The 130,662-nt window shown below is 43.5% G+C and overlaps 1 protein-coding gene across 6 annotated transcripts; it reads left to right on the top strand.

The window, feature by feature from the left end:
- Nucleotides 1-42,777: 42,777 nt before the first annotated feature.
- LOC121279693 (coiled-coil domain-containing protein 68-like) lies at nucleotides 42,778-105,805 on the top strand. 6 transcript variants are annotated; one of them, XM_041190959.1, is made up of 11 exons: nucleotides 42,778-43,009; nucleotides 49,394-49,532; nucleotides 50,863-50,949; nucleotides 58,729-58,875; nucleotides 75,469-75,594; nucleotides 76,094-76,222; nucleotides 83,414-83,508; nucleotides 96,297-96,402; nucleotides 99,609-99,692; nucleotides 103,428-103,504; nucleotides 104,051-105,805. In XM_041190959.1, the coding sequence occupies exons 2-11, from the start codon at nucleotides 49,416-49,418 to the stop codon at nucleotides 104,112-104,114; spliced, it is 1,032 nt and encodes a 343-aa protein (XP_041046893.1). In that variant the 5' UTR covers nucleotides 42,778-43,009; nucleotides 49,394-49,415; the 3' UTR covers nucleotides 104,115-105,805. The 6 variants fall into 6 exon arrangements, with proteins under 6 accessions (XP_041046893.1, XP_041046979.1, XP_041047063.1 ...); XM_041191045.1 differs by having other exon boundaries at nucleotides 42,778-42,889; XM_041191129.1 differs by lacking the exon at nucleotides 49,394-49,532.
- Nucleotides 105,806-130,662: the final 24,857 nt, after the last annotated feature.

The raw sequence follows: 130,662 nt of genomic DNA on the forward strand, positions 1-130,662 counted from the left end.
GCTGGAGAGGCGAGGCTTCCTGCAGCCATCCCTGGGATAGGGCACATGCCTTTGTGCCTGCAACCCTCTGATCAAGGCCTGGAGGATCTGGTGTGTGAAGTGGGTGCTGCCTTGTTCTTCAGGTTCTCAGCCTTCCTCTTCTGGTTGCCAGACATCTCTGGTAAGCGGAGAGAGTGAGATTATTTGCTAGACTGGCGTTTAAATATGGCGTCCAGCTGACTGCAGCCGGATGAATCAGCTCCCAACCCGCCAGGTGATTCAGACCAATGCATACCTTTGCATAATAAATAACACACCAAGCACAGAATCTGGCGTGAATTCCTGCCATTCCACAAAGCAGGTTGGGCACAGCCGAAACCACCCACCACCACACTTAATCTTATTTATGGAAAATTCCGCTCCATGTCTCCAATGGTCTTCGATATACCAGGCCACCAGATGGAGTTATGGGCTCGTGCCCGGCAGTTGGTAGTACTAAGGTGTCCCCGGTGTAAGCATTGGGAAATGTCCAGCCTGAGGACCCTTGAAATAATAACGCAGTCCTTATTGACTAGCAGGTCATCCAGAAGGTTAAGATGATGACCTTGTTTAAAGTATTGCTTTAAAATGCAGTTAGTAGGAAGGTATGCAGGCTAGCCAGTAACACAATACTTCTAAATTTGTGCGCATTCAGTGTCAGCTTTCTGAGCTGTACAAATTTCTTCCAATTTTTGAGTGGTTGCTAGGAGAAACTTGGTTGACAAAGAGGCATAAGACTCTACAAAGGAGACATCATTCCATGCAGGTTTCCCCGCAGGTTTGCAGGATAAAGCATTAGCTGAGGTCTGGTGTTAGCCCTGAATATATCCTGTAGTAGTGTCAAAGCGCATAAGGTGTAATTGCAACCTCTAGATTCAGGGTGGCATGTCTGCCAACTCCTTGGCATTGAGCAGGGTTACTAACGGCTTATGTCTACATGTTGAATTTGAGTCCAAAAACACAGTCAGAGAGCTTCTTACAGGCCCATGTGACTGCCAGGATCTCTTTCCCGATGACAGCATACCACTGTCCGGTATCCATTAGCGCCAGGGGGTATAGTAAACAGGTCATTGGGAGCCATCTTGCTGGGCTTGAAAATAAAACTGCTCCTAAGTCAATGGAGTAGGTGTCGGCTGCAACAACAGTGGGGGCTCTGGGTCGTAGTGAGTCAGGGCTTGGCTGGACATGATCATGTGCTTGTTTGTATCAAAGGCTCATTGTTAGTGTGTGTCCCAGTATCAAGCCTGGTGCTGTTTTAAAAGCTGTTTCAGGGGTTGGCCAGTTTGGGCAGAAACTTGGCCAACTGGTTAACCAAAAGCGTTGGAGTTCGATCACTTTGAGGGGTGGCAGAAAATTCTTGGTGGCTGCTGTCTTTTGGGGATCTGCCTTTACCCCTGGGGTATTGACAATGTGGCCCAGGAAGTTGATCATGGGTTTGGAAAACTCACACTCATGGTTTAGTGTGAGACCCACAGCCTGTAGGTGTGGCAATACTGCAAGTACTCTGTCTCTTCATTTAAGTTATTAATATGGGTTATAAATAGCTGAGGCTCCAGCACTGATCCTGACAACACTCCACTACCCACTGCCTGCCAATTTGAGAATGCGACACTTATGCTCACTCTCTGCTTTCTATCCATTAACCAATCCTCTATCTGTGCTAAAATATTACCCCTAACTCCATAAGCCTTTATCTTGCTGAATAACCTTTTGAGTGGCACCTTAATGAATGCCTATTGGAAATCCAAGTATACTACACCTACTGATTCCCATTTTATCTACCCTACTAATTACATCCTCAAAAACACAATTAAATTTGTAAAACAGGATTTCCCTTTAGTAAAACCATGTTGGCTTGTTCTACTCATACTATACTTTTCTAAATGCATTGCTAAGACTTCCTTAATAATAGGTTCCAGCATATTCCCAACAATTGCTGATAGACTAACTGGCCTGTAGTTCATTTTTTCTTTTTCCCTCCTTTCTTAAAAGTGGTGTAACAATTGCTAACTACCAATCTAATGAGACAATTCCCGAATCTAAAAAAACTTGGAAAATCATAGCCAGCACATCTAATATCTCTACAGCTATCTCTTTTGGAATCCTAGAGTGTAGGCCATCAGGTCCCAAGGATCTGTTGGATTATAGTCCCTTAAATTTCTCAAATACTTTTTCTCCATTCATTTACTCATGTCTTTTAGCCTCTAGGTTACTGTCTATTCTGATATGAAACTTGTGTCTTCTACAGTGAAGACAGACACAAAATATTTGTTCAATGCCTCTGGCACTTCCATCCCCATGATAATTTCTACTGCCCTGCTTCCAAGGGACCAATCTCAAAGTGGAGAAGTCATTATAGACAGAATATTGCGCTTATCAGGCAGATGCGTGCCCGACCTGAACGAGCGTAAAATGACACACGATGATGTCCTGATGTCATCGCGCACTCACGTGATAGTTTGGTCTGAGGGCAGGTGTGCGCGGGAGTTCACAGCGCACCCACCGACAATTAAGCGGCCTTTAAAGGCCCTTAAGGAACTAATTGACTTGAATTTTTCGCCGCCTGTGCAAGCATTCGGTTGTCAACCAGGCGTAAAGACCAAGCGGCCTTTGCATTTTTGGTGAGGCCTCATCCACAGGTGGGATGAGGTTTCGTCCCGTGATTATAAAAAAATATTTTTGCACTCATATTTTACATGTCCCTGCTCATGTGACAAGACTGAATCCTTGGCTCGACGAGTGGGGATGGGGTCCGCTCGCCAAGGCGTAAAATGATGCGGGGTGACGTCGGGCGTGTGTCCCGATGCTGCTGCGCGTCATTTAGATTTTCAGTTCGGTGGGCGCATAGCCAACTCGGCTGCGCACCTGCCAAACGATCAAAGGCCTGTTAAAGCCAGTAATGAACTATTGAGAAAGCTGCCCATCTAACCTTAATGTTGACGGGCAGGCGAAGAGCCCAGGCGGCCTTCACATTTTTCAAGAAACCTCCTCCATGGGCGGGATGAGGTTTCATGAATGATTTAAAAATTTACAGAAAATTTTTATTAAAATTAATGCACATGTCCCAGTTCATGTGACAGTTTCACATGAGGGGACATGTCAAAAATCTTTACAACACTTTATTGAACTGTTAAAAACTTAAAACTAATCTCCCTGAGGCACCTCCTGATTCAAGGAACCATCCCCCCCACCCCACCCGCACAGGGAGTACACAGCACCTCTGGGTGCTCATAATGCTGAGTGGGCCTTAATTGGCCCGCCCACCTAAAATGGTGGCGCGTGCCCGATTGGGGGCACCGATCAGGTCCACACCCCCCCCCCCCCCACCCCCCTCACCCCCCCCACCCCGATGGGGGGAAAATTCTACCCACAGAGTCTCATGAGGGGACATGTTTTCATTATTTTAAAATTCTTTATTTATATTGATAAAGCCTCAGGGGCTTTTACTACACGCACCCACAAGCAGGCAAAAAAATCAGCGCTCGTACTCCTGCTGCCGCCACTCCGGCAGCGCTGAGCACTGCCAGCGCACATTTCACGCTAGCCGGCCGTTAATTGGCCATCCAGCATGAAATCCATGTCGGGGCCCAATCGTGGGCGGTGGTCAGCTTCGTTTCTGCTCCCGGGCTCTCCTGCCGTGCCAGCCCCACAGGGGCAAAATCCTGCCCAATATAACCGAGGCTCTTGAACAAAGAGCAGATAACAGTGCAATGATGAAAGGATGAACCGATGAAAGGTTATCGACCTGAAATATTCCCTCGTTTCTCTCTCCACAGGCACTGGCTGACCTGCTGAGCATGGATTAAATGTTAGTTGATGGACAAGAAACGAAGTTAAGTATTAATGAATCTTGTGCAGTTGCAAATGATGTACCCAGGGCTGGTCCACTTTCCTTCCGAGTATCAGTGAATAATTTAGATTGGCAGATGGACAGAACGGTATCAAAATTTGCTGACAACACAAAAGGTGGGAGTTTGATGATAGTGAGGGGGTGGGGGGTGCTGGGAAAACTCCAGAAAGGTTAGTGGAATGGGCACATGTGGAATAGATAAAATTTCTCTTGGATAAGTTTAAGGGAATGGGAGAGGAGGCAAGGCGATGGGAGGATATGTTAAATGGAAAGCTACAAGAGAGTGAGGAGGCATGGATAGACCTAGGAATGCAAATGAAAGATTTTTTGAAAGTGTCAGTATGGGTGGATAAAACCATAAAGTAACCTGTTGACATTTTGGGTTATGTAAGACCAAAGCTTGACTGACAATTTTTCATAAGCCACAGATCCTTTATAGAAAGGACACCAAAGTTATAGGAAGTGCCCAGCATTATTTTGTCACAATGATACCAGGGATGAAAAACTATACCTACAAGGAGAAGCTTGAGAAAGTGGGGTTATTTCGAACAGAGAAGGGTAAGGAATTTAATAGTCTGTAATATTATGAAGAATTTTGATGGAGCAAATAGGGAAAGCTAATGGGTGGAATTTTCCGTGCCCATTGGCATCTGCCGTCTGGTGTCATGGTGAGCGTGAGCGGCCAGAATGGCAGGAAGGCCAAAAATCAGTTTCACAACGTCATGAAACCCGTTTGTAATGGTGGAGGAAGGAATAAGGAGGGGAGAAGGAGTGAGGGTAGAGTGAGGAGAAAGGAGAGGGGAAAGAGTCTGGGAGGAGGAAGGAGTCCGGGGCGGGGGACAGAGTCCGGTGGTAGGAAGGAGTAAGAGGGTGGGATGTCCAGGTGAAAGAGCAAGGGAGGAGTCGATGACTGCCTCCTAGGTAGCAAAATGGATGTGGGCATGTTAGGAGGGAATGGTGAGAGTGTGAGAGGGCAGAGTGAGATGGTAGGATGGGAGGTAAGGGTGCGATGGTATTGGTAGTAGGACGGCGAGGGTGGTTGCTCGGGACTCGGAGGCAGACATGTTCCTGGGGGTAGAAAGGAAGAGGATGGGAGGTCATTGTGGATGGGGGTGGGATTTTTGGGAAGGTAGGGAATGTGCACTTTCACCTGGACATCCCCGAAAGAAAAGGGTTCTGGCTGGTAGGTGACGGTGGGAAGATGGAAGGTGAAGCCAGGGGCCTTACCAGTGATGGGAGAAAGGACATGGGTGACTGGGGAAGGGGAAAGGAGGGGGGAGCCGAAGACAAAAGCCATATGCTTCTAAAATTGAAGTGAAAGGAGACTTGTGTTGGGCGGGAACAGATGCTGAGATCAGTGGGTGGGCGGAGATGCAGGTCTGCTCAGATGGGCAACTGAAAGAGAACCCCAGCAGGTAGCATTGGAAATGCTCAGGACAATGAGATTAGTGTGATGGAGGAAGGATCCGCATGAGTGGGAGAGTGCTTGCCTAAGTCTCCGAAAGGCCCTGCCACTCACACACTTCTCCCTCCAGAATCACTCGTGGGTCAACTGCGTGCAGCTGAACTGCTAATGGGGGTGGATGGAGGTGGAGGGCTTGCGAAGCCTGTAAATGAAGCTGGAATACATTACACATTATTCAGTGAAAGTAAATATATTTGCAGATTATAAAGTGACAAAATGTGTTCAGCCATGCAACCACTTGTGATGAGAATTTCTTAACTTTTCTAAGCCTAACACTTCTAGGTGCTGCCCTGACATCTGCAGCAAGGGTGGAGACAGACTGTGCAATGGTTGGTCCTGTTGCCTCTGATGTCTTTGAAGCGCATCCTCTGGAGAGCCAAGGCTTTGAGGGCCCCGGCTTGCTTTGGCTGTTTTCCTGCAGGCCAGCTGCACCCTCTGTGGTGACAGAGGGCAAGGTTGAGGGAAACACAGGCAAAGGTGACTCCAAAGGAGAGGACAGCCTCTGAGATTCCTGAGTGGATGACCCAGCGGTGTCCAGCTGCTGCTCCTCCTCCCTTCGGGTGCCCAAGGGCCCCGCCTGACTCCTTGAGGGGAAGGAGCACCTGGAGGGACATTGAGGTGCCCCATTTCCCTCTCATGTTGTCACTGCAGGAAGTCACCCATGGCTACTGCGATGGACTGCACATTCTGCTGGATCAGCATCTCCATGGCGCCCACCATCCTTCCCATGGAGATCTCCATGCACACACATGTGGGCACCACATCATCCGAGAGCAGGCAGATGCACTCCTCCGACTCGAGTGCCACCCTGTTGAGGGCTTCCAACAGTCTGTGTGATGTTTCCCCTCCTTCTGTTGATTCTCCACGATGAGTTGGAAGGCTGAATCCAGAGGGCCGTCATCTGACTCGGACCTCACAGATGCCTCTTCCCCAGCAGCCAAGTGCCAGGGAGTTCAGCTGAACATGCCTGCTCCTGCTGTGGATGCATGTCCATGTGGTGACCACCAGATTGTGAACCCAAGCCTGCTCTAGATCTAAGTCCCACTGAGATGCATGTCTCTGCGCTGGTGGAGGGTATGGGTAAGCGTCTGTGATGGGTCTTCCAGACTGCTTATTTCCAGCTCTTCAATGGAGGAGGTGTCCTCTTGGCTGGAGGTGAGGATGTGGATGGAGCTGAGGGACTGGCTGGCTGAGGGTGTCGGTCATTTGGCAGAGCTCCCTGTGAACTAAAGTAGAGATGATGAGTGCGTGGCACCAGTGTCAAATACAGGAGAGAGAGCACTCACATTTGCGTTGAGAGGGGGATGATTTGGTGCAGGATCCTCATGTTAGTGTTTGCTGCCAACCTCATCGTCAGCACAGGTCCACATCCTCACCAGTCAGTACGATATACTCCTCAACGTGAGTGAGGGACCTAAAGTGAGCCACTCCACCCCTGGTCTGGGAACATCCCCGCTTTTGTCAGCCAGCTTCTCCTGTATGAAAACAGATGGAGAGAGTGTGAGCAGGACACATGGCACTACATGGAATGTTTGTGTAGTGAGCGGAGACATGGACAGGATGAGGACACAAGCTCAAGAGGATATGAGCCTGATGGAGATGTGAGGGTATGTGTGAGAGTTAGTGGTGTTGTGCCTTGAGGTGTGAGATCCCTGTGGATGTGTGATGAGTTTGAGAGTGTGTGAGTTGAGAGTGATGAGAATGGCAGAATGAATGAGACCATTTACCCTCTTTTGGCACTGGGCGGCTGTCCTCTCCTGCAGGGTGTTAGTGCTGATCACTGCTGACCATCATGTCTGCACTGAGTCTCCAAATGAGCATTATCTGCTTTATCTTCCTATTTTTATATTCGCTTGCATGTGATACTGGGAGCAATCTGAAGGTTACTACTTTTGAGGTCCTGCTTGCAAATTTTTTACCTAGCTCCCTAAATTCTGACTGCAAGACCACATCCCTCTCTCTGCCTATGTTGTTCATGCCAATGACTGCTACCTGTTCTCCCTCCCCCCCTCAGGGTGCTCTACAGCCACTCAGTGACATTCTTGACCCTAGCATCATGGAGGGAACAGACAATCCTGGGTTCACATCTGGGGTCACAGAAATGCCTGGCTATTCTCCAAACTATTGAATCACTTATTGCTCTTCCAGTCTTTCTTCTACCTCCCCCTGCCCCCCTGACTTCCATCTCCCCCCCACCCCGCCCCCCACCAACCCCAGCCCCATACAGCTGAGTCATTTGTAGTGCCCATGGACTTGCATTCCGCAGATGAACCATCGCTCTCATCAGTATTCAGGAATGAATACTGGTTAGGGAGTGGGATGCATACAGGGGACTCCTGCACTATCTGCCTGCTTCTCTTGACTGTTTTGTGTTCCCCCATTCCCTTTGTCCCTGTGTACTATTAAGCTGTGAGATGATCACATCTACAAACCTGCAATCTCAACGACATTTATAGCACAGGAGGAGGCCATTCAGCCCATCATGTCCATGCTGGTCATCAAAGATCTGACTACACTAATCCCATTTTCCAGCGCTTGGCCCATAGCCCTGGAGGCTATGGCAACACAAATGAATAGCTAAATACTTCTTAAATGAGAGTTTCTGACTCAACCACCCTTTCAGGCAATGAGTTCCAAACTCCCATCAACGTCTGGGTGAAAAAAATTCTCCTCAACTCCCCTTTTAACCTTCTACCCCTTACCTTAAATCTTTGCCCCCTGGTTATTGACCCTTCTGCTAATGGAATACTTGCCTTCCTATCCACCCTATCTAAGTCCCTCATAATCTTATACACCTCTGTCAGGCCCCCTCTCAACCTTCACTGCTCCAAGGAAAACAACCCCAGCTTATCCAATCTTTCCTCATAGCTCAGATCCTCCAGACCAGATAGCATCCTGGTAAATCCCTCTGCGTCCTCACCAGTGTGCAATAACATCATTTCTATAATGTGGTGACTAGAACTGCACGCAGTACTCCAGTTGTGGCCTAAGAACAAAGCTCTCAACCTCATGGGTGTACCACAATCACACCAGCTGATGCTCAAGTTCTGAAACCTGAAGCTCAAGCTGCTGCAGCTGACAACACTTTCTGCACAAATGGTTATCCAGGATAAAGGGAGCATCCTGGAGTTCCCACATAGCACAGGATGTGCACTTTTGAGCTTGGAGAAGCCCCGGCATTTCTTTATTTATTAGCTATCCTTACTACTGCCAATAAATCTTACCAATGCTAATAAATTTTACCAATACTAATAAACATTGCTGCTAATAATAGCCTTTGCTAATACTGATAAATCCTATTCATTATTAAGACAACTTACTAGTAGTGACTAGGGGGAAGAAAGTAGGACTGCATTATTTAATGAATGAATTACTTAAAATAGAATCAACAGGCAGACCAGCGCATACCAGTGTATCAACAATTAAACAGTTAAACCAGGTGAACCTTATACACTCTTGAACTTTGTACACCCTCAGAGTTTGCAATCACCAGCAAGGTCCTGGGAGTCTTGGAGACTTGGGTTGAAAAACAATTAAGATTAAGTGTGCCCTTCAACAGATAGGGGAAGGACAGATGGTCCCAGCTTAGATAGGAGGGAAGATCTCTGCCTGGGTGAAAAGTGGGATGTGCCTGATGCCAGAGATGTACGTGATCAGTAAAGTATAAATATGCTGAACACTTGTAACTTAGCAGAGTGCTATCTTAAGCTGCCTTGAGATGGTTCTGTCCTCGCAATTGCTTGAATAAACGATCATGACCTGCACCTGAGAGTCTTGTGGTCTGTCAAAGCTACCACAACATGATAAACCTAATTTAAATATAAAATATGGGGGAGTCTTTGGTGTAGTTTAATGTCACCAGATCAGTATTCCAGAGGCTCAGGCTAATGTTCTGGGGACATGGGTTGGAATCCCACCATCGCAGCTGGCAGAATTTAAATTCAGTTAATAAAATCTGGAATTGAAAAGCTAGTCTTGGTAAAATGACCATGAAACCATTGTCGTTAAAAACCTATCTGGTCAACTAATGTCCTTTATGAAAAGAAATCTGCCATCCTACCAACAGGAGAGAGTCACATTTCTGGTGGTGGCAGCACAGTGGTATAGAGTCAAGAGGAGTTACCACCACACAGTCTCATTGGAGACGAAGTCCCATCTTCACATTGAGGATACCCTCCATTATGTTGTGTGGCACTACCACCATGCTAAATGGGATAGATTTCAAACAGATCTAGCAACTCAAGACTGGGCACCCATGAGGCACTGTGGGCCATCAGAGGCAGAATTGTACTTGAGCACAATCTGTAACCTCATGGCCTGGCATATCCCCCACTCTACCATTACCATCAAGCCAGAGGATCAACCCAGGTCCAGTGAAGAGTGCAGGAGGGCATGCCAGGAACAGCACCAGGCATGCCAAAAAATGATGTGTCAACCTGGTGAAGCTAAAACACAGGACCACTTGAGTGCCAAACAGCAAAAGCAGCATATGAAAGACAGAGCTAAGTGATTCCACTACCAATGGATCAAATTTTTTTAAATTCATATACAGGATGTGAGTTCGCTGGCTAGGCCAGCACTTATTATACATCCATATCTGCCCTTGAGAAAGTGGTGGTGAGCTGACTTCTTGAACTGCTGCAGTTCATGTGGTGTAGGTACACCCATAGTGCTGTTAGGGAGTGAGTTCCAGGATTTTGACCAGCGACAGTGAAGGAACGGCAATATGTTTCCAAGTCAGGATGGTGAGTGACTTGGAGGGGAACTTTCAGATGGTGGTGTTCCAACCTATCTGCTGCCCTTGTCCTTCTAGATGCTGGTGGTTGTGTGTTTGGAAGTTGCTGCCTAAGGAGCCTTAGTGAGTTTCTGCTGTGCATCTTGTAGATGGGACACACTGCTGCCACTGTGCGCCGGTGGTGGAGGGAGATAATGTTTGTGGATGTGGTGCCAATCAAGTGGGCTGCTTTGTCCTGGATGGTGTCAAGCTTCTTGAGTGTTGCTGGAGCTGCACTCATCCAGGCACGTGGAGAGTGTTCCATCACACTCCTGATTTGTGCCTTGTAGGTGGTAGACAGGCTTTGGGGAGTCAGGAGGAGAGTTACTCGCTGCAGGATTCCTAGCCTCTAACCTGCTCTTGTAGCCACGGTATTTATATGGCTGGTCCAATTAGTTTCTGGTCAATGATAACCCCCAGGATGTTGATCTAAACTCTGCAGCCCTGCCACATTCAGTCATGAATGGTGGTGGACAATTAAACAATGAAGTGGAGGATAAGGCTCCACAGATATCCTTATCCTCAATGAAGGAGAGTGCAAAAGGCAAAGCTGAAGCATTTTCAACAATCTTCATTCAGGAGTGCCGAGGGGGTGATCCATCCATCTCCTCCGGTGGTCCCCAGCATCAAATATGTCAGCCTTCAGCCAATTCGATTCACTCCACTAAAGGAATGAGTGAAGGTACTGTATACTGCAAAGGCTATGGGCCCTGACAAAATTCTGACAATAGTACTGAAGACTTGTCCTCCAGAACTAGCTGTGTCCTTAGCCAAATTAAACTTCCAGTACAGCTAAAACACTGGCATCTACTTGGCACTATAGAAAAATTCCCAGGTATGTTCTGTCCACAAAAAGCAGGACATATCTAACCCAGCCAATTACTGCCCCATCAATCTACTTTCGATCATCAGTGATGGAAGGGGTCATCGACAGTGCTGTCAAGCGGCACTTACTCAGCACTAACCTGCTCTGTGATGCTCAGTTTGGGTTCTGCCAGGGCCACTAAGCTCCTGACCTCATTACAGCCTGAGCCCAAACATGGACAAAAGAGCTGAACTCCAGAGGTGAGATATGAGTGACTGTCCTTGACAGCAAAGCAGCATTTGACCAAGTGTGGCATCAAGGAGCCCGAGCAAAACTGAAGTCAATGGGAATAAGGGGAAAACTCTCCGCTGGTTGCAATCATACCTAGCACAAAGGAAGATGATTGTGGTTGTTGGAGGTCAATCATCTCAGTTCCACGGCATCACTGTAGTAGTTCCTCAGGGTAGTGTCCTAGGCCCAGCCATCTTCAGTTGCTTCATCAATGACCTTCCTTCCATCATAAGGTCAGAAGTGGGGATATTCGCTGATGATTGCACAATGTTCAACACCATTTGCAACTCCTCAGATACTGAAACAGCCCGTGCCCATTTCAAGCAAGACCTGGGCAACATTCAGGCTAGGGCTCATAAGCGGCAAGTAACATTCAAGCCACACAAGTGCCAGGCAATGACCATCTCCAGCAAGAGAGGATCCAATCATCTCCCCTTGACATTCAATGCAGTACCATGGCATTAGCAGGAGGCAGTGGTGTAGTGGTATTGTCATTGAGCTAGTACTCCAGATACCCAGGGTAATGCTCTGCCAACCTGGGTTCTAATCACACCATGGCCTTGTGCAGTCATCAGTAAAAGATCTGGAATTAAAAGTCTAATGATGACCATGAAACCATTGCTGATTATTGTAAAAACCCATTTGGTTCACTAATGTCCTTTGGGAAGTAAATCAGCTGTCTTTAATTGGCCTAGCCTGCACATGACTCCAGGCTCACAGCAATGTAGTTGATTTGTAATTGCCCTCTGAAATGACATAGTAAGGTATGCAATTCTCAAGGGCAATTAGGGATGGTCAATAAATGCTGGCTAAGCCAGTGACATCCACATCCCATGAATGAATTAAAAAAAATCCGCCACTATCAGGGGATTACCATTGACCAGAAACTGAACTGGACTAGCTACATAAATACTGTGGCTACAAGAGCAGGTCAGAGGCTAGGAATCCTGTGCCAAGTGACTCACCTCCTGAATCCCCAAAGCCTGGCTATCATCTACGAGGCACAAGCTCATGGTGTATGGGTAACATATTAGCATGGATAGATGATTAGTTAGCTGACAATAGAATAGAGTAGGAATAATGAATCATTTTCAGGTTGGCAAGCTGTAACTAATGGAGTGCCACAGGGATCGGTGCTGGGGCTTCAACTATTTACAATCTATATCAATGACTTGGATGAAGGGGCTGAATGTATGGTTGCTAAATTTGTTCATGACACAAAGATAGGAGATTAAGTTGTGATGAGAACATAGTTAATGGATAGGAGAGTAAGTTGTGAAGTGGCTAAGGCATATAGATAGGTTAAGTGAGCAGGCAAAATTTGGCAGATGGAGCATAATGTAGAAAAATGTGAACCTGTTCACTTTGGCAAGAAGGACAGAAAAGCAGCATATTATTGAAATGGAGAGAGATTGCAGAACTCTGCGATACAGAGGGATCTGGGTGTCCTGGTACATGAATCACAAAAAGTTAGTATGGAACTACAGCAAGTGATTAGGAAGGCAAATGGAATGTTGTCTTTTACTGCAAGGGGAATGGAAAATGTAATGGAAGTAGGGAAGTTCTACAACACTTATACAGGGCATTGGTGACACCACACTCGGAATACTGTGGAACACTTCACAAAACTGTGTACAGTTTTGACCTCCCTACTTAAGAAAGGATATAATTGTTTTCGAAGCAGTTCAGAGAAGATTCACTTAACTAATTCCTGAGATGAAGGGATTATCTTATAAGGAAAGGTTGGACAATTTGGGCCTGCATTCATTGGAGTTTAGAAGAATGAGAGATAATCTTTTTGAAACATTTAAGATCCTGAGGGGATTTGCCAGGGTTAATAATGAGAGGATGCTTTCCCTTCTTGGAGAGATTAGAACCATTGGACACACTTTGAAAATAAGGGGTCTCCCATTTAAAATGGAGATGAGCAGAACTTTTTCTCTCAGGTCATAAGTCTATGGAATTCACTTCCCCAGAGAGCAGTGGAGAAATATTTTAAAAGCTGAGCTAGATAAATTCTGGCTTAACAAGGAAGTCAAAGGTTGTAGGGGGTAGGCAGGAAATAAAGTTGAGGCCACAATCAGATCAGCCATGGCTTTATCAATGGCAGAATAGGTTCGAGGGTTCAAACAGCCTATTTGTATGTTTGTATGTAGAATTTAAAATGATAGGGAAGCATAAAAATAATTCCGTGAAGCGAATCCTAGAAAAGGATAAAATCAACTTTGTTACTGTTAAGGAGCTCACCTGTGGGGTAAGGGAAACTGAAGCAGGTAATGGAGGGTCGGATATTGTAGGAGGCAGGTGAAAACACAATGAAGGTTTAAAGCTGCGAGATCAAACATTCTGATGTTACCGATGAGATGGCAACTTGCTTGTATTCAGCTTAGCAAAGTTGAAATGTGACTAATACTACATTTCCACTTCATTAGCTTTCCTTTGGGATCCAGCTTTTGACACATGTGTTTGAATACAGTTTTATCTGCTGGAGACAGCTTGAAGACAAGAGAGACACATAAACAATACCAGCTGGGGACTTAAGCAAACAGAACACCAGCATGAACAGGGGATAGCTTTCAAATTTGCCATCAGGATCTTCACATGTTGGTAATGTTTGGAAAATTGCTTGCAACATTTTCACTTACAAATTAGGAGCAGGAGTAGGCCACTCGGCCCCTCGAGCCTGTTGTGCCATTCAATAAGATCATGGCTAATTTGATTGTAACCTCAACCCCACATCCCTGCCTGCCCCTGATATTCTTTCATCCCCTTATTAATCAAGAATCTACCTAGATCTGCCTTAAAAATATTCAGAGACTCTGGTTTCACTGCCTTTTGAGGATGAGAGTTCCAAAGACTCTCAATCCTCAGAGAAAAAACTTCACCTCATCCCTGTCTTAAATGAGTGACCCCTTATTTTTAAATAGTTAACCCTAGTTCTAGATTCTCCCACAAGAGGAAACATCCTCTCCACATTGACCCTGTCAAGACCCCTCAAGTTCTTTAAGGATTCAATTAAGTCGCCTCTTACTCTTACTCGTCTTGCCTTTGTACCTGACTTTCTGCTAATCCTGTAATGGCAGGGGGAAGTTCCATGATACTTATGCTCAATGCTTCCTTGTCTCTGTTTAAACAATACCCATGCACTTGAACAGACCATGCATCTTGCTTCAGGGGGAGAAGCTGTGGTCCTAGTTTACACAATTGAGACCAGGCTTTACCAACGTAGACAGTATGATAACTCCTGGCCTTAATTGTGTTAAACCATTATTTTTATAAAACAAAGCAAATCAATTTTCATTTTGGCAAATGAATAGAAGTTATCATAAAAAATGGATATAAATTAACATTCATTTATTCTGATAATTCTGCAGGAGAAGGCAACAATATTTAATGATGACTTTGATGGACTTTAGAAAACTGTGAAGATAAACGCAGCAAGGCTTGGGAGAAGTTACAGTGACACATAGGTTGGCAAAGAAATATATTACAATAACAGGCAGTTATATTAAAAGGAAGGGCTTTGTACTGTGTATTAAATGTTCTCCATCTTTTTATATAAACTGTTTAAATTGGTAAATTGTTTGGATGCTTTCAGGATGGTGTTCCAGGTCCATCATCTTCAGCTGCTTCATCAATGATCTTCCTTCCATCATAAGGTCTGAAGTGGGGATGTTCGCTGATGATTGCACAATGTTCAACACCATTTGTGACTCCTCAGATACTGAAGCAGTCCATGTCCAGGAGCAGCAAGACCTGGACAATATTCAGGCTTGGGCTGACAAGTGGCAAGTAACATTCACACCACACAAGTGTCAGGCAATGACCAGCTCCAATAAGAAAGAATCTAACCATCACCCCTTGATGTTCAATGGCATTACCATCACTGAATCCCCACTATCAACATCATGAGGATTACCATTGACCAGAAACTGAACTGGACTAGCTATATAAATACTATGTCTGCTAAAGCTAGGAATCCTGCTGCCAATAACTCACCTCCTGACTCCCCAATGTCTGTCCAAGATCTACAAAGCACAAGTCAGGAGCGTGATAGCATACTGTCCACTTGCCTGGATGAGTGCAGCTTCAACAGCACTCAAGAAGCTTGACAAAGCAGCCTGCTTGATTGGCACCCCAACCGCAAACATTCAGTCCCTCCACCACCAACGAACAGTAGCAGCAGCGTGAACCATCTACAAGATGCACTGCAGAAACTCGCTAACACTCCTTCGGCAGCACCTTCCAAACCCATGTCCATCATCTAGAAGGAGAAGGACAGCAGATACATGGAGACACCACCACCTGGAAGTTTCCCTCTAAGGCACTGACCATCCTGACTTGGAAATATATCGCCGTTCCTTCACTGTTGCGGGATCAAAATCCTGGAACTCTCCCCCTAACAGCACTGTGGGTGCACCTACACCACATGGACTGCAATGGTTCAAGAAGGCAGCTCACCACCACCTCCTCAAGGGCAATTAGAGATGGGCAATAAATGCTGGCCCAGCCAGCGAAGCCCACATCACATGAATGAATTTTTTAAAAGGTGAAATTACTCTTTTTGATGATGTGAAATACAATGTTCTGGACCAATAATGGTTCTCTGTAACCTGCATGCACAGCTTCATTTCAGTATTAAGATTAGTTCTAAAAAATGATATTATTCTGAAAGTTCTGATTTTAGGTGAGGCTCTGATGTGCACTATGCCAGTTAAAGCAAGAGATAGGTAACACCTCTGACATGCAAGAGCCAGGTAATGACTATCTCTAACAAGAAAATGGACAGTCATCTCCTCCTGACCTCCAATGGCACCATTATTGTTGGGTTGATCACCATCAATATTCTGGGGGTCACCATTGACCATAAGCTTTACTTGTAGCTACAAGAGTAAGGCAGAGGCTGGGTAGTCTGTGGCTACCTGTCAACTCTCCAAAGCCTCTACAAAGCTCATCAGGAATGTGATGGAATATTAACTACAGTACTTTCTTTCATGAATGCCACCACAACAAAACTTATCCACAGGATGCACTGAAGCAACTTATCAAGTTACCTTTCACAGCACCTCCCAGGCCAATGAGCTTGGACTTGGAATGCTAAAGCAGGATACTTTTCTCCAAAATGAAAATAAGAGAACAGAAATTGGAAAATTATTTTCCGACCCTCTTAATCATTCAAATCTAGTCCTGGAGATCACATTTCTGTTCTAGTCGGAAACAAATTCAGACCTCTTTTGAAGCCACTTCATTATTTAAAAACATTAATTAAATCATCTTTTCCATTGAGCCTCTCTGGGAAACTACTGTGTTTTAAACTGGGTATTAGCCTTAGGATCCTTCTCTCCAATCTTTCCAAAGCCTCAATATCCCCCACCATGTGAGGAGACCCAAGCTGGGCACACCATTCTTTAATGATCCCATTTGATGTTACTACTGGACAAGTCAGATCCCAGGGTGGAACCTGGCTTGATAGATCTTAACTTCTGTTTTTTGTTTAGAAACATGGAGAGCAGTTACTGAACATATTCACAGGAGCCTGCTGATGAAATTTTGACAAAAGAATAAAACATTTATTAAACAAGAAGAAAGAGCTATGTTACACTACTCTTTCACTGACAACTATACCTTTCAGGTTTATACAGATTCATAAGGATTACCATAAGTTTCAAAATTCTATCTTATACTCTAATGATAACAGTAAGTATACAGTCCATGTACTAATAGACAAACTGTGGTCGGACACACCACACTCTGAAACCAAATGACAGATGCAGCCAAAGCAACTTCTATGGATCTCTCGTCAACTTCCCCCAGATGCTTGTAACACCATGGGCAGAATTTTCCCCGTCAGGGGGGAGGTTGAAGAGCGGGCATGTGGGGGCACGCTGCCATTTTATGTGGGTGGGCCAATTAAGGCCCGGCCAGCGTGATGTCTGCATGGAAGTGCTGAACACTCCCTGTGTGGGCGGGGGGTGATTCCCTGAGCCGAGAGTAAGCAACCCCTTTAGGAGGGACATGCTGACTTCTAGAGGCACATGCCAGCCATGTGTGCTGCTGTGCCCCTTTTGGAGCATGCAGTCAGTCAGCAGTGTGTTACAAGCTGGGCTGTGCACTGAGAACATTTAGATGATGAGGAACATGAAGTTTGCCTCGATGGAATCGCAACACCCATGCCCATAGATGAGCGCTAGTGAATTCCCTCTTTCCCACCCCCTGTTCATATAATGTTCAAAGTTATATTCATGTCAAACAGTGTATCAAATGCACAGCAGATGGCGTTGTTGACCAAAATGCTTCTTGTACTCCAACTGTATGAAAACCATCAAATACGATGCATTTGAATATTTTATAAGGTAATTTTTCCCATTTTTTTCTTTAATATTTCTAACTTTCATTTAGAGCAAAGAATGTTGCCTCCAGGCAAAGAACTGTGGAACTCAATACAATATTCATAGGAAATGAGCCTTATGGACATGGAGGGTCGTCTCTATGTAAAGGAGAAGTGCATTTATTTATTGTTTAGTTTGTTTCATTTTGTGGGCATCTGAAAAGTGCACAGTGATTAAATGAGTTCTCTACCTCCTCACTGTGTGAAATTACGACTCATTGCATAGTCCCCCTCGGCTGTAACACGTGCTGTGGTTGGATTCTGGCTAATCTGCATACTTCATATAGCACGCTATATTTTACGAAATATTGAAGTTGATTAACTTTGTATTTATAAACACAAATAAGAAATTAGATAACTTTATCTAGCACCGTAAACTAAGTATTTCCTAATTTAGCAGATACAATTTATGACTCAGCACTCCTGCAGAGAGCTTCAACGGTGACAAGCATTCAGGCGGTTTGGCCACTGGTATCTGTGTATAAGATCTGTGATCTGCATCATGCTCCATCCATTAAAATTAACTTTTACCCCTACAACCTTTCTAACACCGTTCCAAAATTATTAAGGCTTAACAGATATAGCAACATTGTCTAAATTAATTCCATTGTAAACCAATATTGAATCCATCTAATTTTGCTGTTTGCTTTATCAATAACTTTCTATTTCTACCCATGTAAAGTTCCTCCTTTTCTTCCTATTCTTTGATATCATGGAATCACCATCGCATGGCATAGAACTAGGCCATTCGGTCTATAATGCCCAAGCTGACACTTTGTAAAAGCTATCCAATTAGCCCCATTGCTGTGCTTTTTTACCATATCCTTGCAAGGCTTTCCTTTTCTGGTAAATATTGAATTCCCTTTCGGAGGTTACTTTTAAAGCTTCTCCACCACCCTCTCAGGCAGTGCATTCCAGATAGTAACAACTTCTATGTAAAGAAATTCTCCTCATCTCCCTGCTGGTTCTCTTTGCCTGTTACCTCACATCTTTGTCCTCTGGTTACCGACTGTACTACCAGTGGAAGCAGTGAACATTATTTACTCAATCAAAACCATCAAATTGTCCTCTTCTGAATAATCTCAGAATATTTCTCTTTCTTTCTGGGATTTGATAGTATACTCCTGTTTTCAGCCTTACATTTTTTTTATTTTAGCAGTTTCATGGTTCTAACTTTTTATCTTAAGGAAGCTTCTTTCTTTTAGTTTAATTTTTGGTTATCTTCGGTCCTTCCTTCCCTGAATAATGTTTTGGTCTTGTCTCTCAGGCATGCTGCTAATTAGAAAAAGAGAAAACAAAAAGATTTGCATTTATATAGCACTTCTCACAACGACCAATCTAAAAGCATTTTACAGCCAATGAAGTGCCTTTGAAGATTGGTTACTGTTGAAATACAGGAAAAGCAGCTGTCAATTTTGCATACACCACATAGAAATGTGATAATGAGCAGATAATCTTTATCTGTAATGTTGATTGAGGGATAAATATTGGCCAGGAGATAGGCGATAACCGCCTTGCTCTTCTTCAAAATGCTATCTTGGGGATCATTTTTATCCACTAGAGTGAGCAGATAAGGACTCAGTTTAACCTCCCATCCAAATGACAGTACTTCTGACAGTACAACACTCCCTCAGTATTGCACTGGAGTGTCAGTTTTGATTTTTGTGCTCAAGTCCTGGGGCTACACCCACCTTCTCTTGAAGTTGGCAACTTGTGCTGTGAAATGGTTCTGAGGGCTCCAACAAACACTTGAAACTGCCACCAAATTGCCACATGGCCTGGGATAGTCTCGGCAGTAAAGGTTTTGGGGGTTGGAGAAGGGAATGGGGAAGCTATATTACAATCTTTTACAAAGTAAGCTAAAAGATGGAAATCTTTCTTAGGGTTTCTCCAACTCCACCACCGAAACTTCATCAGCCAAACCCTGTGAGGTTCCTGTTGAACTCTCATCCAAGTTACAGTAAAGGAATGGGAGGAACCCCAAGGGGACACACCCATTGTGAGTTTTTTTCAAAGCTGGCTTAGTTCTCACAATCTACACAGACTTGAGCAATACAACTCTGTCCATCTAAGAACTGAATCATTCTTCTCCCCATCAGGTGAGTTGGAATAATTGTTTTTACACACTATTGTTTGGAAATGGCAATATATTGCTGTAAACGGTGCCTTGGGATGTAAGACCATATAAATGCAAGTTGCTCTTGTTGATGTGCTCCAGTGAATGAACAAACCATGTGCTAATAACTACTTTTTCAATTCCGAGGTGTAAAGAAATCCATTTTGTGACAGGGATGTCAGAAAGGATGAAGCTGGACAGGAGTCCGAAAAACACTTTGGAAGACAATGAAGAGGCGTAAGAGTGCCACAATTTGATCTATCGGGCGACTTTACATAAATTATGATCACAAGAAGGGGCTAGCCCCCTGGGGGTCAATAACGAAATTGCAGGTCATCATTTCACCATTCTCCGCCCAGCAGCCTGTGGAAATAACACAAGCAGAATTTTATTTTTCTACAAAGAAAAATCCAATTTATGTTTTGGCTAAGCACTCCAAATGATTATTGAACCGAGGCTTATCTTGTCCTTCTTTATATGGATGAGATCCTGGTGAGTTTAACAAAATTAACTCACCTGAGAGGACACAGGAGAGGTAATTTCTCACCATCGTATGCCCAGCGGGCGAGGTGCCTCCCTGCCTGTAGGCTGCAGGGATTAGAATGCGTTCAATTTAAATAAATGGTCAGAATAGCATATGCTCCTAAATTTGCAATCCACCCTCCCAGCACTAGGGAAACAAAGCTGATTAAAGTCTCTAAACAATTAAATTTTTTTTGGATTGCTGATGTGATTTAAGAACGAGAGGGACTGATGAAAATGTGTGAGTGATCACAGTGACTGAGCAGGATAGAAATCGGATTTATAGAGCTCTGCGACACCAAAAGCCATGAGAGTAAAGCTCATGTGAATTTTTTATTTAGACTCCCAGCTTTGTCATCACTTTGTTGTATCCATTTTGTCCTGCTGCTGCTCTGTGTTTAGATGGCCAACAGCAGCTAGGATGTGGCAGTCGTGCTATGCATGGTAGAATGAAGAAATGCGACACAATCACTGCAAATTTTTCTCCAACTGAACAACAGAAAGAAAGTTAGTCAAAGTAAATTATGCTTTACTGGAAAGAGAAAGAAGAATCAACTGCAAATTTTTACCATAGGAAGTTTTTTTTTTACCTCACACAAGGTCACATAGGGTTTGCATAAATCTCTCAAATGTTATCAAACACCTCACCCCTGGAGTTCAGCTCTTTTGTCCATGTTTGAACTAAGGCTGTAATGATGTCAGAAGCTGAGTGACCCTGGCGGAACCCAAACTGAGCATCAGCGAGCAGATTATTGAAAGCACTGTTGATGACCCCTTCTATCATCAGGATACACCATACACTTGTGTAGTGTTATGACACAGCAGTTTGTAAAGACTGTTATTTAAAATCCCAGAGGGAAATTTTAAGCAATTGTCATAAACTATTTTTCAATTGGTATGTTTTGAGCTGCAGCTCTAAATTCAGGAATAAGACAACCGTTCTCAAGAGGTTTTTATATCAAACTAAATGAGACATGTATTAATTTACAACAAATTAAACATATACACATGGCTACAAATTACTACTATCAACTTTTAACGACTTCCCAAATTAATCTCCACTAAGGCAACAATAACCAATAGACCTAAACAGACACCAGGCAAAGCATTTTCACCTTACAAATTCAAAATGAGGTTCCTTTCAATTTGGTTCCTTTGCAGACAGTTGTAGACTTATGGGCTTTGATCTTACATGCCTCTTTCTTTCACACACAAACTCTTCTCAGGTTATACCCAGCCTCCCCTTTGAATGTAAATTCTCATTGTATTTGAACTCCACCTCTTCTAACAATAAAAACCCTTTCATAGCACCAATTTTATTAGGAATATAAACATTGCTTGGTGCCTCCTACCTAGATTTCACTGCCCTGCTTGAATGCTCTATTCAACAGAATGCAAATGTACTCTTTATCTCTTTATTTACATCTCAAAATTACTAAACATCAAAACATCCAGGCTAGCTGGCTTTAATCCATTTAACACACAAACAGGCTAAATCTCTATTTTAAAAAAAATTCCAATAACATTATATATATTATTAGCTTCATAACCTGAAGTAGGAGATTCAGGCAGAGCTAGGCCTTTATAGGCACGGTGCACTCATAGTATGCTCCACTTGTCTGGTATTCAGAATTGTTGGGAGGAATGGTGAGGGAACACCAGTTTGAAATGTTGCTAGACAAACATATTTCTCAACTTTATTTCCTGCCCTAAACTTCTTTGGAATTCTTCATTCATGGGACGTGGGCATCACTGGCAAAATTGGCATTCTTGCCCGTCCCTAATTGCCCATGAGGAGGTGATGATGAGCCACTTTCTTGAACCACAGCAGTCCCTGTGGCGTAGGTGAGTGACTTGGAGGAGAACTTGTAGGTGGTGGTGTTCCCATGGATCTATTACTCTTGTCCTTCTAGGTGATAGAGATTGCAAGTTTGGAAGGTGGGTGCATGATGAGCTTGATGAGTTGCTGCAGTGTGTCTTGTAGAGGGTATGCACTGTCCTCTACAGGCATCGCTGGTAGGATTGAATGTTTAAGCTGCTGGTTGAGGGGATGATTAAGTGGACTGCTTTGTCCTGAATGGTGTTGAGTTTCTTGAGTGTTGTTGGAGCTGCACTCATTCAGACAGGTGAAGAGTTTTCCATCACATTCCTGACTTTTACCTTATACAAGCTTTTACTTGTACAAGCTTTGGGAGTCAATTTGTGAGTTACTTGCCACTGAATTCACAGCTTCTGATCTGGTCTTATAGCCACAGTATTTTTATGGTTGATCCAGTTCAGTTTCTGGTCAATGATAACACCCAGGATGCTGATAGAGCAGAATTCAGTGAAGATAATGCCATTGAATGTCAAGGGGAGATGGTTAGATTCTCTCCTGTTGGAGATGGTAATTGTCTGGCACTTGTAAGGTGCAACTGTTACTGGCAATTTATCAACCCAAGCCTAAGTGTTGTCCAAGTCTTACTGCATTTGGACATGGATTGCTTCAGTATCTGAGGAGTTGAGAAGGTACAATCATCAACGAACATCCCCACTTCTGACCTTATGATGGAGGGAATGTCTTGGTGAAGAGGCTGAAGATGGTTGAGCCTAGGACATTAACCTGAGGAACTCCTGCAGAGATATCCTAGGACTGAAATAATTGGGCTCCAACAACTGCAGCCATCTTCTTTTGTGCTAGGTGTTATGATATGGCAGGTGGTATTTGCCAGGCTGACCAAACTCGTGAGGAGAACTTGGCCACACTATCACAACAGTTTTGCAATTTGTATTTATTATGAGAAGGTTTGTACACTGATTTCAGAAGTAATGAGTCCACTAACACCTTTAGAAATCTTACAAATTATATTAAAATATTTATTAACAAAAGAGAAGAATAAAAACATATACACATGATTACAGTTACACAGTTACTTAATATTATAACAATTCCTAAAATTACTAATTAACCAGACTCCCAACCACACAGCCCTTTTAAGGTAACAGTCCAAAATAGATTTTAAATTTATAGAGACAATCCAGCATGGTTACCACAAACAACCACTCGACAGTGGAATTCCAAAGGCTTTTAGCCCAACTTTGGTTACCGGAACAGCAGTCTCGTGACATAGGTTTGACTCAAAGCAGTGGAGAGGTTACCCCTGATTCCCACCGACTTCAGTTTAGCAATGACACCTTGTTGCCACACTTGGTCAAATGCTGCCTTGATGTCAAAGGCAGTGACTCTCACCTCACCTCCGCAGTTAAGCTCTTTTATCCATATTTGAACCAAGGCTGTAATGAAATCAGGAGCTGAGTGGCCCTGGCGAAACCCAAGCTGAACGTCAGTGAGCAGATTATTTCTGAGTAAATGTCACTTGATAGCACTGTTGACGACCTTCCCCAATCACTTTACTAATGATCATGCGTAGAATGACGGTGCAGTAATTGGCCAATGTGGATTTGTCCTGCATTTTGTGTACAGGACATACCTGGGCAATTTTCCACATTGCTGGGCAGATGCCAGTTTTGTAGCTGTACTGGAACAGCTTGGCTAGGGGCACAGCAAGTTCTGGAGCAGAAGTCTTCAGTACTACAGCAGGGATATTAACTTTACTCTCACTCGCTCATCACTCATGTTCTTCCTAACTTACATTGATCTCCTTGTTTCCCCAACTAATTGAACTTAAAATCCTCATTTTGATGTTGAAACTCTACCTGAGCTCTGCATCCTGTTGGTCAAGTCCTACATCCCTCACCATACTCCTTGGTTCTCTGATTTTGACCTCTTTGTGAATCTGCCTTCCTTTGCTCCAGCATTGGTGGTAGAACTCCCAAGTGCCTCATCAGTACTCTTTGGAAATCCCTACTGAAAACCCTTTACCTTTGTACTTCTCTCTTTACCTTTAAAAACCTTCTCAAAACACATCTATTTGACTGCACTTCCTCTAACATGGCTCATTGTCAGTGTCTTTATTTGTTTTTCTCTGTCTATGTTGGGATGTTTTCTAAGTTAGAGGCAAGTTGTATTTAGTAGAGATTAACTAAATGTAGAGAATGAACTGGGTATTCAAGGGAGATTCCATTGTTATCCTGCTAAATGTGAGTCTTCAGTCAAGCTCTTTTGGAAGGTAGGTTTTCCTCAGAGAGAAGTGATCTACTGGCCTCTAATGAACAAGGATATTGAGACTTACAAACCCAAGTATAGTATGTGACAGCAGCTGTTGAATGATAACAGTAGCCTCTCTCCAACCTGAAATATTGATAAATCACTGGAGGAAAATCAAATGTTACCTCTTGGAAGCAGATGGGAGAATACCTCACATGTTACTAAATTGACCGATAGTGTTCTAAATGAGGTTATATCAGTCAATGGGCTCCCACTTTCCTCAAGGAAATTACAGGAGTTTGTAGAAGAGACCAATCAGTGTCATCAGTCCATAGTTTAATTGCAAGGTAGAGAATGCTGTTCAAATTTCAACGCTATTCCTGAAATAGTTAATTCAACTATTATAATGCACCAAATGAGATAGTGAACATCTCACCAGCTTAAAGACTGTGCAGCAGACAAATCGGGACATTGGGCCCTACTGCTTTTGGAACTAAGATTTGTTTTTTATTCATTGGGTGTGGTCGTCACTGGATAGGCCAGCATTTATTGGCCATCCCTAATTGACCTTGTTCAGGGGGCAGTTAAGAATCAACCACATTGCTGTGGGTCTAGAGTCACATGTAGGCCAGGCAAGGATGAGCTTTTAGTGAGCCAGATAGGCTTTTATAACAATCAACAATGGTTTCAAGGTCATCCTTAGATTTTTCATTCCAGATATTTTTTAATGAATTCAAATTCCACCATCTGCTATGGCAGGATTCAAACCCAGGTCCCCATTATCCAGGGTCTCTAGATTACTAGCCCAGCAACAATACCACTATGCCACCACTTCCCCCATAACTCCAGGCTGGTTTGAGTGAGCACGCAAACTTACATGCTGCCAAAGAAATAAGGCAAAGGCATTTTAATGCCTGCAAGTTAACTTCAGACCTCAGGTGGGCAGCCACTAGGTAACATTGATGAGATTGGCTGCCAGGATCATCTTGAGATAGGGAAGTTGGGGATGAGGGATTGTGGCAATGAGTCTCTAGTACGGGAGGCCTTAGTTTCCCTTGTGTTCCTGCTCCTTCGGGCCACATAGAGAAATTAAAAAGTCTTACCTGTTAGGAGCGCTTCTGGCCGTGTTCCTCTTCCCTGCTGTCCTTACCTGGAGGAAAAGTGACTTCCTGCTTAGGTTGTCCAGATACAATTGGCAGCAGGTCCTAGTGAAGCCAAATATGAAAAAAGGACCCTTCTGGCTTTGGGGAATTGTCCGTACTGCCCATTCAAGAGAGCAAGTTAAAATCAGAAACCATTAACTCTCCAGTAATCTAGGCGATGTTAACTTCCCAATTATCTATTTAAGGTCCCCCCACGTGTACTGCCCCACCACCAAGTGATGTAGAAGGTAAGCTAAACATGAGAAAAGCCAAGTATTCTGCATCCTAATAACAGTGTCAATCTAGGTGCTCGATAAGCTTGGTGGAAGTTATTTTAATTCGGTTTTTGGAGAAAGTGAAATAAGTCTTTGCAAAGATGCAACAGGTCGTAGCTGTCAGTTTGCATCAAGTAAAATGTGGGATGGAAAGACCTTTAGGAGGAACCAGAGTCACCAGCAGAATACAGTGGGATCACTATTTATAGAAGGAGCTGACAATCAAGTTGTACAATAATGTAGGACAGGTGGAGCCGCTCGGGCAGTCTACAGTCAAGAAACTACAGCCACAACAACAAGATATAGAAGAAAAGGTTGTGGCCCAATTAGCAGCTGAACATGGAGCCAGACTAGCAGGCATCGTTTTGACTTTGCCTAATGAAGTAGGCCTTCCTGTCCCTGCACTAGTGCTTGGTAAGTTTTTTTTGGAGCAGAGGAAACCTGACCAAAAACTAGGCCAGAATTTTACATTGATAGGGCGGGCGTGCAAAGTGACATCGGGTGTGCATGCTGATGTCATCATGCATGTAAGCAATATTGAGGTCGGCGTGTGTGCCCGGGAGTCGGAGCTGCGCTCATCGACAATTAAAGGGTCAATTAAGGCCATTAAAAAGCCTATTGTTTATGATTTACGTTGCCCGCGTGATTTTGCACTCATCGCACGGGCAAAATGAGCAGGCGGTCAGCCCATTTTTAGTGAACTGCCATCCATGGGCAGGATAAAATGGGTCTGGATCATTGCCATTGTGAACACTGAGGAGTTTAGGAGATAGTTGTTGCTGGCTGCTTAGTGAAATTTGATAACTTCATCTCTGTTTTGAGCTTCAGATCTTGCATTGCTGGCCTTCACTTAGCATTCTTTGATGTCTCCAAGGCCCATGGAGGATTTGTACCATATGGACTGTTCCATTAACCAGACAGCCTTCATTTTCTCTGGGAATGGGGAGTGTGTCTTCCACTGGTAGCAGCTCGTCCTCTGAGGAAGAGAAAGTCAGAAGGGAGAGGAGACCAGGTGTCCATAGGCAGCGTCTAAGGGAGTGACCTGTGGGAGGAGAGGCTCAGGCACAGGAGGTGCAGGGCCAGCAGGGAGACGAAGGTGGAAGGGGCCGCAGAAGATGCCACTACTTTGCTGCCAGAGTGTACAGACAGCAGTGCAGCTAACTCAACATGCCAGAGGTTTAGTGCCAAAGGAGGCTCTGCCTCTCCAGGGAGACTGTGACCTCCACTTGTCAGATGATTGGGCCAAGATCACCTCTAATTGTGTGGCCGGACACTCCATGCCTGTGGCGCTGAAGGTCACAGTAGCCCTCAACTTCTATGCCTCCGGCTCTTTCCGGGGAGGGGTCTGTGGGAGATCTGTGTGAAGTGTCCCAATCAGCTGTCCACAGTTGGGTGAAGCCGGAGACTGACACTCTGTTCAGGTGGATAATGATATTTATTCATTTCTGGATGGACAATGCTAGCCAGGCTGAGTGAAGCAAGCAGAGGATTCGCTGTGATTGCTGGGATCCCCTACATCCAGGGGGCCATCGATTGCGCACATGCCAGGTGCATTCATCAACAGGAAGGGCTCCCACTCCGTAAGCGTACAGATTGTTTATGACCACAAGACGCAGATTCTGCAAGTCTGTGCAAGGTACCCTGGCAGCTCTCATGATGCATACATCCTCTGACACTCAAGGTGCCAAGGCTGTTCATGGCTCCAGTTCAAGTGGATGGATAGCTGCTGGGTGGCAAGGGCTCTCTATTGAAAAGGTGGCTTATGACACCTCTCCAGCACCCAAGATCACCCATGACCAGTCCCTGTTTTGCTCATGGTGCCTTGAACTAACGTTTGCAATTGCTGCATCTTGGTGCTCCCCGCTCGCTGGCACTGGCATTGGGGACGGGCTGCTGACTCTGCTACCCTGTTGGCTTTGATGACCTTGGCGATCGTCCTCTGGCCCATGAAGCCTCTGTTGGTCCTGCCTGGCAGGGAGCAGCCGGTGCCATGGCTGGCATCTCCCTAGTCATCATAGCCTCATCAGATACCACAGTCACTGGCAGAGGGGTGGAGGAGCTGAGAGGAGCCTGCAGAGATGACAAGCAGCTTGCACGCCAATGAGAGGTCGCTCTCAGCCTCCCTGCTTGCCATTGATGGACAAGCAACAAGCAGAGATACTAGGTGCCTCATCCATCTCTCACACTGGCAGTGATCTCCTGAGGTAATTGCCTATTTGAGAGCTTGCAAATCTGAGTGCAACCACAGGAAACCCTGATTCTGTTCCTGTAGCTGTCTCTCAATGGTTGAGACAGTGTGCTCAGTGCTGAAGGTCAACGCAGTACTGATGCACCTCATGGACTCCTCCATGACATAGACCAAGGCAAGAAAACTCTCAGGAATCTCCGCCAGATCCTCCTGCATATCCCACTGGACATCCAGCATTTGCCACCTAATGGACGACTCCAGAGGCTCGTCGTCTGCCTCGGACTCAGCATGGTCCTGGTCTCTAGCAGTCCTCCAACTGCCAGAACCCTGGGCACTCTCTGCCTCCATCTGCTTCTCATGCAAGTGTGCTGTGCACCGACATTGTAGCCAATGACCTAATGCTCACCGAGGAGCTGGTATTTGCGCTGGTGCCTGGTGCAGAGAGGGGGTGTGATGCAGATGCATTTGACGGTCACTGGTCCTCCAGGGTCAAGGGTGGCTCATCGGTGTCCTGCACTCATTTGCTGGATGGCAATTCTAGGGGAGAAAAATGATATGTTATTAGTATTATTCATCACACTGTCACTGTGCATGCTAGGTGGGCTGGTGAGAAAATGGAGATCTGCATCATGGTGCCATTGTCTTTCAGTGAACAATGGGGACTCCAGTTTGAGGTTTCCATTACAGATGAGACAACACAATGTTTACACACTCCGCACTCTCACATCTGTGCGCTGCAATCTTACCTTAGTCAGAGACCCTTGCCTCTCCATGACCAGTGGAATGGGCCGGGTGCCGGCACTCCATCTCTAAGGCATCCATCTCGTTCCTCATCAATATGAGCAGGTTTGGGGGCCTCCACCTGTCCTTGACCTCTCGATGTTATTCTGGCTTCTCTTCTCCTGAAAGGACAAAGGAGCATTGATTAGTCTGCTCCCTACCTGCAGCGCCATTGCAGCCTGGCCAACCCCACCAGAGAAACACCTTGCAGGGTGCATCCAAGTCATGGCTGTCAACCCACAAAGCAATCAGGCCAAGCAGCCAGATCTCACCGCCTTGGCCGGCGCTGAAGTCACAGACAGTTGGCACTCGGACTCTTACACCCCTGAGCACCACGGGGGAGACTTAACACTTCTCCATACAGATCCATGCAACTCAGTACTAACCATTGCCAAGCCCAGCAGATCGTTGAACCTTCTGTGACACTGCGCCCATGTGCGCCATACAACATCATGGCCGCTGACCTGGGCTGCCACCTCTGCCCATGCTTGGTCAGGCACAGTGGCCTCCTCTTGCCATCTCTGGGGATCAGGATATCCTGCCTGGCATTGACCTCCTCCAGCAGGATTCCCAGGCACTTATCTGAGAACTGGGGAACGGAGTGCCCACAGGACTTGCTCTCCAGCCTGGTGTGCCCAGCAGGTGCAGATACCATTGCAGCTCAAAAAGAATGTTTCATCAAAAAACTCCAAAGCTACAAAGTGTCCCCTAGCAGCCTTCAGGGAGCTGCCTCTGCTGCTTTTAAATTCCCCATTAGGTCGCCATTGGACCTGGTGCCCGACAGGCTCTCACCCCCGCCCGGCCCTTCCGACCGTTGAGCAGACACGTTTCACACTGGGCAGCCCTTAATTGGCCACCCTGTGTGAAATCGCGTTGGAAGCACGATCTCGCCTGGAAGCGGATTATACGTTGCTTCTGGGCCCGCCAACTTGGCGCACACGCCAAGCGTGAAACTCCGGCCATAGTCTTTGAGAGAGAAAATAATTTATCACAGCTGCTGGCGCTCGAAAGGTTAATTGATTCATTTGGCTGCACCCAGCAACGGTCTGACTTTACTGAGTATACAAATCAGACAAAAAGCCCCAGAGCCTATTATGTATTCATCTGTAAGGGTGTGTTCGAAGTGTTGAAACTGGGAGTTCACCCTTACCTATTCATTCCCATTTGTTCAAATTACAGGCGAAATTTTATTGACATTTTTTCAAGTTTATACCCAGATCTTACACAAATAATACAAAATAACCTTTCATGAAATGTAAGTAATAACCTTAAATATTACTGTAGCTCTTAATTCAAAGCGTTATCTGGTAATTACACTACTCTGTGGGAAACTGAACTAAGCAGACATGAAGGATGAGTAAAACCAGAGGAAACACAAAGCTTTGGGGAATGAGCAGAGCAGTGGGATTAGATTGGAAATGCTCTGGTAAAGAGCCAGAACAAAATGCCCCCTGTTTTGTGGATCTCCATGCCTGTACAGTCTATGCTGAGCTATCTGTTTCTGGTCAGGGGATCGACAGAGAAACTTACAATTCACCTCAGCCTCACTGAGCTACAGGTGGGTAAACATCTTCCAAAGTTCCCATCATGATTATTATCCGATGAAACCCGGTGGCAGTGCAACTTTGTGAATGTCAGGTGATGACCCTTGTTTTCCCAAGGGCAAAACAAGCCTGCAAATCTCACACTCCCAGTTTGCAATCTCAGGCTTGGTGAGTTACTGGGTGGTGGCTAGCACTATTAAAATTTCATGGGAAAACTTGCAGAAAATTTGTGCAAGAGACTGTAAAATTATCACAACAGTGCAAAAACCTGCTGCAGCACACAAAAGAGAAAAAAAAAATGATTTGAATCAGCAATGCTCCCATTGCAAAATAAAACTAATGTCTAAGGAAAGAATCTTACCATTTAAATTCCATCAAGAAAAATAATGGTTTCAAGAATAACAATTAAAAAGGAAGTTTTAAAAGCACACAGGTCCACCTCCTACTTGGAATGGCGAAGGTTAATTCTCATCACTGTGTGTTTAGTTAGATTGGTCTCCAGATGAACAGCAGTATTAGCTCCATAATAGGAAGAAGAGCTCCGCTTAGAAGCAGTCAGGTTACACCCAGAAACTTCAGCATTAGAAAGGTGCCAACTAACTGTGAGCAGAAACCCAAAAAGAGTATATTTTCAGGGAGAGAAATTATTATCAATTTTGTAACTAATCTCTCAACAGCAGCGAAGAATTGTTCTGATCACCATATGTACAGCAACGTAAATGCATTGAAAAATATTGTAGTCGTGATATCAGTTACAATAGCAAAAACTACAATGAATGGCAAGCCAGCTGCAAAACAGAGGACAGAAAAAGCAGAAAATATGGGTTAAAGCCTGGCAATTGGTGGGTAGTGTGTTCAACAAGAATCATTTTATAGGATAGTCAGAGAGATGTTTTCACTTGGAGGGAGACCAGAACTAGGAGCCATCAATATAAGATGGTCACTGATAAATCTGATAGGAAATTTAGGAGAAAGTGCTTTACCCAGAGAATGGTTAGAATGGGGAACTGTTGAGGTAACTAGCATAGCTTCATTTAAGGGGAAGCTAAAATAAACAAACAATGGTAAAGAGAATAGAAGGACATATTGATGGGTTAGATGAAGGAAAATGGGAGGATGCTCATGTGGAATGGCATGCCCAGGGAAGGCATGTCTATTCATAACTTCAAACCTAGACTGTGTTCCTGTGGAAGTTTCTGGAATTGTTTTTTATATTTTTAAAATGGACTCTCACAAGATGGCTGCCAAGATTCAGGTGACGATTGCAACTTCAGCACAGAATATCTCAAGCTTCCAGAAAGTTCCTAATTGAGTCATCCCCTTGAATGAACATACCTAGACAGCATCCCATTGTGGAATTCACACCCGTCATTGTTGGAAATTTACTCCAAACTTAGAATCAATGGACTTCTTGTCTCCAAGATCAATACTTCACAAAAGAGAGCTGAAGAGACTAGTTATCAATTTAACGAGGTATGAAAGAGCACCAGCTATCCACTAGTTACCAGCTATCTCCTATTGTGTAATAGTGTCTTTGGACTTTTAACCCATTCTGGGTAAACAATACCAGTATTGGTCATGTCATCAAAACTGGCTGGAGATAACAAGTTTTAATCTAAAGACCCAGAAAAAACCTGGACGGTCTGCAGAAAAAACACTCAAGCAACAGCAGTGCAGAAAAAGCAGTGTCATCTCTGCCTTTAAGCATCTGGGGGCTATGACGTCTTTAAAAGCCTCCCAGCTGGGTGCTTAATTCCAAGTCCACCTGTAAGGAAAGTGGACCTCCTGAAACGAAGGCCACCAGTGCCTAGCTTCATAATCTGCTGAACATTCATCTCTTTGATGCAATTCTACAATAATCGTGATATCTGACTCCAGTTATCTGAGCCCATCTAAACTACAATTCTTCACTGAACCCACAAAGGCTATTTTCCTACAACAAGCTAGGCAGGTGAACTATGAACTATCCTTTGACTACAACATGTAAAGATGCTATATTCTCTTTAACTGATTTTTCTTGTATGTGTGTGTGAGTGTGTGTGTGCGAGTGCTGAGTGATTGACATAGCGTTTAGACTCAGGTGAATGTGTGAATAAATACGCTTCTTTATTTTTAAGCCCACAAAAGTCTGCTGCTGTTTTTTAAGTTGACCATACACTAAAGGGGGTTTAGAAACACACACACCTACCTTTCCAAAACAAGCACACTGATTGCAGACAGTAAAGGGAGGCAATTAGGGGATTCAGCATATTTCTCCTCCCCTGTCTGTAACAGGAACATATACAGACCCGTTGAGCCAACTGGCCTGTTTTTACATAATATGGACAACAGAGAAATTCTCTCCATTTCATTTTTAAATAAAATAGGTGGAGTTACTGATCTGTATGATAGTTAATAAAATAAAACCAACAGGAAAAAAGAGAGGGAGGGAGATTTATACTGAATGGCTTTTGTTCCATTTATCTCAATTATCCTTTATTGTTGCATTGATTTCTGTGATTATTTTGAATAATGTTGTTTAGCTATGTAGGTGATGTCAGTGAGTGAATTATTTGCAACAAATGACTGTGGGATGCATTATTTTACCTAGTCAATGATAAGATGGCTAATGTAAACTTGGTTAGAGACTGTGCACTGACAGTTTAGTTTCCATACAGTCTAGTCCAGTATCACCTTTCAGTTAGTTCTTTTGGTAATGAAATCACTGTTGGACAGTTGGAGTTACTGATCTGGATGATAGTTAATAAAATAAACCAACAAGAAGAGCCAGAAGTGAAAACAAAAAAATCTGCAAGTCAATCATTGTTCTTATTTTTTAAAAGACTATGCAGTGCTAGTCCCTCTTTAAATACAGTAATGACATTTCTTCTGTCAAATCTAGGATTTACTGGGCTCAAATCTTGGCTCTCAAAGTACCAACAGGGTATCTTCCCTTGTGCTGTTATCAGAGCACAGAAAGATGAAGGATGTTGATGGAAAACATTCACTTCTGAGCCCTTGCCCTGACCATCGCCCCCTTCCCCACCACCACCCCCCCAAACCCCCCGCCATCCTGATAGTAGCAGCTCACTGCCAATAGAAATAAGCAATCAGGTCAAGATAGGAAATGTTGGAAAAGGTGAGCATCTCTGGGGAGAGAAACAAAGTTAATTTTTCAAGTCCGTATGACTCTTCTTCTGAGCTGAAGAGAGGTAGAAATGTGATGTGGTTTATACTGTTGAAGAGAGAGGGTGGAGCAAGTGGAGCAAGGTCAGGGGTAGGTAGGAGCTGTCATGGACACAAGGTGAAGGAAGTGGTAATGGTAGTGTTAAAGACTAAGGCAAGTCTTGATAGTGGCATAAAGGTCAAGTAGCAAAATGTGTTAATAGCAAAACAAGGGTCTATGCAAGCAAAACATGCGAACAAGTTACAGACTAAAATATGTATTGTGAGAATGAATGTTATTTGTTTAAATATTTTGGGGAATATTGTGTTATTCTGTAAAGAAGGGTGGGTTTGTATGTATGTGTGTGTGAGATTTAATTAAGTTGGGCATGAGATTAATAGGAGTCAGTTGTCTGGGGGTTGGAAGCATGAAAAGGGTAGCGGTGTTAAGTTTGAGGTGCAAGTAAATAGATTAGATCTAACATTTGCAGTTTTAGATAAGTTGGGAGTTTGTTTAAATATCAAAGGGGAGTCAGAGGTAACACGAAATGTGTTTGCATCTTGCAGGAGTTCCATAGGCAAATGGTAGTGGGGATATTATATTTTATTGACCCAAAAGCAAAAACAAGATGGAAACATGAAAGATATATTAGAGTTACTGTGGATAGCTGGATATAGCTGTTGAGCTGGAGATAGGTAAGGATAGCTGGAGCTGTTTAAGTTGTTGAGCTATAGCCAGAGATCTGGGCCGTGAGAGAATGCAGTTTGAATCACCCATCTAGTCAAGCCAGAAAAATCTTAGACTGCACAAAGTAATTTTATTCTGAAGTGGATTTCACTGCGGAGTGGAAGAGGGTAAAGGTCATGTGATATGCCTTTACTGAAGACATAGCAGTTTGCCTTGTGTAATATTATTGGATTTCTTTTCATTGTAGACCTCTATAAGGGAATATTGCCTGGAAGGCATTTACTTGTGGGTTTGACCAAGTAGAGAGTTTTTGGGGAAATATTTTGTAAGACTAACCTTAATTACGTAACTGTAATCTTATGTGCTTAAATTTTCCTTACTTTTGTTAATAAACCTTTTACTTTTAATTTTTAAAATCCCAAACGTGTTATAGGACCTCTTGCTGTTGTGATCGATATGTAATTTTCTCGTTTTCAGTACACAAAAAAAGTTTCCTTATGGGACTTGGCTTGCGCAGCAATTCACACAGACTGTGGTCATAACAATATTTTATTTTATTCTACTTTTTTTTCAACACCCCTCCCTCTACAAGGGCCAGTCTGTAGCTTGCCTCATGATTTCCAGCATTTTGCTTTTATTTTAGGTCAAGATAGGGTTGCCAAACCCCCAGGATTGGCCTGGAGGCTCTAGGAATTGAAGATCAATCTCCCGAACACTGCTGTGTGCAAAATCTTCGGGACATTAAAAAATACTTTTTTTTTTCCATTTTCTTTGAACATTTCTCTCTACCAGATATAAAAATATTGAAAATGGGGGGGGAAAAAAGGCTGTTTGGTTGACAGTCAAGCATCATCCAATTGGATAATGAGCCTTTTTGCTTTCCAATTGGTGAGGAAAGGAAACGTGTCACATGGATGGATGTGTTGGCCGATTAATGGCTGGAGCATGAGGTAAGTATGAAACCCCCAGGAATACATTTAAATCCAGTTGACAACTCCAGATCGAGAACACTGCCAGCATTCAATGCGAGCACACAAACTGCTTCAGGCAATGCTGCTTTATCCACCCAGTCAGGACTTACAGTCTGGTTTAGAAAAAATATATACTTTTTAACTTATATGACACTCCTCCTAGCATTGTCATTCCAGTATTTACAATGGCTGCTCTCTTTTTTTGGTCTGGCAATCTCATTGATTGCTGTGAAGCATGTGATTGTAAAAATCAAAGCTTCCAGTCAGACAAACAGGCAGAACTCTCTATCATTTATTCATTTGCACAGGAACAACTTTAAAGAACAACTCAGTGCAGAAGGAGAACATTTGGCCCATTATTCTCATGCCAGCTCTTTGAAAGAACTTAGTCCCACACCCCTGTTCACACCCATACCCGGGAAAACATAACAATTTCCTGCAACATTTTTTTCGGCCATGTTCCCTCAGGTTCTTTTGTCAATCTCTGTCCTTTGGCTATTGACCCTTCTGCCAACAGAAATTGTTTTGCCTTGTTTACTCCATCAAAAGCCTTTACAATTTTGAACACTTTTATTAAATCCTCCCTTAACCTTCTCTATTCCAAGGAGAACAATCCCAATTTCTTTAGTCTTTCTATATAACTGAAATCTCGCATCCCTGGTATCATTCCACTAAATCTCCTCTGCACCCTTTCTAAAGCCTTGGCATTTATCCTGTAACAGCAATAAAACAGTGACTATTAAGAATAGTAATTCTTATAACTTTAACAATAAGATATATGTTTCTCAATTTTCAAATACATGGTTCAACTGAACCTTACCTATTTACAAAATCAGCATACCATCCAGTTATAGGTCAACATTATGACTATGGCAAGGTGAACCAATAGCTCAAGCAACAACCTCATATAAAGAAAAGGCTGCATCCATGGGGAGAGAAACAGAATTGATGGACCATATTTACTGGTCCTCTGGAGACAGCCTGGGAGGTGAGCGGAGATGGGGGGAGTCGATGAAATGGTTCCAGAAGGTGGAGTGAGTGCCCATCATCGTCCTGCCACCATGCTATTTTGCCAGTGGCAATGAAGATCAAGGACAACCCTCCCACCCAGAAGCCAAATGTATAACTTAAGTGGCCAATTAAGGGCCTTTTCCTACTGCCGGTATTTTACTGGTGGTGAATGGGCCATCCACCATATAGGGACACTGCCAGCAGAACCCTGGCAGTTCAGCAGTTTGGTGAGGGTAGAACCTACTATTCAGGCACTCTTTGGCTGCTCAGCAGCAATGACCACCCCTGAGGCAACTGCCCTCACCAACAATGCCATCCACAACCCCACACCCTCCCACCAACTTGTCCAGACCTGTCTGATTGGTCTTGGGGCCCTAGATCCTACTAACATGGTCGTGAAGTCAACAACCCTCTCTGATATTGGGTGTCACTTTCCATGCCTGTTGGCGTCTGTTATCATGGCTGGCGTGAATAGACACTATGGCGGCAAGGCCAAAAATTGTTTTCACGATGTTGTGAAGCCAGTTTAAGATCGTCCACTCCGCCCGTCAATGGTGGGCTGCTTTCCACTGCTGGGATGTAGGGAACTTCATTTTAACACATCTGCATATAATTATAAGCTCTGCTCGCCAGAATCATCCCCCCATGCTGGATCATCCAGGCACATTGGCGTGAGTGCACACCGGCATGTTTCACAACTGTACATAAACAACATGCACCTGGTGAGCTGCACTTCGGTCAGGACTTTGAGCTTTGTTTGCCTACCTTGATTCAGGCAGCACTTGTGCTCATTAGTGCCAGGCTTTGCAGGCAGCACTCTTTTAGGGAGGTTCATGGGTAGGTCTCTACCTACCAGACCAGCTGTAAGGGGGTGGCTTTTCTATGGCTGCAGGGCTATGGCTGTACTGAGGAAGGGGGTTATCTCAGTGTGTGTTTCGTTTAATTCATTCATGGGATGTGGGTGACCCTGGCTCAACCAGCACTTATTGCTCATCCCCAATTGTCCTTGTTCAGAGGCCATTTAAGAGTCAGCCACATTGCTATGGGTCTGGAGTCAGATATAGGCCAGACGAGGTAAGGACGGCAAATTTCCTTCCCTAATAGACATTAGTGAACCAGATGGGTTTTTATTACAATTTGCAATGGTTTCACGGTCATCATTAGACTTATTAATTCCAGATTTTTATTGGATTCAAATTCCACCATTTGCCATGGTGGGATTCAAACCCAGGCTTCCAGCACATTACCCCTGGGTTTCCAGATTACTGGTCCAGTGACAATATCACTACACCGCTAGGCACATGTTGATCTGTGCAAGATGGCGCAGGCTGAGGAGGCAGTCTCCAAAGGAGATGAAGCCAGATGATGATGTGAGGGTTTGTGTGAAAGAGTGAGTGGTGATGTCCCTTGAGCTGGCAGTGAGTGAGGTGCTAGTGAATATGTGATGGCCTTGTGAGTGTGTGAGTTTAAAGTGATGAAATGGTTGCCTTACCCTGGCAGCAGGGATGAGATCATTCATCCTCTTTCTGCACCGGACGGCTGACCTCTTGTGCGCAGCTTTGGCACCGACCACCTCTGTCACCATCTCCCAGGCTGGAGCGGTGAGACTGATGGGCCTCCTGCAGCCAGGGCTGAGGTGGAGGACATCACAGCGATCCTCAATGGTTTTCAGAAGGCATCCCAGGGATGCGTCACTGAATCAGCAACCATATCATCACTCTCCCTGGCTTTTGGGACCATGTTTTCACCTGTGCCCCCCTGGGCTGCAAGCATTGAGAAGTGTGTGGGCAGCTGCAGTTTAAATATGGCACATGGCATGAGAAAGCAGTGCGGTAACGGCATAGCAGGAAAATTGGAGACCGCCCACCAGCAAGGTGGCGTGTTTCCTGTGGCTACAGAAGTTATGAGGTGGAAATGGGACAGTATAGTGCAAAAATCCACCATTGTGGCCAGCAGGCGAACCATCCTTCTTCCTGCCCGCTATCGTACTTAGTGAAAACCTGGGATGATTTCGCCCATTGTCCTCTTCCAGGTGCAGTCCCAGCAGTGACCACTGTACCTGGTGTCACTGCTGAGCTGTTGGCCCACATTTCCAGGGAGTGAGCAGTCATCCTTTAAAGGGATGGCAGCCTTGAAAGCAACCACTTAGTTTCCGGTCCCCCATAAAATGCGGCCATTGGTCCTGCAAACTGCTGAGGCAGGGTTTCTGGCTTTCCGGCCCATTATCAGGACCCCTGCTGTAGGAATAAAGTTCAACCCAATATTTCAGAATAATGACATTTGAGTTCTGATGAAAGACCATTGACCTGGAATTCTAACTGTTTCTCTCTTTACAGTGGCAGCCTGTCTTGCTGTGTATTCCCAGCATTTTCTGTTTTCATTTCAGATTTCTAGTTTCCACAATATTCCACTTTTGAACTTAGAGACCTTATACACATGGTTGGTGCAGTGGGTAGCATCTCTGCGTCTGAATCAGAAGCTTCGGGTTGGAGCTCCATCTTAACAGCTAGGGAAGGTGTGTTCATAAGGCAGCCAGACGGGTTGATTATCAACCTGCAGTGCCATCCAACCCACAACAATAGCAGGCAGTAAGAGCAGGAGAGATTCCTGGGCAACCATGTGATGGAAGGCAAGTTGGAGCCTGTACCACCACTATGCATAGCTCCAGACTACAACATGCATGAGATAGTGCATGTTTCCACGGCAATTCGTACTCCATGAGTGAACTGTACCCCATCACTATCCCCACCTTATAGAGCAACCTCGGGCACACACGGAGCAATTGCATCCTATAGAGGACATGTTGTGGGAGGCTGAAGGAGATAGATATGGAGCTTATTACTTATCCATCTCTACCTAAGGAAGCAGAAAGATAAAATTGTGGCAATTCTGTTCCACTGTTCCGACCGTTTGCACACTGGAATTAGGTACTGATATTTCCCATAAACTACCAACCTATAATCACTCAACACGATTTGGTTAGATCATTGTAATGCCATAGTTTGATGTTGTCAGCTATGTATGCCATAAGTCCCATGTGACAAATTGTGAGCCGAGATACGGCTAATTAGATTTTAGATTAGTAAATCAAAATGAATAATAAACCCTGCCATTCAGCATGTGATCTCAATACACATATTTGCATGTCTTATGCATGTGAACTTTAACCTTTCTGTGTGTTTGTCAGTAAGATGAAAAGCAGAGTTTATTTTTTTTATCATTGTGGGTGCTTTATTTTTTTATCTACTGCTAATCTACTAAAATGGTGTGTAACTGGATTCAGCACCATGAAAACACCAGCAGGATTATAGGGACAGGGGAGCCATCATTGTGGTCAGCTTATCCATTTAGCCTGTCCCCTCCAGGTCATCGGTCGCAAGCAAATCCATCCACTAATGAGCACGTCTGACAGGATATATCACACACAGCATAGCAGAAGCAAGGATGAGTCTGAGTGAGGCTGAGTGAGTCAACATTGCTAGCAATCACCCAATGGAAGTTAAAGTACCTCATGCAACAGCTGGACTCAAACCTAGAAGCTGCACTGACTGTTAAAGGCAAAAATGTCATGACATTTACAGGGAAATTAGATGAACATTTGAAGGAAATAGTGGGATAGAAATTGTGCCTTGTTGTGCCTATTATACGTGTGGAAAGCAGTGAAGGAAGAAATAATTTCTCAAGACAAGATCCTGCATCCCGAGACTCATTCAGGCTTCCCAGATGGCTGCCTTAAGTAGGCTTTAGGCCCTTTAAATATATCAAAGAGATGCTTAATGCCCTTTCATGCAATTTAAAGTAATTTGTCAGCACTATGTTGAGGAGCTGCCAGGCTTTCAGGCGCTGCTTTGGCTCAGCCAAGTGACTGCTAACAAATGGTGGAGTTTCTCTTTTTAAAACTTACTTAAACATGATGCCAAGGAGAGCAGGAGCGTTCATAATGGGCTGAATTTTCCTGGCTCCACGGAAACAGGTTTGGAGGTGGGAGTCCAGGAAATTGGCAGGAAAGTCCATCGTGATGGCCCCCCGACAGGGTCCCACCTCTGGGTGACTTTCCCAGGTGTGGGCTGCCATGTGAATCGGCAGCCAGCTCCAAGGAGGCAGGTGGTTAATGAAGCCAATTAAGACCCCAATCTAGAGCCATCTTCCCCAAGCACTGCAACTTTCCCAGCTTTGCACAAGTACACTGCTGTGTTGGGATCCTGCCAGCACTGCAGAGGCGGTCTCTCGCCAGCATGGGCCATTGACAGCTGAATTATTGGTGGCAGCAGGGGGCCGCAATGCTTAAAGGGATCCAGGAGCAGCTGCAGGCAGTCTTCAGGAGGAGATAACCCTTCATCCTGAGCTTTCTGACAGTACTTTGTAATCTTTTTCACCACTGAAGAGGCAGCCTTCACGAGAACCTCCATTTGAGGCACCCCCAATTCTTCCTCTTCTCCAGCAGCACTCAACCCTCTCTGTCCATGCGTTACAGGGGGTCTTTTTCTTGGGCATCCCTTTTCCCTTGCCTGCCGGTTAACCTTGGGTGGTAAAGATGGCTAGTTAGGAAATCACCTTATGTACAGGGCTCCAGCAGGCACCTTAAGCTTGGGCTCAGGGCCTGCATATGTTCCTGAAGGGCTCCCAATGCCCGCAGGAAAATTCAGCCCATCTGGGTGAATTTGAAGGGGGCCAGGGGGTGCGGTTGGGTGTATTGTTCACACTCCGGTAGAAAAGTTGCGCTTGCTAACTTTAAAAAGGGCTGCCCCGCAGCATTGACAGGCTGGGGCAGGCTTAACAAGTTGCAAGTCACTGCTTGCTTGTCCCAACAACACCCGCCCCTTCTACCCCACCCCACCCCCCCCAAACCAGCTTATATTTCACCCCTTTCCTATTTTTACTTAGATCTGTTGAAGGGTCATGAGGACTCAAAACATCAACTTTGCTCTTCTCCACCGATGCTGCCAGACCTGCTGAGTTTTTCCAGGTATCTCTGTTTTTGTTTTGGATTTCCAGCATTCGCAGTTTTTTGTTTTTAACAAGTTGAGAGTTGGACTTCCACCTCTCAGGGACAGGAAGCTCTGTCCTTGAAAGCTGCTGACCAATCTGATTAAGTGGTAGCTGAGTCATCTCTATGGAGCCAGAATGTAGTAGTAGCCTCTGCTGGGACCACAAGGGAGTCCCAGGAAGAAGTCATGGATATTGGGCTGAAAGGTAAGTCCAAGAGTTTTGGTCATGGAGAGATTGGGGACCTAAGTGGGGACTCAGGTTCAAGTGGCAGAGAAGGAGGCATGGGGTGGAGGGTGTACTATCTTGAGGGGGTGCCCCAATGGCCACAAGGAACCCCCCCCCCCAAAGGAAATGCTACTCTTTCCTTCCTGCCTTTATCCCATGTTGCAAAATTAGAGGGATGCCTACCTTCCTTCCATCTTCCCCTGCATAATGCATTATGGTGGTGGAGGCAGAAATATGCTCTTAATTAGCCTTGAATTGACAATTTAAGAGCCACAATAGGCCTAAGGATGAGCAGGCTGGCTGATGCCTTACCCACCCATGGTAATTATGCAGGACAACTCGTGGGTGAATGGGAAGGCAGAGGGCCGGCCACCTACTTTACTTTATAGGCTCCCCTTCATCCCCATACCTTCAAATATGCTGGTGGGAGACTGTAAAGCTCCCCTCATTAAGTCTGAAACGGAGTTGAAGGTTTTGAGTTGCAAGTTTGGTAGTCAGCAAATCTGACCACGTCATAGATGAGTGACAGTATTGGAAGGATGAGGTGCTGTCAGCAAATGGTTGGAGCAGCTTTGGTAATGCATTTGCAGTAGATCTCCTTGCTGATGGTGATGATTCTATGGAGAAAATAAAGCTAGTTGAATGAGTAGACACCCAAAAAAAAAACTTTAATAAATGCTGGCGTTATACTGCGAACTTAATCATCATTATCATTAGTATAACTCATTAATTATATATAGATAGAGCTGGATATTTGACCCTTTGAAATTCATTAGTGAGTTAATATATTTGAGTCATGGTTGACTTCTTTCATTGCCACAAAGTCACGTCAAACTGTCAGATGACTTTGGATTTCAGAGACTAATCATGGTGCCCAGATCAGGTCAGATTTTAATTCCATTTTCCCAATAGTTTTGTCAATGATCACCACGGTGGGTCCTACCAAAATGAGTTCACTTGATGGCAGCATCCAAGGGCACAATATTACTGTAATAAAGATGCTCTGATATTTTTATTCTTGTGTCTGGAGCATTACTATAAAATTGCTTGCAGTGCGGGGCGGAGTCAGTGATGCAGCATTTAAACTCAGCAGGCCTAGAGAGTTCAGAATTTGTTGCCATGTGAACATAAATTTAAATACAGATAGCACAGAGGATCTAGTCTTCTTCTTTATTTATTTATGCCTTAATTTTAACAGTTTTTTTGATTGATGTAGAGGCTCTGCACTGATCATGATTGTGATATTAAAACATCATGTGCTGTTATGCTAACCAAGATACAGTGATTAAACTGCCCTGAGTTGCCTTAAACCATGACCTTCAGTGTTGAATTTGAATACCACTGAGATGACCACATTATTTTCTTAAAGAAACTTTTCAGTGGTAGCACAATTTGATCTATTGAATCATATTTTTATGTGTTTACTATACTGTTAGCAGTTGACTGTGTGACAGTCTACCTTTAAGTAATGTTGTCACTGGTGGCAAAATGCCAATAAGGAAGTACAAAAATACAGCTTAGAGTTTCATGGACAATTAACAGTCTGTGCAGTCTGGACAGGAACTAATGGGTCTCTACAAATCGTCAACTGAAAGATACTTCAACTAACTTGTTGGGTAAATATGACAACGCCACTTGATTTGGATAATCTGCCTTCAAACCTTTTATGTCGGTAGCACCTCATTTGCCAGGTGCTGAATATCCGATTTTCAAAGCTTTTATTCCATCTTTGAAAGGTGCGTGAGATATCCTTTTTAATTTTTTTTTTATACAAAAGGCAACAATAATTGCAGATACGTAAATTCTTTCCCCAAAGAGCATGGCTTGTGTTTTCTGATTAAAATGAAACATTAAATAAAGAGGAAGCTATTAACTGTAGTTTTAATTCCTGTCATAAAATAGCCACACTTACTTTTTAATTAGCAGGAATTTCTGAATTGGAATTCAAATATTCCAATGTACAATAGGGTATAAAGTATCTGTCCTTTTAATGTGTGCAGACCAAGCTACTGGAAGTTGGAATATTAAGTATGTATATTTCAGCTGTTGAAATCCAGCTTTAGATCTGGTCTTAGATGGCCTTCAATTAAGATTCTACGCAACCTTCATGTAAGGCTTAGTTGGATATACTTTGAATCAAGATATAGCAGTGATTGAGCAGTGATTTTTGCTGGGGCACACAAAATAAGCTTTCAGTAAAACAAACTGCACAGAATCCTTTGCCTCATGTTAGGCCATGGAAACTAGAATAGGCCAAAATTCAGATCAGGTTGGATTGCACCTTTTGCTGGCCTTCCATTTGAAGTAGAGTCAGGCATTTAAGTCAGGTCAGATCTGTTTGTAGTGCTTAGCTACCCCAATTTTGATTTGGCATTCCTTAGGGCAGAAAACAATGGTCTGGTGTGGGGAATCAAGGAAGACCACAAAATCGTAAGCGCTCTTAAAGGATTTTTTTCTTAACCATTGTCCTAAATTTATCTTTTCCAAGGTTTAATCTATGACCTTGTTGTAATGGTTTGACTTAATCTGAAGTAGATTTACCTTATATATAATATTTATTTTTTACAGCCCTAAATATAGTGGGCTGAGTGAGGGTTCAACTCATGTGGATGGCTTGCAGGGATGGCATGAGCCCGGGGCAGCATCCTGCAACCGCCCCATTTGCTCAGCAACCAACATTGCAATGAACTGTCTACCAGGTCTTCTACCTGCTACCCCCTTTCACAACCTGACAGCAATTTATTGACATATTTGCAGACACTTGTTGGTTACCTGGGCAATTCTACCCAGCAGACAGGGCCCAGCATTTTCTATGCTTGCTGAGAGCAAGTGTGGTTTTCATACTAGGCCTTGGAAAGGTGCCAAAGTAATTGCTAAGCCATAGTACTCAATCCCAGAGGAAATCATTCATTGATCAATTATATCCAGTTCTAGGCTGTTATTTCACTTTTGGGAAAAAATAACAAACTTGAATGTCTTCGTCAGCCCAAAGATCAGAATGTCATTCCTATTTTTTACTTTGTTACCAAAACCAAACACAATGTTCAAGATGTTCAATTGCGCACAGCACAATTCGGCATGGCATCTTTTGTTTGATATTCTACTCGAGCAGCAGTGAGTTATATTAAACCATGTGTATTCTGCTTCACTGTCGAAGAGGAGATGTTACGCTCTCCAATCCCGCAACAAGACTCAGGCTTCCTTTTAACTGGTTTTATTCAAGCATGTACAAGGGTGCCACAATCATTCCTAAGAATGAAGACCTAGCTCCCTGACTACTACTTTTGTACTTTTTCTTATCATAACACATTTGAGTAATTTGAATACATCCAATCTGTAACTGGCACACCGGATTTGATTTTGCTAACCAATTATTCTAAAGGATGCATACATAATTATATTATCCAATCAAAATTAAAACACACACACAAAGACCTTGGGTCTTACAACTCAAGACTGTTTGTGTTTCATCAAAGCCCCTTCTTTGTCCATTGTTCCTCTTCCCATATCTAAGCTAAAACCATCTGCCCTTCCCTATCTGAAAGAAGAGTACACTTAATCTAATTTATGTCATACTTTTGTCTCCAGTCTGACTCTCAAGGCTGTGCAATGTTCATCTGGTAATCTTCAACTCTTAATATGTTTAGCAGCCATGTCTGCCTGGAGATTTTAAGGGTTTTTCAGTAAATTCTTACTGTATTCTCTTTTAGCATTTTTAATTTCCCCCTAACAACTGTGATTTGACATGCTGTTATTCATAATGTAAGAGCTCGGAAGGTGCAGTTCATCTGAAAAAGTGAATCTCAGAGGATTATCAGGCTACAAACACACCCATAAAACTATATTGTCAAATTGTAGAAGATGCTACTTTATGTAATAACGTTCTTTTCAATCATGTTTTGTTACTTGGAGCCCAGTTCACGAAATGTTGCTGTACTGTTTGGCCTTTAACTTATGGTTTGCAAGTATTTACAAAAGTTTGAAACATTTCTACAAAATTCATTTTTCCAATACATGGCTCTCTTAAAATATTTATTAAGACAATTAGTTATACATGCACTAATTTCCTGACATACTAATATTCATGCAGTTAATGGCACTTCCTCTAGCGATGCCAATTTTTACAAAATGTATATTTTTTACAAGTAAATTGTCAACTTATTCTACATGTTTTCTCACACAGAATAAACTGTAGGAATTTTCCAAGGACATAAAAGTAACTATGCTTTACATAAATATAAGTATAATGTAATTACATAGTACCATAATGTACAAAGATCTAGGTTACCAAAAAGTCAGCATCAGAACCCATCCCGCCCCCTCCAACATAAGGAGCTAAACAGATGAATGAATGCAGGTTACTGTTGGAAGATGAACCAGTTTTCAAATTTGTACCTGGTATTTGATTACATTAGAAGACTCGATCTTTCAGGATGATAACCGAGATTGTGCAGATGCCATTACCAACAGTAGGCAGCAGGAGAGAAGGAGGACAAAGTGATACAAGGCACTATTCAGATGGTTAAAGACACTATCTGAATAACGAGAGGTTTTGGGTTTTGCTTCTTCTGTTTTTGTAATTTCCCTGCCTCTTTCTTCTCGCACTTTCCTGAAGATATTGGCAGAGAAATTCCTTAAAGCCACTACTGCCCTGCTCATGTTACTTCACCAGAACTGCAGTGGAAATTCCATTAATATACATGGAATGGTTTCTACCATATTCTGTAAAATTAACACTGTAAGAGAAGGAGCATCTCTGAAGCATTTCCTTGCCACAGACCCTTACTTGTCTTCTTCTGACAAAGGCATCACTCTTCAAGACAGTGAGTGGTATCTTGCCATAAAACAGTGATGGGCATTGCAAATGAGCAATAATCCTGTCTTCACATTGTGCCCACATTCACACAGTCCCCATTAGGAGTCACAGACTAGGAATCATCAACAACTGTCAGTGTGGTTTTAGTACCACATCATACAGTCCATCTACCCTCCAAGCTATCAGGGTTGCTAGAAGATGCTTGGTTGATTATTGAAGCTGATTTAAGTTCTTACCTTTCACTTCATTGGTCAGCCTCCTATCAATCATTACTGCAGCTGAATTTAAGCATGTCAGTGACAATTCCCTACTGTTGCTGTCAGTCTTAAAAAACAGCTTTGGAAAATGAAGTAGGTCATGTCAAGGAGATAAACAATATACATTTTTAATGTATTTTTTATGGTAAAATCGTTACAAAATTCTACCACTCTGTGAATGGATGGTGCAATAAATTATAAAATCTTGACCATGCTGCCATGGGGAGTTGTCTAAGAAAATGGATTTACCCCCAGGAAGGAAGTTTAGAGGAAGGCTGACTTGGACTGCCCCCGTACATCTTGTAACAGCTAGTTACAGAACAGTAATGGGTAGAATCCTGGGGATTAATCTGGGCTGCCTTTCCTCTCAGGCAGGGACGGCACAAGGAACCGAAAGATCAGAGAGTGCTGTGTGACCATCCACATTGCCAGTCTCATTGTGCTTAGCAATGCCCTGCCTGCCTGAGATTGCACCTCTGGCTGAGTATCCAGCACTGTAACATATCCCCAGCCAGGTCTAAGCACAGATTGATAGGCTTAATTGATTTTTATTCATTCTTGGAATATGGGCATTACTTGCAATATCTGCATTTATTGTCCCTCTCTAGTTGGCCTTGAGAGGATGATGGTGAGTTGCCTTTGTTAAGCACTGCAGTCTGAGTGGTGAAGTTACCCCCACTGTGCTGTTAGAGAGAGAGAGGTGCAAACATTTGAAATAGGAGCAGAAGTAGGCCATTATGCCCCTCCAGCCTGCTGCGCCATTTAATAAGATCCTAGCTGCTCTGTTTGTGTTTCGAGTTCCACATTCCCTTCTACCCCCTATAACCTTATGTTCCCTTGCCTGACAAGAATCTATCTACCTCCTCCTTAAGAACATTCAGTGACCCTGCCTCCACTACCTTCTGATGCAGAGTTCCAAAGTCACATCCTCGCCCTCTGAAAGAAAATAATTCTCCTCAACTCTAACCCATAAGGGCAACCCCTAATTTTAAAACAGGGCCCCCTAGTTCTAGACTCACCCACAAGAGGAAACATTCTTTCGACATCCACCTTATTGAGACTGTTCAAGATCTTATATGCTTCAATCAAGTCACCCCTCACTCTTCTAAACACCACTGAAAACAAGCTCAACCTCATAAGATAACTCACTCATTCCAGGTACCAATCTAGTAAACCTCCTTTGAACCGTCTCCACTGCATTTATATACTTCCTTAAATAAGGAGACCAAAACTGTACACAGTACTCAAGATGTGGTCTCACCAATGCCCTGTATAACCGAAGGATAACATCATTACTTTTATAAATAATTTCTTAACCAAGGTTTCCCACCCACTGTAGTTGACAGGGCCCTCAACCGTGTCCGACTCATCTCCCGCGCCTCTGCCCTCACACCTTCCTCTCCCTCCCAGAACCATGATAGAGCCCCCCTCGTCCTCACTTTACCCCACCAGGCTCTGCATTCAAAGATTCCTCCGCCATTTCCGTCAGCTCCAGCATGACGCCACCACCAAACACATCTTCCCTTCACCTCCACCACCGCCCCCCCCACCCCACCCCCCCACCACCCCATTGGCATACCGTAGGGACCATTGCCTCCGGGATAGCCTGGTCAGGATAGCAGTGCTTCACTTTCACCTCCTTCAATTTGGTCTTCTGCATTCTCTGCTCCCAATGCAGTCTCCTCTACATTGGAGAGACTAAATGCAGACTAGGTGACCGCTTTGTGGAACACCTTCAGTCTGTCTACAAGCATGTCCCAGACCTCCCTGTCACCTGCCATTTCAACACACCACCCTGTTCTCATGCAGACATGTCCATCCTTGGCCTGCTGCAATGTTCCATTGAAGCTCTACGCAACCTGGAGGAACAGCATCTCATCTTCTGATTAGGCACTTTACAGCCTTCAGGACTTAACATTGAGTTCGACAACTTCAGACCATGAATTCTCTCCTCCATCCCTTTTTTCAATATTAATTTTTATTTTTTTATTTTTATCCACTTATTTTTATTTATTTTCATTTTTATTCATTGTTTGTCTCCACCTTTTATCCCATTTTCAATCTTTTATCCCCCCACCGTCCCATTCCCCCATCCCAACCCCACTAGGGCCATCTGTCACATGTTCATGTTGTTCTTTCCAGAGTGCTCACCCTTGCCCTGCTATTACCACATTCTGCTTTCTGTCCTTAATGCCACCATCAGCACCTCCTTTATCTCTTACCATTACCATTAACACCCCTTTGTCATTTTGTTCATGACATATTTGTCAATCTCTCCTTTGACTTCACCTATTGCTGGCCTTCTATCCAGCTTAACCTGCTCCACCCCCCTCACACAATATAAATTTCATCACATTTTTACTTCTCTTTAGCTCCGAAGAATAGTCATATGGACTCGAAATGTTAATTCTGTCTCCACAGATGCTGTTAGACCTGCTGAGTTTTTCCAGCATTTTCTGTTCTTAATCCTTACTTTTATGTTCAATTCCTCTCATAATAAAGGATAGCATTGCATTAGCCTTCAAGGTATAGGATTTTGACTCAGTGATGATACAGCAACATGGATATATTTCCAAATCAGGATGGTGTTGACCTGCAGGTGATGGTGTTCCCATGAGTCTGCTGCCCTTGTTCTTCTAAGTGGTAGTGGTTGCTGGTTTAGGAGGTGCTGCCGAAGGATCCTTGCTGAGTTGCTGCAATGCATCTTATAGATGGTACACACTGCTGCCAATGTGCACCAGTGGTGGAGGGAGAGAATGTTTAAAGTATAGATGGGGTGTAGATCAAGTGGGCTGCTTTGTCCTGGTTGGTGCCGAGATTCGTGTGTGTTGTTACAGTTGCACTGGTCCAGGCGCATGGAAAGTATTCATATAGGCTGCAAAGTTTTTCAGTGATGGGACAAAGAAGATCTGAACTAAACATTTTCTGCAGGAGAAGCTAATTCACATTAATCTGAACAAACACAAGTACTATTCAGGCTTATGAAACAATAAAACTAATTAGGGAATCATGTAATATAATTTTTCCTTTCTTTGTCACCAAAAAAGGTTACATCTTTATTGCACTACAATGTACTGCACCGAGCATAGAGTGTTGGAAAACAACAACCATGAACCAGGGGAAAAGAAACTGTATTATGTTTCTGCCATGACTCAAATAAAAGAAGAGACAGAATACATAAAAAAGGTGAAATAATAATCCTGATGATGCATGAACTATTTTGTGTAGATATACTGAGTAATGTATTCTTATCATCATTTAAAACATTCACTTATGACTCCCATGATGACTTATTTGGTTAATTCACGTAACACCAGCATTGTCCACCGCAATGTAACTGATGTGTAAGAAGATCGTGCAAAATTGGTCCTCTTGTGCCATCAAGACATGAATGACATAGCCACTATGAACATTGGTTACAGTAAGTTTGGGAGCGGTGTGGAACTTTGGGAGTGGGGGAGTGGGAGATCAGCAAAGGGGCAAGGGAAAACTTACTGCAACATGGACAGTGCATGCTACAGTCAGTCTCGATCCACTATCTCGATGGGGCCTGAAACGGGCTTATGGTGCTCCATTGCCTGAGAGTTCAGTGGAAGCAGGGTCAACTGAGGCTTTCAAAAGGGATTTGGATCATTACCTGTGAAGGAAAAAAATACAGGGCTGCAGGAAAGAGACAGGGGGGTGGCATTAGGTGACTTGCTCCTTCAGAGGGCTGGCACAGGCACAATGGGCCAAATTGCCTCCTCCTGTGCTGTATTCTATGATCCTATGATTGTCATAGGCAATGAGCCTAACACTAATTTTGCGCGGGCACCCTAATAGGTTCGTAATACAGTGCTCTCCCAGTGCAAACTGAGTGTGCTTGCCTTTCACCCAAAATAATGGGTGCTGAAGGTTCCAATTTCTAGGGACAGATGCAAAACAATCTTGCATTCCTGGGAGCTACTCTACTGCAATATTGAACTGATAAGTATATTCCACTCAGCAATGTGTTCAGACCAAGCAACAATTGAAATCTGAATAACCTCAGCTATTGTAGCAATTAGATTTTCTTGCCTTGAAAAGGAAGGCTATCTTAACAACAACTTATTACAAAATAATACATTGTTCAATGCATGGTACAGTACTCCTACATTAAAAACACTGTATTACTAGAGGAGATCTGCTTGCTGTAACTGGAATATTTATTATAAAGGCAAAATTCTGCGGATGCTGGAAATCTGAAACAAAAACAAAAAATGCTGGAAAAACTCAGCAAGTCTGACAGCATCTGTGGAGAGTCTGAAAAAGAGTCATACGGACTCGAAACATTAATTCTGTCTTTCTCTCCACAGACGCTGTCAGACCTGCTGAATTTTTCCAGCATTTTTTGTGTTTGTGTTTGTGATCGAAATATTTGTTAAATGAAGGCCTGGGACTTGGTTAAGGCAAAGACCCCCAGAAAAACCTGGAGCTCAATTTATGAGCAAGTTGAGTCAAAGGTTTCAGTTGTTGAGACTTTGATCTTTCTATTTAGATGCGAATTACATTGCAGAAAATGCGACAACAACTGTTTGAGGATAAGGATGGAGTGACTGATGGCCAACAAACTCAAGAGATGAAGGTACTCTTGGCTACGTTATTTGCATTTGCTGATTCAAATGTTGCCAAGTGAGAATCTCTAGAGTGAGCACTATCAACTGTAAACTATTACCAGTGGGTTACATGTTAATACAAGAACATTTTTTTATTAACCTGCCTGAACAGTTAAGTAGGTAACTGAGTTTTAACACTTGTCCAGCAGATTGGGATTCCCTGCTTTGCCAGGATGGCTGATATGAAGTTGTTTAGGGCAAGCTTTGTAACCACCTACCCAGCTGTTTGCAAATTATATTGGCATACCCCCAGCAGTGTTTTCACCTGTACTAAGGAGTGTGCCATAGTGTATAGGGGAGGATAATAGCTACAAGAAGAGGGCTGTGCCATTTAAAGATGCCAGCTGTCACCCAGGTGTGGAGCCTTGAAGCTGACAGACCAATTCTGCTGGTGGGGGCGAGTAACTGTCTCCCTGCAACTGAATGCATTCAAGCCTCTTCTCTCAGTTCTAACAAGGAATGAATGCCAGTAAAACATTGGTGGAAGTAGCACCCATCATACACTCAAGGTGGTAAAGACAGAAATTGTGATGCATGATCCCATTTTGGTATTTATTAACTTATCTGAATGAGCTTTTAAAGCCTGTCATCACTTCCGGAAGGAAGTGCAGCATATGCCAAACAGGCAGAGATCCAGCATGATGAATCTCCATTCAACTTTCCACCCTTTTCTGACACACTTCCATGCTGATGTAAGCTAAATGGACCACTGGTCTGTACAGAGTGAGCTGGTTTCAATCAGAGCAGCAATAGGTGGGTTAGCATTGGCCACACACATTGCAGGGTTAGAGGAAGGAAAAATCAGCCAAGGTCCAGCTGATCACCACCCGATGATCTCTATTGGAAAGGGTGTGTTCGTGTGTAGACTCTGGTTGAAGATATTCAGGTTGATATCCGAAAGGGTAGAATAACCTATTGTCTACCAACCCTATGGATGATGAATAATTGCATGGTCAGTAACAGATGAAATAAATAACTTGCACTGATATAGCCTTTCACAACATAAGGATGTCTCAAAGTGCTCCCAGACAGTTAAGTACAATTGCAGATAACGTTCGGTGCCTCATCAGTTGGGAAAGGGATGTGTGGAGGACAGATTTGGTGTATGGAGGATATTATTCTCCCTTTTGTTATGATCTGAGGTTACCCCTGGACAAGCCTGATCCCAGAGTGCAATCCAGCTTGATAGATCCTAACTTGTATTTGTTTGTTTAGATATGTGGAGAGTAGCCACTGAATACCGTCACATGAGTCAGCTGATGAATTTTTAACAAAAAAATAAAACATTTATTCAACAAGAAAAGATGAACTATATTACAATATTCCTTCATCCTTAACTATACCTTTACAAATATACACAGGTTTGTAAGGATAACACAAGTTACAAAAGCTATTTTATACTTTAATATCCATAGTAAGTATACAGTCCATGTATAGCAATAGGCACCCTGTGGTCAGACACACCACACTCTGAAACCAAGTGACAGATACCACCTCAACCAGATGCTATGGATCTCTCCTCAACACCCTCCAGGTGTTTGTTACACTGTAACCCCACCCAGTCTCACTGAACTCCGTCTTTCATGAGTGCTTCCAATCTCCACTCTCCAAGACCTCGTCTTGGAATCTTCTCCCAAACCGATACTTTCTCTCAGACTCAGACATCAACAGTACACACTTCTTCACATGCCCATAGCCAAGAGTTACAGACCTTCAGTTGTCTCTTTGGACCTTCTTGCCTCTTGCAAACTGTTCTCACTTTAAATCTGCTTTCTGCAGCTTGAATCTTTAAACTTTAAGCTTGGAACCTTTCTCTGCTCCTCACTCTTAACTTCACTTAAAAGGATCTTTTCCAGGATCCTGTCCTCCTTTGACTAGAAGATTTTCTTTGGACTTTCCCCTCTTCCACTCCCCTGGATTTTTGGGTTTTTTCTTTAGCTTGGGACTAGCTATCTGTCCCTTCCAGATGGCTTCTATTTAGCAGCTGACTTCCAAACCAGCTGAACTCCAACAGCCTCAAAATCAAAGATAAAAGCAAAAAACTGTGGATGCTGGAAATCCAAAACAAAAACAGAAACAGAAATACTTGGAAAAACTCAGCAGGTCTGGTATCATCGGCGGAGAAGAGCACAGTTCTGTTGAAGGGTCATGAGGACTCGAAACGTCAACTGTGCTCTTCTCCGCCAATGCTGCCAGACCTGCTGAGTTTCTCCAGATATTTCTGTTTCTGTTTTAGCTTCCAAACTGCTGGCCTTTTTCTTGTGTGTGTGTCTGTGGGAGGGACCTGTCTCTCTGCATCACCTCCCCCCCTCCCTGCCCCCACCGTTGCTCAGCAACAGTCCAATTCTTCTATCCTTGTTTGTTTACCTTCTGTTTAGGAGTCATAAGACTCCTCATAAGAAATGCAAGCATCTTTTAAAAGTGAAATTAAAACTCAGTTTGACCTTTCTTAACACACACATACAGAAATACAAATCAAACTTAAACTTTAAATCTAAAACAAATTCCTAACACTTACAAATACCAATATAACTTAAACTATCTCTATTTCCTAACACTTTGCCTGGTGTTGGACAGGGAAAGGGCAGGTCTGATGCCTCTCGCCAGACTGTTACACTGAAAAGTGGTTTGGGCCTAATGATTGAAATGACCAATTGCAACCCTAAGAGGGCAGTAACTGCAGGCCTGGCTATTGGCTATTGACCGTGAAGCATTCGGGTTGCTGTTAAAGCACAGCCAGAAAGTCTGGCCTGTGAATTAAAAAAAAAGTTGTTTATTTGATTTCTTCATTTTGCTGCGAGGTGCTCTCAGGTACTGTCTATATGACAAGGGTACATGTCTTACTCCTCACTTCCTGTACTCCAAAACTATTTTGCTGTCATCTAAGATTCTTTCCCAAATTCCCTCCTTGGCACCTCCGTCCCTAAATTCAAAAAACATCTCTGTAATCTGATGACAGATATCCTTCCCTAAAAGGATAAATGATGGTTTCAGGTCATAATTACTGAGACTAGCTTTATATTCCAGATTTTTTACGCCAGCTGCCATGGTGGGATTTGAACCAATGGCCCAGGGCAATTGGCTGGGCCTCTGAATTACTTGTCATTACCACTACACACGGTCTCCACTGACTCAGTTTGTTTAATGGAGGTATTAACTCAGTTATTTATACGATAATATAACTGAGGGAGTGCTGCACTATCAGACACAATGTGCCATTTTTTATGTGGAAGTGTGTAGGTGATTTATTTAAGTGTGGAAATTTGCATAGCCACGCCCGTGGGTACTTTCAGATTGCTGTACAGCCAGCTTACAGGAAACTTCAGTCAGAGGTACTGCCTTTCAGATGAGATATTGAATTGAGGCCTTCTCAGGCAGAGGTAAATAATCCCTGGGCACAGGAGTTACGGGGAGAAGGCGGGAGAATGGGGTTGAGAAACTTATCGGCTATGATTGAATGGCGGAGCAGACTCGATGGGCCGAATGGCCGAATTTCTGCTCCTATGTCTTATGGTCTTATGGAGTGGCTAATATTGATCTTTTGAGCAACATCACTAAAAGAGATTATCTGGACATTATCACATTTCTGTTTATTGGAATTTGCTGTGTATGCACTTCTAAAGTAGTGTATTGGCTGTAAAGTGTCTTGGGATGCACGAAGGTTGGGAAAGATGCTATATAATTTTTGTTGGTACTCCAGTATAATTATTGTATCAAAACTTTGTGTTAATAAAGTGCTCTGGAACACATTGCAGAGTGTGACTGTGCAAAAGCATTGTCTGACTCACTCATTGATACTGCCTGGTGAAAACTTCACCCTGAGTGATACATTAGTTGTTTACAATTCCCCACCTAACATTATACACTTTGTTGCTATCTCTCAGGAGTTTCTTTATACTATTATACTGTGATTCTGGTAATATCACTAGCTACTTTGGTAGCGATTGCTCTATTTCACTTTGAATAGGAATTGAAAGGCCTGACATTAAGTCATATGAGTATTTAACAAATTCACTTGAAATTCTTCCACCTTCTATTTGAGTACTCTTTAAAAATAACTGAGTTAATCCCTCTGTTAAAACAGTGAAGGGAATTTGGGGAAACTTGCAGTGCTGTTTCCCAGTTAAATGCTTGGGAAATTTTTCAGGTAAAATTATGGTTAATTTCAGTGCTGAATTCTAATGTGACAAGCTAATTATTCCAAATATATTTTCCATGTAGGTATAATCGTTCATATGATGTAAGATTTTATACATCTACAAAGTGGGACGAGGGTGATTTTTTTAATTCTCTCACGGCAAGTGGCATCACTGGCTGGGCCAGCATTTTTTCTTTAAATTGCCTATCCCTAATTGCCCTTGAGAAGGTGGTGGTGAGCTGCCTTCTTGAACTGCTGCAAAACTGCTGAGATTGAATACTTCATGATTCATACTTTAAATAAGATCTGAGCTTGTGATATTGAGCCTTGTGAAATAGTTCTGAAAATTGCTGGGAGCTTTGGGGCTGAATTTTACTGTCCTCCGCTGGGCATGTTTTCAGCAGGGGACACATAAAATATGTTGGGTGGCTAGCCCCCTGCCTTTCTGCCCAGCCCTGAATTGGTCCCAATAATATGGAGGCTGGGCAAGGCGCCCACTATCCTGCCCGTCTTTAGGCCCATTGAGGCCCACTTGAGGACCTCAATCCGCCTCAACTGCCATAATATGCTGGGAAGTGGCAGCTGGGCAAGAGTGGGAGGACGTTTTTTTAAACAACTTTGGGTAAAGGCAGGATGGTAGAGGGGTACATCATTTGGGGGTGCCCTGTGTGAATTGGGGACATTCCTTCAAGCTATTACTCCAACCACCTTTGTGTCTTGAACCCCACTTGACCTTTCCCCTCCACCTCCTTCTTAGGGTGGCCAATCCCTCCCTGCCCTTAAAACCCAGCACTTACCTGGGTCCAGTGTCCATCCTCGACCTCCATGCAGTGCCAGCTGCGCCTACTACTCAGTTCTGGTGCTGCTGGGACTGCCAGCGCTGCCAGTCAGTCAGATTGGCCAGAAGCTGTCGAGGGCAGGACTTCCTGCCGCTGAGGGATGGAAGTTAAATCCTTTGTGAGTCAGTTTGGAACCGACGTTCACTCAAAATCTCAGAATCGCAGGATGGTTACAGCGCCAAAGGAAGACATTTGGCCCATCATGTCTGTACCGGCTCTCTGAGCAACTCACCTGTCTTATTCCCCATAATCCTGCACATTGTTCCTTTTCAAATAACACTCTAATTCCCTTTCAAATGCCTCGAGTGAACTTGCCTCCATCACACTGTCAGGCAGTGCATTCCAGACCTTAACCAACCGCTGCGCAACAAAGATTTTTTACATTTTTCTTTTGAATCTTTTGCCAATTACTTTAAATTGGTGCCTTCTCATTCTCAATCTTTTCATGAGTGGGAACCTTTTCTTCCTATCTACCCTGTGCAGGCCCCTCATGGTTTCGAATACCACTATCAGATCTCAGCCTTCTCTTCTCCAAGGAAAACAGCTCTAACTTCTCCAATCTATCTTTAAGACTGAAGTTCTTCATCCCTGGAACCATTCTCATGAATCTGCAGCCTCTCTCCAATGCCTTGACAACCCTTCCTAAAGTGCGGCTCCCAGAACTGGACACAATACTCCAGCTGAGGCCAAACAAATATCTTATACAAGTTCAACATATCCTCCTTACTCTTATACTCTATGCCCCTATTAATAAAGCCTAAGATACTGTGTGCTTTACTAACCGTGCTCTCAACCTGTCCTACCACTTTCAATGACTTGCACACATATACACCAGTCCTCTGTTCCTGCACCACTGTAGAATTGTACACTTTATTTTATATTGTCTCTCCACGTTCTTCCTACCAAACTGAATCACATCACATTTCTCTGCATTGAATGTCATCTGCCACCTGTCTGCCCATTCCACCAAATTGGCTGTGTCCTTTTGAAGTTCTACATTATCCTCCTCACAACTTACAATGCCTCCAAGTCTTGTATCATCCACAAATTTTGAAATTGTGCCCTGTACACCAAGGTCAGGGTCATAAATATATATCAGGAAAAGCAAGGGTCCCAACACCTGGGGAACTCCACTGCAAACCTTCCTCCAGCCCAAAAGTATCCATTAACCACTACTCTCTCTTTCCTGTCACTCAACTAATTTTGTATCCATGTTGCTACTGTCCATTTTATTCCATGAGCTATAACTTTGCTCACAAGTCTGTTGTGCTGCACTGTATCAAACCTTTTGGGAGTCCATGCACACTACATCAACAGCATTGCCCTCATCAACCCTCTCTGTTACTTCTTCAAAAAAACTCCAGCAAGTTAGTTAAATACAATTTTCCCTTAAGAAATCCATGATGGCCTTCCTTAGTTACCCCACATTTTTCCATGTGACTGCTAATTTTGTCCCTTTCTAAAAGTTTCCCCACCACCAAAGTTAAACTGCTTGGCCTTTCTGCATCATAAAATTCAGCCCTTGAAGTTTCTGCACTGATGGTTCTGTGATAAAGTCAATCTGTTCTTATTCCTGCTTTACCTCAGTACTCAGCCTCATTATATTGAATAGAAATAGTTTGCCACTGGCAACTTCTTCAACCTTTCACATGTAAACTCATACAGCCATTTTATTATTGCTCTGGTCCAATGAAATCTGCCCCCAATACAAATGTGTTTGATTCCTCTACACCCATACCATAGAATAGACCCTAGCTTTTTTAAGTGGCTCCTCCAAATACCTTCTGGGCAAACAGGTAATATTTGCATATGGTTTGTCACAGAATATTCTCGTGACGACTTTAAGCTGGGACTTTTGTGAATAGTCTCAAAGAAGTCAGTTATATCCATCAGTGGCAGCCTCTAAGCAACATAATTATATATATATGTGTGTGCATATATATATATATATTTATACACACACACATATTTATATGTTTATATTTATATATATTAATCATATTATAAGTTATAATACATATTGTCTTAAATTAAGCCAGTCTGTTCACAACCTTGGTGTCATATTTGATCCTGAGATGAGATTCTGACATTAGATTTGTGCCATCGCTAAGACTGCCTGTTTCCACCTCCATGACATTGCCTTCCTTTACCCCTGTCTCAGCTCCTCTGCTGCTGAAACCCTTATTCATGCCTTCATTACCTCTAGACTTAACTATTCCAATGCACTCCTGGCTGGCCTCCCAAATTCTACCCTCTGTAAACTTGAGGTCATCCAAAACTCTGCTGCCTGTGCCTTCACTCACAGGAAGTCCTATTCCTATAATATCCTTGTGCTCGCTGACCTACATTGGCTCCCAGTCAGGCAACATCTTGTTCTTAAAATTCTCATCTTTGTTTTCAAATCCCTCCATGAACTTGCCCTTCCCGATTTCTGTAAACTCCTCCAGCCCCACAACCCTCTGAGATATCTGTGCTCCTCAAATTCTGGCCTCTTGTGCATCCCGAATCTTAATTGCTCCATTATCGGTAGTTGTGCCTTCAGATGCCGTGATCCCAAGCTCTGGAATTCCTTCCAGGCACCTCTCTGCCTCTCTTTCTTTCTTTAAGACACTCCTTAAAGCCTACCTCTTTGACCAAGCTTTTGGTGATCTGACCCAATATCTCCTTATGTGGCTCGGTGTCATACTTTATTTTATAATGTTCCTGTGAAGCACCTTGGGATGTTTCATTACATTAAAGGCACTACTTAAACATAAGTTGTTGTTTTATAGAGGCCAATGGAATCACCTGAAGTTAATGAATCTGAGCCATGTATGGCCGAGCTCTGTTCCAAGTATCGCCGGATCATGAGTCAGATCAAAGTAAAGGATGCCCAGCTTCGTGCTATTCAATGGGAAAACAAGGAACTATTAACAAAGGTACGGAATATTAATAATTGTGACAGAGGTTCTGTTGCAGTGGAAAGCCAAGATGACTGCAGGTCTGGAACACATGGGCCAGGATTTTATGGCCCCTCCCACCCGGTGGGATATTATGGTCCCGCCGAACTGAATGGAGATTTATATGGCTCGCAGCATCTGCCAGCGGGGAGACACGCTGCGGTGAATCTGTAAAATCTTTGCCATGATCCAAGTTGCTATTTCAGAGGAATACAGAGGGAGTGCTGCATTGTTGGATGGCTGTTAAACTGAGGTCTTGTCTGCCTACTAATCTGGGAGTTAAAGATGCCATGGCTCTCACGCTGTCATGGTCAACATTCCCCCCTCAACCAACATCACTAAAAAAAATCAGATTAGCTGCTCACTTCATTACTTGTTAGAGGGATCTTGTGCAAAATGAGGGCATGCCTGCTACACACTTCAGCATACTTGAAAGTCATTTATTAGATGCACTTCTCCGAGATATGATAATGTGCCAAATAACTATGCCTTCATTACTGTATTATTCAACTAAGGGACAATAATACTCTTGTTCCATAATTCTGGTATTCTATAAAAATTACAGGACTTTATTTTGAATAACAATTTTAACTGTAATCTTATTCTAGTTTGCACTGTACTTTTAGAATTCATTCCATTCCATATATGCAGTACAACATTGGTTTGAAGTTTATGACATTAATACTTTTGGACTCATTGCTAAGTGACCAGAATCAGTTTCTCTCAAATTTCCATTCTTAAGGTAAACTGAAAACCGTATATGCTTTTAAATCTGAAATAGAACCTGTATTTGCTGAAAACACACAGCAAATCAATTGACAGCTGAAAGAGCAAAAACAGTTCTCTTTCTGAGACCTATGGAGATACAGTGCATTTTTTTTTCTTTTCCATTCTTAAATAATTTACTGCAGGTCTCTGGTGTGAACCAGACGCATTCTATTGCATTCTATTGTAATAGGTCTACACCCTAAATAATGGAAAAATATTACATGCACAGTATAACTTGCGAGTATTAACACCAGTTATTGTAAAACATTTGTGAATTTAATTGTCATAGTCTATATCCAAATATGAAAATGTTAGACCTATCACTGGTATCATATTATTATGACAGCCTAGGAACTGGAGACAATTTCCTAAGTATGTGGCCACTGGTGGGAACCTTGGTCAGAATATGCTGGGCATATGGGCGCGTGCTCGACAGAGTCAAGCAGGAAATGATGCGCGATGACATCGGGAGTGTGCCCCAATATCATTGCGCAGTCTCATGATGTTTCATTTGGTAAGCGCACACCGGAGTCGGCTGCACACCCGTTAATAGTTAAGAGACCCATTAAGGCCATTAACAACCTCAGTAACTTGAAATTTACACTGCCCATCCAACCTTACAGCTGGCGGGCAGACGAAACCTCATCCACAAGCGGGATGAGGTTTCCTAAAGCTAATACACATTAAATAAAACTTTATTTTGGAATTAAAAACATGTCCTATCTCATGTGACAGAGGGGCATGTTTTGTTAATTTTTTTTACTATCTTTATTAATTTTTTAAAAAAGCACTTCAATCTCTCTGAGTCAGCTCCGTGCCTCAGGGAGATTGAAGCGCTCTTTCACGTGTTTGCGTGAATTGCGCACCAGGCCCGGTTCTCCCTCCTCCCCTGGCCCGTATAGGCAGTGCTCAGTGCCGCAGCTTGCGATCCATGCGGGGCATGCCTTAGTTGACACACCCGTGTGAAATCGTGGTGCGGAGCCAATCGTGGGTGGTAGTCGGTTTCCCAACCTTCCTGCCGCCCCCGCTGAGCACCCCTGCCAAGAGCAAAACCATGCCCCTTGTCTACCACCTTTTCATAATCGAAAATTTCCCCCGTGGCCTTAGAACAAATCCAATAGAGAATCTGTTGATACCTTTGGCAGAAGATCCACCAGCTTCTTGTCAGTTCAGGTCTTGCTCTATGTTGACATCTGATGTTGGATTGCTAGAGGGGTTGTTAATGGAGCTGAAGATTATGAAATAGTCAGAGAATAGCCAAGCTTCTGATTTTTTTTTAATTCATTCACGGGATGGGGCATCGCTGGCTGGGCCAGTATTTATTGCCCATCCTTAATTGCTCTTGAGAACTGAGTGGCTTGCTAGGCCATTTCAGAGGGCATTTAAGAGTCAACCACACTGCCGTGGGCCTGAAGTCACATGTAGGCCAGACTGGGTGAGGTGGGCAGATTTCCTTCCCTAAAGGACATTAGTGAACCAGATGGATTTTTACGACAATCAGCAATGGTTTCATGGTCATTGTTAAATTTTCAGTTCCAGATTTTTTATTGAATTCAAATTTCACCATCTGCTGAGATGGGATTCAAACCCAGGTCCTTAGAGCATTACCCTGGGTATCTGGTGTGTTAGTCCAGTGAAAATACCACTATGCCACCGCCTCCCCTGGTTGGATGTTCATGAGGCAGCAAATGGTTGCGTTGCGACTACTTGCCTGAGGAACTTCTCCAACGATGTCCTAAGGATTTGATGATAGTCTTCTAAAAAGCATCTTCCCTGTATCAGATGTGACACCAATCAATGGAGGTTTTTCCCTTGACTCCCTTGATTTCAGCTTTGCTTAAGCTTCTTGGCACCAAGCAAGATTTTTTCTTATTCTTTAATGGGACGTGGGCGTCGCTGACTAGGCCAACATTTTAATTGCCCGTCCCCAATTGCCCTTGGGAAGGTGGTGGTGAACCACCTTCTTGAACTGCTGCAGTCCATCTGGTGTATGGTGCTGTTAGGGAGAGAGTTCCAGGAATTTGGTCCAGTGGCAGTGAAGGAACGGCGATATATTTCCAAGTCAGGATGGTAAGTGGCGTGGAGGGGAACTTGCAGGTGGTGATGTTGCCGTGCACCTGCTGCCCTTGTCCTTCTAGATGGTAGAGGTCACAGATTTGGAAGATGCTGTCTTTATATGATGCCTTCATATAACAGGCAGTGTCTCTTCCCCTCTGTCATTTAGCTCTTGTGCCTTGCATTAATTTTCTGATGAGTTCTGGAGCTTAGTAATTCTGTTGGAATTTGAACTGATCATGATATGAGACAGGAATCATGTGTCAGCTAGACTGGGTAAGTTGGACTTTTAGAATATTGAAGGAAGATAGGAACAGGGGGAGGCCATTTAGCCCTCAAGCCTGCTCTCCCATTCAATTAGATCATGGCTGATCTGTATCTGAACTCCAAATCAATTTCATATCGTTTAATACTCTTTCCTAACAAAAATGTTCCATTGACCTAGTGTCAATAACTTTATAGCAGAGCAAGCTCCACATTTCCATCCTTTGTGTGAAGAAGTGCTACCTGAATTACTTAGCTCTAACTTTAAAGTTATGCCATTGAAAAGGTTGCAGGGAAATTACTAAGCTTCTTGGGACCACAAGAACGTTGAAAGTTTTATTGCAATAAGAACATGGGCGCAGTTTTCATTTGGCCACAGGGACATATAATAGATTTTTAATAGAACAATAAAATTATATTCTTCACTCATACTGGAGCACACTAAAAAATACTGAAGTAATTTTATCTGAATATACAGCCCCAATTTTAACTTGAGATGGCAGCGGCAAGGGCCATCAATAAGATTATTGAGATAGATAGAGAAGGGTGTGTAGAATGTTATGGCTCTGCATTGCTTCAGAGGGATACCAAGGGTGCATGGTGGTGGGGAGGTGGGGGGGGCGGTTGTGGGGGGGGGTGCGGGTGTGTATGTGTGTGTGTGTGTGTGTGTGTGTGTGGAGGAGTGCAAGTGGTCCTTCTGTAACCTGTCACCAGCAGGATCTCTCATGGTAAAAGCTGAACATCTTCAAGAGTTTTCTGGTGTGGTCTTCAAAGCTGCTAAGAAGTTTAAAGTTGGGGAGGGCCCCCCTCTGCCCTTTTCTTGGTGTGCAGTGCACAATACTTTTTTCCTCTTCAGCAGATAAGTAAAGCAGTTAAGGCTGGCATGTAAAGGATGTGTGCCAAATGGAATGGGAAAGGTAAAGTGAGAGATTTGAAGACGTGAGTTTGTTGAAATGGGGGGTGGGTAGAGGCTTTGGGTTTGTGTATTGCAGTTGTTGTGTAATAAGTGAGCTATGTCACATAGTGCAGGATAGGGAGTTGGAAGTACCTTTAACCAGGAAATGTTGCTTTAAGATTGCAAAGATTGTGCTGGGCTAAAAAGCTCCGCCCTTAAGATTCCCGGTGCTTAGGGCTGATTTGTCTGTACAGTCACATGATCCCCATAACAGTAAGAAATGGTTTAACTTACAATTACTACAACCCTCCCCCTTTAATTTTGCTTTACTCTCCTATTTACAAAAACATCTTAACCCATATTATATACTATTATATACAGTTCATGCCACTATAAATTTAGTCTTTGAGGAGGTTATCAGACTTGGGTAGAGTGACATAACTCTACAACTGGAGTTTGGATCAACTTGCACAGGAACTGCAGAATCAGGGACATCCCTAGACAATGGCAAGACAAAGGCAGTTCAGAATTATTTACTTCAACAGAGACATCAGGTATGTATATTCTTGGTCGATCAAGCACCTCAGGGACTTCAATTTCAGGTGGATTAACTGGGTTTCTTGACTGCTGGGGCAGGATTTTCCCATTGGCAAGCGGGGGGTGGGGCCCACTCGTCAACACATAAAATGATGGGTGGTGATGTTGGGTGGAACTCCTAACGTCACCCCACCCCATTTAAGTTTTCAGGTAGGCAGGAGCGCAGCAAATTCAGCTGTGCGCCCGGTAACCTGTCAATGGCCAATTGAGGCTATTGACAGAGTAATTTAACTAATTAATGGACTTGCCCATCCAACCTTAAGGTTGGCGGGCGGGCCAGGAGCCCTGGCGGGAATTAGAAAAAGTATGAAACCTCATCCACAGGCGGGATGAGTTTTCATGAAGGTTTTAAAAAATGTTATTAAAGTTTTTTAAAAAATTATGGACATGTCCCAACTCATGTGACAGTGTCAGATGAGGGGACATGTCAGGGAATTTCTTTTATCTATTTTTAATATTTTTGACAGTATAGCCGATCTCCTTGGGGCAGCACTTAGCCTCAGGCAGATGAGTGCACTCTTTCGTGCACATACACAAAAAAGTGCACTCTCAGGTTTAGGCATTCCCCCCCGCCCGCATAGGGAGCGCATAGCACTTCCATGCAGACATGATGCTGGGTGGGCCTTAATTGGCCCACCCACGTAAAATGGCGCCGCGCCCCCGATTGGGGGGAAAGTCCTGCCCTTGAGATGATCCGCTTGTTTCCTAACAATCCTGTTCTCCACTTCTACTTGATAAGATAAAGGTCCAGTTTCAGAGACGATTGTACCAGGGACCCATCTCGGTCCAGTTGCAAAATTTCGTACAAAAACTGCCTCTCCGACAGTAAACTCTCGACCTTTACAGTGAACGTCATGATTTCTGACTACCCTTCTTTCTCTCCACTTTCCCCTCTAAATTAGGGAATACTCGACTCAATCTCCTAAAAGCTGGATATTTCATTAACAATTCTGAAGGTGTTAAACCAGTGGTCGCATGAGGAGTTGTGCAATAGCTGAATAGGAATCTTGAAATTTGTGTTTCTAATATTCCCTCTGTTAGTTTCTTAATGCTTGTTTTAAAGGCTTGTACTGCTCTTTCTGCTCATCCATTGCAAGACGGATGATACGTGCCATTCTGATGTGTTTAATCCCATTTAGGTTCACAAATCTTTGGAATGCAGTGCTAGTGAAAGCCGTACCATTATCTGACACAATAACTTCAGGTAAACCATGAGCACTGAAACTCTGGTGCAGTTTTTCAAATGGCTGCTGATGAAGTAGGTGATCTCACATCAAACACATCCATCCACATGGAATGTGCGTCGATAATCACAAGAAACATGGCAACTAGGAATGGACCTTTATAGTCTTTATGTAGTCTAACCCAGGATCGACCAGGCCACTCCCACGGATGCAGTGGGGCTGAAACAGGCAACTTCTGCTGTTGTTGGCACTGGAGACAGTGTTTCACCATTTTTTTCTATATCACTGTCTATACCTGGCCAATAGACATAACTTTGTGCGAGCATTTTCATTTTTGAAATACCAGGATGTGCACTATGAAGTTCTTCTAATAATGGTTCTCTTCCTTGCACAGGGATAATGATTCTTGCTCCCCATAATAACATACAATCTTGACAACTCAGTTCAGATCTAGGTACAAAGAATGGTTTTAGTTCTTCAGGACCTTGTGTATTTGACCATCCTTGTGATACTGTTCGTGGACTCATGCTAAAATTGGTCCCCGATTCATCCAATTCTTTATCTATCTCATGCAGACTGGTGAGGAGTCTAGGAAATTGAACGCAAGTACTACCCCTTGATGTATTGGTTCATGTGTAATACTATCTGGCAAAGGGAGACGACTGAGGGCATCTGCATTTGTTATATGCACACCCAGACTGTGCATATAAGTGTACCTGTATACTGACAAAATTAAAGCCCATCTTTGAATTCTAGCAGAAGCTATTGGTGGGATTGCCTTATCTTCACTAAACAGTGGCTTGTATTCTAACACTATGGTGGAGTGTCGTACATATAAGTATTGATGGAACTTTTTTACTCCAAATGTGATAGATAAGTCCCCTTTTTAAATTTGAGGTGAGTATCCTTTCTCGGCTGCAGAAAGCATTCTGGATATATATCCTATCGGTCTTTTTACTTGGCTTTTGTTTTTTCTTGTGTTTGCCACAGAGTTTTGTCTCACCTTTCATTTTGATTTCACAGTTGGCCAAATTTCTCTCGGGTGGAATCTTAACTTTGTTCAATTCAGGAGTTGAGTTACCCATTTGCCTCTTGGAATGTTCCATGCCTTTTCCTTCTAATGCCTCTTTTGCCACAATCAATTGATTCTTCAGTTCTTCTGTCTCTCTTTTATATCTTTTCTCTTCCTCCTGGAACATTGAACACTGTTGGGTATTTTTTTTTTCCAACTGTTTCTTCATTTGGTTCAGAGTGGCACTGAATTTGTTTAGCCTCTTTTCATGATTTTCCCCTGGAACCATCTCTGACCTGAGGGATCCTTGCTTCCTGTGAAGGTCCTTCAGTTCTTCTATCTCATTCCGAAAGACACCATCATATTTCCTCGTCAACTCAGGATTTCTTCTTGCTCAGACTTGAAAAATTTCTGAGTTGGATTTCTTTCAACCAGTCATGGCCCAGAAGGCTAGGTCCTTCTCCTGTTACAACACTTATCAGCAGCTGAGCTGTCTGTTGCCTGTACGATACAGGTACAGTGGTGATGCCTTTCACCTGTATTGCTTTTCCAGTATATGTTTTTAACTGTGCAGTGGTTTTCTCCAAACTCAATGGCTGGGTACCTTCTCTGAAGTATTTAAAGATGTGTTCTCCCACCACTGTGGTCAATGCTCCTGTGTCAACCTCCATGAGCAGAGGCTTTCCATTTACATGAAGTATCACAGTGATTGGTTCAATTTTCCTGGCCTTCAGATTGTGTAAGGAATAAACACCAGCCTCAGTAACCTCTGGCTCATTTACAGTGAACACTTCATTTAACTTGACTTGCTATCTAAATGGCTGCCTTGATGGAGATCTGCACTGATTAACAACATGTCCTTTTTTGTGATAATAGTGGCATTCTGCCTCTTTATATCTACAGACTTTGGGTGTATGACTTCCCCCATGATGGTAACACTTTAACTTCTGGGTTACTGGTGAGCTGCTTCCAGTATTTCTTTTTATTTTTCTAGTGGTGGGGCTGTGCCCCGTTTTGTGGTAACCTCCCTGATCCTCGCACCGTGCCCAGCGGCAGGTTCCTGCTCTAACTGCAAAACAGTGCCATGTTGCACACTCAGCAGAGCCTGTGAGTCCCTCTCAGCACGCTCCATTGCTAGCGCTATCTCCATAGTGCGTTTCACGTCTATCTCAAAGTTTGCAAGCAAACAGCGCTGAACAGTTTTCTCATTTATGTTGCAAACCGAATAATCTCCCAACTGTTTTAGCTTCGCAATTGACAGATCAGGAGCCCTTGAATCTTTACATGATCACAGAAGGTTTAGGCTGAAAATGTCCTTTCAGTAGGTTGACTAGCTCGGTGAAGGATCTGGAACTTGGTGCGTTTGGAGCCATTAAGCTATGGATTAGGTTTTGCTTCCACAGACACTTAGAAGAATTGCCTTCTATTTCTCCTCCGCTGCTATTTCGTTAGCTACAAAAGTAGAAACCTAATCACTCAATGTATTGACTCCAGTGCTTGATGGATGAGTCGTATGGGTCAGTTCTACCAAAGTGAGGCATTGCTGGGGAGTATATTTCTTTTCTTCCCTTCTCTTAAAATATTGGGATACTCACAGTAGCGAAGCGAGGTGCTGTATCAGCAGTATTTATCCTCATTGCCAGTTGTAATAAACTTGGAGATTGCAGGATGGGTTTCTTGAAAGGAACAGTGAACTTTATTAACAGACTTCAGAGGAGGCTTACATGCTTGCTTCAAGAAGCTCCGCCCCTAAGATTCCCTGCGTTTTGGACTGATTTGTCTGTACAGTCACATGGTCCCCCTAAAAGTAAGAAATGGATTAACTTACAATTACTATACAGCCCAAGTGATATCCAGGTTAAGGAGTGGGAGGTACTTTGTGAGCTCCTTGGCTATATCTGTAATAGCTGACTAGAGTCAGCTATTCCCTCAGACTTGAAGGTTGCTAAAAGAGTTGCAATTTTTAAAAAGGAAAATGACACAGAACCAGGAAACTATCAGCCCATTGGCTTGACTTTAGTAATTGATAAGAGACTACTTGAGAGTGAATGCATTATCAGAGACAGCTGACTTCTGGGAAGCGCCGTAAAATGTGACTGCAATTTTTGAAAAAGTTATTAAGTTAGTGGATAAGGGACATTGCCTACCTGAGTTTTCAGAAAACTTTTAAAGAGGTGTCAAAAAAATAGAGGGCAAGATTTTACAGATCCGCGTGGCGGGGGCAGGGCCTTAAGTGAGGCAAGCCATTCAAAAGTCCATCGATTTCGGCGAGCCCACAAAATCCCGACAGCATAAAATTCTGCCTAGAGGCTTTTGTACAAGATATATTTCCTTGTGGAATTAGTGGTGATTTGCTCTGTTGAATTGAGAATTAGCTGACTAACTGTAGACAGAATCTACACAGATTTGTCACAGGATTTAGATATGCTTAGAGATCTGTTACCAGTGATATTTTACAAGGGCCGGTGCTAGGACCTTTACTCTTTTCATTATTGACTTAGTAATAGGTATTGGGAGAATAATAAACACATTTGTAGACAATATCAAGTTATATGTGAGTTAGAATTGAAGAGAATGCTCAGCTACTTCAAGTAGATATTGATGAGTTAGGGAATGGTTCATGCTTGGAAAATGATGTTTAACTTAGAGCAATGTAGTGGTTATACATGTGGGAAGGCTTAATGCCAATTATACAAATCCTCTTCAGGGAACAGAATGGAATGGTTAAGAAAAAGGTGTGTTAAATCTCTGAAGTTTCATGACCAAAGTCACAAAACAAAACATACCATTTTGTCCTTGTACAAGATTTTGGTTAGGCCTCACTTAGAATACTGTGACTAGTTTTGCTCTCTTCATGGTCCAGGACAAGATTAATCCATGGTTTAAAACACCTTAGTTACCCAGAAAGAAAGGCTCAAAGAACTGGCCTGTACACTTCAGAAAAGCATAGATTCAGGTGTAATTTGATAGAGGCTTATAAGCTAGTAAAAGGACTAGATTATTTTTATATGGATCATTTATTTCAACTATGGCCTTAGCAGTGACCACCAGCAATAGAAAAAAAATTGAAAAAAATATATATCTTAAATAATATTGTTTTGAAATCAGGTGAAAGAATGCTCCTTTGAATCAACCGCATCCCATATGCTTTCCCCACTATTGCCACTCCACCACCCCTCCCCAGGACTTCGCTCCTGAAGAGGCAAACATCCCATTATTGAATTTCTTTAAATAAGTGATCCCTAGTGGCATTTTGCCCAGTTAATATCATTGAGATTCTCAGTCCAATTTCAAGCTGGCACTGTGCTGTCCGGTTCAGGCACACATTATGGACTGATCTTCCATCATCTGTGCATAAAACATTGGACACCAGCAAACTTCTACTCCTATCTTCTCTTGACAATAAATCAGGTTATGTCTTTAAAAAATGTTTGCAGACAGCTTCACATAACTGTTATCTATTGCATATGGAACAAATGCTTGGGTGAGTTATCATTCTGTAGCAAGCACTTTTAAAAATATCTACAGATTAGATTTGCCATCCTAAATAATTTATTTGGCTATAGTTTACTCAGAAATAAAACATAGAGCCAAAATATATGAAAAATAAGGAAATAATTTAACCTTATCTGTCTCGTGGAAACTGGTGAGCAGTTAAAATCATTCTGTTTCACCTGAACTGATGCCAAGGAAACCCACTGCAAATCAGTGTGGTCCTTCTTTGCAGATATCATCCAGACCCTACTGCCATTTTAATTGGTGGTCTGAGCAGGGAAGCCACTATACCATTTCCCACAAGGTGACAATATTGGGAAAGAAGACCAAGGTACAGAAGAAGCCCAAACGAGTGGGTTTGTTATAGCTTTTCTTCCAGTGCCTGGAGGACCGGGACTGCTGCTCCATGACCTACAGGGAATGCTATATGCCTCCCTGCAATTGACTCCATCCCCTTCCTAAAGGCAGAGATCCTGAGGTTGATCCTGCCACCTACCTGGAGTCCATGGGTGATCTTTTCTGTTTTGTCCTGCTGAATTTTTGCCCAGAAGTTATGTTGACCAGGCCTCTTTGCAGGTAAAATTTCAACTTATCTTGCTGCCACCTGCCCAAAAGCGACCCAAAATTAAAATCAGGGCTCAAGACATTGTGCAGATAATATATTTAACTGTTTCAGAAGGACAAGGTAATGTGCTTATATCTAAAATGGCTAATCAAACTATTTGAGGGTACTATATGAGTTCCCAGCAAGTGCAAAATTATAACAGTGAGAAATGTAAGTAATGAAGCAAGACATGAATTATGAATCTTCGCACTAATTTTACTTTAACCCATTTTCCTCCCTCTTTAATTAATTTAAGCCTATGAATATAAGTTGAACCATGTGTTATATGCGAAGGCACTTTTCTGTCAGATCTTGAATCATTTAAGGGAAAAAAATCTCATGTTTGATAATGGCAAACCTAACCCAAGAACTCTTTAAATTTGTTAGTCAAAGTGAATTTTCTCTTGAGTAACAAATTGTAGGTTTAGCTCTCAACCTAGGATAGTATGTTAACATGCAAAGAGGCATGCATGTGTGCCCTATGGTGATACATTTATCAAAAGTGCTTTTATATTAGGCAAGGGGTTTTGTGGCACAGTGGCAGCACCCCTACCTCAGGGCCAGAAGCTCCAGGTTCAAGTCCTACTTCAGGACTTGGTGGCCATGGAAGGTGCTTTCCTAAAGTGGCCAAACAGGTTGACTATCAGCCTGTAAAACCACATGATAGTAGGAGAGGTTCTTGGTCAGCCATGCTGCAGAAGGCATTATCATGGACAAATCCAATGGAAGTCCATGGTTGCCAATGCCCTCTTAGGGCATGGTACTTGAAGGAGGAGGAGGATGTATTAGGCATTTCCAAAGAAGAAAGAGTCTGATTGGTAAATTGAATGATACCAATTGCCCCAATAATGGGGAAGAGGGACAGAAACTGGATGGATTGCCTGACTAGGTGGGAGCTGGAATTTGGGGTAAAACTCAGATCTGCTGGGTTTTAGTGCTGGCACCCTAAAGCTCAAATTCCTAGCCTGGAAATACAGATGAGCTTTCTGCCTACCCTCTCTAAGTCAACTAGAAGAACTGGGGCATGCCTGGCATCATCCTACTCTATACGTTATAAACAGATTTTCACTTCCGGGTCAGGTGCGCAGGGACAGGAGAATTCCTGGCCCCACAAAGCCAACCTTTAAAAATTGCAGCCCAGATATTGGATTTTCAGTCCAGGGGTGGGTGGGGAGGTGGGGTGCAAAGGCTGGATTAGAAGTGGGGGCAGGTGAACAGGGAAGAACTGAGGAGGGCGTCAGGTGCAGAGGCTGGGTCGAAGGCCTCCCTCGGGGCTCCAATACTGTGTCCAAAGTTTAAAAATAAACACTCAAATCTGAAACATCCCTCCAACCGTCATCCCTCACCTCGCAACACAATCCCCAAGTCCCATCCATGCCAACCCATGCCCCCAACCATCCTCCCATAATACCTCATACCCTCCATGTCAACCTATGCCTATCCACCCACCCCCATGGCGCTTTATTACCCTTATGCCAACTTAGTGCCAGCTCATGCCAACCCATGACCCCATCCACCACTCTTTGCCTTTACACCTACCATGCCAACTCACTTAGTATCCACTATGGACAGACCTCAGGACACATGCAGAGATGAGATAAATTAAAGTTCTATAAAATATAGTTCTCAGTGTCTATCACAGACTTCACTATATTGAAAAAAACACTCAGTCATAAAAACCCATTTACTACATTTACATTGCTTCACCTAAAAAAAGCCATGTAACACCAAACATTTCATTCAAGTACACAATTCCTTATAACAACAAGTCTTAGAATTCATAGTCCCACATCAAAGCATCTAAAACAACTTGGGGTTGTCATTCAAACTGTGAAATGACAAGCTCCCTACTGTGATAATCCAGTAGTGGAAACCCTCAGGTTTATGTCAAAGTGAAATAGCAAGCAATTTTTTTTGAACATTTCAAAGGTTTAAAAGGCAGGACTTTTTTATTTATCCATTCAGGGGATGTGGGCTTCCCTGGCTGGGCCAGCATTTATTGCCCATCCCTAACTGCCCTTGAGAAGGTGGTGGTGAGCTGCCTTCTCCAACCGCTGCAGTCCATTTGGTGTAGATACACCCACAGTGCTATTAGGGAGGGAGTTCCAGGATTTTGACCCATGTGTGTGATTCCACCTTGATAGGTGCTTTGGCAGTTGATTTTGATAGGTCTGTAGACAGTTCCAAACAATTGACAGTATTGAGTTTATGCACATTTACGCATACTTTTAACAATTCCAATGGCCTACCGGAAAGGGCACCTTAACTCCCTCAAAGGTGTCCTAGAGCCAAATCTACAGGAGTACCTTACCCCTCCAAAGAGTGAGGCTATCCAAATGAACCATCAAAGTTCAGACCAGCTCTTACTTGATTTAATCTGCACACTTTGACTTTCAAACTCCTGGCCCACCAAAATCCCACTTCAGTGGAGGCAGCTGCCTCTGTATACCATGCCTTCCCCGCCCCCAAAGTTCCTACCCCGTGAAAATGGGAACTGCCGTGTTCGGGGGTGGAACTTATCATTGTTAGCCACTTCCATCATTTTCACCGTGGTGAAAATCTGGGCCATGTTCACTGGTCCTTCTGTTCTTTCTAGAACAAAAGTGTCCAAAACTGCACTCAGCACTCTGATTATGGCCGAACTGTTAATTCAACAAATTTATCATGAAGGGGGAGGTTTTTAACTCCTGGCAAGTTTCCCTGAATGTCCATTCAGTGGAGGCAGCAGGAGGCTACTCATTGGTCTCATTGGCACCGGCCCACTTCAGCCCTGGCACAGAGCAGCTGGCAGAAAATGAAGATCAGGAAGCCCATGTATGCCCAATCATCTCCCTGTTCATTCCCAGCAGCTCCAATCATGGGTTAAAACAGCTTTACATTCCTCCTGGCATATAAGGGCCCCAAATTGCATAGCTTTATATGATTCCTGGCTGCCTTAGGTGGGAACCCGAAATACTGGAAATAATTGTCAATTGGTTGGGTCAGTATCCTACTTGTTTTTAACTGCCTGCATGTCCATTTATCACCAAAAGAGTAGGGTTAAAATTAACTCCTTACATCCTTGGTCTTGTACTCTATGCCCCTATTTCTAAAATACAAAATACTATCAGCCCTTTTTAAAGTGTTAGCAACCTGCATTTAAATTTCACCACACAGTGCCCATTTTCAAGACACTAGCTGGGTTATTATTCTTCCAAAAAAACCCAGAAAATGCTGGAAAAACTCAGCTGGTCTGGTATTATCTATGGAGAGTGACACAAAGTTAACGTTTCGACTCCAATATGAATCTTCTTCAGAACTGGAACTGTTGCTTCGAAGAAGAGTCATATTTAACTCAAAACATTAACTCTCTTTGCCTCTCCACAGATGCTGTCAACCTGCTGAGTTCTTCCAGCATTTTCTGTTTTTATTTCAGATTTCCAGCATCTGCAGTATTTTGCTACTATTCTCCCAATGTGGCAGCCAGGATGTGTGCACGCATTTTCATATCCCTGTCCCTGATCCAATCCCCAACTCTTGACCCCCAGGTTTCAGACTCCAAACCTCAATTGCCCCCCACCTCCCCACCCACCCCCCACCCAGGTCTGGCCTCTGACCCCGATCCCAGACTGCTGCCTCGATCCATGTACTGCAGCTGCAGGATATTTCTTACTTGCAACAGTAACTGAGTTCCTGACTGCACTTCACTGTGAATACAATGTGAGGACATCTGCTGAGGTCAGCTATTTACCATTCGTTTGATCAAGAAGCGCTTCAGTATGCCTGTAGTGTTCGAGACTGGCATTGACACAATTATTATTGCAACTTTTAACTCCTCTGGTCTCTCTTTGGGTGTTATTGAAGCCTGCAGAGAAAAATACCCTTATTAAAATGAGAAAATACTGATTTCCACAATCTCCCAACTCCTATAACCAAATATAGATAATTAAAAAATGGTTGAACAGTAGGTTGGTAACCGAAGGCAGTGGTCCCAGTGAACGATGTAATCCGTAGTTTCAGCCTTTCATCAAGCCTCCTATAGTCAGAGTTTTTTCTTTACCCAGGTGTTCCTTCTTACTTAAATATATCCACTTTGAAGTCTTGTCATTCATCATAACCAATTTCAAGTTTCAAGCCTGGCTCACACAGACATAATTATTCTCTGACTCATTATGAATCAGTAGAGCTTTCCACCCACGACTTTAGATGCAGATTCATGATCTGCATTTTTTTTAAAATGATTTTCTAACACCACGCATTGATCTCTGCAGCTTTTCCTTTGATTTGCGAAGGCATGTTGACTAAAGGGGCACTCAATTTACCACAAAGCATTTGCAAAACTTTTTTTTTTCCTTGAACATAAACTCAATGGCCCAATTTTAACCTGAGGCACAAATCTTGGGTGCAGGAAATATGGTGGGATATTCAGCATGGGGTCCAAAGTGTTTTTATTCCCAGGCCTCATTTTAATAACATTGATGGACTGAATTCCTGATTGTTTGGAGATTCAGACTCGTGCAGTTACTGTTAATGCCGTGATTCCCCACACCTACTGAAAGGATGTTGCATCTCTTTCTGCTAAGACTGTCTCCTCTGCTTTGAGTTTTCAGTGCATAACTATATGACACATTTTTTCAGGAGACTGGATTAGTTAATGAGCTACCACCCTTTGCCCATTCCCCAGCTATTCAGATACTTCTCCGTTTGTCCTCATGGAAATGCTGAGGACAAGGATGGTTAGCTTTTCTTCATCAAGCTTCTCTTCATGGTAGCTAGCATGAAGAAAGCTTGGAAAAGGAATCAAAATCTTCTTGTCTGTCAGCTGTATAAGACCTATGTGGACTAGATTTTGGCTGTCTCAACCCGGTTCTTTAAGGGCATTTTTAAAAATTCATTCACAGGATGTGGGCTTCGCTGGCTGGGCCAGCATTTATTGCCCATCCCTAATTGCCCTAATTTTCAAGTCAGGATGGTGAGTGACTTGGAGGGGAACTTCCAGGTGGTGGTGTTCCCATCTATCTGCTTCTCTTGTCCTTCTAGATGATAGTGGCCATGGGCTTGGAAGATGTTGTTGAAGGTGAATTCCTGCAGTGCGCCTTGTAAATGTTACACTCTGCTGCTCTGTGTGTCGGTGGTGGAGGGAGTGAATGTTTATGGATGTGTGCCAATCAAGCAGACTGCTTTGTCCTGGATGGTGTCAAGCTTCTTGAGTGTTGTGGGAGCTGGCCTCATCCAGGCTAGTGGGGGATATTCCATCACACTCCTGACTTGTGAATTGTAGATGGTGGACAGGTTTTGGGGAGTCAGGAGGCGAGTTACCCATCTCATGAATCCTAGCCTGTGACCTGCTCTTGTAGCCACAGTATTTATATGGCTAGTCCAGAAATGCTCCTCATTCAATATTAATTTTCACTTAATTGCAAATCAGTTAAAGAGAATGGCCATAGCGGAAAATGAAGAATATCACACATGTGTAGATGGGACTAAAGAACATGGCTACAGCTCAGTAGAGAGAGGAATAGCCTACGTTTAATCACAGTTTAACTCAACCCGAGAACAGTTGATGCTGACAGAATGTGCTGAAAATTTAAAATATCCCACTTCCTAGCAATAAAACCTGTCATCCAGTAGGGGTTGAGGGACATTGTGAGTCAATGAATCATTGGGTGTACATTTTTTTGGGCTGTGGTTCTGATGTTTAGTTACTTTACATCCTTAGCTAGAGGCCACTCGAGAAGCAGGAGCTGCAGCGATTCGGAATGCCTCACAAAAACTCTTTGAACATTATCAAAAGCAGATGGATGAACTAAGACAACAGCATGAAGAAGAGAAGCACAAACTACAGGTCAGTGTGATTAAGCATCAGTCTAAATGTTACAAATTAAAAGGTGTAGACAGAATGGGTACGACAAACCTCTGCCAGAATAGCATATCTATAGAGAATAACATGTTGATGGTAATCTGCTTTGGTCAGTTTCTATTCTTCATCAAACCATCAGGGAAGGATATGCTGGAGACCAGGGACTTCCCACATGAAGAATGGGTCACGTTGTATTGACCTTTGTCAGCCACAGCTTTGATAGTGGCCTGGGAGCTGGTTGCAGGTCTGTCACAAATTTGTGGCATTGTGCATGTTGTAAGGTGGACCAAAACAATAGGATCAATACCAGAGCCAGAGGCCCAAACCAGGTAACCCTTGAGATTATACTATAATGCGTGCTGATCTGGCTTTTTAAGCAAGGAGTTTATCTTACAGTTTATAGGAGGTGCAATAAAAAAAATGCCGTGAATCAACTTTGGTTTGAGCAATGACCCCCTGCCAAATTGTCTCACTTCCTTTTCAGGCTTTTGCTGAGGATCAGGAGGAGAATTTGGAGAGAAGTGTGGAAAATTACAACAACCTAGTGTTGAAACTTCAGCAGAAACAGAACAGAGCTATGGAACTGGAAAAGCTAATAGAAAGGATGGAAAAGGTAAATGGAATGAGCCTGAATGAAGAAATTTGGTGACCTGTGGATGTGAATCCAAAATATGTCAGCCCTCAAGCTTACTGGAAATGATGTTCTGAATTTCCTGGGGAGGCCTTAAGGTGCAGAACTGGGCTGGAGCGTCCATTCCACTTGTAAGCTGCAGCATCACTGACACTGTTTAAATTTCAAGGGTGCGACAACTTGAAATATTTCAGGTGGACATCCATGGAATTCACAATGTACCTGGGCACCATCTGACCCTGAGAATTTAAGAGGCTGTGGAGACATCTTAAGTGTTCTTCTGCTTCAATTTTGTTTCATAGGGGCAGGATTTTACATTTTTGTTTGGATCTCCCGCGTTGAGTCAAATGCGGGTTCCAAACCCGCAATGCGTCGGAAACAATCACCCGATTGTACTTTTGCCTTGATTTGCTAATTTGTGGCCAGGGAACATGTTCACAGTCCAATAGGTGGGTTCGCAAAGCTGGGGAGCAATGGGGGCCCTCCAGCACGAAAGGAGCTGCAGCATAAGGTGCCCTCTCAGCAACTTTAAAAAATCTGAAGTAAAAAATGGTCCCTCCAGGGCATCCTGCAGCAAAAGAGGGGAGGGTGGTAGGCAGAGGGGGTCCTCAAAATATGCTTGGAGGCAGCCTCCCAGCGGCCATGCTGCCAATGCCGACAGGAAAATTCCAGTCAATCTCTAATAATTCTTTGGGCAGGAGTCCTCTTCCCGTTCAACTGATACTTTTACACGCCTCCAATATTCTCCATCCACCTGGACTCCTCCCTCTGGATTCTTACCTGCTCTTGATCTTTTCATTGAGAACTGTCAGCGTGACACCAGTTGTCTCAATTTCTCTGCTCCTTTCACCCACTCTAACCTGTCTCTTTCTGAACTTGCCACACTCCGTTCTCTCAGGTCCAACCCTGACTTTGTCATCAAACCTGCTGACAAGGGTGGTGTTGTTGTTGTCTGGCGTGCTGACCTCTACCTCACAGAGGCTGAACGTCAACTCACAGACACGTCCTCCTACCTCTCCCTGGACCATGACCCCACCACTGAACATCAAGCCATTGTTTCCAGGACTGTCACTGACCTCATTTCTTCTGGAGATCTTCCCCCCACAGCTTCCAACCTCACAGTCTCCCAGCTTCGGATGGCCCGCTTCTACCTCTTACCCAAAATCCACAAACAGGACTGTCCTGGCAGACCGATCGTGTCAGCCAGTTCCTGCCCCACAGAATTAATTTCTTGCTGTTTTGATTCCATTCTCTCTCCCCTTGTCCAGTTTCTTCCCACCTACATCTGCGATTCCTCTCATGCCCTACATCATATCAACAATTTCCAGTTCCCTGGCCCCGACCGCCTCCTCTTCACCATGGATGTCCAATCCCTCTACACCTCCATCCACCACCAGGATGGTCTGAGGGCTCTCCACTTCTTCCTTGAACAGAGGCCTGAACAATCACCGTCCACTGCTACTCTCCTCCATCTGGCAGAACTTGTTCTCTCACTGAACAATTTCTCCTTAAACTCGTCCGTCTTCCTCCAAATAAATGGTGTGGCTATGGGTACCCGCATGGGCCCCAGTTATGCCTGTCTCTTAATGGGGTGCGTGGGACATTCCTTGTTCCAGTCCTATTCAGGGCCCCTCCCACAACTCTTTCTCCGGTACATCGATCACTGCTTTGGTGCCGCTTTATACTCTTGTCTGGATCTGGAAAAATTTATTAATTTTACTTCCAATTTCCACCCCTCCATCATTTTCACGTGGTCCATCACTGACACTTCCCTTCCCTTCCTTGACCTCTGAGTCTCAATTTCTGGTGATAGACTGTCCACCAATGTTCATTACAAGCCTACTGACCGGCACAGTTACCTTGACGACATATCCTCACAACCCCCACTAACTGTAAGAACTCCATCCCATTCTTGCAGTTCCTTCGCATCTCTTCTGATGATGCCACTTTCCAAAACAGTTCCTCTGACATTCTTCCTTCTTCCTTAACCAAGGTTTTCCACCCACGGTGGTTGACAGGGCCCTCAACCGTGTCCAGCCATCTCCCGCGCATCTGCCCTCACACCTTCCTCTCCCTCCCAGAACCATGATAGGGTCCCCCTTGTCCTCACTTATCAACCCACCAGCCTCCGCATTCAAAGCATCATCCTTCGCCATTTCCGTCAACTCCAGCATGATGCCACCACCAAACACATCTTCCCCTGGTGGCATTCCGTAGGGATCGTTCCCTTCCTGACACCCAGGTCCACTCTCTATCACCCCATACACCTCAACCCCCTCCCACAGCACCTTCCCATGCAACCGCAGAAGATGCAACACCTGCCCCTTTACTTCCCCCCTCCTCACTATCCAAGGGCCCAAACACTCCTTTCAAGTGAAGGAGCACTTCACTTACACTTCCCTCAATTTAGTCTACTGCATTCGCTGTTCCCAATGCGGTCTCCACTACATTGGAGAGACCAAACGCAGATTGGGTAACCACTTTGCGGAACACCTTTGGTCTGTCCACAAACATGACCCAGACCTCCCTGTCGCTTGCCATTTCAACACACCATCCTGCTCTCATGCCCACATGTCCGTCCTTGGCCTGCTGCAATGTTCTAGAGAAGCTCAACGCAAACTGGAGGAACAGCACCTCATCTTCCGACTAGGCACTTTAAAGCCTTCTGGACTTAATATTGAGTTCAACAATTTTAGATCATGAACCCACTCCTCCATCCCCACCCCCTTTCCGATCCTCCTTTTTCCAATAATTTATCATTTTAAAAAATATATATTTTTCTTTTCCCACCTATTATTAAATTTATTTCGATCTATTGTTTTATCTCCACCTTGTAGCCCTTCCCCCCATCCCACCCCCATAGGGGCCATTTACCACTAGCTTGTCCTGCTTGCTACCCTTAATGTCCTCATTAGCACATTCCTTAGATAATATCACCACCGTCAATACCCCTTTGTCCTTTTGTTTATGACATCTTTGGCAATCCCTTCTTTGCCTCCACCTATCACTGGCCCCCTCTCCAGCTCTACCTGTCCCACCCACCTCTACCAGCTTATATTTCACCTCATTTCTCTATTTCCTTAGTTCTGATGAATAGTCATACGGACTCAAAACGTCAATTGTATTCTTCTCCGCAGATGCTGTCAGATCTGCTGAGTTTTTCCAGGTATTTTAGCTTTTGTCTCTGATAATTGGTCTTGGACTTACCTCAACTGGCTACCCACCACTTGCAGGCAAATAACCATTTCAACCTTGCTGCAGTCTTTGGAGAATTGTCCCAGGGAGGATGGTGCCGGCGAGCTGGCAGGTGGCATGCAATTATGCTCCCACCTCCAATCCCATCCCATTATATGCAAAGGTCCTGCCTATAATGACCCTAGGGAAGTTCTGCTGATTACACTTAGTCCTTTGCAGCCATAATAAGAAGGGATGAAGTTTGGTCTTTTGTTGATCTGACTGGAAAAGTTCAAATGCAGGTTACACTTGTGGCACACAATGAGAAAGGTGGTAATTCTTTTCATGTGGAATGCCTGTTGCCCACTCAATAAGAATCAAACTCAATGCCTGAAAGTAGTTTAATAACTGCTTACTCTTTAGTAAGCAGAGTTCAGAGTGGTCTGTTTGGGGTTGAGGTGATTCTTTAGTGATTAAGGCCTGATGCAGGTAACCCCGCAGTATTCGAAGCAATAGTTAGAACTGTCAGCAAGGCTTGGGATTCTTCCAGTTTGACTCCAAATACCTGTAACATTCAATCCCCTCTGGATAGGGGTAGCCCTTGCTGGGCAAGCAATTGGATGTTTACCAGTGCACCTTCTCTCTATGAAGTAGGGCCTATATGGGGAGAAATTGTGCAAAAAGGAAACTCTACCTGTCCACATATCTGCTTTATCAGAAGCTGAGGCACAAAAGTGTTAAATATGGTGAAGGGCTTTAATAGCATTAGGCATCCAACTAATCAAAGGAACTTGCTGCATTGCTCCAAATGGGAAACTTTTGGAATCAGGCATATTGGATTGCACATTTGCAAAACAAAGAGGAATATTGTAGCAGAGTCTGTCAATTTTGCATCCATACACATTTTCCTCTATTTGCTGTACCTAGGTTATCCAATATACTCAGGCAGGACAATAGGAAAAGCTTTCTAAAGGTCTATAATTGTATTCCTGCATGTCTTTCACTCCTCAATGGAAATAGTACAAAAATCTCATTCTTTACAGAAATCCTAATCGCAATATTGAAATGATACATTTGAAATCTAATATTGGCTGGGATTCTCCATGTCCGCCGGCGTCGGGCGTGTTCGGTGGCGTTAGCAGACAATATGGCAAGGAGGCCAAAAATCGGTTTCACGATGTTGTGAAACCAATTTGCAGTCATCTGCTCCGCCCGCCAATGGCAGGCCACAGTCCCCACCATTGGACATTGGAAACCTCTTTGTAATACATTAGCATAATCATTATAAGACCAGCCCGCCAGACTCATCCACCCCCGTTGGATCACCCGCCCACGTCGGCAGGAAAACACACCGAAGTGTTTCACAACAGCATATATAAGGCGTGCATGTGGCGGGTTGCACTTTGCAAAGTTTGTTTGCCTACCTTGCTTCAATCAGCACTTGCAGTCATCAGCGCCAGGCTTCACAGACAGCACCACATCACTTCCAGGGGGGCTCACACATAGGTCTCCACCTACCAGATCAGCCATATGTGGGTGGCTTTTCAATAGCTGCAGGGCAAGGTCTTGCCTAGGGAAAGGGGAGAAGTGGCCTCAAGCAATGGAAAAGGCTGCAGAACAAGAGCTATACTGGGGAAGGAGGGTCTCCCAGGGTGTGTGCGAGGGAATGAGTTGATCTGTCCATGTGGCCTAAAGATGGTGAGGGTTAAGGAGGTAGTCTTCAGAGGACGTGAGGCCAGACAGAAATGTGAGGGTATGTGTGAGAGAATGGGTGGTAATGTCCCTTGAGCTGGCAGTGAATGAGATGTCAGTGAATGTGTGAAAGGCTTGAGTGTGTGAGTTTAGAGTGATGAGATGGTTGCCATACCCTGGCTGCACAGATGAGATCATTTGTCCCCCTATCTGCATTGGATGGCCAACCTCTTCTGTGCAGCATTGGCACTGATCACCACTGCCATCGCCTACCAAGCTGGAGTGGTAATGTAGCTGCCCCTGCTGTGGCCAGAGCAAGGGTAGAGGATGTCACAGTGGTCTCCATGGCATCCAAAAGGTGCTCGAGGGCTGCAGTCTTCATGCCTTTTGAGGCCATGTCTTCTTTGCTGCAGTCCTGGGCTGGAAACACTGAGCAAGGTTATATGTTAAATGTGGTGTCTGGCGTGATGAAGCAGTGAGGTGATGGCATGGCGGGCGAATGAAAGCCCGCCCACCATTGAAACGGCTTGTTTCCCTGGAATGCATACATAATATAACAGGTTTGGATCAATACAGTGTGAAAACCCACCTTCACAGCTGGCAGGTAAAACATCATTTTACCCACCTGCTACTGCACTTAGTGCAAATCTGGGACGATTCCGCCCATTGTATCATCGAAGGTGCAATAAAGACTGAGAAAGAAGCAAGATGAGAAAACTTCTGAGGTTTAATTTCCTCTGGCAGTACACTAGTTAGTACATTCACATACAATTCCTTTGTGTTCTAATTTAACATAATCTGTTTTATGCATCAACATCAGTATTAAAATAGCATGCAAAAGAAGCTTAAAGGAATATATTAACCAACGCACTATTGGAGAAAATGAAAATCTCCTATGAATCTTGAGTAAAGGCCAAAAGAAAGGGGCAAAGAGGATAAACTGAATGGTGTTTTCTCATTCCTAGGGTGGAATCGACCCAGATTTGTACTAAGTGCAGTAGCAGGTGTGAAAAAAGACATTTTACCTACCAGCCACTCTATCATTTTTTTTGGCTGTATTGTCTCCCTCCTGCCTCATTAAATATACAGCCACAGGAAACATGTCTTCTTGCTGGCGGGCGGCCTCTGATTTGTCTACCATGCCATTACCTTACCACATCCTCATGCCGGACACCATAGTTAAACTGCAGCACACAGTTCTCAATGCTTGCAGCCCAGGGCTGTACCGGTGAAGACATGGCCCCAAAAGCCGAGAAATGTACAGCACTCCAATTCAGTGACGTATCCTTGGACATCTGGATGCCATGGAGTCCTGCCGCAATGTCCTCTACCTTAGTTCCGGCCACAGCAGGTCCATCAGCCCCATCACTCAAACTTGGGAAGAGGCAGCAGATGTGGTCAGTGCCAGTGCTGCACACAATAGGTCAGCCATCCATTACAGGAAATGGATGAATTATCTCATCCGTGCAGCCAGGGTAAGTCAACCATCTCATCACTCTAAGTTCACGCATTCACTGGCATCTCACTCACTTCCAGCTCAAGGGACATCACCACTCATTCTCTCACACACACCCTCATATCTCCATCTGGCCTCATCACCTCTGGAGTCTGCCTCCTCATCTCTCACCACTTGAGACCACTTGCACAGATCAACATATGCCTCCGCACACACCTTGGAATACCCCCCTTCTCCAGTACAGCTCCCGCCCAGCAGCCTCTTCCCTTTCCTGAGGGCACCTCTACCCCTTCCCCAAGCAAGCCCTAGCCCTGCAGCCATCAAAAAGCCTTATGGCTGGTCTGGTAGGTAGACCTGCCTGTGGGCCCCCCAAAAAGTGATGTGGTGCTACCTGCAAAACCTGGTGCTGATGACTGCGAGTGCTGCCCAAAGCAAGATAGGCAAACAAACCTCGAAGTCCCAAGTGAAGTGCAGCTCACCTGGTGCACATTGCTTACGTACAGTTGTGAAACACATTGGCATGCCCAGATGATCCACTGTGGGGGGATGATTCCGGTGAGCAGGGCTTATAATGAGACACTAAAGTGTTGAAATTAGGGTCCCAATGTGCGGTGGTGGGAAACAGGGTCCACCATTGACGGGTAGAGCGGACAATTGCAAATGACTGGCATAAAATTGATTGTTTTTGTCTTCTCGCTATATTTCTGCTCATAGCTGTCATGGCATCCGCTGCCAACGGTACCAGGTGATTCCACCTCTAACATCTTATATCTATATGAAAATTAATTTTAGCTCTATATTTTTTAAAACATATTGGATTCTTGAAGAGGTCATTCAAATATTTTATATAGGAGAAGAAAGAGTTGATAGAAAGGAAACAGTCTGTGGAAAAAGAGATGGAATGGAAGAAGTCTTCATCTATGGATGTTCCAGACAACATAATGAGGTAGGAAATTACAACAACAGGTTGCCATCAATATTTTAGCTTGTCTAGCATTGTCTAATGCCTTCCACCTTCCTTTATGGCAGTGGATGCCCTCCATGTCCCCTTGGTGCCAAGTCCTGCAGTAAGTGGCAGATGTGAGCCATCAGGTCCATTTGAGTGGTGAATCAGTCAAGCAGATTGGCCATCTTTTATAGATTGTGCCCAATTTTCATTTCCATTGAACTCGGTTTGGTTCTACAATGAGTGCATGAGCTGCCCTATCACATTACTACGCACGTAGTGGAAGTGAAAATTATCCATTTTGTCTTTTTGCTTTTCCCACTCTTGCCATCTCATTATCACTCTCAGAACTTTTTTCAGAACATCTGTGATGCTTTTTTTTCTGTATGCCTCACAGTTGTGTGTACTGGTCACACTTTCTCTACTTCTTTTTCTTATGGTTTTGCTTCCTACTGTAGTGGTTGGTTAGCTCAGTTGCCAAGATGGCAAAAATATACCAACTTGGGGTCAATCCCAATGCTGACTAAGGTGGTTCATGGAGGCCTGACTTTTTTTTTATTCATTCATGGGATGGGGGCGTCACTAGCTAGGCCAGCATTTATTGCCCATTTTTAAGAGTCAACCACATTGCTATGGGTTCTGGAGTCACATGTAAGCCAGACCAGGTAAGGATGGCAGATTTCCTTCCCTAAAAGACATTAGTGAACCAGATGGGTTTTTACAACAATCAGCAATGGTTTAATGGTCATCATTAATGGGTTTCAACCTGGGTCCCCAGAGCATTACCCTGGAATACCAGTCCAGTGACAATACCACTATGCCACTACCTCCCCTTGATGCCTTAGCTTGCCCTATGCTTATGGAGTCATGCCCCTCAAGCTATATATAACCAACTGTCCATCTCTGTCTCCCCCTCTCTAGTGGAGAGCAATACCTATGGTACTTCGTGTACAATGGCTAATCACCTTCCCTTAGTGTTTCTTACTCTATCATCAGTCAGTGTCTTTAAAAATCATGAACATAATAAAGATGAATGCATAAGCAAAGAAATGGCTTGCTGCAGGTACATTTATGAATATTTGTACTGTAGCTGCATATGAACATGAAAAAAATAAAGGACAGGAAATGGTCCATCAAATAATCCCATACTGTCAGATTGCAATTTACGATACCACCCATGCCTCCCCACAAGCCAACGATACAAACTCCTGAGAGGAAAGAACAAAGAAAAACTCCAGACTAATTAGGGGAAAAAAATTCAAGGAAATAGCTCTTTGATCCCAAAAGAGAAATCACAAGATCTGGCAGTGAGTGGGCGGTTTACCTATTAGACATTGTGATATCAGCCACAGCTAGGAACTCATCCAGCTCTCTTTGAAAGGAAACCAGTGAAAACCTGAGTGAAGCACGCTGGCACAAGCCAGTGATACTCAGGAAATATTGAGATTCAAAAATGCATGTCCTTCCACTTCTTGAAACAACAAATAAATTAGTCAGGTGTAATCGGTTCTTTATTATCTCCTACTGTGTCACTGAGTAACCCTTAGGATGTTTAACTCTGCTAAGGGTGCTTTAAAAATGCAAAGTGTAATTACAACAGTCCATGTCTTTCTAAGTAATTGCTTGATGGTACAGGATTTGCGTATCGCTGAGAAAAAGATACATGCTATTGAAGCTTTTCAAGTTGCACTCTTGATGTGCCCTGATGAGTGCAAGATGAAAACCTTCGACAACATGTCTCTTTTATTCCTCAATCTTTCTAAGTGTTCACTGATCTCATCCTATATTGTGGACTCCAGTGAGGCAGCTTCCTGATGTTGCACTAGCCGCAGAGACCCTTTCCTGCCAGTTGTGCATATTGGAAATTGAAGAGCACGCCCGCATTTCTGAAATCCGCTGTCAGTGATCAAAGCTCCAACCAGCCATACAAAAATCAAAAAAATCTCTTGGACGTTTACCTCCAGTTACAGTAGGAGTAACCAAGTAAGAATTTTCGAGGAACATAAGGCTTAGGAGAGGAGTGGTTCATTTGGCTATTCGAGCCTGCACCACCATTCAATAAGGTCATGGCTGATCTGGTTGTGATCTCAACTCTACTTTCCTGCCTGCGGCACCAGCACCCCACCCACCCACCCCCCCACCCCGCGCCCCCCCCCCCCCACCCCACCTTCCCCCCCAGTAACCCTCGGTTCCCTTGTCTATCAAAAATCTGTCAAACTCTGCCTTGAATAAATTCAATGACCTATCCTCCACCGCTGTCTGGGGAAGAAAAAAAATTCTTCTTATCTCAGTCTTAAAAGGAAGACCACTTATTCTAGACCCTGTCCCCTAGTTATAGTCTCCCCCATAAATGGAAAAATCCTTCTGGCATCTGCCCGATCAAGTACCTTCAAGATCATATATGTTTCAATAAGATCACTTCTCATTCTTCTAAACTCCATTGGCTATAGGCCCAACCTGTCCAACCTTTCTTCGTAGGATAAGCCCTTCATCTCAGAAATGAGTCCAGTGAACCTTCTCTGAACTGCTTCCAATGCAATATATTTTTGTTCAAATGAGACCAAAAATCAGTATTGGAACAGGAGGGATCTGTACCGTTGGGATGGTCTCCACCTGAACTGATCTGGGACCAATGTTCTAGAGAAAAGGGTAAATAGGGTAGTCAACAGGACTTTAAACTAGAAAGGCGGGGGGAGAGAAGGGTAAAACTCCAAGAAGTATGATTAATGGGAAACAAAGCAGCAGGTTTGTGTGTGTGTGTGTGTGTGTGTGTAGGGGGGGGAGGGGTGGTGGCGGTGGGGGGAGGTGGTGGTGGATTCAACTTCATGGAAAATTATGAAAAAACTGAAAAGAAAGTAGAGCCCAGGAGAGGCTATTAAAGTTCCCAGAACACAAAATAGGACAGAGTGTTTGGGAAGGGCTAGGAATCTAACTTCAAGCACATCAGATAAAGGGACAACAATGAGAAAGAAAACGGGAAATACAGAACTGAAGGTGTTGTATTTGAATGCATGCAGTATACGAAATAAGATAAATTGAGCTTGTGGCGCAGATTGAAATTGGCTGGTATGATGTGGTGGGCATCACGGAGACATGGCTGCAACGGGATCAGAACTGGGAGTTAAATATCCAAGGATATACATCCTATTGAAAAGATAGACAGGTTGGCAGAGGGGGTGGGGTTGCTTTGTTAGTAAGAAATTAAATTAAATCGATAGCAAGAAATGATGTAGGGTCAGATGATGTAGAATCTGTGTGGGTAGAGTTGAGGAACCGCAAAGGTAAAAAAAACCATAATGGGAGTTATGTACAGACCTCCGAACAGTAGTCAGGATGTGGGGCACAAGATACACCAGGTGATAGAAAAGGCATGTAAGAAAGGCAAGGTTACAGTGATCATGGGGGATTTCAATATGCAGGAAAACTGGGAAAATCAGGTTGGTAGTGGATCCCAAGAAAAGGAATTTGTGGAGTGTCTACGAGATAGCTTTTTGGAGCAGCTTGTGGTGGAGCCCACTAGGGAACAGGCAATTTTAGATTTAGTGATGTGTAATGAGGCAGATTTGATAAGGGAGCTTAAGGTGAAGGAACCCTTAGGAGGAAATGACCATAATATGATAGAATTTACCTTTTACAGAATTTACAGTTGAATAAAGACAACTACAGAGACATGAGGGAGGAGCTGGCCAGAATTGACTGGGAAATGAGCCTAGCAGGAAAGACAGTGGAACAGCAATGGCAGGAGTTTCTGGGAGTAATTTGGGAGACACAGCAAAAATTCATCCCTAGGAAGAAGAAGCATACTAAAGGGAGGACGAGGCAACCATGGCTGACAAGGGAAGTCAGGGACAGCTTAAAAGCTAAAGAGAAAGCATACAATGTGGTGAAGAGCAGTGGGGAACCAGGGGATTGGGAAGCCTACAAAGACCAACAGAGGACAACAAAAAAAAGAAATAAGGAGGGAGAAGATTAAATATGAGGGTAAACTAGCCAGTAATATTCTTTTAAGAAGATTGCAAGAGTTTTTTTTAGATATATAAAGGGTAAGAGAGAGGCAAAATTGGACAATTGGGCTGTTGGAAAATGACGCTGGAGAAGTAGTAGTGGGGAACAAAGAAATGGCGGAGGAACTGAATAGGTACTTTGCGTCAGTCTTCACGGTGGATGACATGAGTAACATCCCCAAAGTTCAAGAGAGTCGGGGGGCAGAGGTGAATATGGTGGCCATTACCAAGGAGAAGGTGCTAGGAAAACTGAAAGCTCTGAAGGTGTATAAATCACCTGGACCAGATGCATTACACCCCAGAGTTCTGAAGGAGATAGCTGAAGAGATATTGGAGGCAATGGTGGTGATCCTTCAGGAATCACTCGAGTCAGGGAGAGTCGCGGAGGACTGGAAAATTGCTAATGTAACCCCCCTGTTTAAGAAGGGAGTGAGGCAAAAGACAGGAAATTACAGGCCGATTAGCCTGACCTCGGTCATTGGCAAGATTTTAGAGTCCATTATTAAGGATGAGATTTCAGAATACTTGGAAGTGCATGATAAAATAGGGCAAAGTCAGCATGGTTTCATCAAGGGAAGGTCATGCCTGACAAATCTGTTAGAATCCTTTGAGGAGGTAATGACAAAGGAGAGCCAATGGATGTTATCTACTTGGACTTCCAGAAGGCCTTTGACAAGGTGTCGCACAGGAGGCTGCTCAGTAAGATAACAGCCCATGGCGTTAGAGGCAAGGTACTAGCATGGATAGAAGGTTGGCTGTTTGGCAGGAGGCAGAGAGTGGGGATAAGGGGCTTCTTCTCAGGATGGCAGCTGGTGACTAGTGGAGTTCTGCAGGGGTCAGTGTTGGGACCACAACTTTTCACTTTATACATTAATGATCTAGATGAAAGAGCTGAGGGCATCCTGACTAAGTTTGCAGATGATACAAAGATAGGTGGAAGGACAGGTAGTATTGAGGAGATGGGGAGGCTGCAGAAGGATTTGGACAGGTTAGGAGAATGGGCAAAGAAATGGCAGATGGAATACAACGTGGGGAAGTGTGAGGTCATGCACTTTGGTAGGAAGAATAGAGGCATAGACTATTTTCTAAACGGGGAGAGAATTCAGAAATCTGGATTGCAAAGGGACTTGGGAGCCCTAGTCCAGGATTCTCTTAAGGTTAACTTGCAGGTTGAGTCGGTAGTTAGGAAGGCAAATGCAATGTTGGCATTTATTTCAAGAGGACTGGAATATAAAAGCAGGGATGTGCTGCTGAGGCTTTATAGGGTTCTGGTCAGACCACATGCAGAATATTGTAAGCAATTTTGGGCCCCGTATATCAGGAAAGATGTTCTGGCCCTGGAGAGGAGGTTCATGAGAACAATCCCAGGAATGAAAGGCTTAACATATGAGGAACATTTGAGGACTCTGGGTCTCTACTCGATGGAGTTTAGAAGGATGAGGGGGGATCTGATTGAAACTTACAGAATACTGAAAGACGTGGATAGAGTGGACGTGGGGAAGATGTTTCCATTAGTAGGAGAGACTAGGACCCGAGGGCACAGCCTCAGAGTGAAGGGAAGACCTTTTAGAACAGAGATGAGGAGAAACGTCTTTAGCCAGAGAGTGGTGAATCTATGGAATTCATTGCCACAGAAGGCTGTGGAGGCCAGGTCATTGAATGCATTTAAGACCAAGATAAATAGGTTCTTGATTGGTAAGGGGATCAAAGGTTATGGGAGAAGGCGGGAGAATGGGGCTGAGAAACTTATCAGCCACGATTGAATGGCGGAGCAGACTCGATGGGCCAAATAGCCTAATTTCTGCTCCTATGTCTTATGGTCTAATGGTTTTGAAATTGTACACAGAATTCCAGATGCGGTCACACCAATGCCCTTTACAGCTGCAGTAAAACTTCCCTACTTTTATATTCCATTCCCCTTTCAATAAATGCCAACATTCCATTTGCCTTCCTAATCACTTGCTGTACCTCCATACTAACATTTTCATGTACCAGAACATGTTTTTCTCTTTCCCTTTCTTTAAAAGGAGTGTATCATTTTTCAGCAATCACTTCTTTGGCACAATTCCTAGTTCTAAAGAATGTGTGTAAATGTGACGATTGATGCCTCCTTTATCTTTTCCACAACTTTCTTCTTTGTTCTGAGATGAAAGAAATCTATTTTTAGTCCCATTAAGTCAATCACCACTACCCCCCCCACCACCATCCCACCTCACACACTAATTAGTGCCTCTCAGTTCCCAACTTCTAATACTTTGCATATTTACATAGAAAACATTGCATGAATATTAGTCTTGAAGCCTTGTTTTTAGCTTTCTTTTAAATTATTATATGCTTATGCAAAAACCCTTCCTCAGCCCTACCAAAATCAGCAGACATCACATAAACTTAACAATTTAGCTGTTCCACCCAATCTTCCCAAAAGTTTTAAGCATGAGCTTTGATGTTCTTCACCTTTATATTAGGGAGGTAAAATTGTCTGGACCTTTATTCATAACCACAAGATACCTGTCTATAAGAACATAAGAAGTAGGAGCAGGAATAGGCCATACAGCCCCTCGAGCATGCTCCAAAACCCAGTAAGTTCAAAGGTGGAACTTATACATCAACTCAATTTTTTTTAGTGCCCAAAAATCTATTATCCTCAGTTTTGAATATGCACAACAGCTGAGGATCTACAGGCTGAATTTTACATGCCCCTGGCGGGCAGTTGGAAGGGGGGCATGTAAAATAGGGTGGACGCCCATCCCATCACCTCCCCACCCACCCCCGGGCTCAGCCTCTTAATACGAGGGGGATGGGTGGTTGGTAAAATTGGCAGACTGCCCACTATATTTAAATGAATAACAAAGTTCAATTAGCCTTGTTACCAAGCCAATTGACCCTGATAATACACTGCCCACATCATAAAACATTTTTCATGGGCAGCCAGGCAGGAGCTGGAGGCCAGATCTTTTTTCACTCAGATGCTTAAAAGGCTGGAAGGAAGGGGGGCGGTGGGGATTGGTCTTCGGGGGCTTCCCTTTGCCAATCACTGGATGCCCCCCTCCTCTCCTTCCTTCCTACCTGCTCTCTCCTTTAAACCCAAAATCCCACCCCTCCCCGCAACCTACCCAAACCCTCCCAGCACAAGACCCTGGACTTACATGCTCTGGAGATCCATGGGCCTTGGTCTTCTTCTTCTTCTGCAGTCCTAGCAGCAGCCACTGACACCTTCCTGAAGCTGCTGGGACTATTGGAGTAGCCGGCCAATCAGATCGGTCAGAAGCTCCAGAAAGCAGGACTTCCTCCCCGATGAGAATCCTGATTGCTAATTTATACCATTTAGCTTTCCTAGATAGCACAAGAAATGTATTAATTGCCACCCATCCTGCTGTCCTATGGTGTCTGGGAGTTGTTTATCCCAGCTGAATTTAAAACCTAGTTTAGGCACCTTAGTTCTTTGTCCTTGGTCCTTACCATATCTATAGGAAATTATGTTTTGTCAATTTTAAGTTCTTCTTTAGTCCTTAGGCATTGACTTGCAGTAATCATTAAAATACGGACAAAATTGTAAATACCTACTATAATGAACCCTGATCATTGAGTCTCCCACTGCAAATATGTCTTCTATTTTCAATGGTCCTCCATGTTACAACCAGTCCTTGGGCAAGTGTCCCCCAATTTGTTATGATCCCAGATGAGGTACCCCAAATTGTTATGCTCCTGGATGAGGAGGAATGAACTGGCTCCCCTTCTTGATTCAACCCCTTCGGTTGGTTGCAACAAGGTTAATTTAAGAAGGATCCCTTCCCTCATGGATACCATTTCCCAGTCCAAATGTATTTATGTTTTAAAAGGAGCCAATTTAACCAGGCTTTCTTGAGTCAAAGAAATAATGAGTTTATTAGTTGCTAAAATGCAAGAAAAAAATAACAAAAGTGCAACACACATGCACACAGATTAGAACTGAGAAGTGAGTCCAGAAATTAAGGTTAAAAAAAAGGTATACAAGTTAGTGTTTGCCTTGTCCGTGAGAAGTAGATGGTGAAACATTGGATGATTCCAGTAGAGCTGACTTTGGGCAGTTGAGCAGATGGTTTGGAGATTCTTGGTTCTGCAGGTTAGCTGAAAAGAGTTGTCCCTGTTTCCTTTTTGGCTGTGGCTTTGCTGACCTGTGACTTGCTTCCAGCAGAGAGAGAAGACTTTTTTTAACCTGCAAGCGCAGGGATGCCTATTTGATGTTCTTCAGCAATAACCTTCACAGCACACCTCGCATACCCAGTCTAGAACGCCAAAACTAGCACACAGAACTAGGGTTGCAGTTGGATTTTTAACCCTTTTTCTTGTGTATTCCTGGAAGGGAAAAAGTAAACATATCTTTTGCCCAAATCTGCTTTCTTTTCAACTCATATCATGCCCACAGTCTGGGATATAACTCACAGGAGATGGTTTCTGCTAGTGATAATCAACATTCATTACCTCTGCAACCACAGGAGATTACAGTTCAATTTTTATATTGCATCTTTTCCTTTGAAGTGTCTGCATCTGAAGTAGGCCTTGACACATTTTTAGGTGTGACACTCTGTTCTCTGTATCGGTTGGCCAAGTGTGATCTTCACAGAATTTTTCCAGCAAGTTGTTACTTTACAGTCTCGGCCAGCTTTTGTTTGTATGTCCTTTTTTTTAAAAAACAAAATGTCTTACTAAAAAGTTCAATATGTCCGTAAGTAATTTGGGGCTATTATGCGTGGTTATGGCACCCGCCCTCCATGTATTATGATGCTCCAAGGGGCCATGCTCCACATAATGTCTGCTGACCCTCTTGTTTCCTTTAGAACTACTGTCCAGAGGTTAATCCTCCTTAAAATCTATCTCACTGATGAAAGCTTTAGTTAGTCCTTCAAATATCTCCTTCTTTGGAGTGACATTAATTTTTGCCTATCACCGCATCTGTGAAGCACCTTGTGATGTTTTTCTAATTCAAGGACATTATATAAATGCAAATTGTTATGTTGTAATCCTCAACTCCTCATATTCCAGCACAGAGGAGGAGTATGAAAGCAAAATACTGAGGATGTTGGAAATCTGAAATAAAAATACAAAATGCTGGAAAAACTCAGCAGGTCTGGCAGCATTTGTGGAGAGAGAAACAAAGTTAACATTTCAAGTCCATATGGACTTGAAATGTTAACACAGAAAAGGAGTAAGTTGATGTCAGCACATGTGGATTCGAGGCCTGACTTGTCACACCTTCTGGCTCCTTTTACCCTCCATGTCATTTTCTTCATGTGTCTATTCCCTAGATTCCTCTTCAATCTCAATACTACGTGAACATCAAGTTCAACAATCCACTGCTCAAATGTAGTAACTTGTTGATAATTAATGTATATGTATTTGTCTTGCACTTTGCTTCAGCATGAACACATATTGTGCTTTACTCATTCCACTGGTCTTATTATAGTGCACACCAGTTTTTTTTATAATAACCTTCTGTTTTGTTACAATCATCATAAAGACCAATAACTTTTAAAAAGATATTTTAATTCTTAATGACTGATTTAATGGAATTACATGACAGGATTTCAAGTTTTAAGACTTTTACTGTAACAAATAAAATAAAAACAAACTAACTAAACATTCCTTAGTTGGCAACTAATGCTCTAAACTACAGAAAATGTAATGCTTATTAATGACTTAACATGACTGATATACTTTACGTTTTCCACAGAATTGCAATCTTTTCAGGAAACAGTCTAAAGTCACTTCCAGCATCCAACAGTCTCACATCCATTTCACTGAGTCATAATGTCAACCGACCATCAAAAGCCTTCTCCTCGTAGAATTCCCAAACCGACTTTAAGTAGTAAGGCCCACTCCAATGATTACTTCTCCCATCCTTGCCAGGGCAAATCTTCCAGTGTCCTTAAATCACTGTGGGTTCCTTCTCTTTGATCAGTACAGAAGCTTTCCCCAGCAATCTAGCTGATAGTTGACAGAGAAAACAGCCTTTTTTTCTCTGAAGACCACAATGACTGCTGTTCTGTTTTGCTCTCTCTCTCTCTCTGTCTTGCTGTTCCTGTTCAAAAGCTCTGGGAGCAATCTAGTGTCCTCTCCCATGATGAGTTTGGTGGCAGGGTGGGTATATCAGATGGGAGGGAGGCAGGTGGGGACCCTGCCACCTTCCTGCATCCAGCCTGATTAAGTACGTGGTAGAAAGGCCCGTGGACAGACTTCCTGCCCCACCATCAATTGAAACCCTTAAGTGGCCAACTAATGCCTACTTGAGAGCTTCATCCCACTGCCGCTCTGATGAACCAAGTGGCCTGCAGGGGGCTTACCATGCGAGGAGCACAACAAGCAAACACTGCCAGGGATGCTTTTGGTTCCCAAAGGAATTCAGTGCCTGATTGAGGGGCTCAGCATCGGGAAGGGGGAACCAGCTGAAAGCCGCTCTTGTTACCAACCTTCCTCCCCTTCTGCCCCACAACCCTCCTCCTGCTAACACTCACCTCTGGCCTGGGATCCAGCGATGGTCCTGGGCCTCGGTTGGGTGCCGTATAGGCAGGAGTCACCCCAGACCCAGTGGCACTGCTGCTCAATGGAGCTGCTAGCCTCTGATTGGCAGGCAGCTCCTGACAGATGGGACTTCCGTCCTCGGGCCTTTGATCATGGGTGAAGGCCCACCATTGGCCTGACAAGTACTTGAGTGGAACAAGATGTGACAAACCTTCCCAAAAAGAGGCATCATAGACCTCTCTCTGCCTCTCCAGCCAGCAGCTCACAAGATTCTTCCCTCTGAGACAGGAAGTCTGCAAAACAAGAACATCAGCTTCTGCCTTTGTTTTCAGGTATCAAACCTGGCACACACATTTCAATAGCATCTGACCTGAGGCTCTGTTGTCCATGGTAACAAAGCCACACAGGCTTGTTGCCAGGAAAAATTCACAGCAGGTCACATGGCCATCTTCATTACTCCATTTTACCTTAAATTAAAGCAGTGGTTTAAAACGTAACCATCTTATTCAAAAATCACATTTCTAAAACCTGATGCATCTTTAAAATTAACCATGTTCCTAAAGGTACTGAGGGCTTAAAGGCAAAGGCTGGGATTTTTCAGTCCAGCCCATGGGCAGAATTTTGCCCTTGGCCTGTGGGATCGGGGGTGGCAGATGGGGGCAGTCGGGAAGTCGTCCACTGCCCATGATCAGCTGCGCTCTGCAATTTTACGCAGGCGGGCCAATTAAGGCCCACCCAGCATGATACACGAGAGTCAGTTTGGTCATTTTATTGTACGCAGGCTCAATATCTCAGAACCGTGAAGGTTAAAATAATTGTAATTTGTACATGTGGAATAGCATTCTTGATGTTTGGTTGGTGTTATACCATAATTTAATATAAATATATAGGCAGTACTTTTGACAAAGGGCTGTACTGGTCATGGCATAGATAATAAAAGGTGAAATGTTTATCCAATCTGAAGAAAAAAACCAGAACAGAATAAATGGAACTAATAGTGAATTTTAGCTTATTGTAACTGTTTCTGAAGATTCTTTCTGTGCTGGTGGTTTCATGCTAGAAAGATGTCAAAACCTTTGGTTGGAGGCAATCATCATGTGGTACAAATAAAGAAACAGGTACACTACAAATGATCTCAAGTCTCATTGGCTCTTTGGAAAAGGGGAAAAATGCAGTGTGTTCCAGTGGTTGCCTTTCAGAAAAAGGGAGGTGGTGGCATAGTAGTATTGTCACTACACTAATATTCCAGAGACCCAGGTTAATGCTCTGGGGACATCAGGCCCAAGTCCTACCATGGAATTAAAAATCTGCTGATGACCACAAAATCAATGTCAATTGTTGTAAAATCCCACCTGGTTTACTAATGTCCTTTAGGAAAGGAAATCTGCTGTCCTTGGTCTGGCCTACGTCTGACCCCAGACCCACATCAATGTGGTTGACTCTTAAAAATGCCCTCTGGGGATGGGCAATAAATGCTGGCCTAGCCAGCAATGCTCACATCCCATAAACAAGTTTAAAAAAATGATTAAGCAGCACAAAAAATTTATGAAACATGTTTTTAATTCATTTGCATTTGCTTTTGGAAACCTCATCCTGCCAAATTTGAGGTTTCCAAAAAATAAAATGCAAAGGCCGCTTGGCCTTTTCACCTGCCCATCAACCATTAGGCTGAATGGGCAATGTAAAACTCAACTTAATGGTCTTCATAGGCCTTTTAATTGTTGGCGGGAGCGCTGCCGGCTCCGGTGTGCAACTGCTGACCGAACTAGCGCGCAATTACACATTGATGTTGGCACACACGGCCGATGTCATCACGCATCATATCATGCTCGGCCGGGTCAGCGTGCCCACCTGCCAAGGTAAAAATCCTGCCCCATGAATTATCATGGGTGGGACGGAAAACTTGAAGGAAGTTGACTTCGGGCAGGAATTTCCGGTCACACAGCAGATGGGATAGGAAAATCCCAGCCAAAGATTTTTACAAAGTAGGTGGAAAAAACTCCATTTGCAGTTTATTAAAGTTCATTAAAGGGCAAAAATCTCTTTCAGCTTTAACTCACTGTGAAACTTTAATACAGCTTAGCTAATATGCTAAGTGAGAAATGTTAAGGGAAGTTCACTGGACCCATCCAAACGTTAATTATTTTGGTGAAATATTCATGTATCATTGTCACACTGTCTTCAGTTTTATTATTTGGTAATTCCAAGGATGAAAGGGCATGCAGTGGGTGAAAAATTTTATACGGTTGTTATTAATCAAATGAACCCAAAAATATTTGTTAACAGGTTTCAGGATCTTCAGCTGGAGATTTCCATACTACAGGAAAAGATCCTTCACCTGGACAATGTTGTCACCCAACAACATCGAAACCTATACAGTGTAATAAACACGGTGAGACTCAGAACATGACGTTCATGTAGAATGCCAGTATGTTTCATAATATAGCCAAGCATTCAGTGTTTCAATAATGATCAAACTACTTTTGCTATCTAGCGCTCCTGGTGTCTCAGGGGGTAAATGTGCCACCCAATGTAGTAGCATGTCACACAGAGTGAAGTGCCAGATACAATCCACAGTCTTTGTTGAGTTCACTGTCCTCAGTTTGGATAGTTGAGATGCTACTATGGTTGATTAGCCTGTCAGCATTCAATGTCTAAGCTTATACATGAAGATATTGGAACAAGGGGAAGAAAACGTGGCTGCTGACAACCATACATCAAACACAGAAAGAATCAGCATCTTCATGAGAAAGCCTAAGAAAAGAGAGTAAATTGGAGGAAAATACTTTACAGAATCACAGAATTTTAACAGCACAGAATCATGTCCGCACCAGCTCTCCAAATAAGCATTATGACCCAGTGCCATTGCCCTGCCTTTTCCCTATAATCCTGCACATTGTTTCTATTCAAATAGTCATCCAATGCCCTTGAATGCCTCGAATGAACCTGCCTCCACCACAATTCCAGGCAGTGCATTCCAGACCCGAACCTAATTATGTGAAAATGTTTCTTCTCACGTCACATTTGCTACTTTTGCAAATCACTTTAAATCTGTGCCCTTTCATTCTTGATCCTTTTACGAATGGGAATAGCTTCACTCTTTTTATTCTGTCCAGACCTACCATGATTTTGAACATCTCTATCAAATCCCCTCTTAGCCTTCTCTCCAAAGAGAACAGTCCCAACCTCTCCAATCTATCCTCATAACTGAAGTTTCTCATCCCTCGAACCATTCTTGTAAACCTCTTCTGCAATCTCTCCAATATGTTCATATCTTTCCTTTAATGTGGCTCCCAGAACTGTACACAATACTCCAGCTGAGGTCTAACGAGTGTCTTATATAAATTCAGCATAACCTCCCCGCTCTTGTACCCTATGTCCCTATTAATAAAGCCCAAGATACTATATGCCTTCAAAATTTCACCCCTTATTTTATGTTGTCTGTCCATGTTCTTCTTACCAAAATACATCACTCATGACTTGTTATTGCTCTTAACGAAACATTATTATGCATAATCCCATTTCTGAATGGTAATAATATCCTATGAGAGGACAGGCACTAGAATAATTGAAAATAGTGGGGTTGCGTTTAGTGATTAGGGATTCTGTGAACCATTTAAGCAACTGGATGACAAAACCAGAAAATCAGATTAAATTTATTCGCAGTCTAGATATTGTAACTCATTGGAAAGAGAAACAGTGGGAAGAGAAACAGAGTTAACATTTCGACTTCTTCACACACCCACCCTATTTTAAGTCCCACTCCCTGCCACCCACTCAAAACACATCCGAGGGGGGCGGGGGGGAGGGGGGGGCACATAAAATACAGCACACTAACTTTATTGAAACACCTCTTACTGCAGGCAGCATCTTACCATGTGGGAAGGTGGTGGTATAGTGGTATTGTCACTGGACTGGTATTTTAGACACCTAGGGTAATGCTCTGGGGACCCGGGTTCAAGTCCAATAAAAACTCAGTATTGAAAGTATGATGATGACCATGAAACCATTATCAATTGTTGTAAAAACCCATCTGGTTCACTAAAGTTCTTTAGGGAAGGAAATCTGCTGTCCTTATCTGGTCTGGCTTACAAGTGACTCCAGAACCACAGCAATGTGGCTGACTCTTAAAGTACCCTCTAAACAAGGGCAATTATGGATGGGCAAGAAATGCAACACCTACATCCAATGAATAAATAAAAAAACAATGAGAGCAAGATCATATGATGTTGTATCACTTCTGGTGATGATGTACATAGTATCTAATACATACTATGCAGTTAGAACTAACCTCTTAAACTATGATATCAGCAGCTTTTTTTACATTTAGAATGCTTGGGTTACTCATAGACTCAAAAACGTTTACAGCACAGAAGGAAGCAGTTCGATCATCGTGTCAGTGCCCGTCAACAAAGATCTGACTACACTAATCCCATTTTCCAGTGCTTGGCTCATAACCCTGGAGGCTATAGCAATGCAAGTGAATATCTAAATACTTCTTAAATGTTACGAGAATTTCTGACTCAACTACCCTTTTAGGCAGTGAGTTCCAGACTCTCACCACTCTCTGGGTGAAAAAATTCTCCTCAACTCCCCTCTCAGCCTTCTACCTCTTACCTTAAATCTACGACCCCTGGTTACTGAGCCCCCTACTAATGGAAAAAGTGCCTTCCTATCCAGCTTATCTATGCCACTCATAATCTTATACCCCTCTACCAGGTCCCCTCTCAATCTTCACTGCTGCAAGGAAAACAACCCCCGCCTATCCAATCTTTCCTCATAGCTCAGACCATCCAGCCCAGGCAACATCCTGGTAAATCTCCTCTGTACCCTCTCCAGTGCAATCACATTCTTCCTATAATGTGGTGACCAGAACTGTACATAGTAGTTATGGCCTATCCAGTGTTTTATACAGTTCCAGTATAACCTCCCTGCTCTTTTATTCTATGCCTCGGCTATAAAAGGCAAGTATCCCATATGCCTGCCCTGCTACCTTCAGGGATCTATGGATATGCACACCAAGGTCCCTCTGATCTTCAGTACTTTCCAGGGTCCTTCCATTCAAAGTGTAATCCCTTGCCTTGTAAACCCTCCCCATGTACATTACCTAACACTTTTCTGGATTGAATTCCATTTGCCACTGTTCTGCCCACCTGACCAGTCAGTGCTGAAGAAATATTCCCTTTCAGATGGATGGATAGACAAACAGGTAGATGGATAAATTTACTACATATGGTACATAAAAACATACTTGATTGGTAAGGATATCAAGGGATATGGAGATAAAATAGATAAATGGAGTTGAGGTGCAGACCACCATGATATAATTGAATGGTGGAGCAAGCCTGATAGGTTGAATTGCTTACACCTGTCCCCAATGGTACTATGTTAAAAGAAGCATTCTGATTAGCCAGATGTCCTGTAATTTAAAAGTGACCATTCGATATCCCACATGATATTATGGGTTCACAGTTTTTGTTTCAAGAGTGTGGAAGAGCTATGAACTCTAAGGGCCTTCCTCATCTGTGAAGGAGGAATCTGCTATGTCTTGTACTACTATCTTTTACATAACACGTTTGTTTTTCTTTTTCTTCACAGATTGAAAACTTAAAAATGGATCTGGCGAAACAGGATCAAATTATACTCTCACTGAGGGAACAAGTTGGCCTACTTGAAGCAGAGGTGCTTATTTACTTTTGTAAATTATAAGAGCACAGAACTAAAACATTGATTCAAATGCATTCTAATTGTATTATGCAACTAACAGGAAGGGAGAAGGCAAATTAAATGGGCCCATTTCTCATCTCACAATTCTTACGTCTCAAATAAAGCCAGTACAGTTCAGGTTTGTAATGCACATGATAGAACTAGAATGGGCAACAGAATTGGTAAACAACACTATAGAACAACAATGTGAAATATTTAAAATGGTGCTCAACAGAGTGCAGGGAAAATATATTTCACTGAAAGGAAAGAACAGAACAAATACTCATGAAACTCCATAGATAAATAAAAATATAAGAAATTGAGGGTTACATTAGGTCTATAGATGGAGGACTGTGTGATTAGAAAAAATACAAAAAGATTAGGAGAGAAGTAAAAAAAAACAATTAGGAGGGCAAAGAGGGACTATGAAATCAAATTATCAAGAAACATAAAAAAAAGTAGTAATATATTTCACAGATGCATCAATAAATAAAGGAAGGTTGTGATGGAAATAGAACCTTCCAAACCCATGACCACTATCATCTGGAAGGACATGGGCAGCTGATACATGGGAGCATCACCACCTGGAAGATCACCCCACCCCCCCACCCCAAACCACTCACCATCCTGACTTGGAAATAAATTTCCGTTCCTTCTCTGTTGCTCGGTCAAAATCCTGGAACTCCCTCCCTAACAGCACTGTGGGTGTACCTAATGGACTGCAGCGGTTCAAGAAGTCAGGTCACCACCACCTTCTCAAGGGCAACTATGGATGGGCAATAAATGCTGGCCCAGCCAGCGAAGCCCACATCCCATGAATGAATAAAAAACTTAAAAGACGGACATGATAATATCACATGTAACAATAGAGAGATGGCAGAAATATTAAATAATGATTTTGCTATGGACTTACCAGGGAGATAGATCAGGTATAGGTGACATTGAATAATGAGATGAGTAATGACATAAATGTATTTAAAATAATATAAGAGAATACATTGAATAAACTAATCAAACTGACAGAGGATAAAGCTCCTGGTCTGGATGGATTGCATCCACGTATTTCAAAAGAATCTAGAGAATAGAAGGCACAGGCATTGCTACATATATTTAATAATTGATTAGAAAAAGGTGTAGTGCCAGAGGACTAGCAGGTAGCTAATGTAAGTCCTATATTTAAGAAGGGGAGCAGAACATGCCCAGGGAATTATAGACCAGTGGGCTTAACATCGATGGTAGGAAAAGTAATGGAATCCTTACTAAGGCAGAGAATAGGAGAACCTCTAGAAATGAAAAAATATAATAATGAATGGTCAGCATTGATTTCAAAAGGGAAAATCTTGCTTTACCAACCCTATTAAACTTTTTGAGGAGGTAACAGAGAGAGTAGACAACGGTAATACAGTAGATGCAATTTATCTGGATTTTCCAAAGGCCTTTGATAAGGTGTCCAGTATTAGTTAATAAACAAAATCAGAGAATGTGGAGTCAGGGGACAAGTAGAAGAATGGATTGCTAGCTGGTTTCAAGACAGAAAGGAGAGAGTGGGAATAAAGGGTAGCTACTCAGAGTGGAAGAAGGGGGAGGTGGTGTTCCACAAGCACCAGTGCTGGGACCACTGCTGTTTACGATTTATAGTAACAATTTTGATTTTGGAATCAAAAATAGAGTTTCTAAATTTGCAAATGACACCAAATGGGGGGGGAATAGTCAATACAAATTATAGAAGACATTAATACACTTGCAGAATGAGTAAATGATTGGCAAATAAAGTTTGACAAAGATAAATGTGACATAGTACATTTTGGTAGGAAGAATAGGGATATCACATATTACTTGCAAAGTGCGAGTCTAGGTGGGATAGAGGAACAAAGGGATCTTGGAGTACAAATACACCAATCATTAAAAGTTCTACCACAGTTTAGCAAGGCCACAAGCATTGATTCTGGAGGGATAGAATTGAAAAGTAGTGAAGTTATGTATCGAATCTTGTTTAGATTGCACTTAGAGTACTGCTTACAGTCCTAGGTATATAGTTATATCATGAAAATTATATACAGGGACTGGACGGGCTGCAAAGAAGATTTACAAAGATGATACCAGAAATGCATGGGTGTACATATCAGGCAAGGACCAGGCTGGTGCTCCTCTCTTGAACAAAGAAAGCGGTTAACCTAATAGATGTCTTTAAAATTATGAAAGCTTCGACAGAGTGCATATAGAGAGAATATTTGCTCTTGTTAGAAAGAGCATAACTAGAGACCATCAATATAAGATAGTCACCAAGAAATGTAATAGGGAATTCAGAAGAGACTGGTGAGGTTGTTGAACTCTCTACCACAGGAAATGATTTAAGCAAATAGTGTAGATGCATTTAAGGGAAAACTAGATAAGCATAAGGAAGGAGGGAATAGGGAGTTATGACGATAGATTCAGATAAGGTAAGATGGGAGGAGGCTCGAGTGGAACATAAACACTGCAATGGACTTGTTAGCCCGAATGGAGCCTGTTTCTCTGCCATATATCCTATGTATGTAATCCTATCTTTTTTGTTACATTAACTGCAAACATTCTTCATATGTTAACCTCTTAACCTCTAACTGATGACTTTTTAAATTGTAGGAATAGAAACCCATAGCTTTTTCTTAAAGGGATTTCATCGTTGATAGGTGTATGGGAATTAACTTTCTATTGACATAGTTTTATGGAACAAATTTGAGTTTCTTTCTAATTAATATGGAACATATAATGTACCCTCTAAGTGTAGAGGTCTGAACTGGCTTTGACTCTTTTTAGACAATAATTTTTAATTAAAACATTTTGTGGAAACCTTTCAAAAGTTAAAAACAGATATTGTGATAAAGATCAATTCACATTTGAAATATCTTTGCACTCCTGTAGGGAAAGTATAGCTTTTGCCCAAATTATGCCAAATGGGGAAAATCAAACAGCTATTGCAGCTTTTCATTACAATGGTCATAGAGCATATACTAAGTGGTGCTAGATTGAAAGGAGAGTTCGACTTTATGAATATACCTATCGAGGGGAATGGTAATTGGTTTCTGAAAAAACCACTTGACGTTAAATGTAATAGATTTATTGATAGGTTTTATAAATGTATGAAAAAAATGATAGCAATTCCAGTTGATTTGATATAAACAGTTCTTTAAATCAATAATCCTGATCCCTTATTTGTTGCACAGTCTTGAGCATATTTTTGCTGCCCACATAGGTAGCTGTCCTAGTAATGTATTCCACAATTCTATTACTTTCTGGCTAGAAAACGTTCATCTTCCCTTCTTATTTGTAAGTTTCTAATTTTTAATATAAATGTCAACCTTTCATCATGAGCAATTTTCAACATTAACGTTGTCAATTTTCTTTACGTTATCTTGAAGTCTCCTCTTTTCCAAAATGACCTCAAGCACAACTTCTTTAGCCTTTTCTCATAGCTAAAGATTTTGGAGCAGGCATGATGGGCTGAATGGCCTCCTTGTGTGCTTTAAGGTTCTATTATGATACCTAGTATCATCTCTTTTATTTGTCTCTGTATTCTGCCAGGGGGAATGATAACCTTCTTTCAAATATTAATCCGACATGAAAATGCTGACTAAATGTAACAGTCTGAGGAATTCAAAACTATTGACAAGCATTTAATTTAGTAGTAGAATATGGCATTATTAGCAAATGACTTACTTTATTTGTAAACAGAACAGAGAACTGAAATATAAAGCAGAAGTTTACTCTGACAAGCAAAGCAAGAAGCCTTCACCAGTATCCTGCGCCAGGTAAAGTTTTGTGAGTTTTTTCACATAATAATGCTAGTAAAGGAGCTTTGAGAGTGGACCCATCAAGTGAGATACTTTAAAAGAACTGTTATTTCTTTGTATTCTCCCTGCTGTAAAAATATAATTGGCTACTGTACAATGGCAGAAAAGTAGGCATATTCGCCAAGAAAAGATAAAAATAAATTTAACCTCCAAAAAATCCCATGGTAAACCATTAAGTAGAACACATTTAATGCAAACAAGTTTACAAAGGAAAATTAATCCATATTGGATTAAAAAGTAACAAGAGAAAGGATCCTCTGGGAATTTAATAGATGCAAAGCCATCCAAGTATAAACCAGGGACACAAATTAATCATATTAAGGATAATGAAAAAACATCTTTTATCTAAAGGCACACTGTGACTTGTCCTACTGAATAAGAAAAACAGAATTTTTTATTATTAAATTCAATATATTATAAGACATGGTAATGAAGGATGTCAGTCATTTCAGTCTCTCTATTTGTCCATTTTGGTCTTCTCTGTCTCTCCCCCACACCTTGTAGTTATGAATCTGCTCGAAACAAAACTCCATACCAACTGCTGATGAAGTGGAAAAAAAGTTTCTGACCTCGGATCAGAAAGCTCTGTACAGCAGAGCTTTTACCACAGAAGAGTGCTAAAGAAGGAAGCATAATGTCTCTGCACATGAAACCTGCCTACCCGCTGCCCTGGGACCAACCAAGCTAGAAATCACCAGAGGATAAAGAGTAAAATTAAATATGTCTGAAACTAGACACAACCAGAAAGGCTTCATACTTTCTGAGTCTTCATTGGTCTTTAAAATACATTTCGTGTTAAGAAATTAAGTGCTGTAGATGAAAAATGAGGGAAACATTTAGGAAATTAAACAAAAGTGTTCTATGAGGTACAGTTCAGAGGATTTAGGATAATACAATATTTATATAATATTTATACAAGTGTGGTTCTGAAAACAAGATTTCTGTGTACTGGATCAACTGAAATGTCTAAGCACATTATATAATTTATTGCTTTACAAAATACAGCATCATAAAGTGCCAGCAGCTCACAATTTTAAACAGCGCTGAATGGCCATTTTAATTTTTCATTGCGGGAACATGGGCAGAATTAAACATGTACAGGGTAATTTGCTTGTCTCAAATAAAACTTTTGTTTCTATTCTGATAGACCACGCTTGTAAATGCTGGCTTTGGCATGCAGTGTGGTTCTATGTGATCATAGGCTTTGAGTATTGGTAATGGGGTAGTGGGAGATGCCTCACTCTTACCATCAACCAGCTGTCTGCAAACACACACAACAGATTTTTCAGCAAGATAAGGGCACTGGGGTCAACTGAGGCACCATCACTTTCCCTGATTGAATCAGCTAACATATCCACTCTAACTGAGATCAATTAATGCAGTACCTCCCCCACTGTCAGACCAGGAATTTAACTGAGGATCTTCCTGAGTTCTAACTGGGTCATACTAAGCAGTGAATTTACCTGCTGAACCACCAGGGGCCCACATCTTTTCATTTACCAGATTTCCTTCAGGGCATCTCATATTTAATTTCTATTGGTTGTGATATATTTATATTTTCAAAAATGCATGCAGTATTATTTAAAGACACAAAAACACACAAAACAACTTGGTATTTTATGTAATTACACCAAAAAATGAAGATAAGCTTGTTTAAACTCTACTGATCCCCAGACCAATAAAAAGCAAGGGTTAATACAACAACCAAACAGCCAATACAGAACATATTTCGTTGGTGGAATTTTATGGACCCTCCGGCCGGCGGGATCTTCCTGTCCCGCTGAAGTCAATGGAGTTTTGAACATCTCGTCACATTTTCCTGCCCTGCCCCGGCCATGTTGAGGCCATAAAATCCTGCCCTTGGGGTTTTTTTTGGACAAATTTCTTGACTTAGCAAAATTATTACCTATGACAAGAGTTCAAATATCAGGAGGCACAAGATAAACATGGAAATAAAGTCACATGATTGATTTTCACCCAAAGGATAACATCTGCGTGGAACAGGATGCCAGGATAGGCTGCTGACAGGGGCAGTATATAAAGAAATTTAATTCACCCAATGTATTGGGGTAGTGGCATTAATTGAACAAAGTTTGAATGAACAAACCCCTCATGTAATTGAATTATGTTCCGCGAGAAGAACCAGATTGTAGGCCTAATAACCCAGTCGTGGTGTCATACCCATCATTGTTCAGTTTGTCACCAACATTGCTGTAATTTGAATTAATCCCTAATAAAGATGAAAGACTTGTTGGATGAGTTTGTAAAGTGTAGCACTGGATTTTGTGGGCATGTGCAAGGAAACTGTCACATACAAGATCAGCTGATGGACAAGCTTAGAGGGATATAACACCAGCTGAAGTATCTAGGGTCAGTGTGTGCTTCTTATACAAGCAACATTTGGTCAATATAATGGACAATGTAGGCCAATTAACACAATTTTCAAACTACTAACTGAAGGGTATTGAAGATGCTGTGGAAAAAGATGAAAGGAGAAAGGCAAGTCATAAGTGCAATTGTTTTTCCAATTTCCTCCTCTCCCCGTGTTTTGTGCTTCAATGGATGCACCATGTCTGTATGATTATTGTTGATATGCATACATAAATAGTAAGCGCATTGTTCCTTTTGGTCCTCTGCAAAATAAGTAGAATAGCTAAATCTAATCTCATTCTCCCTTGCTATTCACATATTTAGCAGAGGAAGTCTGAAATGTTTCCTAGCAACATGGAATATTTGATGTCATGTCTTGCAACTCTCTTCCTACAAAATACCCACATAAATGAATTATTTTTCAAATAAAATGATGGATTTCCCATGGCCAGAATTTATCGCTCGGTGTGCCAGCATGTGCCTGACCTGCTTGAGTATAAAATGACGTCATCACATGTTCTGACGTCATTGCACACTCACGCGATATTTCAGTCGGTGGGCGCATGCAGGAGTTGGCAGTGCACCCGCTGAGAATTAACAATCTTATTAAGGCCATTAAATTAAAAATTAAATGCAATTTTTCGCTGCCCGCCCAGTCTTACAGTTGACGGACAAGCGAATCAGCCAGGTGGCCTTAGGATTTTTAATGAAACCTCATCCACGGGTGGGATTGCACCTGTGCCCATGTGCAAACTTCCACGCTCGCCCTACCCCAGTAGCGCTAAGCGCTGCAGCACACAATTCAAGCTGGCTGGCCGTCGTGAAATCCCGCTCGGGGCCTGATTGCAGGCGGCGGTCAGCTTCACAGCCACTCCCGGGCCTGCCCACTGCGCCCGCCTGACGAGGTAAACACCCTGCCCCATGATTTTGCCCATGGGTAGTCTGATGTTGTAACAGGATTTCTTTATGATTACAGGGCTCCTTCTCTGATGTCTAAATGGACATTCAGTCCGCTTACTGACCATCTGCCATTATTGCTGCAGTTGGAGGTCTAGCCCAGACAGTAAAAGCTTTTACAGGTATGTAAGGAGGAAGAGGTTAGCAAAAATTAAATATGGGTCCATTGAAGGCAGAGTTAAAGTGGTATGAATCTTTGAAATTCTTTATCCCAAAGAGCTGTTGATGTGCTAGGGCATTGAGTCTATTCAAGATATGGATCGATAGATTTTTGGGTACTAAGGAATTGAAGGCATCTGGAGATGGTGCAGGAAGTAGAGTTGAGGTAGATGATCAGCAATGACCTATTGAACCGTGGCACAATTTTAAAAGACCAAATAGCCTGCTCCTGCTCCTGTTTCTGATACCCTTATATTCAAGCAACCTTGGACATACTGTGTGGTATTTACAGAACTGCCTCTGTAGACAGAAGTAACCAAACCTTACATTGCAAAAAGTTAGTGCATGAGCAGATTCCTGTTCTCAACAGAAGCTGTGACAGTAGACTTAATGGCACCAGCAAAACAAGGGACCATCTGTGGTCACTGTACTATTGGATGCCTTCTTAGAAGCATACTCACTACAGCTAGTCATGATTTCAATGATATTGCATAAAAAAAGGCATGGCAAGGTGTACATCAGGTAGCGCAACCTGGTTGATTGAATCTGCTATGATGCTACCAACCATGCCTGGATGTTTTAGCGACTGTCTCCATGGAATCTGGGTCCAGTAAATGGCCAGGGACAGGACCTGTGTCATCCATTCATGACACAGCAAATAGGGATGGTGTAATGGGGTCATAAAAAGGAATAAATTCCTCACAACAACCCCTCTTCACAGTGGTTATCAAACAGAGTTGAAGCATGGGCTCCACTGTCATTTTCCTACCGACCCGTTCCTGGATCTTGGATTTCCTTTCACTTCATTTATTTTGTCTGTCGCTTCTTAATCTTCTCCCCCTTCAGCCTTGGTAAAGGTTACTTATGGGTTCAGATGCCTTTTGAGTGTTTCTAAAAGTTGTTAGAATTTTTGTCACCATATTCCAACACTACAACGATTGTTGCAAGTTTCACTTCCATGCAGTTTTTCATTTCCAGTATTCATGTCTTTTACTAAACTCTAAGTCCTAAGTAGGTAATTGTCAAAAGAAGCAAAGCCAACACGAGGAAACCCTTTTTTACACAGCGGTTGGTTAAGACATGAAATGCACTGCCTGAGAGTGTGGTGGAGGCAGGTTCAATCGAGGCATTCAAGAGGGAATTGGGTTATTACCTGAAAAAGAAGAATGTGCAAGGCTATGGAGAGAAGCCAGGGGAATGGCACTAGGTGAATTGCTCCTAGCTACAGCCGGCGCAGACACAACAGGTTGAATGGCCTCCTTTTGCGTTGTAACAGTTCTGTGATTCTGTGAACTCTCTGCCAGCCTGCTGCTGAAACTGTATAATGAATTGACTTTAAAAATTAGAAGCGAAAAGCACACTTCAAATTAAGTCTGTCAAAAACACACGAAGTGCGCTGTATTACAATAAAAGGTATCAATTACAGTGCAATTGGGCAATGTGAAGCTCTTTTCAAAAAAAGAGGAAAAAAGCACTGGCCTATATAAAGCACCTTTCACAACCTCATGACTTCCCAAAGAGCATTACAGCTCTTTAACCGAAAGGCTAAAATCTGATACCAGTCGAATATTTAAAATTGACTCACTTCAATCCAAATAGCAGACTGACATTTGTAAAGTTGACTTGGAGTTGTTTATTCAGATCTTTCATTGGGCACTGTATAGACTGTAGAATAATACTTCAGCAAAAATATCCAGCAGTCTGGGAGAGCAATAAAAACTGACAAAATAATGCAAAGGAAGTAATAAGAGATACAAAATGTTATTTAAAAATTAAATAAAAGCTTCTAAGGAATATCTAGGCTACCAGCAAAAGATTCTGTGAGCATATTGATCGAAAGGGTGGTGAAGGGAATGTGGGCCCGTTAAAAATGAATGTAGGTGATACTATAAAGCATAATCTTGAAATAGCAGATTTGTCAAATAAGTACTTTGTATCCTTATTCACAGGAAGAGGGTAAAATACCAGCACTCCAAGAGAACCTAGAAGTAAGTCAAGGGAAGGGGCTTATTTGATTCAATATTAGTAAAAGAGAATGACAGTGGAGAAAATACTGCGCTAAAGGTGCACAGATCCGATTCCACTCCTCAGTAATGAATGAATTAGTGAGGAAATTGCAAATGCATTAGCCATATAATTTTCCAAGTCTTTCCAGATTCAAGACCTGTACATTCCGATTTCAAAAGGCACTCTGTTCTTTAAGAAAGGGGAGGGGGAAACCAGGGCCAGAAGTTAACAAGAGGTGGACAGGTTCCAACGGCAGAACCAGAAGTGGGTATTCACTTCCACTTGCATGTCGGGATCTGCTGCACATATAATTCAAATTAAAAACTAAATGATCAGCTGTGGGCACATGAGACATGATTACACAGCAAGGGTGCGTATTCAATGGTGGGTCCCGCCATCAGGTGACCATGCATCAGGCCTGGGTGGCTCATAAAAGAGCCACCTGGACAAACAGGAAGGCTCTGTATCATGACCACAACTTTCCTGTCCAGCCCCTTTCATTCAGTACTATGATCCAGTTGTTGCTGCATCCCTTCATCACCCTCACACAGCCCCTCAAACCTCCGCACCCATCACTGCCCCTTCTTATTAATCTTCAATGTCCTGGGAGCCCCAATCACATCCAAACACTTTCAACTGTACCTTGGAGGTGTCAGGGCCAAGATGGAGACCAGACTCACTGTTTAGCGAAACCTCACAGCCGTTCAGGGAACAGATAGCAACAGAAGACGCTCCCGGCTGATGGCAAGGCTGCTTGAGCAGAGATTACAAAGGAAGTGAGCAACTGTGGGGTCCACCAAAGATCCTGGATTCAGTGCAGGGTCAACAACCTGTTCCAATCCACCAGGGTAAGTGTCACAGTTGCATATTACCACAGGGTCTTTCACAGTGTCATCGAGCAATGTATCTGTGTGAGTAAATAGCCAGGTCAGGCTGGTGAATATGTGATCAGCCTCAGTACCGCATGGCAAATGAGGCCAAAGTGTGTGACAGTTCGACTGGGGTGAGGGCTTGAATCCAACGTACCACTGACGGGCTGATATGTGTGCTAGAGATCTGTACAGTCAAGGGAGCTAGGTGACACATCACTAAACTTACCCATTGTCATGCACGAGAAGCAGATCCACAACTTGAGGAAGAGGGCAAGGACCCAAGGTGGAGTGCCCGATCTGAAAGTTCTCACCGCTACTGCTCCGAACATAGGCCACAGCCACTGCAAGAAACTGAAGACTCCAACTGTGGGAACGATGGCATCAATGACCCAGTTGCTGGAGCTACAAAGGCAAGCTTGGGAACATCAGGAAGGGATGTCCACTGCACTCCTCAGATTGCAAGGCACGATGGAAGAGTCTGTCCGCCTTCAGGCTGAGGTGATAGTGCCGGCATACCAACGCACCGTCGTCAACACTGGTGGCTGCCATGGATACCTAGGTCCTGGACGTCGCTCCTGTACTGCTGTGTAGGCTCAAATTATCGCTGATGCCACAGTTGGCCTCCAACAGTGTGTACGTGAGAAGGGTGCAGGGAGGCTCGATCTCACTCCAGCTACTCCTTCTCCTCAAGGAATCAGACAGGGGCCTTTGGGCACCTAGGGAGGAGGATCAGCAGGAGTAAAAATGGGGCCAATTGGGGACCATAGAGGATTACGTGTGTGTGTGTGTGGACCGGTAAGGTGTGGGTACAGTACTCAATGAATACGTTGCGTCAGTCTTCACAATGGAAAAGGATGACGCAGGTATAGACATCAGGGAGGAGGAATGTGAAATATTAGAAGGAATTAACATAGAGAGAGAGGAGGCACTACTGGGTTTAGTGGTCTTAAAAGTGGATAAATCCACAGGCCCAGATGAGATATATCCCAGTCTGTTGAGGGAGGCAAGGGAAGAGATATCAGGGGCCCTGGCAGTAATTTTCAAATCTTCTCTGGACACAGGTGAGCTGCCAGAGGACTGGAGGACTGTTAACGTTGTCCCATTATTAAAAAAGGGAGGAAGGGGTAGCCCAGGAAATTACAGGCCAGTCAGTCTAACCTCAGTGGTAGGGATGTTACTAGAAAGAATTCTGAGAGACAGAATACATCTGCACTTGGAGCGACACGGTTTAATCAGAGATAGTCAGCATGGATTTGTTTAGGGAAGATCATGTTTGACAAATTTGATGGAATTTTTTGAGGAGGTAACCAGGAGTGTTGATGAGTGTAATGTATTTGATGTGGTCTACATGGACTTTCGCAAGGCTCCTGACAGTCTGGTGAAGAAAGTAAGAGCCCATGGGATCCAAGGCAAAGTGGCACATAGGATCTAAAATTGGCTGAGAGGCAGGAAGCAGAGGGTAATGGTAGAGGGATGTTCCTGTGACTGGAAGTCTGTTTCCAGTGTAGTTCCACAGGACTCAGTGCTGGGGCCCTTGTTGTTTGTGGTGTACATAAATGATTTGGGCTCAATCATAGGGCATATGATCAAGAAGTTCATGGATGACACAAAAATTGGTAGGATGGTAAGTAGTGAGGAGAATAGCCGTAAACTGCAGGAGGATATCAATGGACTGGTCAGGTGGACAGAGCAGTGGCAAATGGAATTCAACCCGGAAAAGTGTGAGGTAATGTACTTGGGGAGGGCTAACAAGGCAAGGGATTGCACAATAAATGGTAGGACCCTGGAAAGCACTGAAGATCAGAGGGACTTTGATGTGCATATTCATAGATCCCTGAAGGTATCAGGGCTGGTAGATAAGGTGGTTAAGAAGGCATATGGGATACTTGCCTTTATTAGCTGAGGTGTAGAATATAAGAGCAGGGAGGTTATGCTGGAACTGCATAGAATGCTGGTTAGGCCACAACTGGAGTACTGTGTACAGTTCTGTTCCCCACATTATAGGAAGGTTGTGATTGCACTGAAAAGGGTGCAGAGGAGATTTATCAGGATTCTGACTGGACTGGAGGGTCCGAGGGAAAATTCTGCCATATGTGTCTGTGTGTGCGTGTGTGTGTGGGACTTAATTGAATTAAAGGCAGCTGGCCTGAAGGCTTTGATGTGTCAGAAGATAAGCTAAGTTTGAAACGTTAAGTAGGTAAACATGAGGAAAGTTTTAGAATGTAAGGTGGAAAGGGAACATTGCATTGTTAAATAAGCCAAACTAGCTTGAATTCAAAAGAGGGGATGAAATGTTACACTTAGCCATGAGAAGTAAAGAAACAGTGGGCAGAATTTTGTCCGGCTTGACAGCGGGTGGGCAGCCGAACTCCACTGCCAAAACGGGGCCTGCTGCATTTTGAGTGGGCAGGCCAGTTAAGGTCTGGCCAGCGGCCTGCCCAACGGGAAGCATTATGTGCTTCCTATGCGGGGTGGGGGAGGGTGGCAGATTCCCCACCTGTCAAAGTGCACTCTTTCGCATATGTGTGCGAAATAGCGCACTGCTCCCTGAGACTATCTCAGGGAGATTACTGACAGGTAAAAAACTCCAAAAATAGAAAAATATTAACAACGTCACATGAGATGGGACATGTTAATAAGGAACACATAAACTTTATGAAACTTTTTAAAAACGGACATGAAACCTCATCCCGCCAGTGGATGTGGTTTCATATATAATCAGGAGCCCGCTGGGTCTCCTGGCCTGCCATTGACAGGTCGGGGGGCAGACAGCTGATTTCGCTGTCTGCCCGCCTTCCTGAAAATTTAAAGGGACCGGGATGACATCTGGGGTTCCTCCTGATGTCATCCCGCGTCATTTTCCCGTCAGCAAGCAGGCCCCGCCCCCAAATTGCCGATGGGAAAATCCTGGCCGGTGTATTTATTTTTCCCAAAGATTACTGGTAAAATTGGTACTATGATAGATTTTATTAGTAGAGAGGTGGGCCAGGATTTTCAGCTGAGCATGCAGGCGTGCACCCGACATGCACGAGCGTGAAATAGCACGTGTTATGACGGTTGGCTGGCAAGCGTGGGAGTAGGCAGCACAACCGCCGACAATTAAGAAGGCTGTGACACTCATAAATTAATTAATTAAAGTGAGATTTTCCCTGCATGTCCAACCTTATGGTAGGCGGGCGGGCAAATAGGCCAAATGGCCTTTGCATTTTTTGCGAAACCTCATCCAAGGGCAGGATGGGGCTCCGAACAGCGATTTTAAAAAAAATAACTAAGTTTTAACATGTCGCTGCTCATGGGACAGAGTTATATGAGGGGACATGTTTTCTTTATTTTTGAATTCTTTCGTTTTAACATTAAAAATCTTCAGTTCCCTGAGGTAGCCCTGTGCCTTCAGGGAGCTTTCACTGAGCATACCTGCTGTGCATGCACAGACTTCAGCGCTTGTACTCCTCCCATCCCCTCCCCAGCAGTGCCAAGGTTATCAGAGTGCATTTCACGCTGGCTGGCCTTTTGTAAAATCGCGGTCGGGACACATTTGTGGCCAATTAAGGCCCGCCCAACATGAAAGGTGGCTGGGGAATCTGCGAGAAGGGGCGGGCAGGGGCATGATATCCGCCCAGTCCAATGGCGACCCGGCGGCCAATTCAAATGAGCCCAGGCAGCCCCTGGAAGGCTGCCAGTGAAGGACACTGAAGTCTCCATGGATCCCGTTGTGGCTGGACACGGCAGGCGGGAAAGCAGGTCGGCGGGGCAGTAGACCCTATATTTCTCGGATGCGCACATCGCAGCCCTTCTGGAGGACGTTGCAGCCAGGAGGGAAACACGTCCCCGCAGACGGGAGGAGGAGGCCCCCACACCTCACCAAAAAGTCCTGGGAGGAGGTGGCATCCAGGGTCAGCCGCCATGACATGGTGAGGCGCACATGGGTGCAGTGCTGGAAGTGCTTCAACAATCTGCTACGATTGGGAAGGGTGAGTACCGTGTTGGCATGGGTCACTTTGCTAAACAGCTAAGAGCTGCCATCCCCCCGTGGACCTCAGAGGTGTTAAAAGTGTGGGTGGCAAATGTCAATGATGCCAGAGCCGGCCAAGGGGGTGAGCCTGGCTGCTTGTACTGAATGTCTTGCAGCTCCAGGGTCACGAATCAGCTGAGCCATGCGAGGTGTTCCTTAGGTGGGATTGGCCAGGCTGCAATGGCGCTACAGGTAGAGGGTGGACTAATCAATGTTCCTCTATCCTTTCATGAGAAGACATCTCATAACAATATTGAGAGGTCGTGGACTGGTGAGGGACCCCCAAGCCTCCTCATCTTCACACGTTACAAGCAAGGGACCCTGAAGCTCGAGAGGCACCTTGCACTTCGTTCAAGCGGCCGCAGTGAGGTTGGGGTGCCAGATGAAGGTAAGGTGAGAATGTCGGCTATTGCAGCGATTCTAGTGTAGTCTCTATATTGATGTGAGTCTCGAACCTGGAGTCCCCATTGATAATGGAAAGACGAGGGCACTATGATGCATATCTCTGTCTCACCAGGGTGCCTGGCATGCACAGTGACAGCGCCATGACTTAACCTAATGACATGTCCTTCTTGTCATTTTTAGACTCACCAGCAGGCAGTTGCAATGAGGAGCCTGAAGGCCCAGCCCCGACCCCAGAGGACCAGCGTGCTGAGTACTTACCAGCGTCACACCTTCTGTCAAGCAGACACCAGTGCAGATATTAGCACCTCAATGGACATAAAATCGCTGTCTAGTATCTCAGTGCACATTGGTGAAGGCACTTCACATTCGCTTGAGTTGCAGGCGGAGGCAGAGAGTGCCCAGGGCGCCAGCAGTCGGAGGACTGCCGGAGATCAGGACAACACTCAGTCGATGGCTGATGATAGGCTTCCGGAGTTAACAATTAGGCAGCAGATGCTGGAAGTCCAACAGGGAGTGCGGGAGGATCTGGCGGAGATCCAAGAGGGTGCCTTGGTGCCTGCTGCAGAGGAATCCCTGTGAAGAATGACCACTGCGTTGACCCTCATGGCTGAGCACACTGCCTCCTCCATGGAGAGAGTGGCGACTCTCATGGACAGGCTACTCCAGGGACACAATCAGGGGTCCCTGGGGATGCACTCGGACCTGCAAGCCCTCACACCAGCACTGACCTCAGTTGATCAGTGTCAGTGTGGGAGATGGATTGGGCACTCCGTATCCCAGCTAAGTGTCTGGCTATCAATGGTGAGCAGTGGGGTCCAGAGCGACCTCAGGTTGGCGCACAAGTTGCCTGCTGTCTCTGCAGGCTGCTCTCAGGGCGCTCCGGGTGACAGCAGCAGCTCCTCCGCCCCTCTGCCAGTGACCATGGCATCTGATGAGGCTGCAGTGTCTGGGGAGGTACCAGCCACGGCACTAGCTGCTCCCTCCCGGGCAGGGCTAGCACAGGCTTCACGGGCCAAAGGACGACAGCCAAGTTCATCAAGGCCAACAGGACAGCAGAGTGAGCAGGCTGTCTCCAATGTCAGTGCCAGCAAGGGGGGAGCACCTGGACGGAGCACCCACAAATGTATATGTAAAGCACCTTAAGCACAATACGGAATTATCATGGGTGATATTTTGTTCCCCCGTTTTGCTTTAAATTTTTCATGGCGAGATTAAAAAAACCAGCTAATGTTCATCTAAGCTATGTTTCACATTCACAATTAAATGAAATGTCATTTCGTGCTATCGGCCTCTGTATGCTTCATTTGTTCTGTAGCTGCAGGGAAGGCCATTATGTAATGATGGACGTGTGTCACCCGAAACTTTATTGCACAGACACAGCGTGTATGTTGTTGGCCAAGGAAATGGTCCTGTCAGGGATCGAGTATGGAGTCTGCAGGCCTGGCATGTGGTGGTGGTTCTTATTTGGTAGGCTAGCTGAAGGATTGTTGGATCAAAGCGACCTGGGTGTCCCTGCCTCCCTGGAGGTTACCCAGGTCAGTGTCTGTGCCCTCAGCGTTCTCCTCATTGTGCTCATCCGAGGACTTACTACTGGGCTCATCACCTGTGGCCTGTGCAGCTGTGTCAAGATCCTCTTCCTCCACTGGGTCCACCCTTACCAGTGCCAGATTGTGCAAAGAGCAGCATGCAACCACTATCAGCGACGCACGCTCTGGGGGTACTGGAGTGTGCCCCCTGAATGGTCCAGGCATCTTGACCATCTTGAGAAGTCCTCTGGTTCTCTCTACCACTGCCCTTGAGGCAATATGGCTCCTGTTGTACCGCTGCACGGCCTCTATTGGACGGTGGAGAGGTGTCATGAGCCACCTTTTGAGGGGATAGGCCTTGACGCCCAGCAGTCATCCATCCAGTTGGGCTGGAGCACTGAAGATCCTTGGCATCTGGGTGTGCCTCAGGATGTAAGCTTCATGGGAGCTGCCAATGTTCCTTGCACACCCTTGCAGAATGTGCAATTTGTGATCACACAATATCTGCACGTTCATGGAGAAGAATCCCTTGACAAAGGCACCCGGCTCATCTGCTGGCGCCTTGATGGCCACATGTGTGCAGTTGATGGCACCCTGGATGCAGGGGAACCCAGCAATCGCTGCAAAGCCTCTGGCTCACTCCGCCTGGCTGGCCTCGTCCATACGGTAATGAAGAAAAATCACTACCCACCTGAAGAGACCTTCTGTCACCAGCTTGACGCAGCCATGGACAGCTGATTGGGAGACTCCACACAGATACCCCAATGAGCCCTGGAAAAAGCCAGAGGCATAGAAGTTAAGGGCCACCCTGACCTTTGGCGCCACTAGCACTGGGTGTCAACCCACACAGTTGGAGCTGATCTCAGGCCTGATCCTGTAGGTGACAGTGTCCCTTGAGAGAGGGAGCCTCCTTCGGCATTGCACCTCGGACTTATTGAGGTAGCTGCATCACTGCCTGTAAACCCTGGAAGCGGGATAGTGGCGTCTTCTGTGGCCTCTTCTATCTTGGACTTGCTGCTGGCCCTGCGCCCCTTATATCTGCGTCTCTCCTCCCACAGGTCGCTCCCCTGGAAGCTGCATTGGGACACCTGTCCTCCCCTCCCTTCTGCCCCTCTCTTCCTCCTCAGAGAACGTGCCTCCAGCGCAGAGCACAATCCCCATTACCAGGGTTATGGAAGGTGGTCTGATTCCTGGAAGGGCCCACATGGTCTGAATCCTCTGGGGGCCTGGAAGACAACAATGCAGCCTAGAAATGCTCAGAATGCAGCTCTGAAGCGAGATGAAGCTGTTCAGTTCACAGAAGCAACCAGCAGCAAGATTGATCCAAAACTCCTCACTGCTCACATTGACAATGTCACTGACCCTTCTTATCCTGCCCATGGATGAGCTTTTGCTAATGATGGCCTGCCCGCCTGCCCGTTTTGCCCATGTGATGGCCAAAAGATTGAATGGGCTATGTAAAGTCGGAGACAATTGGTGTGTCAAGGGCCTTAACTGGCCTCTTAATTATTGGCAGGCATGCCTCCATCTCCATCATGCACCCAACTAGCAAACTATTGCACGAGTACACGTTGGCATCGGCATGCTCGGCCGATGTCATGCGCATTATTTCATGTGCAAGCGGGTCAGGCACATGCAACGCCCGCCGAGCGAAATATTCTGCCCTATGTGTCTCACCGGTGCCTTAACAGAGGTGTATCACAGAATCACAGAATCACACAGTGCAGAAGAAGCCCTTTGGCCCATCGAGTCTGCATTGTCATGTGAGAAACACCTGACCTACCTACCTAATCCCATTTACCAGCACTTGGCTCATAGCCTTGAATGTTATGATGTGCCAAGTGCTCATCCAGGTACTTTTTAGAGGATGTGAGTCAACCTGCCTCTACCACCCTCCCAGGCAGCGCATTCCAGACTGTCATCACCCTCTGGGTAAAAAAAGATTTTCCTCACATCCCCCCTAAACCTCCTGCCCCTCACTTGAACTTATGTCCCCTCGTGACTGACCCTTCCACTAACGGGAACAGCTGCTCCCTATCCACCCTGTCCATGTCCCTCATAATCTTGTACACCTCAATCAGGTTGCCCCTCAGTCTTCTCTGCTCCAATGAAAACAACCCAAGTCTGTCCAACCTCTCTTCATAACTCAAATGTTTCATTCCAGGCAACATCCTGGTGAATCTCCTCTGCACCCCCTCCAGTGCAATCACATCCTTCCTATAATGTGGCGACCAGAACTGCACACAATATTCCAGCTGCGGCCTCACAAATGTTCTCTACAACTCCAACATGACCTCCCTACTTTTGTAATCTATGCTTCGAATGATAAAAGCAAGTGTCCCATATGCCTTTTTCACCACCCCACTAACATGACCCTCTGCCTTCAGAGATCTATGGACACACACGCCAAGGTCCCTTTGTTCCTCAGGACTTCCTAGTGTCATGCCGTTCATTGAATACTTCCTTGTCAAATTACTCCTTCCAAAGTGTATCACCTCACACTTTTCAGTATTAAATTCCATCTGCTACTTAACTGCCCATTTGACCATCCCGTCTATATCTTCCTGTAGCCCAAGACACTCAACCTCACTATTAACCACCCGGCCAATCTTGGTGTCATCCACAAATTTACTAATCCCACCCCCCCATATAATCAGCTACGTAACTAGGTATTAGATTAATTAGACAATTTAGAAGTTATCATAGTAGTAATTTGTAGATCTATGTATGTGCTTAAATGACTTCTACTATTAATAAATGTTTAATTTAGTTTTGTAAGATACTTACAAAACTTGGTGGCCTTCTTTTACTGAATTCAAAGCCTGCATCTCGAAATAAGTACAAATTGCAAATAGCTGTGGCAGCTAATTCAAGTTCCTCTCTGGGATTTGGGCAGCTTGGCATTTACCATCTGCCTGCTATAACAGATGGCCGGGGAGCACCCAGACATAGTGGCAGTGTTAGGAAAGTTAAGGAGGTATAGTTGCACAGCCTGGGCATGGGTGTTAATCACTTGTGCGTACTGTTCACTATTGTCAATAAACTCCTAAAAATGTCTCCCTGCATTTGGCTCCTTGTTCTAATAAACAGTGTTCTTGTCACTCAGATATGAAGCCTTTCTGCACAAGGTAAATGCAGGTGTCACATTCCAGGGCCTCTTCCCTGCAGCCATCAGACCAAAGTGATGGTCCGGCCTCACACTCACTGGACACATTACTGATGCCTGCCCCTCAACGGTGCTTGTCATTGCTGCCAGAATGTTGTGGGCAGGCATCACAAAGTTCCGTCATTCTCTCTGTGTGCTCTCACCTTTAAGGTAGGGCTAGCCCCCATGTCATCAGCATCTGTGACCATTGATGCTATGCTCCTAAAGGGGTCAGGAGCTGAAGGTGGACAATTGATCAGATGCATTTAAAGTCTCATGGCTACGTCTCTATAACATGACCCTGATGACAGAGCACATGTGAGCTGCTCTTAGCCAGAAAGGAGTCAGACGTTCTCAGAAGCTGTGTGAAGATCTATGGGGTGCCCTCATCGTCATCTTTCTGCAATCAAACTAGGAAAGGAGTTTAGCAAAAAAGACGATTGATGAACAATGGCAGACATTTAAGAAGATAATTCATGACTCACAATAAAGATACATTCCAATGAGGAAGAAGGATTCAAGGAAGGGAATAAACCAACCATGGTTAACCAAAGAAGTTAGGGAGTGTGTCAAATTGAAAGAAAAAACATACAACGTGGCAAAGATTTAATGGTGAGCTAGAGGATTGGGAAAGTTTTAAAAACCAGCGGAAGATGACCAAAAAATAATAAAGGGAGAAAAAATAAACTTTGAGGGAAAACTAGGAAGTAATATAAAAATGGACGGTATATATACAAAAAGAAAGAGAGAGGCCAAAGTGAACATAGGCTCCTTAGAGAATTTTTAAAATTTCATTCATGAGATGTGGGCATTGCTGGCTAGGCCATTATTTATTGCCCATCGCTAATTGCCCTTGTTCAGAGGGCATTTTTTTTAGGAGTCAACCACATTGCTGTGGGTCTGGAGTTGCATGTAGGCCAGACCAAATAAGGGTAGCAGATTTCCTTCCCTAAAGGACATTAGTGAACCAGGTGGGTTTTTATGACAATTGGCAATGGTTTTGTGGTCACCATCAGACTTTTAATAAATACAAATTTCACCTTCTGCCATGGTGGGATTCAAACCCAGGTCCCCAGAGAATTACCCTGAGTCGCTAGAATACTTGTCCAGTGACAATACTACTGTGCCACCAGCTCTCCTTAATGAGGCTGGGGAAATAATATTGGGGAACCAGGAAATGTCAGAGGAGTTGAATAAATACTTTGCATCAGTCTTCATGGTAGAAGACACTAATAGCATTCCAAAAATACTAAATAATCATGGGTCTAAAGCGGGGGAGGAAATAAATACAATAACTATCGCAAGAGAGAAAGTACTAGGGAAACTAATGGGGCTAAAGGCCAATAAATCCCCTGGACCTGATGGGTTGCATCCTAGATATTAAAGGAAGTAGCTACAAAAATAGTTGCACTGGTAGTAATCTTCCAAGAATCCTTGGATTTTGGAAAAGTCCCAGAGGATTGGAAAACCACCAATGTAACACCCTTATTCAAAAAGGGAGTGAGACAAAAAACAGATAACTATAGGCCAGTTAGCTTAACATCAGTCATTGGGAAAATGTTAGTCTATTATAAAGGATGTAATAGCAGAGCATTTAGAAATACATAAACTAATCAAGCAGAGTCAGCATGGCTTCATGAAGGGGAAATCATGCCTGATGAACTTATTAGAATCTTTGAGGAGGTAACAAGCAGGATAGATAAAAGGGAACCATTAGATATAATATATTAGGATTTCCAAAAGGCATTCGATGAGGTACCGCACATAAGGCTACTTAGTAAGATAAGAGCTCATGGTGTTGACGGTAATATAATAGCATGGATAGAGGATTGGCTAACTAATAGAAAACAGAGAGTTGTAACTAGTGGAATGCCACAGGGATCAGTGCTGGGGCCACAATTATTTACAATATATATTAATCAAGGGAAATGAATGTACTATCGCCAAGTGTGTGGATGACACAAAAATAGGAGGTGAGGAAGGCACAAAGAGTCTACAGAGGGATATGGGCAGGTTAAGTGAATGGGCAAAGACTTGGCAGATAAAATATAATGTGGGAAAATGTAAAGTTATGCACTTTGGCAGGAAGAATAGAAGAGCTGAATATTATTTAATGGAGAAGGACTGCAGAAGGCTGCTGTACAGGGGAATTTGGGAGTCCTTGTGCATGAATCCCAAAAAGCTAATATACAAGTTCAACAGGTAATTGGGAAGTAAAATGGAATGTTGGCCTTTGTTTTAAAGGGAATGGAGAATAAAAACTGGGAAGTCTTGCTAAAACTATACAAGGCACTAGTTAAACCACAGTTAGAATACTGTGAATAGTTTTGATCTCCTTATCTAAGGAAAGATGTACTGACATTGGAGGCAGTCCAGAGAAGGTTCACTAGGTTGATCCTGGGTATGGACGGATTTTCTTATGAGGAGAGGTTGAATAGGTTGGGCCTGTACTCATTGGAGTTTAGAAGAATGAGAGGTGACCTTATTGAAACGTTTAAGATTCTTAGGGGGCTTAACAGGATAGATGCTGAGAGATTGATTCTCCTTGGGGGAGAGTCTAGGACCAGAGGGCATAATCTCAGAGTAAGGGGTCGCCCATTTCAAACAAGAGATGAGGAGGAATTTCTTCTCTCAGAGGGTATTGAATTTGCGGAATTCTTTACCACAGAGGGCTGTGGAGGCTGGGTCATTAAACATATTCAAGGCTGAGATAAACAGATTTTTAATCAGTAAGGGAATCCAAGGGTCTGGAGAAAAGGGAGAAAAATGGAGTTGAGGATTATCAAATCTGCCATGATCTCATTGAACAGTGGAGTAGACTTGATGGGCTGAATGGCCTACTTCTGCTCCTACATCTTATGGTCTTATGGTCCACTGCGCCTCCATGACAGGAGCACTATCATAGAGGATATGTGCATTGCCATAAGCCAGAATGGAGTCAAACATTCACAGTTGCAATGTGAAGATCTATGGGGTCATCACATTGCATGTCATCATCATCCTCCACAAATTTAGTAGCCATGAGGGCCTCCTGAGTGCACCTGCCTCATCTGGCCAGTGCAAGGGCCTCATCCCCATCATCATCGTTTTTGAAGATCTCCTCATACACTTCTGCGTCCTCCTCATCGGAGACCTCCAACTCCTCCTCACCCAGCTCCTCTCACCATTGCAGTACCAGGCTGTGAAGCACACATCAGGTGATGACGATGCATGACAATCTCTGTGGGCTATATTGTAGGGCTCCACCAGACCAGTCCAGGCATCGAAACCTCATTTTCAGTATCCCAATGGTCTGCTCCACCAAGTTGCGAGTTGCAGCATGAGCCTCGTTATACCCTTATTCTGCTGCAGTCTGAGGCCGCTGCACGGGTGTCATCAACCACGTCCTCTGTGGGCAGCCCTTGTCCCCCAGAAGCCATCCCTGCAGCTTCTGTGAACCCTGGAAGATTCCAGGAATCTGTGACCGACTGAGAATGTAGGAGTCATGCGCACTCCATTTAACAGCTTCTCTTTGCCAAACCATAATCCTGCAGTCAGCAGTTTTTTTTAACAAAAAAAATCGTAAAAATCAGAATTCAACGTCAATTTTCATTAAATGAATTTTTAATATGAAAAATGCATACATCTAAAAGCACAAAATTACATTTTCCCTGTGGCATTCCTTGTATATTATAAACCCCAAATAATTAAGACAAATGGTTATTCGTAGAATAAGACAAAAACATTTTGTGCAAACTTTACTCATTGCACGACATGTCCTACACATTGCACAATACTTAAGAAAGATTGAACAAGTTCATGAGAAACAAATTATTTAATTTTTGAAGTTAGCTTAATGTGATTATTGTTCAGTGTCAGGGGCTATAGATTGGAACAAGGTGACAGAGACTTGATTGGACCTGGGGTTTTGCTCAGGTCATGGTCAGAGTATTTAACAACAGAAACAACTACAGGCTACATGGCTAAGTATGGTACTTGGAAATTAGGCTGCATTTACAATTTTTAAGCAAAATGCAAAAAGCTTTTCCAAGATGAAGGAAGTGGTTTACTCAAGTTTTCTCTGTAATGCAAGAGCTCTGTAAAGGAAATCATGCTTCTCCCAAACTTCGCATAACGATATAATGTCTATGTTTTGTCTTCATACCTCAAGGTGTTTCAATAAAAAGTGACATTTAGGCAGAAAGTTTTTGCAATGGTTGAGGTCCATATACTTTGCTAACCAAAATGGATTTTAAAAAAATCCCTGGGTGGAATATAATGTCTTCCCCCAAAGCGAGTTTGGTTGTGGCGGCGGAGGGGCACTTAATTGAGTGAGACGGTGATGGATAGGGACCCCTTCACCTTTTCACCTCTGCCCTGAATAAGCTTGGAGCAGGAAGGCTCCTGGGCGGCATTCCCACTCCACCGCCAATTGAGGCCTGTAAGTGGGCAACTAATACCCACTCAAGGACCTCTTGCCACTCACCCAGTGGGGCAGTCGCCATGCAGGGAGCCCAAAATGCCTTCTAAGGATCAACCTCAGAAGACTCAGGTACAGGTTAACGATCATTTTATTCAAGCAAGCACAGGGAGAATCTGCCTTAGACTGGCTAAAATAGAACTCTACCAATTTTAGGAAAACCATCTTTTTTATGCACAACTAGTCATGTACACATTGCATTATTCAAATTCCAGTCTTGTCTGTACATAATCACATAATAAGCAGATGTCTCCAGTTCCAGGTACGTATCTTATACTTCAAAAAGGGCCTCTTTATCTCGTTCCAACCCAGCTCCATCCCCGGCATTGTTTGTCCTAAACTTATCTGTTTATCCTTATCCCGCTTTTGTTTCCTATCCATTTAATCCATAATGATGCCCATGGTCTTTCTAGAGAGTTCCGCTAATAATGGCCCTTATGGTGTACAAGGTTCACGTGGAGAATTCTGCTGACCTTTGATTTTACTAATAGAAGTCCCTGTTTAACTCTTACACATGAAAAACAAGCACATTTCTTGATGAGGCACTAGATAGTCATTAAAGGAAGAACCAAAGCTTAATTTTCCTGTATTTAACAGCCAGGCAGTGTACTTACCAACTCAGGAAGCTCTTAATTTCTCATGGGTATATGATTATATAGAGAATAAATCTGGCTGAAGGTATTGACACTACCATGTGGCATTGCTAGCAGTCCATTGTGCTGTCCTTCCTCATCGAGGACAGTCTACATTCCTTATAATTTTCCAATTTTGCATTAGCCTTCAACAGGGCACTGGCTTGCTTGTCTTTAGTTTGAACTTCTCAATAAGCTTGAGTATATCACTTGCATGCGATGTGATTATATTCACTGCGCACCTCCTCCCTGTCTTTCTATCTTCCCAAACAGTAAACATTTTCCACTCTTCGGACAGTGTGCCTTTAAGGGTAGCCACCTAATTTTGACTTGGAGCTAAGAATATGTATGAGATGGCAACATTTCAGTGCTCCCCTCAACAGAGTAAAGCCACTGTCTTCCCATCCCCACCCTTTTGAATTATCCAAGATTAATTCAATAATACTGGATCTGAACTATGTAAAAATGCATTCATAATTACTGGAGGACCAGAACACTGTTACAAAACAAGGTTAATCTTAATTTCTACCTTTTTTAAAGAAGTGATTGTAACAAGCATAAGCATTGGGTTCTACCTGAAACTCCTGTTTGGGGGTGGCCCTGGTTCCTCAGCTTATAAAGATTAGTGCAAACATTTTGAATGATGAATGCTTTTTATACTTCTTCTTCTGAAGGTGTTGATTTCTGGCTTGGAATATGGTTCTCTCGATAACAGGCGCCCTTTGGTAACTCGCCCAAGTGACATTTCTCCATGTGTGATATTAGATGGAGAATCACAAGCTACGATGCAAGTCATACATCGTTCTGACTAGGAACTATATCCCCATTCCTTCACTGTCACTGAGTCAAAATCCAGAAACTCCCCACATCACCCACCCCCCCAACCCCAACAGCACTGTGGGTGTACCTACACCACATGGACTGCAGCAGTTCAAGAAGGCAACTCACCACCACCTTCTCAAGGGTAATTAGGGATGTGCAAATAATAAATGTTGGATGAATGGATAAAAGTATTAACCCTGTCAAGCCCTCTAAGAATTTTATATATTTCAATGACATTGCTTTCATTCTTTTAAACTGCAGAGAATATAAACCCATTCTACACATCTCCTCTGATCCCAGGATCAATCAGAATAAATTATATTTTGGAGTGTGCATAAATAGATGTAAGTCAGATGATTCTCAAAGACAGAGCCTAAAGATCATGTAAGAAGGACAGTCAAATATTTTCATTGTCCAGATGGGCATCTTAAGATCAGCTTTGGGTACAATTTCAATAGTCTGAAACCAAATTCAGCACCAAACTTGAATTTCCCATTTAAAGTGACTCTCTAAAGCACAGCTCAGGCATTCATAAATTATGTGCTTGATATTTATATTGAATCTAGTCCTGAACATTCAATTCTTAAAGACCTTTCTTCAATGCTTGTAACATTTTTATTGATCCAAAAAGATTCTGCACATCCCAACAAGTTTATTAAAAAAGTTCTGCTTTTAAAAATTCTTTAACCTGACAACCAGTCAACATCAGATGGCAACGAAGGTTCTGTAGGGACGATTTTAACCCAATTGCCTGGCCAAAACTTGTCCAGGAAGTAGTTAAAATTGTTTCTGAGATTTATTTGCCCCTCCTACTTACCTGACCTGCACGAAGGACACCTGCCAGAAACCAGTTGTGTTCTGATGAAGAGTCATACAGACTCGAAACGTTAACTGTGTTCCTCTCCACAGATGCTGTCGGACCTGCTGAGTTTTTCCAGGTATTTTTGTTTTTGTTTCAGATTTCCAGCATCCGAGATATTTTGCTTTTACCAGTTGTGTTCTTCTTCAGATTAAGTTCCAATAACATCACCAATTTTGTGCCTTAAGTCATTAACCAATCCTTTTCTGTATCAATGCTCTGTTAGTGTGCAAATGTCCACATTACAGTTTGTTTAAATACTCTCTATTGCAACTTTCAATTTCAATCAGCAAGTTGTAATGTGGTGGCACATTATGGCCTCACAAACTGGTAAGACATCATCTCCACAGTTCCCTATGCCATTAAGTTGCAGATCTCAGTAGTGTTCTCCATGGTGTGGAAGAAAGAAGGTAAAACGTTGAACAGAAGAAAAATTTCTGAGATCCTAATGCACACCTCTCAAATGTTCAATGTGACAGTTATTTTGCCAGAGGGCTGGCAGATCACCCACCCTCTTACCAGTGGATGGCACACTCTGTAAGTAGATCTAATTGGAGGGAGAAATAGCTTGCATTTACATAGCACCTTTCATAGCTTCATGTGCCCTCAAATAATCCCACTCCCTTTTTGGATAGCCAGTACATGCCTTAAGGACCTTACATGGTTAGTTCTGAATTACTTGGTATTTGAATTATCCATCTGTATGTTAGCCAGCTGTCATCCTCCATGTCCCCGATTATAGTAAACAAAAAGCCTGTGAGATGTCAACTTCTTATAGACAAGTGTCCTCTGGGTGAAAGAAGAGTGATTTTAAGCAGCAATTATTTAGCACTGTTTCGAGTATTATGGGATGGAAATTGAAACGGGCGGTAGTGAGTCAGCAGCCTGGGGCAGAATTTTGCCCTTGGCGTGTGGGCTTGGCAGGGGTGGGCAGGGACGGTCAGGAAGCCTACCGCTCCCCATGATCAGCTCCACACTGCGATTTCACATCAATTAAGGCCCGCCCAGCATGAAATACCAGTGGCATTGCTCAGCGCTGCCTGTGCAGGCGGGGGGAGGAGGCCAAGCGGGCCTATTGTGAACTTGGCGCATGCGCGGGAGAAACAGAGCTGCCGCAGGGAGATGAAGCGTTGGTTAAAAAATCTAAAGGAGAAAATAAAAATGTCATAAAACATGTTCCCTCATGTGACTCTGTCACGCGAGCAGGGACATGTTTTTCATTTAAGTGTACAGCTTTTATTTTATTTTTATTTGCTTTAGGAAACCTCATCCCACCCGTGGATGAGGTTTCCTAAAAAGTGCAAAGGCCGCTTGGTGTTTTCGCCTGCCCACCAACCATAAGGTTTGGTGAGCAGTATAAATTTGAATTTACTGACTTTTTAGTGGCCTTCATAGTCAGTGGGCGCACTGCCGACTCCAGGGCACACCTGCCGAACAAAATATCGCAGGACTATGCGATGAGGTCGGGACGCTCGCCCGACATCATCACGCATCATTTTACGCTTGGCCAGATCAGGCCCATGGTCACCCAACAAGCTAAAAATTCTGGCCCTGGTTTACACTCCGTCCAATTTCATTTTCCACTGGAATTAATTCACCCAAAATATCATCACCAAGTTCAACAAGTCAATATGTTAATCATAACAATGTTTTGTAGAAGTTTAAGCACACAGCTTAATCTTTCAGTGAACTGATTGGTCAACTGCATTACTGATACCTGTATAGGGCAGCAAAGCAATAAGAGTGCTGCTATTTCTATAATTCTCCTTAGAACTTAACTAGAAGAGTTGCTGCCTTTTGAAGGCATAGCAATGAATGAGGAGGTCATATATCAGTGAGCTGGTAAAGCACATAGTGAGGGTACACTGATGATGAGGCAGTAACAACGTCACATAATGTATTACCTGTACTTAGTGCAGACCACAAGCTGATGCATATGGGACTGAGGCAAAAACCCGCAATGTTGTATTTCAAGGCCGATATATGGTACAGTGGAGGGTGTGTTAATCCTATTGCGCCAGTTAACCTTCTGTGTAAGCAACCCAATGGTTTGGATACATCACCGTTTTACAATTTTAAATGGGAATGTCCAGTTCGAAAAAGACCACAATCAATCTGTTCTTCCAGGAGCCACATTCCTTGTGAAACATTGAACAAATGTATTTACTTGGGATGACGCAATTGTTAGTTAAGAGGTTAAAGATGACTGAAGCGGGTACTGGTGCTATTAAACAGCTTAAGAACCGCCTCTAAATCAGTTTTTAAAAATACACGAGACTTTAGTTTGGGAGAAATGTGCTTCATCAACAGGACCTGAGGGGGCTTGACAGGGTAGATGTTGAGAAGATGTTTCCACTAGGAGAGGAATCTCAAACTGGGGGACATAGTTACAGGATAAGGGGGTACTCATTTAAAACTGAGATGTGAAGGAACTTATTCTCTCAGAGGGTAATGAATGTCTGGAATTCTCTACCTCAGAGAGCTGTAGAGACAAGATCATTGAAAGTATTTAAAGAGGAGGTAGATAGACTTTTGAAATATTGGGGAGTTGAGGGCTATGAGGAGCTGGCACAAAAGAGGAGATGAGGCCTGGGGGCAGATCAGCCATGATCTTATTGAATGGCAGGGCAGGCTTGAGGGGCTGAATGGCCTACTCCTGCTCCTATTTCTCAAGTTCTTTTGTCCTCCAACACTCAATGCAGGCTTGAGGGGAGATAGGAAGAATTTTTGATGCAACTAGTAATTCTCCAGATGACATTATCCCAGCATGACAGTAGTGCATAACATGGGCCTTCTATAAATGGAGAACTTTTCCCAAAATGTAAACTTTTTTTTTTACTTACTGACATGATGGCCTGAATTTTTATCTTTGGGGTGAGTAGCGGGACTCAGGGAAATTCTCAGCTCAGCCCAGCCATCTCGAGAGAAAGTTCCTGCAAAGATGGGATCTTCACTGCTGAGGTGTGGGTGCAAGCTGCAGTCAACCAGCCGACCTGGGAAGAAGTTTGGAGGCAGCCACAGTGCTGCTAGGTGCAGAGGCGCATTTAAAAGTCAAACCTTGGTGCTGGGGGACTTCGACCCTTTTAAAACAAAAGCACAGAGGCCCTCCAGCCCTCACCCTTCACACCCCCTCATGCTTCAACCATGCCATTTCATGCCCACATGCAACGCTGTGCACTTTCACCCACACCCACCATGGTCCTTCATAACCTCTATGCCAAGCTATGGCACTCCACACACCCCCCACGGCCCCCATGCCAAGCTATGGCACTTTCATGCCCATTGACGCACTATACATTATACACAACCAATGAAACCTACAGTAATGGTAGGATGTGTAAAAAAATGTTTTAAAAAAGTAATTCATTCATTACTTTCCACCACATTATTAAGTTATTTCACTCCAAAGCAATAAAAGTGTTAACAAAGTGAGTGTTGGTCCTATAGAGAGTGCATCCATGGAATTGATAATGGAAGGTAGGAAGATGGTGGATGAATTAAACAGGTATTTTGCTTTGGTATTCATTATAGAGGACACAAGCAACATTTCGGAAATAACTGTAAATCAGGAAATGGAAGGGAGGGAGGAACTCAGGAAAAAATGACAACCACCAGGGAAGTAGTATTAAGAAAATTGTTGGGGCTCTGGGATGACAAATCTCCAGGGGAGGATCTTCCTCCCGTTTGGGGGGGGGGGTTGGGGGGTGTGTGTGTGTTGGGGGGTTGTGTGGGAGCAGGTGCGAGCGGGCGGGTTCCCAATTGGAGCTCCTAGTCAGGGGTGTGCCACCATTTTACATGGGCAGGCCAATTAAGGCCCGCTCAGCGTCACGCTATGCGCTCCCTGTGTGGGTGAGGGGGGATTCCCTGAGCCCGGAGTGCACTTTTTCGTGCATGCACATGAAAGAGCGCACAGATCTCCCTGAGGCAAAGTGCTGCCTCAGGGAGATCAGCTCAGGTTTCAAACAGTGAATGAACATGAGGAAAAAAATTATTGACATGTCCCCTCATGTGACACTGTCACATGAGCTGGGACATGTCAATTTCTTTTATTTAGACATTTCATACAAATATTAATACCCTCATGAAACCTCATCCTGCCCATGGATGAGGTTTCATATTTTTTCTGAAGGCCGCACGGCCTCTTCGCCTGCCCGCCAACTTTAACATTGGACGGACAGGTCTAATAATCAATTTAATTACTTTTTTAATAGCCTTAATAGGCCTTTGACAGTTTGGCAGGCATGCAGTCGATCTGGCTGTGCACCCGCCGAACTGAAAATCTAAATGATGTGGGGTGAAGTAGGGACGCACGCCCGATGTCACCCCACATTGGCAAGTGGGCTCAACCCCCCGCTCGGTGACCAGAAGATGTAGCCCCAGGTCTTGACAGAAGTGGCTAGTGAGATAGCTGATGCATTGGCTTTAATTTTTCAAAATTCCCTAGATTCGGGGAATGTAGCTCCTTTATCCAAAAAGGGAGACAAAAAGTAGGAAACTATAGGCCAGTTAGCCTAACGTCTATCATAGAGAAAATGTTAGAAGCTATTATTAAAGATGTTATAGCAGAGCACTTAGAAAAATTCAAGTCAAGCAGGCAGAGTCAATATGGTTTTGTAAAACGGGTATTATATTTAACTGATTTATTGGAGTTCTTTGAAGGAGTCACATGTGATGTGGGTAAAGGGGAACCGGTGGATGTACTGTTCTTAGATTTCCAGAGGGCATTTGATAAAGTGCCACATGAAAGGTTATTGTGGAAAATAAAAGCACATGGTGTATGGGTGATATGGATAGAAGATTGGCTAGCTAACAGGAAGCAGAGAGTTGGCATAAATGGGTCTTTTCCTGTTGGCAGAATGTGACGAGTGGTGAGCCACAGGGATCAGTGCTG

The sequence above is a fragment of the Carcharodon carcharias genome, chromosome 1 (assembly GCF_017639515.1).
Source record: "Carcharodon carcharias isolate sCarCar2 chromosome 1, sCarCar2.pri, whole genome shotgun sequence".
Taxonomy (NCBI): domain Eukaryota; kingdom Metazoa; phylum Chordata; class Chondrichthyes; order Lamniformes; family Lamnidae; genus Carcharodon; species Carcharodon carcharias.

Excerpts from the sequence above, each read along its gene's own strand:
- LOC121279693 (XM_041190959.1), top strand. The coding sequence starts at position 49,416 with ATGTACTGCACCGAGCATAGAGTGTTGGAAAACAACAACCATGAACCA. Across the intron at positions 58,876-75,468 it reads ACAAGGAACTATTAACAAAG|CTAGAGGCCACTCGAGAAGC; the intron begins GTACGGAATATT and ends TTACATCCTTAG. Across the intron at positions 96,403-99,608 it reads TATACAGTGTAATAAACACG|ATTGAAAACTTAAAAATGGA; the intron begins GTGAGACTCAGA and ends TTTTCTTCACAG.